General features: G+C 45.2%; 3 protein-coding genes across 7 annotated transcripts; all 3 read left to right on the top strand.

Moving 5' to 3' along the window:
• The first annotated feature begins 63,711 nt into the window (after nt 1–63,711).
• On the top strand, nt 63,712–76,375 carry PHB1 (prohibitin 1). Its single transcript, XM_081838229.1, has 7 exons — nt 63,712–63,835; nt 64,822–64,953; nt 67,390–67,551; nt 69,510–69,652; nt 70,879–70,995; nt 73,463–73,558; nt 75,342–76,375. The coding sequence occupies exons 2-7, from the start codon at nt 64,866–64,868 to the stop codon at nt 75,552–75,554; spliced, it is 819 nt and encodes a 272-aa protein (XP_081694355.1). The 5' UTR covers nt 63,712–63,835; nt 64,822–64,865; the 3' UTR covers nt 75,555–76,375.
• Nucleotides 76,376–82,156: 5,781 nt separating this feature from the next.
• ZNF652 (zinc finger protein 652) lies at nt 82,157–113,513 on the top strand. The gene is made up of 6 exons (XM_081837879.1): nt 82,157–82,317; nt 98,289–99,411; nt 105,775–105,922; nt 108,013–108,128; nt 109,103–109,247; nt 110,673–113,513. The coding sequence occupies exons 2-6, from the start codon at nt 98,509–98,511 to the stop codon at nt 111,191–111,193; spliced, it is 1,833 nt and encodes a 610-aa protein (XP_081694005.1). The 5' UTR covers nt 82,157–82,317; nt 98,289–98,508; the 3' UTR covers nt 111,194–113,513.
• Nucleotides 113,514–122,251: 8,738 nt separating this feature from the next.
• On the top strand, nt 122,252–141,529 carry PHOSPHO1 (phosphoethanolamine/phosphocholine phosphatase 1). Of its 5 annotated transcripts, none has more exons than XM_081838216.1 (3): nt 122,252–122,397; nt 138,752–138,883; nt 140,686–141,529. In XM_081838216.1, exons 2-3 carry the CDS (start codon nt 138,839–138,841, stop codon nt 141,445–141,447), a joined length of 807 nt encoding a protein of 268 aa, XP_081694342.1. In that variant the 5' UTR covers nt 122,252–122,397; nt 138,752–138,838; the 3' UTR covers nt 141,448–141,529. The 5 variants fall into 5 exon arrangements, with proteins under 5 accessions (XP_081694342.1, XP_081694340.1, XP_081694341.1 ...); XM_081838215.1 differs by lacking the exon at nt 122,252–122,397 and adding an exon at nt 123,383–123,694; XM_081838217.1 differs by lacking the exon at nt 122,252–122,397 and adding an exon at nt 131,872–131,893.
• The last annotated feature ends 2,005 nt before the right edge of the window (nt 141,530–143,534 follow it).

Raw genomic sequence — 143,534 nt, 5'->3', positions numbered from 1 at the left:
ACATGGTCTGCATGCCAAAGGCTCCAGGTTCAATCCTGGGCATCTGCAGGTAGGGCTGGGAAAAGCTTCCTGCCTAAAGCCCTGTACAGCTGCTGCCAATAGGTTTAGGCAGCACTGAACTAGGTGAGCCAAGGGTCTGTAAAAGTCAGCTTCCTATGTTCCTGTGCTCATAGTGGCTAAAAACATGAGGTCCTCAGTTCAGATCTCAGCTCAACCTGGAAATCATTGGACATCCTTCAGGGCAAACAACTGTCTCAACTCCCTCTCTTTGGTGTGAAGATAAGAATACTGCCATACATTGCAGTTGTGATTATTATGGTGATGCTGTATGGAAAAGACCAAAAGCACTATTGTGTATTATCACAGATGCATCCAACTTTATCTTCAAACTGGTCAAGATTTTTGTCTGGGTCAGGGTGGGCCCTGACATGGCCACAGTCTTACTCCACTCTCATAATCTTCCTTGGCTTGCTTTGCTCAGAAAGCCATTGATGCAGTGGAGTGGTACCCAGCAGAACTGGTTTTCCATCATTTAACAGAATCCCTCTTCCTTGCCTCTTCGTCAGATCAATAGGGAGATTTGGCTGCTGGATCTGTGATTGCTGCTTCCTTCTGTTCCTTTTGCAATGTGGAGTTTGCTGCCGTTGCTCTTTTAGCAAAATCTCCAGGAATCATATGGGTAAAGGCTTTAGGAGCTGGGCTTTGCTCTGATATGACCTTGCTATGGCAATTATCGGTCGCCATGTTGTTGGGGCCAGGTAGGAATTTTTTCCACTTGACAAATTGCCACTGGTCAATTGGTTTTTGCCTACCTAGTGAGACTAGGCATTGGGTAAGTCTTTGTTGGGTTGGAGGGGAGGCTGTTGCCTCGCCTACCCCTTCTTCATAAGGGTATCCTGTTAAAGGGTTCCGGGGTGTGAATACTGTCCGAAGCCTGGGCATGGGCTAGCTAGGGCCATGTCACAGCCGCTACGGGGACCCATCGGGGTGGTGCCACTATCTGACGTAAGTTACAGAGCACCCCCTACCGGTGGTTTACCCTTCCATGGACTCCCTGCAGATGGGCAGGAGTCAAGATATAGCCTGGCTTCACCCCAATGCCTGAGCCAAACCACTCACATCTGTAACCAATAAAGTTGTGGCCTATTTGAACCCATAAAACAAAATATTCCATGTCAGTGTGATTTATTGTTGCCCTGGGAACTTTGTGGCTCGGGTGCCTTGGGATGCAATCCTCCTTAGCTTGCTTTGCTCAGAAAGCCATTGATGCAGTGGAGTGATACCCAGCAGAACTGGCTCTCCATCATTTAACATAATCCAGGCCTAATCAGACTCCAGAAAAATAAATGTCCCTGTAGCACAGGAGTGGGGAGGTTCAGACCCTTAGGACTCTCTTCCGAAACCACCCCTGTTCTTGAACCATGTCCTCTCCCTTCCGGCTACACTCTTTGCCACCTTGTTTCATATTCCCTCTGAGTGTTTTCACTTGGCTGGAAGGTATCCAAACTAGATGCCTGTACAAAGTTAAAATTTATATGCATTGCTCCATCCCCTTTCACCTCAAGCTCCGCACACCATGTGGGTCTCAGGTTGAAGAAGGTTCCCCAAACCTGTTGTAGCAGGAATAGCCCTACTTCTCACCCTTCCTGTATCTTCATGTCTTCCAGATGTTGTTAGACTACAATGGTCGTCCCTGACCATTGGCCATGCCGGCTGGGGCTGATGGGAATTGTAGTCCAAAACATCTGGGAGACTGCTGCACAGAGAGCCTGCTTCTTGCTAAGTGTTGCTCATGCACCCTAACAAGTCACCCTTATTCCCCATATCTTTGATTTAAGTGTTAAGGATGGCTCCAAGGGGATTTGATATGCAGCATTGGGGAGCCAATTAAAGCTTGCTGGTGAGAGATGCATGCAGAAAGGTTTAATCTGCTGAGATCTATTGCTCTTTGGTAGCGTCAAGAGTTGGGAAAGATATAGATGAATGAGAAGCAAGGAAGAAGAAATGGGGAAAGGAAGTGTCTGGGGAATGATGACGATCTGTTTGGCAGACAGTCCCTGTTTGCTGTTAGAAGCTTTCAGGGTGAACAATGAGGGCTATAAAATCTACTCAAGCCCCAATGCATTTTCACTTAACTGTTTTGCCTCTGAGGTCCAATCCTGTTCTCCTTTGGGTCAGCTGCAAGACTGGCATCAGTAAAAGTAGGAGCAATTCACAAACACCTACCAGAATTGCAGCTAAGAAGATCAGGAGAAAAGAACTAGATAAAATAGTGGTCAATTGCAAAGGTGATTCAGACATTTAAGCTGGCACATTCTACCTGAGAACCCCTTGCTATTCTATCGTATGCAACAAATAATTTTTAGGAGACGTGATCGTGGTTTATTGTATCTGTAGTGCCTGATGTTTTTATGGTTTTTATGGTTATTGTTGCTTTTCTTTTTGTTCCCTTTGTGAACGATGCCATGGCCTTTGGCTAGTGCAATAAAGTTTATGATGACCCACCAGAATTACAAAATAAGAGCTAGTGGTGGAGGACAGTTCAGCGAGAGGGAGAAGGCTGTGCCTGTTGGAAGCCTGGTCAGACGAAAGGAGAACAGCCTAAGTTCACCTCCTATGCAACAAATTTTGCAACCCATAAGGCAGAATCAAGTGGTTTCCTCAGTTACCTGCTCATGGTAGTACCCATCACTATACTCCTCACAATACTACAGGAATGGGGAACCTCCATCCTGGACCTCTCTGTTTGGCCCATGAGGCCATTCTGGAGAAGCCACACCCATCCACCCTACACCTGAGGTCATACATGACACCAGGTGTGTGGCAGGTAAAGGTGGTGCTTCAAACAAACAATTGGGAACTTAAAGTGGGTTTCTGGTTTGTTCCTTGGCTGGCGAAAAGAGGGCAAGAACACACTTTGCTCAAGGAGGGAGAAGCAGTTCCTTTCCTCTTCCCTTAAACCTCCAGTTTGGCCAAGTTGTCTTCTTTTTCTAGGGGGCTGAGACCAAGGACAATTTCTGAGGAATGCCTTCTGAGAAATTTGGGCTCCGTTCTGGTTAAAACCTGTTCCCTTTTCTCCTGAGCTCAGCAACTCAAGTTCCTCTCTCTTTTTTGGGAGATTCTTTTATTAGAATATTCTCAGCGGACTTCTCCATAAATGCTTTTTCTAGGCAAAACCCCCACAACACACTTTTTAAACTGGTCGTTGGGATTTGCCTTCTAGAGTCTTCACCATCTCTGTAGCTCTTTCTGCTCTCATGTGAAGTTTTTCCAACTTAGCAGCAACATCTTTCTTGAACCACAGCACCAGAACATGATGCAAAAGATGCTCTCTCGCACATGCAGAATATGCCTTCTGCTCGCAAAGGACTATTTTACAGCACACACTGCAGCAGCCTTCGCCAATTTGGTGCCCTCCATATGTTTTGGGACTGGCTGAGGATAATAGGAGTTGTAGTCCCAAATTATTTAGAAGGTACCAGGATGGCAAAGGCTAAGTTAAAGCACACTATGTCACCAACTCTGTACACACAAATCCTGGGGACCTACTTTGCACACTATGTAATCCGGCTGTTCATGTGGGCATTGGGTAGCATTTGGAACTTCATGGTCTGAAAACCAGATGTTTAAAGGCCTCTTTTCTTCCACTTGCAGAATTCTCAGTGCTCAACTTATCCTAGTCACTTTTCAGATATTTACTTCCGTTTATTTACATAATTTCTCTGCATGGCTGAGCACCCATCCATCTTTCTGGTTCCTTTCCACTTGACAAGTCTTGTTGTTGTATTTTTATGTTGCTGGGCTTTCTTTTCCCCTTTCTTCAACACCAAAGCTTTGAAAGCAGAAAGCAAGGAGAAAATATCAGGAGCCCTGTCATATATTTGTCTAGCATTAGATTTTCACCATCTCACTTAAAGCAAACAACATACAAGCTGTTAGCATGGCCCAAAGTGGACCCTGGAGACCTGTGAAGGAGCTGAGAAGAGAATCTCTCCAGTCACTGAAAACAAAGGGCTTGGGATTGTTTTAGCAGCCTGAAAAAATGGACAGCAAATAAAAATCCAGAATGCAAAGCCTCTGGACTGGGTTGATCAATACCAGGAGCCCTCCAACTCTTTTTTTTTGGGGGGGGGGAATTATAGAGCCCTTCCCCCTGAGTCTCCTTTGTTGCTGAGACAGGTAACAGACGGCAAGCCCCGAGAAACACCTTCTCTCCTAACAAACTACAGTGGTACCTCAGGTTAAGTACTTAATTCGTTCTGGAGGTCTGTTCTTAACCTGAAACTGTTCTCAACCTGAAGCACCACTTTAGCTAATGGGGCCTCCCGCTGCTGCCGTGCCGCTGGAGCACAATTTCTGTTCTCATCCTGAAACAAAGTTCAAAGTAATATTTCTGGGTTAGCGGAGTCTGTAACCTGAAGCGTATGTAACCTGAAGCATATGTAACCTGAGGTACCACTGTACAGCAAAAGGGGGGCAGGAATGAGCACACAGGGGTATCAGGAAAAAAAAAACATTTAGGAGCTGCAAGAAAATGCTTCACCCGGTTTCTGAGTTGATCCCGCTTTTCCTTAGGACAGGCATCCCCAAACTCGGCCCTCCAGATGTTTTGGGACTACAATTCCCACCATCCCTGACCACTGGTCCGGTTAACTAGGGATGATGTGAGTTGTAGACCCAAAACATCTGGAGGGCCAAGTTTGGGGGTTTCATTGGGGAAATGTTGGAGGGTATGGAGTTATGCGACCCTTCCCCCCACCCCCAGCCAAGAAGATAAGTAACTATACAACCTTTGGAAGACATCTGAAGGCAGCCCTGTATAGGAAGTTTTTAATGTTTTATTATGTTTTTAATGTTTTATTATTTTATTATGTTTTATTAGCTGCCCAGAGTGGCCGGGGCAACACAGTCAAATGGACAGGGTATAAATACAGTGGTACCTCGGGTTAAGAACTTAATTCGTTCCGGAGGTCTGTTCTTAACCTGAAACTGTTCTTAACCTGAGGTACCACTTTAGCTAATTTGGCCTCCCGCTGCCTGTGCACGATTTCTGTTCTCATCCTGAGGTAAAGTTCTTAACCCGAGGTACTATTTCAGGGTTAGCGGAGTCTGTAACCTGAAGCGTCTGTAACCTGAAGCATCTGTAACTCGAGGTACCACTGTAATAACATCATCATCATTTCCTCAGAGAAACCAGATGCCTATAAGAAACCCTCGAGATTGATCTGAGTGCCCTAGCCCTCTCCCATTCATAATCCACAAGAATTGGGATACAGAAGGCATCAGGCTCCATTTGGCTGGAGCCGAGGGAAGTCACTCAAAAGCCAAGTGTGTCTCACAGCGCTCGTTAACTGTGCCTAAAGTCTCGCCTCCTTCGACTCATTTCCACGTCCGGCCAAACACCATTCTGAGGCAACCAGCTTGTCACTAAGTCACTCCCACAGCACTCAGTTCCTTTGCCCTTTATCTTATGGTTTCTTGCGCCATAAAAAATAATAATAATCGGCTGCCGAAATGAGCATCATCATATCGGAGGCTTTTTCTCTCCCTCCTCCTTTCACTGAAGGGCCATTGTGCGGATGATAAGAGCCTTTTGCCAAAAAAAGAGGCGATGGGAGGGGAAAGGAATAAGGATCCCACCGTGCCCTCCAGACCAAATAAATAAATAAAAGGCAAGAGCCAACTGAGTTGCATTACTGGCCTAGTGAAAGAGTCTTTCTTATTTATCTTTGCATGTTTTCCTCATCTCCACAAAGGGCATCTCTGTCCTTTTCTCTTTTTTTGCGGCCTGCCTGCCAATTTGCCCATCAGAGGGGAATAAACCATAACAAATATGATGTTTTGCTCCCATTTACTTGAGCAGGGCGAAGTTCAGGGCAGCCTGCAGAAGACCCATTTCCTTTGGAGAACAGAGTGCTAGAGTCTTCTGGTGCCCTTATGGAAATCTCTGTCTCGCCAGAGTGGTGCATGCTCTGGTTATCTCCCGCTTGGACTACCGCAATGCGCTCTACATGGGGCTACCTTTGAAGGTGACCAGGAAACTACAATGAATCCAGAATGCGGCAGCTAGACTGCTGACTGGGAGTGGCCGCCAAGACCATATAACACCGGTCCTGAAAGACCTACATTGGCTCCCAGTACGTTTCTGAGCACAATTCAAAGTGTTGGTGCTGAGCTTTAAAGCCCTAAACAGCCTCAGCCCAGTATACCTGAAGGAGTGTCTCCACCCCCATCATTCAGCCCAGACACTGAGGTCCAGCACCAAGGGCCTTCTGGTGGTTCCCTCACTGCGAGAAGTGAAGTTACTGGGAACCAGGCAGAGGGCCTTCTCAGTAGTGGCACCTGCCCTGTGGAACGCCCTCCCATCAGATGTCAAGGAAATAAACAACTATCTGACTTTTAGAAGACATCTGTTTAGGGAAGTTTTTAATGTTTGATGTTTTATCGTGTTTTTAATATTCTGTTGGGAGCCGCCCAGAGTGGCTGGGGAAACCCAGCCAGATGGGCGGGGTATAAACAAATTGTTGTTGTTGTTGTTATTCATTTACAGATTGGGAACGTGAGCTGTGATTCCACACAACTGGTGTGCAGGGCCAAGAGCCCAACTGGCCTTTTAGCTTGAGGGCCACATTCCCTTATGGGAAATCTTCCAAGGGCCAGTATTGTGGAAGGCCAGAGACAAGGGCTAGGTGATATATCGATATATCATCCAAAACCAGTTTTAAAGGGAGATGGGAAGGATTTCTTTCAATACTCTCTGTGCTTTGTACTTTGTACCTAAGAAAGGTTGCTCTCAAATACTATCTGCAGTAAAATCCTGTGCTAATCTTACTTCTGCAAATTTGGCCAGACAGTTAGCACATCGCCAGCTAAATTTGTCTGGCAGGTCAAAAGTCCATTTCTTAGCTTGCAAAAACATTTTAGCTGCTGTTTGCAGATTTAACCAGACTTCATAAGGAGGCCAGGAGGCCCCTTCTTCCTGCCTTATGCTTACTAATGCAAAGATAAGAAAAGACACAACAAGCAAGAGGGGAGGGGGGAGTGCTTAGCTAGCAGAAAGGCACGTATGAGGAATGTTTAGCAAGCATTAAAAATGTGTTTAGCAAGCAATATAGATGTGCCATATAAGGGAATAAGTTGAACATTTGCCAGCTGATTGGGCAAATCTGGAAAGGGTATGGGAGGGGGGAAGAGTGTTCAGAAAAGTATAAGAACGTCTGCTGAAGTGTTTTGCTTTACAGCCAGTCTTTCAGGAGGGATCCTGCTGGTTGTCTCTGTGCACAGATTGCAATAAACTCTTTTCTCCAAAGAAGAAGTTGCTTTCCTGGTACTTTTGTTCCCTCCATGGTCCAGGGGATGGCGAGGCTAATGGATCCCTAGGTAAATAAGGCTTCAGTTTGAAGTCCATATCATGATATTGGTTTCATGATTTCTGATGTGGCAATATATCGCGAATCATGATGTGTGTGTGTGTGTGCCCTCTCTCTCTCTCTCTCTCTCTCTCTCTCTCTCTCTCTCTGCAAAAATCACAATGTGGGGGAAACTGTGAAGCCGGCCAATGCTTCTCTCGATTTCTGCAGTCCCTGTTAACTCTGCGGGCTCAGCTCTCCCCTGCCTCATACAGGGGGGCAGCGAGTCACAAGAACAGGCGCCGGTGAAAATCATGACGCTGGTGTACTATCACAGTGTTGAAAATCATGACGCTGGTGTACTATCACAGTGTTGAAAAAGAGATATCACACAACCCTACCAGAGACATCAGTGGGTGAAATCAGAAGCTATTGGGCTGGAGCCCTTTGGTTGAACTGATCAACATCCCATACCCTTTTAAAATGTGGCTTTGGGAGGGTATTACTGGGTTATTGCTTTGATTTTGATTTTATATATTGTGATCTTTTTATGTGAACCGCCCTGAAACCTCTGGGTATAGAGCGGTATATAAATTCAATAAACAACAAACTTTTAGACCAGGCATAGGCAAACTCACCCTCCAGATGTTTTGGGACTACAACTCCCATCATCCCTAGCTAACAGGACCAGTGGGATGATGGGAGTTGTAGTCCCAAAACATCTGGAGGGCCGAGTTTGCCTGTGCCTGTTTTAGACCCACTGGAAGTAATAAACCTGAGTAAGTTAGGTCTGTTAGTTTCAGTGAATAATTTTTTTACAAAAGACCTTAAAACAATAGCCATGCAGATGACTAAATAATGAAACTGGGGAGCAGAGGCATAGCATGGGGGGAAACTGTGGTCCCAGGCACATATTTTTGAGGGGGCAAAATCAGGCAACCCCCCGGCAGGCATGGAGCCCTGACAGCTGAGGCCTGGAGGCAGGAGTGTTGGTCTAATGGGCATAGATTCTGAACCTGATGGGTGCAGGGAAGCGTTAGATGATTATGTGTATTGCGTCACTTAATTCAAAATGTGATTACCTAGCCCTGCTCATTCCGCTGAGTGGGGTGCTGGATTGTCACCCTAAAGTCCCACCTTAGCAGTGCCACTTTATTACCTCAGAAAGGGCCCTTTTCACCTGTCACTTCTGATATATCTGGTACCATAGCTGTCAACTTTTCCCTTTTCTTGTGAGGAATCCTATTCGGAATAAGGGAATTTCCCTTAAAAAGGGGGAAAGTTGACAGCTATGTCTGGTTCTGGTCCTCCAGGGGAAGATCTTAACATAAAATATTTTTGAATCTTCATTCTATACTTAGCAGAAGAACACGCACCCAGCTGGTAAAACTGCGAGGCCTGTATTGCTCACTCAGCAGACGTCTTCAGGTGGGGGTTGGGGATGGGGAGAAATCGATGGAACGTCTCGGAATAGCATGGCAAGGTTGCAAACGGTGCCTTGCCCGGGGTCATAGGAACGAGAGCAAGCACCTGGGACTAATTGCACTAAATAAATGAGCAATTAAGGATATTACAGGAAGACTGAAACCTCCCAGACCTCTGCCTGACCCTCTTTGCTTATTTCCATGGCAACCAGCTGCCCATCCCGGATGTCTTCCCTCCTGCCAATCAAAGCCATCATGACGAAGAGGGGGCTCTGATTTATGAAGAGACAAGAAGGGTTCAGCTTCCCTTTGAGCCAACGGCAGCGAAGGATAACCCTCATATTTGTGGAGCGTGCATTGTGTATTCCCAGAGATAACTTCTGCATCCCATCTGAAAGCGGAGTAAAATATTATAAGGAGACATATGAAAGGCAGCTAACATGGTGTGGTAGATGGGAGGGGGAGTGAGGACTTGGCTTGCCAAGTAACCCTGCGCCAGTCAAAATCACATAGCCTAACTTATCTCACGGAATTGTTGCAAAGATAAGTTGTTGTCTGTATGCTTTTTATTATGTTTTTAGCGTTGGTGTTCAATAATGTGTTTTTAATGTTGTACACAGCCCTGGGATCTTTTGATAAAGGGTGGTATATAAATTTAAATGAAGAAGAAGAAGGGGGGGGGGAGGCGGCGGCAGGGAACAGGATATATGCTATCCAGAGATTTTCAGACTCATTCAGAGGAAGATAAGTATGTTAACAATCCTAATCATAATCATAAAAAGTACATTTGATTCACATTGTAAGCTCCCACAAAGGAACAATGTGCAGTTATAGAGCGTATTTCTCCTCTTCCACCCTGTCACTGTAATGAAGGTAGGTTTGTTGTTGTTGTTGTTTAGTCGTTTAGTCGTGTCCAACTCTTCGTGACCCCATGGACCAGAGCATGCCAGGCACTCCTGTCTTCCACTGCCTCCCGCAGTTTGGTCAAACTCATGCTGGTAGCTTCGAGAACACTGTCCAACCATCTTGTCCTCTGTTGTCCCCTTCTCCTTGTGCCCTCCATCAGCCTTCTTTATGGTCCAGCTTTCACTTCCACACATCACTACTGGAAAAGACCCTGATGTTGGGAAAGATGGAGGGCACAAGGAGAAGGGGAGGACAGAGGACAAGATGGCTGGACAGTGTTCTTGAAGCTACCATCATGAGTTTGACCAAACTGCGGGAGGCAGTGGAAGACAGTGGAAGACCTGGCGTGCTCTGGTCCATGGGGTCACGAAGAGTCGGGCACAACTAAACAACTAAACAACAACAAGCCTGTCCCTCTTTTATGGAACCTGAACATACCGCTTCTCAAGATAATTGCCTACTGACACAGACACAATGAGAATCCAGGAGTCAATTGATTGACCATAACAACAAATACCACCACCGTTATCGTTGTTTGAAATGTTCACAATTCATCCTGGTTTCAAACCTGATTACTCATGGTTGTTTGTCTTGACTTGGTTCATTAGTACATGGGCTGGCGTCCACCTAAGTTATCCACAGAGTAGACTTTTTGAAATAAATTGAAAGTTCAATGGGTCTACTCCATTTATGACTAACATTGTACATCATTCGTAGGTTTTAAAAAACCCCTTTTCTGTCTTCTGGTTGTAAAAAAAAAGTCGGAGAATGTTCATGAATATTCTAACTTCTGTAAAGGAAAAGGCAGCAGGGGGAAAAGCTGAAAATAAGCGGGAATGTTTGTTCGTTAAGGTTGCTGGGAATTTGTAGCACTGTGGAGGGAAAACTACAGCTCCCAGGAAGTATTTGGAGAAGTGGTATGCTTTAAATGTATAGTAGCTCTGCTAAGCAAAAAAGAAAAAGAAAGAAATCTCCAAGGGAAATCACATAAACCGAAGAGTCGCTTCATAAGCCTTGACTCAGTATAAACAGTGCTGAATGGCATTTAGACCCTGAGTTAGTGGTTTTTTAAAGAGTCTTCCTGGCAGACACTCTTTCAAAAGCCACTAGCTCTCCCGGTCTAAATGCCACTCAGCTCTGTCCCTCAGTGCACCAATTTCTAGTCATATTCAGAGTCTCTCTTTCTCTCTCTCAGTCCCAAGTGGCAGCCTGAGTACAGAAGCTATCCGGCCATCTCATTCATTTGCCAAATGAACAACGGCTTTTGTTGTTCCACCTGCAAGCTCTCCCCCCACTAACCCACCCCAAATAGTGGCTCTCCCCCCACTAACCCACCCCAAATAGTGGCACATTCTGAAAACCAATTATTAAAAGCCCCCCTCCCCTCACACACACAGCCCTCAGACAGCTGTACGGAGGGGGGGGGAGTGATCCATTAAAAATCACAAATGAACTTGGTGGGCAGGGATGATTTCAGATCAATGGTGTTTCTGCACTGCCGTTCATGTTATATTTATTACTTGCTTCACTCAGAGCGCTGGCTGGGTCCTCTGCCTGGAGAGACTCTCTCCTCTAATGGCAATTCCATTTGTGCCACAAGCATTACAGTAAGTTAAGAGTTGGCCAAGAGCAGCGCCTCTCATTTGGAGGCCCACCAGTGCGGAGACAGGAAGCAAAGAAAATAACAACCACCCCCTTGCCAAGAAATAAAAATATATCACCCTCTTTTATGTGTGTGTTTGGGCCTCTTTTTTAAAAAAATAATAATATATGTTGTGGTTTGCCAGCTGGTAAACAGTGCCTAAGGAAGCAAGGAGTTTTCTGGAAGCTTTTATCATTAGGAGTAAGGCAAGGGGGGGGAACGTTGCTGTGTCCAGGATTCTAGCCAGCCATGACCTTTTGCAGAAAATTTCATTCCCAACTCTATTGTTCTCTCTCTCTCTCTCTCTCTCTCTCTCTCTCTCTCACACACACACACACACACACACACAGAGTCACCTGGCATCAGTGCTGGATTTTAGGTATAAGCTAAACAAGCTATCCAGTAGTGATGGATGGAAGTGAGAGCTGGACCATAAAGAAGGCTGATCGCCGAAGAATTGATGCTTTTGAATTATGGTGCTGGAGGAGACTCTTGAGAGTCCCATGGACTGCAAGAAGATCAAACCTATCCATTCTGAAGGAAATCAGCCCTGAGTGCTCACTGGAAGGACAGATCGTGAAGCTGAGGCTCCAATACTTTGGCCACCTCATGAGAAGAGAAGACTCCCTGGAAAAGACCCTGATGTTGGGAAAGATGGAGGGCACAAGGAGAAGGGGACGACAGAGGACGAGATGGTTGGATAGTGTTCTCGAAGCTACCAGCATGAGTTTGACTAAACTGTGGGAGGCAGTGGAAGACAGGAGTGCCTGGCGTGCTCTGGTCCATGGGGTCATGAAGAGTCGGACATGACTAAACAACAACAACCACAAACAATCTATAGCTTAGGGCCCCACTCTCTTGGGGGCCTCCTAAAAATATACTTCTTCTTAATTGTATTTCACTATTAATAGACCTCTTCTCAATTGTATTTCAGTTCAACATAAAATACATATTTTGTTATGTGAAAATGGTTTTAGATACCTATTAGGTCCATAAATTACCATATAGCATATATTCAACACACAAAAAAAGCGACAATTTGTTTTTGACAAAGGACAGCTGGGCATATAAAGGGCCCCATTACCTTCAGTAGCTTACGGTCTCATCAAACCTAAATCCAGCCCTGCTAGCTTCCCATGGCTACTGAGCATGATCAATCCTCATTGCACTGTTTCTTGGGGGGCACCCCCACTTAGAAAAAAAAAACCCTAACTTCTTTTGTACCTCTGCCAACCTTAATGTGCCTTCAAGCTTGCTAATAGTACCAGCCATCTGTTCTGTTTGGCAGAGGGTGAACAGGGTGCCCTGTACCCCCACACTCCATGAATGGTTTCTTCCTCAGCTTATGTTCTTTTAAGATGCAGAGCACATGAAGAAGGATGTCTCCATCCCAGATGCACAGCAATATGTGTATCAACCAAGGGATGATGTCAGCGGATTTCTAAGCAGCTGATGTTTGAAGGACCGCACAGTTATTGGGCAATAATCACTTGGTGCCTTTGCAGCCCTCAAGTCTCCGCGATTTGGGTTCCATGGTTTTACTTGAGTAGCTGCCACGTCGTATCAGATTATGCCTGAGAGTACAAAGCAATGCTTCACTTAGACCCAGAAAAATAATGAAAGCCCAATTTATTCTGTTTTAAGGGCCCAAAAATAACAGCACTAAACCAAAAAAAGCATGACGCCATTAGGAGGGGGGGGGGGACAAGAAAACACCAGCTTCTTCTAAAGTTATTTTATTCATTTGTTGTTGTTTTTTCCCCCTTTCTCGTTTAATTACATTTGCTTGCGGGTTATTCTTTTTTCCCTACCACATTTCAGAGAGAATATTAAATCTAGGGCAAAGGAAGCAGCAATATAAACAAGCCATTAAACTTCCCTGCAGACTTGAGCCACTCAGGGCTGACGCTGAGGCCTTTTGGAACGTGGCCTGCACAATGGGCGTGCACAAACACCACTCTACACAAACATGCCCTGAGAGAAAGCGTAGCCAACATGCTGCCCTCCAGGTCTTAGACCACACCAGCCATCATCCTTGACCATTGGCTACCCTGGCTAGGGCTTATGGGAGTTGTAGTCCAACCATTGTGAAGGTACCATGTCAACTACCTCAGAGACTCTAGCCCTCTTCTTTCTTTCTAAGGTAAAGGTAAAGGGACCCCTGACCATTAGGTCCAGTCGTGACCGACTCTGGGGTTGCGGCGCTCATCTCGCTTTATTGGCCAAGGGAGCTGGCGTACAGCTTCCGGGTCATGTGGCCAGCATGACTAAGCCACTTCTGGTGAACCAGAGCAGCGCACAGAAACGCCATTTACCTTCCCGCCGGAGCGGTACCTATTTATCTACTTGCACTTTGACGTGCTTTCGAACTGCTAGGTTGGCACGAGCAGGGACTGAGCAAGGGGAGCTCACCCCGTCGCGGGGATTCGAACTGCCGGCCTTCTGATTGGCAAGTCCTAGGCTCTGTGGTTTAACCCACAGCGCCACCCTTCTAATTGACTGAAAGGTTGGACAAGCAAGAGAATTAAAATACAGTGGTACCTCTGGTTACGTACTTAAATCATTCCGGAGGTCCGTTCTTAACCTGAAACTGTTCGTAACCTGAAGCACCACTTTAGCTAATGGGGCCTCCTGCTGCTGCTGCTGCACCACCGCTGCACAATTTCTGTTCTCATCCTGAAGCAAAGTTCTTAACCCAAGGTACTATTTCTGGGTTAGCGGAGTCTGTAACCTGAAGCGTATGTAACCTGAAGTGTATATAACCCGAGGTACCACTGTACTGCATATAAGTTGGGGTGGGGAGCCTCTGGCCTGTGGGCCACACCTGCCTGCTACCCCATCCCATTTGGTTCAGGACACCATTCTTGGAAAAACGTCCACCTACACCTGACACCATACAATCTGAGCTTCAATGACGCCTGGCATCACCGTGGCATTGGGTGATTGACAGGTGAAGGGCCAGTGGTCAGGGAAATTAAGAGCAAACCTGGAGGCCAGAAAAGTTCCACATCTGTAAGAGAAGCTAGCAAGCAGTGTTAAAAGAGTTGTTGGTGAACTGAAGAGGGTTGCTGGAGAAAGATGAAAGTGCAAGGAATCGGAAGGTGACAGGACGGAGAGTGCAGCGGGGGACCCAGTCTCCAGGGACTAAATAAGCTGAGATGAAAGGAGGAAGGCTAGAAACAGCACTGCTGGTGGACTAGGATGAGCTGAAATCACTTCATTCGCTTAAGTCGGGAAACAGTCTAGACAAGGTTCGGATTAATGTGTTTTTCCATGTTATTTTCATATCCTAATTGCTCTCAGAGTTAACTGTTTTGAATTCTGTTCCTCCTTCCCCCCTGCCCCCTGAGATACCATCATAAATTGCAGCCTTTCAAAACCTTTAGTTAGAATCTGATTATGTCGTTGGTCGAAACCTTGGTTTCATGCGCTAAATTTCAGCCCGTGCCGAATCACCTTTCTGTCTTACCCAGTATGATGAACGAGTTGGCTGGGATAGCGACGACATCACATAAGAGAAAGGGCTGTTTTAGCGGAGGCAACTAGGATAAACAAAAACTTTCATTAGATGGCAGAGGTTGGCAGGGGCAGCCCGTCCCGTTTTGCTGTAGGTGAAACGGGATGGTGTCGCCCTGTGTGGTGCGCCCCTACCAAAGCCTAGCTTGCCAGTTGTCAAGGAGCTGTCAAGCTTGTCCAGATCAACCACAGGGCAGGGAAAGATGGGAGGCATGGAGTGCCATTGGCTTTTGATTAACAGAAAATAACAAGACGGTAGAGTCCTCTGATTTGTCTTAATTCAGCTGAGACATTGCTGAAACTAAGCAATGCCCCCCCCCAAGCCACTCATTCTGGATCTGTCCCAAGCTGACAAAGGCTGCATTGAGGAGGTGGGCTCCTCCTCTGGGCCTGTCTGAACCGTTGCTCAGCAGGACTCTCCTGGCGCTGTGGTTTAAACCACTGAGGCTCTTGGGCTTGCTGATCAGGAGGTCGGCGGTTCGAATCCCCATGATGGGTGAGCTCCCGTTGCTCTGTCCTAGCTCCTGCCAACCTAGCAGTTCGAAAGCACACCAGTGCAAGTAGATAAATAGGTACCACTGCAACGGGAAGGTAAACAGCGTTTCCGTGCGCTCTGGCTTCCGTCAAGGTGTTCCATTGTGCCAGAAGTGGTTTAGTCATGCTGGCCACATGACCTGGAAAGCTGTCTGTGGACAAACACCGGCTCCCTCGGCCTGAAAGCGAGACGAGCGCCAAAACCCCATAGTTGCCTTTGACTGGACTTAACCGTCCAGGGGTCCTTTACCTTTACCTACTTCAAGCAGGACTCTCCTCAAGCAGGGTGTCAGAAGGGGAGGAGAACGGATGGGACTGAGACTGTCCTGCTGCTGGATAGCAAGGGCAACCTCTGACTCCTCTCATGTCTGAGTCTGTGCTCACACTGTGACTCTCAGCCTCTAACCCTCTCCAGGAAGGCCCTACTACTTCTGACCTGCCTTGATCGCTCAAATCCCCTGCTTCGAGCAGCTCCCAGCTCGTCCCTTTCCTAGACTGCTCCATAGTGTCCCACCACCAGGATCTGGGATCAAAGTTGTCTTCTTCTGTGTCCTCCCTGTGGGGCTCCTGCCGCTCTTCCTCATCCTGGCAGTCCCTGATACCAATATCGCACACCTGTGGCTTCCATATTCTGGTGAAATCTCACAGCTCTTTCATGAGGTTCTCCAGAACCTGAAAAACACTGCAGTCACTTCTCCAGCAGTGGCAGAGGGGAGTGTGCCCATGGAGGTGCCCACAGAAGCACCTGTTGGATTCTACTGCATGAGGTGGCCACCTCAGTGTGTGCCTCATGCACAGGGCAGCCCTGAGGGGGCTGGTGAGGACCACAGAAGGGGCTAAGTGAGCTGGGTTGCTCCCTCCCCCTCCATCTCACAGTGCAGGCTACAGCTGGCTGGACATTGGAGATGCCAGCACATTTCAGGAATTCCAAACAGCACCATTCAGCTGAGGGTTACATGAAAAAAGAATTATACAGATAGCATCTCTTTCTCTAATTTTCCCTCCAGCATCTGGTAATCAGAGATATCCAGCCGCCAAACTGGGCAGGGATAAGAAAATCTGTCCTTATCTATCATACCAGATGATCTGTGGTGGATCAAATACTTCCACATTATAATTTATATTTTAAAAAGCTTCTTACTGTGTAACACTAGAACTCCTGGACATTCAAAGAAGCTGAATGTTGGAAGATCTGGGACAGATAAAATATATATTTCTTCAGCGCATAGTTAAACTTGGACTGCCAAAGCTAGGGCACTTTGTCCTGGATCTTAGGCAAGTTTCTATAAAACTTTGAGGTTTGTTTTTAAAAATCTCAACAATTTTAGGGTCTTCCTGAAAAAGCTCATCAACTTTCAGGGTGTCCTGGCAACCCTAGCTATGGATCTTGCTTCCACAGGAGGCATTGACAGCCATAAACTTAGATGGCTTTAAAAGAGGAAGAGACGAATTCTTGGAGGAGAGGGCTACCAGCCTCAGTGGCGTGGCTTGGCTTGGCTCAGCTACCACAGTTGGAGGCAACACTGCTTCAGAACACCAGTTGCTGGAAACCACAGAAGGGGAGAGTGCTCCTGGGTTCGAATCCTGCTTGCTGGTTTCCCACAGGCATCTGGTCGACTGCTGTGGGAACAGGATGTTGGACTAGATAGGCCATTGGACTAATCCAACAGGCTCTTCTTATGTTCTTACACTGTGGGACACAGGTGGCGCTGTGGTCTAAACCACTGAGCCTCTTGGGTTTGCTGATCGGAAGGTTGGTGGTTCAAATCAACAGGGTGAGCTCCTGATGCTCTGTCCCAGCTCCTGCCAACCTAAAAGTTCGAAAGGACACCAGTGCAAGTAGATAAACAGGTACTGCTGCAGCGGGAAGGTAAACGGCATTTCTGTGCACTCTGGTTTCCATCACGGTGTTTCATTGCACCAGAAGCAGTTCAGTCCTGCTAGCCACATGACCCAGAAAGCTGTCAGTGGACAAAGGCCAGCTCCCTCGGCCTGAAAGCGAGATGAGTGCTGCAACCCCATAGTCGCCTTTGACTGGACTTAACTGTCCAGGGGTCCTTTACCTTTTACATTGTGGCTTGTGACTTAATTTTCTTCACTGGACTTAACAGTGGACTTAATTTTCTTAACTGGACTTAATTTTCTTCACTGGACTTATCCTTTGATGCTAGAGACATCTTAAGAAAAAGGATCCAGGATTGGACCAAGCCTTCCATGTAGCTGCAATGGGACAATTTAAACCAGGCTCAGCTTTCAAGCTTGTTTTTGAATACCAGGACTCACCCCTGTTAGAGTAGGTAAAGATCATCCCAAAAAAGTTCTCCAGAGCACGTGCAGAGTGTATTTCCATGGAGTATGTGCAGCCACGGATTCACTTGCACATATGTGCATCTAGGGGATGTCGGGCGAAACTTTCCTTTGGTGGTTGTAAGAGCAGAGGTATTTCAGATTTGGGGGCAGGGTAAAGAGATATATTAATAAAAGGGCAAGATTTTAATCAAAGTTTAAAAGTCAATTTTGGGATTTGTGAAAGAGAGGCTGCTTTTTGTAGCAGTTTTTTTGGAACAATGTGTATGTAGTCCAGCACAACTGCAGTTTATAATAGCTGTAGTTCATAATAACTGCGGCGATGTTATCAGTTTGGGTCAAACAGTCATCTTTTGAAAAAGCAAACGAGGGTTACCGTATTAGCCCGAATATAAGCCGCACTTTCCCCCCCAAATTCCGACCGTGAAAAGTTAAAGTGCAGCTTAAATTCGTGACCTTACAAAAATTGGCCTTTTTTACGATATTGCTGAAACAGACATACGGTAAAATGGAACGGGTGTGAGTACCTGCGGAATTTTAAGGGAGTGGCTTATATTTGGGTATTGTCTCTCCCCCCAAAAAATTTTTTTAAGGTGTGGCTTATATTCGGGTGCGGCTTATATTTGGGCCAATACAGTACTTATACCTTTTTTCATGCATACAGTGGTACCTTGGGTTAAGAACTTAATTCATTCTGGAGGTCCGTTCTTAACCTGAAACTGTTCTTAACCTGAGGTACCACTTTAGCTAATGGGGCCTCCCGCTGCCACCACACAATTTCTGTTCTCATCCTGAGGTAAAGTTCTTAACCCGAGGTACTATTTCTGGGTTAGCAGAGTCTGTAACCTGAAGCGTCTGTAACCCGAGGTACCACCGTACTTCATACGCAAGCTTCTTTCATATATTTTTTTTAAAAAAAAAACCACAAACAGTCACTCGGTATGTAAAACAACCAGTGACTTGGTCGGAAATTTATAGATGCTCTTGATGAATGAATCGTATACCATCTGGGGGGGGGGGTTGTTGATGGATTGAACTCCCTTCCTTAAATGGTGTCCTTGAGTAGTTGTGATCCCGATTTGGCAATGCTCATCCTGGCCTTGAAGGTCAAAGGTCACCTTGTGATTGGGTCGAGTTCCTAAACGGAGAGCTATCCTGTGTTAAAACCGTAGCCCACGCCATCCCGGCCGTGCCTCTGCTGTCTGCTGTTTCCTGGAGAGACAGTCAAGGTACTTCCTGCGGGATCTTTGAAGAAGTCCCAGATTGCAGCTGCTTCCAGGAGCGGCTTATTTTAATTGCCAAGGCAGCTAATGACTGAAGGGCTGTGCACGAGGCTTGCCCGCGGGCAATGGTGAGGTTAACGCTAATAAATCCCAGAAAAGCCCTCGATGTGATAACCAGCTCTCTTCCAAACATGTGCGACAAAGAGGGAAAGCAAGCAGATTATTTTTGCAGCGGGGTGCTGCTTCTTGCTTTTTTAAAAAACACCAAAATACCTTCCCTCATTCATTCATTTCAGGATTTGTCTCCTTATGGTTTTCATTCTTGTGGTCTCCATTCTTTTCTCTTTCTCCTTCACACAAATGCTCCAGCTAGATGAGATGCAGGAGGGAGGTCTGCGATAAAGATCTCCTGCTATTTATTTTATTTTTATGCAAAAAGCAGTCCTCACCCAACAATTTCAGGCTACAGTGCTGGGGAGCCAAGGCGGCGAGAGAGCTTTTCAGTTTCTCCTTCTGCATAGTCTGCCCCTATAGTGATAAGTGTACAAGTCCGATTTATATATTTAGTTATTTCATAAAATTTATGGGCCGCTTGATGGCCAAAGAAGCTCCAAGCGGTTGGCAAAAGAAGATAAAACAATAAAATAGCCACTAAGAACAGTGATCATGCAAGACATACGAAAAGTTGAAATAACAACGCGGGTGGCGCTGTGGGTTAAACCACAGAGACTAGGACTTGCCATTCAGAAGATCAGCGGTTCGACACCCCGTGACGGGGTGAGCTCCCATTGCTCGGTCCCTGCTCCTGCCAACCTAGCAGTTCGAAAGCATGTCAAAGAGCAAGTAGATAAATAGGTACCGCTCCGGCGGGAAGGTAAACGGCGTTTCCGTGCACTGCTCTGGTTCACCAGAAGTGGCTTAGTCATGCTGGCCACATGACCCGGAAGCTGTACTCGGCCAGTAAAGCGAGATGAGCGCCACAACCCCAGAGTCAGCCACGACTGCACCTAATAGTCAGGGGTCCCTTTACCCTTTACCTTAAAAAGAAATTAAAACTTGTGTTAACTTTCTAGACATTTGCATCACTTGTAGCCGAGTAAGATTGTCTTCCATGAACACATTCTTAACAGTGAGTCCGTAAGTGACTGTGGAGGCCAATTCTGGATCCATACGTCCTTCCACAGTGGGGACATAGGTTTTCGGGTGGGAGTTGATCATGGTGAGGGTTTGCCAAGCGTGCCTCTTTGCACGTTTCTCCCTTTCATCCAGAGTTTGAGTTCAAAACAAAACAGCTGGAGGGGGCAGGCTGTCATTTGGAGTTCCCTTCAGGCATCAAAATGGTTTTGGCCAGCACTAGTTGCTCAGTTCCCATACTGGAGTAGGGTCATAATATTTGACAATCTGTCCTATTTTACCACTGGCACAATTTCAGTTTCAGCTCATTTCGACAAAACCACACAACAGACCTGTTACTGATTTGCAGCTGACCTCTTGCAAAGCCTGCCTTGTTTCTGAAAGTTAATAGGCAGTGAGAAAACCACCACCAAGATCATGGGTAGGCAAACTAAGGCCCGGGGGCTGGATCCGGCCCAATCACCTTCTAAATCCGGCCCGCGGGCAGTCCAGGAATCAGCATGTTTTTACATGAGTAGAATGTGTCCTTTTATTTAAAATGCATCTCTGGGTTATTTGTGGGGCCTGCCTGGTGTTTTTACATGAGTAGAATGTGTGCTTTTATTTAAAATGCATCTCTGGGTTATTTGTGGGGCATAGGAATTCGTTCATTATTTTTTTCTTCAAAATATAATCCGGCCCCCCACAAGGTCTGAGGGACAGTGGACCGGCCCCCTGCTGAAAAAGTTTACTGACCCCTGACCAGGATATTTGGACATTCTTCGTCTCAGCCCTTCCACTGTGTTAGAGGCATCTATCTTGCTCACAAACGGTGCTCTGTCGCAGAAGCAAATGTAGCATGCTCCGTTCCTAACTTAGCTTACGGAGGCCCAGGGAGGGACATACGGGGAGGGGGGCCCAGATGCGCACAATAATTGCTCCTAAATGAGAAACAGCTCTTTGAATGGGAGAGCGATTAGCGGCTGAATGGAGAGAGGAGATAATGGAGTGGGAGAACCCTGAAAATGGAGAAGAGCCGGGAGGCGGTGGGGTTGGGAGGGGATAAGCCTAGAAAGGGTGTGATGTGACGGGGAGGGAAGACACCTGCAGTTTGGCTTTCCAATTCTTGGCCTCCGCTACGACTGTCGGCAGGCAATTACCGGCCATTACGGCCTTCCTTGGAGCAGAACCGGGCTCAGGCACAGCAAATTTCAGGGCGCAAGCCAGGTCTGCAGAGGAGGCAACTTTGTTAAGAGACGATAAGAGATCTGGAAGTGGTTTTAAAAGAAGGGAGAGAGAAGCAGGACACTGTCCAGATGCGGAGGCTCTTCTCTTGGCGCTCTCTTCCTTTTCCACCACATGGCTCAGGCCTCCCTCCTTCGGAAGCTAAAGTGCATCTACCTGCGGGGACCACCGGCCATGCTGGACCTGCCTGTAAAAGGGGAGCGTTAATGGGAGCTGGAACGGTTTCTGCAGAGCGGCACACAGACAAGGCAGAAGCGGAGCTACCATGCAAGGTGAGTTAGGCAGGGTGGCCTGTTTTATTGATGACAATTGAAAGAGAGCAGTTGTCTGCTTGAAGGGGTTCTCTCTTCCAAGGCCTGGTTTAATGCTGAAGATGTGGGATGTAACATCACTGAAGAAGCAGTCAAATACAACATTTCCTGTTTGCCCAGAGTGGACACTCAGGGGAATGTTGCTCCAGCCAGGAGGACTTCCTGTCACACCTGGTCTGGAGCATCATCCTCCTGCGTGTGACCAGGGAAACGGGCGTGACCCTGGCAGACCCTACAAAAGGGCCAGTCACACAGCCATCTCTCTCTCTTCATCCCTTCTCTCCATTTTGCCTTTTGCTGTCTGCTGGCTCTCAGCCTTCACAGAGGATGAACCCACACTTTTCACTGTAACTATAAGCTAACGCAGGCATAGGCAAACTCGGCCCTCTAGATGTTTTGGGACTACAATCCCCATCAGCCCTGACCACTGGTCCTGTTAGCTAGGGATGATGGGAATTGTAGTCCCAAAACATCTGCAGGGCTGAGTTTGCCTGTGCCTGAGCCAAAGCCTGCCTTCAGGACCATACTGTGAACTCAATGTAAGTAACATTCATTACTATTAAGACTGTTGTGTCATTATTGTTTTTAAGAGGGAACTAAAGGGGATTTGGGACGCGGGTGGCGCTGTGGGTAAAACCTCAGCGCCTAGGACTTGCCGATCGAATGGTCGGCGGTTCGAATCCCCGCAGTGGGGTGAGCTCCCACCGTTCGGTCCCAGCTCCTGCCGTTCGAAAGCACCCTTAAGTGCAAGTAGATAAATAGGTACCGCTTTATAGCAGGAAGGTAAACGGCGTTTCCGTGTGCTGCGCTGGTGCCGGCTCGCCAGAGCAGCTTTGTCACGCTGGCCACGTGACCCGGAAGTGTCTGCGGACAGCGCTGGCTCCCGGCCTCTAGAGTGAGATGAGTGCACAACCCTAGAGTCTGTCAAGACTGGCCCGTACGGGCAGGGGTACCTTTACCTTTTAAAGGGGATTTACCACGACTGGGTTGCTTAACTCAAATAATTCTCACGAATCCATCAACTAGCTTCATGCAATGTATAAGAGAATGTGCACTGCTACAAGCTCACTAGCGCGAGGTAGGATAATATTTAATCAATATATCCTCTCCTATTATCCTAAGCATTCCCACAGAAGAACCCTACGAAGGGAGCGCAGGACAGGGCTCGCCCATCAACTCTTAAACCTGGACAGCAGGCTCAGCAAGCACATGGGTCATCTGAGCCTGCTCTTCCCCCTGATGGCCAGATGGATTGTTTATATTTCTTTTTAAATCACAGTCCTTGGACTCAGCTATACAGCTGCAAATATAAGTGCATTTTAAGTGCGTTTTAAGTGCATTATACAAATGTGAAACAAGATGGCGCTGGTGAGCTAATGGCAAATTCCATATATGTTTTAAAACATGTTTTTTAAAGCATTTTCACAGTGTTTTTTTATGCGGCATAACATGCTCAGCAGGGAACACAGATTGCACATGCATCTTCCTGTTAGGATTCTTGCTCCGTGTTTGCAGTCATGGGATTGTTTTCTATCACATGACGGTGTATGCTTTCATTCCACAGTGTGGGAAGTGACGGAGACAGGATGTTTTGTGTTACTGTGTTCCGGAATGTAGGACTATTGTCCTTTGTCCTTCCTCTCTAAGTCAGAGCTAAGTCAGAGTGCTCCGAGTGTATTATATGTAAATAAAGTAGATTAGCCAAAATGCTGTGCTACTGAGTTCTCTTACGCAACCTGCCAATACTTTGCAGGATCGTAAGTGTGCAGATACTTCTTGGTATCAGTCGCTGTGCTGTTCGGGCAGAAGAAAGCTTTTGAAGCTCCCGAACAACAGACCAGGAGGGAGAGAACTTGCCAGTCGGGCATGTGTCTCTGTCAGGGTCCTACATGCCAGCAGGACGATTCTAACACTTCCATCCATGGCCCATTCCTATCCCACCCCATAACTTTGGTGGGTTGGGTTGAGGGGAATAACTCTCACATCTCAAAACACTTTCAGGCTTCTGGAAGGGCAGCCCAACAAATATTTTGCCTTTTAGCCTCTCTCCTCCGCTTCAAATTCCCACATTAAAAAAAAAATCCCTAACCACTAACATCTTGCACTTAGTGAACATGCAGACCAAGAACAAAGTTTCTCTATTAACCACACGCAAGCAGCTTTTACTTGAGGAACTATTTTAAAATATTAACCCACACGCATAGCTGCAGTACAAAGAGCAACTGCTCCAGATTCCTAGTACTGTACCTCTGGCTGTGTATACACTATACCTTTAAAGCACATCTGAAATGTATTATTTCCCTCAAAGAATTCTGGGCACTGTAGTCTCCCCCTCACAGAGTTGCAATTCCCAGAAACCCTCAACAGTTAGCCTTGTTGAAACTTAATTCTCTTATAAATCCATAATGCACTTTTGAGAAAAAGTTTTGCAAAGTTGTAATTAAACACAAGAAGAAAAAGGAACAGCCCACTCCCTCTGATCCTCTTCTGTACAGAGACAGTGGCAGGCAATTATGATTCAGTTTTATAATTCAGGGATGCAGTGGTCCTTGAAGTAAAGGATTACCCTAGAGCAGAAACTAATATCTATACAGTAGATATTGATGAATTTCCATTCTTGCTTCCCATTCAAATCTTTTCAGTGAGAAATGGTAGAGAAAATTTCATTTTTTATATACACAATGTGAAATCGGCATATAAATACAATTACCTAATGTACATAGACATCTCCTGATGGTTTGATTTTGATAGACTTCTAATATCTAACCTCATCAACAGCCAACCGTCAATACCTTGTATTGCTTCAAAAAACCCCAAACAAGTTAGGTCCAAGGGTACTTTAGAGACCACCTGAACCCTTATATTTCAGTCTCTGAGATCATCTGCAGGAGCAGCACAAGTAATTCCTTGAGTTGAAGAGGTTCATTTGACAAGAATCTGAACTGTTAGTGTCATCATCCCAGTTTTGTGCAATATTCTGCCGATGAGGGGAAAACATGCTTCAGGTGTGCTTTAAAGGTACAATGGTACCTCGGGTTAAGAAGTTAATTCGTTCTGGAGGTCCGTTCTTAACCTGAAACTGTTCTTAACCCGAGGTCCACTTTAGCTTAATGGGGCCTTCTGCTGCCACCGCACCGCCACTGTTCTCATCCTGAAGCAAAGTTCTTAACCTGAGGTACTATTTCTGGGTTAGCAGAGTCTGTAACCTGAAGCGTCTGTAACCTGAAGAGTCTGTAACCCGAGGTACGACTGTATACTAGTGTGTACATAACGTTAGTTTGATCACCTCGTTCTGCATAAAGTGTAGAACTATTCAGAACTTCATCAAGGTTGGCATAGATCATGATTCAATCAACATCTGGGCCCAGGAAAAGTCCATGGTGAGAGTTTCAAAGATCTGGTTTCCTGGTCCATGTTTTAGTGCAAGACTATAGCTCAGACTATAGCTGAATTCTGGTGCTGGAGGAGACTCTTGAGAGTCCCATGGACTGCAAGAAGATCAAACCTATCCATTCTTAAGGAAATTAGCCCTGAGTGCTCACTGGAAGGACAGATCCTGAAGCTGAGGCTCCAATACTTTGGCCACCTCATGAGAAGAGAAGACTAACTGGAAAAGACCCTGATGTTGGGCCCAAGGAAAAGGGGACGACAGAGGACGAGATGGTTGGACAGTGTTCTCAAAGCTACAAACATGAGTCTGACCAAACTGCGGGAGGCAGTGGAAGACAGGAGTGCCTGGCGTGCTCTGGTCCATGGGGTCATGAAGAGTCGGACACGACGAAACGACTAAACAACAACATAGCTCCCATCATTCCTGACCATTGTCCATGCTTGATGGGGCTGATGGGAGTTGGAGTCCCACAACCTCTGCAGAGCCACAGGTTCCCCGTCTCTATTTTAGTGCCTAGAGTTCTTTGTTCCGAAGAAGCCAGCCATAGGCGCTCTTCCCATTAATATTTATCTGTTCCTTGTTGAATGGAAGTAGAGCTGAGCAGACAATGAAAGTTTTAATTGCTGGCACTTGCTGCCAAAAAGCAATTTCTCTCTTGCTCAAGGGATAGGAAGACAGGAGGTAGGTTTTATTATTATTATTTAAAGAGCACCTCAATGGAGCTTGGAGATTGTGGATCACAGGGAAAAGCACTGTCCAAAATTGGCAAAAAAAGCTTCTGCTGCTGCAACCTTTAGTTATGAGTTGTAATATGTATTTAACATGCTCCATCCAAAGGGAATACGTTGAGTAATAGCACAAGATTTTTTAAATAAGAAGAAGGAAACTAACCGCAGTTCCACTGAATATTCAGCGCAGTACAATTAAAGCTATCCTGCCATGCAGTTTTACTCCAGGCCACCAAATGTCCCTCCCAGGCAGGAAGTCCTGACATCACGTCTCCCCTCAGAGTCCCAAAGTTAACTTGTGTGAGGCAGTTACCAAGAACACCCTCTGCAAATCATCATCCTCATAACTAGATGGTTCCCAGATGGAACAATTAAAGACATTTTATTCTCTCAGGCAATTTCAGCGAAATGAATTTTTCTTTTAGATCTGATGGGAAAGGAAGCTATATTTTAAATGCTAAAATGGAGTCATCCATTCTGCTGTCTGAATTGGTTATGATGAATCTGGAAAGTGCTCTTGTTTTAATTGTCTCTCTCTCTGTGTAATTTTTTTAAATAAAAAAAATACTGTTTCATACTTGCCTGGCCCATCATTTCAAAGTAATCCTATTCAATGTTCATTCAGAAGTGTCAGTGGGTTCACTGGGACTTCCTCTAGCCCAGTAGTTCCCAAATGGGGGTCCGCGTAACCCGCCCGGGGGGGGGGGTTCTGTGACACCATTGACATGAAACAACTACCATAGTGATACCAAGTTTTTCAAAAGTATGGCTCGGCTTGGCTTTTGAAAGAAGGCCACACATTTAAAGCACTGTGGTTCAATTTTAAACAACTCCCCTGAAAGAATTCTGGAAAGTTTAGTTTGTTAAGAGTGCTAATTATTGTTAGGAGACCCCCGTTTCTCTCCTGGAGCTACAATTCCGAAAATAGTTTTAACAATCAATCCCTCTTTTCTGGGAACTCTGGGAGGGGAATAGAGTTTTCCCTTAAGGAACTACAGCTCCCAGAAGGGGCGCCACAGTGCTTTTAAACGGTGTGAATGCATCCCAAGTCTATTCAGCCTGGAAGTGTTTCTGCTCAGCATCAGAAAAGCTATCTCCAACCAAAGCGATGGCGGCTATCAGTTTTCTAAAAACACACAGTCTGTTATTGCAGTTGTAAACTGGGGCTTTCCCCATGTCTGCAGGGTCTGGAAATTAGTCATTACTGCGGTTAACAACCAGTGGGGCTTTGCTCATTAATTGCTCTGCCCCCAGCTGTTAAATAGCAAAAACGGTTGTTAACTCCAGGTTAAAAACAACCGCTAAAAACACACACACATGCACTCGTGCACAATCCAAACAGAAAGCAAGGTGATCAGGAGGGGGATTAGGACAGGAATTACAGACTATAAACTCCCTGCAGGTTAATGTCAATGCCAAAGGTTGGGTGAGGCCGCTAGCTATCTCAAATGAGTGCAAATGTATACACTGGCAAGACACTTCACTTTATCTACTGCTGCTGCTGCTGCTGTTGATACAGTTCAGAAGCTATTTTACATCAAGGCAAAGCAGTCGCCTCAAGTGGTGGATTTGAAGTTCAAGGCAATAGTTTTTGTATGGCGTTTAAAAGCAATTTGGTGGGAGAAGTCAGGGAGACTCAAAAGGGCGACATTTATTTTATTTTCTAATGTAAAATAGTTATAACTCTCACCTCATTGGGTACCAGGATTAGATAGAGTACATATAGAACCAAATAACGAAAACAACAACAACAGCAGTACCAGAAGTCTCAAAACGATTTACAGGGACATTGTAGTCACATCCACACCATACATTTAAAGCACTCTTATGCCACTGTTAATAATAATAATAATAATAATAATAATAATAATAATAATAATAATATAATTTATTATATATACCCCGCCCATCTGGCTGGGTTTCACCAGCCACTCTGGGCAGCTTCCCAAAGAATATTACAAATGCGATAAAATACCAAACATTAAAAACTTTCCTAAACAGGGCTGCCTTCATATGTCTTCTAAAAGTCAGAGAGTTGTTTATTTTCTTGACATCTAATGGGAGGGCATTCCACAGGGCGGGTGCCACTACCGAGAAGGCCCTCTGCCTGGTTCCCTGCAACCTCACTTCTCACAGGGAGGGAACTGCCAGAAGGTCCTCGGAGCTGGACCTCCGTGTCTGGGCTGAACGATGGGGTGGAGACACTCCTTCAGGTATACTGGGCCAAGGCTTCCCCCAAACAACCCTGGGAACTGCAATTTGTTAAAGGTGCTAATATTTATCAGAGTCAGACCCGCCTTACCATTAGGCAACTGCCTCAGGTGGCCCATTCAGGGGTGAACCACTCCCTCCCATTGGAGGACAGAGCTAGGTATGCCACCCAGATCATTCTGCACCCCCTGAATTATCCTGCTTCCCTTGGGGGGAATGGAGGACGCCATCTTAGCACCAGTGAACTGCTGCTCTGGTTGACTTCCATATATGAAACAGGGGGCACCATCTTGCCTGTTGCCTCAGGCAGCAAAATGTCTTGGGCTGGCCTTGGTCAGGAGACACACACCCCTACTCACAGAGCAAAAATTGCCAGCAACAAACTACAGTTCCCGGGGGGGAGCAGGGGGGGGGGGTTGCCATGATTGCTGTCAGAGTGCTTTCAATATATGGTGCAAACGTGATCACAACATACTATAATAACCAGCTGAAGTGAAACAGGCGTACGAAGAGGCCCTAAATTGTGTCTGGATTCTCATCCCTTGCCGCTCCATCTCCACACACCCCCTCCCCACCCACGCCAGATGGCACAGGGTGGCTGACAAATACTTTAAACAACAAACATCAGTTCAGATGCCAGCTCCTCTCCCGCCAGGCTGGCATGACTGGCCGCTATCAGCTTCCCTGCCACAACTGTGTCGCTCCCATTCTTAAGTTAACAGCTTGGTGTAATTGCTTTGCGAGCGACAGCTTGAATCACAGCAGGCCCTGTGAATGCGGGTGATTCAGACTCCCTCCTATCTCCTCGCTGCCACCACCGCCAGGGAGCTATTTTAAGCAATGTCGAACAAAAGATGCTGCTGAAGCCATTCTGGAGAGCTGGGAGGTAGCCGGGCAAGTCGGGAAGCCGGGCCTGAATGCTGCCTCTGTGTGCTCTTGGGAAGACTTTCGCCCTTCAGGGCCTCATCGAAGATGCATCTCTCTCTCAGATTGGAATGGCTCCCATGCCAGCTCAGGGCCCTTCCAAGCTGCTGCTATTTTCAGGTGGAATTCAGTCACACTCTGGAAAATCCAAGTCATGCAGTTATAGGCAGGGCCGGATTTACGTATAAGCTAAACAAGCTATAGCTTAGGGACCCACTCTCTTGGGGGCCCCCCCAAAAAATAAAGGGAAAAAACTGGATGTACAGTGGTACCTCTGGTTATGTACTTAATTCGTTCTGGAGGTCTGTTCTTAACCTGAAACTGTTCTTATCCTGAAGCACCACTTTAGCTAATGGGGCCTGCTGCTGCCGCTGCGCCGCCGCTGCACGATTTCTGTTCTCATCCTGAAGCAAAGTTCTTAACCCGAGGTAATATTTCTAGGTTAGCAGAGTCTGTAACCTGAAGCGTGTGTAACCTGAAGCGTATGTAACCCAAGGTTCCAGTGTACATTTCCAAAATATAAGATAAAAACCAAATAAAACCTACACACAGCAACAGTGTTTTGTGTTGCGTAGGCTCCTGTGATGTAAGTAATGGGCCCCGCCTGCTAGCCTGCTCCCTAAAATATCACTGGTTCTTAATTGTATTTCAGTTCAACCGGGGTTGTTATGTGCAAATGGCTTTAGATATCTTTTAGGTCCATAAATTACCATATATTCAACACAAAAAACAGCGACAATTTGTTGTTGACAAAGGACAGCTGGACATATAAAGGGTCCCATTACCTTCAGTAGCTTAGGGCCTCATCAAACCTAAATCTGGCCCTGGTTATAAGTGATGGGCAGGTTTGGTGCAAAAAAACCCAACCCCTTATTCCCCTGAATATCAGATTTTATGTGATGATGAAAGTGACAGGAACATGCTCTCCCCAAAAACAAATCAGAATGACAGGCCCTTCGAAGTGTCCCTATTTTCCATGGACAGTCTCGGATTTACAGCTGCCCCGGCTTCTGATTTGATCCTAAAATGTCCACTGTTCCTTAGGGCATGAATGAATGCTCAATAAATAGCCGACCTTCCTGCAAACAAAGCTGAATGAAGGCTGAATAATTTATTTGTATACTACCCTTTATCAAAAGATCCTGGGGTGGCTTACAACATTAATAGCACATTTTATGGAGCATCAATTATAAAAGCATAATAGCAGACAGCATAATAATAAAATAATCATAATAACAGCCCCGCCCCTCCACAGCTTTAACAGGTCATAGATTATTATTTAATGGCCAAAGGCCCAGGTAAAGAGGAATGTTTTTGCCTGGGGCCTAAAGACATGCCATGATGGTGCCAGGTGTGCCTCTCTGGGGAGAGCATTCCACAGATGGGGAGCCACCACAAAAAAGGCCCATTCTCATGTCACCTTCCAAACCTCTCAGGGAGCAGGGGCATAGAGAAGGGCCTCAGATTACAAGGTCACTGTAGTTTGGTATCATGGGTGCGCTGGATGCAGAGTAGTGGTGTAAGGCATCAGCTGGGGAACCCCCAAGGAAAACCCCAAGAAATGAAGGCTCAGAGTGGTGGTGGTGGGACGGCGATGAGTGGCCAGAGGGAGAAGAGGGACAGGACTGGGAGGAGGAGGTGTCAGAAGCTGAAGAGCTAACAGGGCTTAATGACCCGGGAGAGTCTGTGGCACAGATAAGTTCAGAATCAGGGGCAGAAGCTGAAGCAGGAAAGTGAGATGAGGGAGGCCAAGAGGCAGAGATGAGTCAGGCTGGTGCAGAGTCACGGGTGTCTCCCCTTCCTACTGTGACCAGATCTCCTCCCCTCTGATCTCCCAGGACCAGGAGAGGTGTGAAAAGGGCAGAGGAGAGGTTGGCATCACACAGACACAGTCTCTGATTGCTTGGGAAACAACCTGGTGAGGAGGTGGGGACTTTCAATCTCTAGAGCTGATTTTCATGGAGGAAGACCGCTGGGAATGCTGCTCTGCTCATTAGGCCTGACACTCAACCAGGTCTGTGGAGGTCATGAGTTTACTAATAGCTAGCTCCATCTTCAAAGTGTGTGATTACTGACCGGCACACTCCTATAACATCACCAAAGGGGCAGGACTAGAGATGGGAAGGCCTGGGGGGGACTGGAAAAATTGGGGGGGACAGGGTCCCCACCTCCATTTTTCCAGGTTTTCCCCAGGCCTTCCCATCTCTAGGCAGGACAAAGCCAAGCAGCTCTCATGCAACACCTGTGACTCCCCCTTTCTTGAAAACGCAGCCAGTTTGAGACATCCTGATCACTACGACTGCCCCCGCCAAAACGAAATGCCGAGCTTCTAGCAATAACAAGGATTCCCAAAGCGAGATGGGGAGAGATCAATGGCTGCCTTTATAGCTGACAAGATCTCTGGGGTCACTCGGTGACAAGCACTTCAAATTCTCCAGAGTTTGCAAATTTCATGCCGCAACTTTCCCCCCTCTGGGGTAGACTTTGGACACCCTTGTCTTTGGGCTGGCAGGCTGGAGAGGGATGAGGAAGAAGGGTCTCTCTTGTTCCCCCGGCCCGCCTGCTCCCTTCCAAGCATGGAGTTGGTCCTGGCCTAGACTCCCAGCGGAGAAATACAATGGAGCGCTTCTTGGCTCAGAGGCCGTGGCTTCTCCCGGTGGAGGCTCTGCCCCCAATCTCGGAATGGATCTTCTCAAATACACCCAATTCCCACACAGAGCCCCGATTCAGACTCCCGTCTTTGTTTCTGCAAGTCGTCATCTATCGGAAATCCCATTGTTAGCCGTCGGGGAAGGACCAAGAGATGCCCCTCTGGATTCCTGAAAAGCCCGACACCCTGGCCTTATGAGCTGCGGTGCTAGAAGTTTAAGAGGGGGCAAGAGGAGGACAACGGCACCAGCCCACGAGAAACGGCGCCGATGCTGGCAAGGCAAGCAGGCGTGGGATGTTGTGCAGACACAACATCTGCCCTAGGCAAGAACAAGCGGGCAATGATAACAAGAGAAGTGGCATCTTGTAGCAGGATTGCATTAATTTTTTTCTTTACTGGCTCTGTTCTACTCAGCTTAGCAGTCGCATGATAAAGGTAAAGGGACCCCTGACGATTAGGTCCAGTCGTGACCAACTCTGGGGTTGCGGCACTCATCTCGTTTTATTGGCTGAGGGAGCCGGCGTACAGCTTCCGGGTCATGTGGCCAGCATGACTAAGCTGTTTCTGGCAAACGAGAGCAGCGCTCGGAAACGCCGTTTACCTTCCTGCCGGAGCGGTACCTATTTATCTACTTGCACTTTGACGTGCTTTCGATCTGCTAGGTTGGCAGGAGCAGGGACCGAGCAACGGGAGCTCACCCCGTCGCGGGGATTCGAACTGCCGACCTTCTGATCAGCAAGTCCTAGGCTCTGTGGTTTAACCCACAGCGCCACCCGCATCCCATGATACACAAGCATTAAACCAACTGCACCCCTGTGCCCACAGGAAGAAGTCCCCTTCTAAGCGTACATGCAGGAGTTTGTGTTGGAACCTGCTTTTCCTACCTCTGATTGCCTCACCATAAAAAATTGCACATACAATTTTTGCATGGTGTTGACCAGGAGAAAAAATGGCTCCTTGGGCTAGCATCCAATATAGTGGTACCCTGGTTCTCAGACACCTTGGTACTCAAACAACTTGGAACCCAAACACTACAAACCCAGAAGTAAGGGTTCCGGTTTGAGAACTTTTTTCAGAAGCCGAATGTGCTCCGTTTTGAGTGCCACACTTCCATTTTGAGTGTAACGCTTCTGATTTGAGTACCACACCTCCTCTTTGAGTGTTACACTGAGATCTGTCTGTTTTTGCTATTGATTTTGATTTGCTATTGATTTTGCATTTTTGTTTTTGCGACTCTTTTTGTTTTGTTTTTGTGACTGTGTGGAACCCAGTCAGCTACGGATTGATACATTGTGTGACTGCAGTACATTGTTTATTGCTTTCATTTTATGGATGAATGGTCTCGTTAGATAGTAAAATTCATGTTAAATTGCTGTTTTAGGGGTTGTTTTTAAAAGTCTGGAATGGATTAATCCATTTTGCATGACTTTCTATGGGAAAGTGTGCCTTGGTTTTGAAACGCTTTAGTTTTGGAACGGACCCCTGATATACTGCAGGGGTCAGCAAACTTTTTCAGCAGGGGCCAGTCCACTGTCCCTCAGACCATGTGGTGGGCTGGACTAGATTTTGAAAAAAAAATATGAATGAATTCCTATGCTGCACGAATAACCCAGAGATGCATTTTAAATAAAATCACACATTCTACTCATGTAAAAACACGCTGATTCCCAGACCGTCCATGGGTCAGATTCAGAAGGCGATTGGGCTGGATCCAGCCCCCGGGCCGTATCTTGCCTACCCATGATATACTGGTATGAAACTGTGGGTTACAAAACTTCAACGAATAAGCAGATAAACAAACTATATTAGACAAAGGTCCCTGCCAAAATGTGTCTCTTTGAAGAATTCACAGTAAAATGATTACAAATATTCATGACGGCTTTTTTTATATATAGAAAAGAAAGAAAAAGAAAAATGCAAACTCACCTGCATTTTGTTTCTTTAAACATAAGATTTAAAGAAAATGAGAAAACTGAAACGAACAGGTTCACCCATCCCTAGTCCCAATAAGTATAGCCAGTTCCTTCATAAACTCCCTTGTGCAGGCAGCTAGAATGGATAAACCTCCAGCGTCCCATTTCAACTCAAAAATTCTAGGTCTATTATTCACACACTCACACACACACACACCCGCAATACACGTTTGAGATCATCTACAATTTACCAGAGTTTCAGAGAAGACCAATAAATGTCAAAAGGGCCCTCTGCATAATCACTGATCCAGAGGAACCCTTTTCCTTTGAAAGTCTGCAGTTTTTGTACTGTGTGGCTTCCCTCTCTCTCTCACACACACACACGCAAATCCTCCCTGTCTTCTTAATGTGCTCCCTCAAGAAACAAACTTCTCATTTTGCATCCATTTATAGCCAGTTTAGGTAAGTGGATATGTTGTGTGGGAACTGATGATCTTTTACAAAGGAAAGCAGTTAAATATATAAATAACCCAAGAGGGGGGTGGGACTTGTCGGTTTGATGGTTTGCTAAATAATTGTGACTCTGAAACAAAAACCCTGCCCTAACACTACACAACAGAATAAAAGAACACACACACCCCCCATCTGGAAACACACGCACCGTCTTTCTCCCTCCCTCCCTCTCTCTCCCTTTCCTCCAATCGCAATATGTCTATGTCAAAAGTGTCTCTCGCGACATGTAAACAAGCTGTGAAAAAGAATCTATGAATTGAAAGTGGAGTCAAAAGATGCACTTTTCCCTATTCGTTTGTTTTGAAGCGCAAGAATATCTTTAAGAGAAACTATTTTTTTAAAAAAAAAAGTGGAAATGGTTGTTTGTTTGTTTGGTGTGCGTGCGTGCGTGTGTGTTATGCGTCTGGTTTTGCTAACGAAGCCAAAGGTCCAGCCACTTGATTTGTAAATGAAATCCAACTGACGTGTTTCTTTCCTCAGCAATCCTTCAGCCTCATTAAACAGAATCAAAACTCCCCGAGGATGCTTTGGCCAGGCGTGTGTCTGTGGAAGCTGATAGCGAGTCAAGTTGGCGTCACTGCCGCTCCAAAGTCCTAATTCAGCAAAAGATTCAGCACTTTCTTCCCTAGGCAGCCACTGTGCCATCTACTGAACAGCTTGGTGCAACGGAAAGCATTTCCAGAAGAGTCCTGGACCTGCGGCCACGCAGCTTTGGGTTCAAACCTTGGCCAGCCCCACAGACTTTCCCTTGCCCAGCCGCTTCTCTTCAGCTCCCCCCCTCTGTAAAACTAGCATCCTTACACTTTGGCACGCAGAGTTTTGTCTTGCGGACAGATGCGTCAAAGGCTGCGAAGTGTTTCAAACAACACAGCTGCAATGGAACTGACAAGCAGGCAAAATTCAGGGGAGGAACTACCGAGGGCAAAATGAGAATTTGCAAAGCACAGAGTAGCTACGCTTGTTGAGACTCGCCTCTACGTGCCCATCCTCGTTTCTTGAACCTTGGCTTGCATGCCTGTGAAACATGGCAGCTTGCCTCCCTTTGCCCCTTAGTTTGACATGTGTTGGTTGCTTGGCAGGCAAATAGGTGTGAGGTGAGAGTGGAGGGAACTGCAGCCAGTTACTTACCTCGCACATCAATGTGGTGGTCTCTCATACTGCGGGATGTGAAAGCAGGGCTCCAGTGTATATTACTCCATGTTGTTGGGATGTGAATAGATGCTAGGGGACGCGGGTGGCGCTGTGGTCTAAACCACTGAGCCTCTTGGGCTTGTCGATTGGAAGGTCGGCGGTTCGAATCCCCACGACGGGGTGAGCTCCCGTTGCTCTGTCCCAGCTCCTGCCAACCTAGCAGTTCGAAAGCACACCAGTGCAAGTAGATAAATAGGTACCGCTGTGGTGGGAAGGTAAATGGCATTTCCGTGCGCTCTAGTTTCCATCAGTGCTCCATTGCGCCAGAAGCAGTTTAGTCATGCTGGCCACATGACCCAGAAAGCTGTCTGTGGACAAACGCCAGCTCCCTCAGCCTGAAAGTGAGATGAGTGCCACAACCCCATAGTCGACTTTGACTGGACGTAACCACTCAGGGGTCCTTTACCTTTTAGATGCTAGGAAAGGATACGTTTGTATCCTAACAGATATTATCCTTCCTTATGTTTGTGAGTTTAACAGAGTGCCATCCCTTCGCAGTTTAAAAGGGAAGTTTAGATAGGCTAGTTTTAGCTTTTTAGTTTAAGGAATCCAGGAAGCTTTAAGGCAGACGGGATTTTCCTGGCATTTCCCCCCATTTCTCCCCCGTAAAGCAACAAACACACAAACAGTCTTGTAAAAGGTAAAAATAGCATTTACTCACACAGAATACTTGTTGGAAGAGTAACGGATACAGCAGCTTTGTCCAGACAGGCTTCAGGTGGTAATTCAGTCACAAAGACATAATGTATTTTACACTCTATAGGACGCACCCAACCATAGGACGCACCTTGTTTCAGAGGGGGAGAACAAGGGAAAAAATTCTCCCCCTCTCTGCTCAGCACCCCTTCAGCGAAGCGGCAGGAGAAACGGAGCCCCTTCCATTTCTCCTCCCACTTGGCTGAAGGGGTGCTGCGCAGCTCTCCCTCTCTGCTGAAGCCAGGAGAGTCTTGCCCTCCTGGCTTCAGCAAAAAGAACCCGAAGCCTCCGGAGCGCAGCGGGACCTCCCGCTGCGCTCCGGAGGCTTCAGGCGGCTATCCCTGAAGCCTTCGGAGCGCAGTGCAAGTTCCTGCAGTGCTCTGGAGGCTTCAGTTCAGCGAAAGCAACGTGAAGCCTCCAGAGCACGGAGGGAGCGCTCCCTCTGCACTTCGGAGGCTTCATGTTGCTATCGCTGAAGCCAAGGAGCCTGCATTCGCTCCATAGGATGCACACACATTTCCCCTTAATTTTTGGAGGGGGAAAAGTGCGTCCTATAGAGTGAAAAATACAGTACTTAAGTCTAGCTTAAAATGGTGTCTGAGCATGGAGCTCAGACATGCAGATGTTCTCACATTGCTTGCAGAGTGGAGGGAGATGGACAGACATGGAAAGGGAATAAAAGAGTGTGCCCAGGCGGGAAGGTGAATATCTAGCTATGCCCTCCCTCCCTGTCAGGGCACAGTGGGAGTATCTATCACAGAGTTCTCTCTAGCAGACTTAACAGGAAAATTCTGTGAGCTTCAGCTCCTATCATGTGCCTATCAAGCAAGACATGAATTGTTGGTTTGACTGCCTTTTGAATATCCCACACCATGGCAGCTTGCAAGGGGAGAGAACTGGCTACCTGTCCTCAGCTCAAGGGCAGTACCACCACTGCCAGATGTGTATTTGAAACCTTGCAGAAGGTGAAAGGGGTGGAAGGAAGAAGAAGCCCTGATGATAACGGACTGGCATAATAAACTACAAGAATTTACTGAAATGGCACAGTTGACAAATAGGCTGAGAGGCAATTCAAAACAAAAATTTATGGGGAAATGGGATAGATATAAGATATATGTTCAAAAATATAGTAAAGGTTCGCTATCTATGCTAGAATTTGATTGACGTTGGAGAGAAATTGAGTTGAGAAACAAGATTAAGGGTATATATTGATATACGAATGTATTTGATAAAATGTAAAGAAATATACAATTCATTTGTAAAAAAAGAATATACAACGAGATTGACAGGAAATCTGTAGTCTTGGTACAAATATTATTTTGAAATGGCTTTATATCATTGTTTTTTCATTGTTTTTTTTCCCTCTTTCTTTGGGTACATAAGTTTGCTATATAAACTTTGTATACATGTTGGAAATTATATTATAATATGCCCTGTAATGTAATATGATAATGTATATACATGTGACATAAGAACGCTAGAAAAGAAAGAAAGAGACAAAGAAAGAAAGAAACCCTGCAGAAAAGGAAGTTGATTGAGACAGTGATTTGGAAGAGGGCAGCAGTGAGAGTCTTAAGAGACAGTTTGTCACATATGCAGTGGTACCTTGGGTTAGATATGCTTCAGGTTACATACGCTTCAGGTTACAGACTCCGCTAACCCAGAAATAGTAACTTGGGTTAAGAACTTTGCTTCAGGATGAGAACAGAAATCGCGCGGCAGCTGGAGGCCCCATTAGCTAAAGTGGTGCTTCAGGTTAAGAACAGTTTCAGGTTAAGAACAGACCTCCGGAATGAATTAAGTACGTAACCAGAGGTACCACTGTATGTGTCATTTCAGAGTCCATATGGTTGCCTGGCAGCAGCTGTCAGGCCCTGGACCCTCCTGTCTTGATGGATGCCCTGCCCACTCCATGCCAGATCATAGAATCATAGAATCATAGAGTTGGAAGAGACCACAAGGGCCATCGAGTCCAACCCCCTGCGAAGCAGGAAACACCATCAGAGCACTCCTGACATATGGTTGTCAAGCCTCTGCTTAAAGACCTCCAAAGAAGGAGACTCCACCACACTCCTTGGCAGCAAATTCCACTGTCGAACAGCTCTTACTGTCAGGAAGTTCTTCCTAATGTTTAGGTGGAATCTTTTTTCTTGTAGTTTGGAACCATTGCTCCGTGTCCGCTTCTCTGGAGCAGCAGAAAACAACCTTTCTCCCTCCTCTATGTGACATCCTTTTATATATTTGAACATGGCTATCATATCACCCCTTAACCTCCTCTTCTCCAGGCTAAACATGCCCAGCTCCCTTAGCCGTTCTTCATAAGGCATCGTTTCCAGGCCTTTGACCATTTTGGTTGCCCTCCTCTGGACACGTTCCAGTTTGTCAGTGTCCTTCTTGAACTGTGGTGCCCAGAACTGGACACAGTACTCCAGGTGAGGTCTGACCAGAGCAGAATACAGTGGCACTATTACTTCCCTTGATCTAGATGCAATACTCCTATTGATGCAGCCCAGAATTGCATTGGCTTTTTTAGCTGCCGCGTCACACTGTTGGCTCATGTCAAGTTTGTGGTCAACCAAGACTCCTAGATCCTTTTCACATGTACTGCTCACCCATCTTGTATTTGTGCCTCTCATTTTTTTTGCCCAAGTGCAATACTTTACATTTCTCCCTATTAAAATTCATCTTGTTTGTTTTGGCCCAGTTCTCTAATCTGTCAAGGTCATTTTGAAGTGTGATCCTGTCCTCTGGGGTGTTAGCCACCCCTCCCAGTTTGGTGTCATCTGCAAATTTGATCAGGATGCCCTTGAGTCCATCATCCAAGTCGTTGATAAAGATGTTGAATAAGACCGGGCCCAAGACAGAACCCTGTGGCACCCCACTAGTCACTCTTCTCCAGGATGAAGAGGAACCATTGATGAGCACCCTTTGGGTTCGGTCAGTCAGCCAGTTACAAATCCACTGAGTGGTAGCATAGTCAAGACCACATTTTACCAGCTTCTTTACAAGAATATCATGGGGCACCTTGTCAAATGCCTTGCTGAAATCAAGGTAGGCTACATCCACTGCGTTCCCTTCATCTACCAGGCTTGTAATTCTGTCAAAAAATGAGATCAGGTTAGTCTGACATGACTTATTTTTCAGAAATCCATGCTGACTATTGGTGATCACAGCATTCCTTTCTAGGTGCTCACAGACTGTTTGCTTAATGATCTGCTCCAGAATCTTCCCTGGTATTGATGTCAGACTGACTGGGCGGTAATTATTTGGGTCCTCTCTTTTCCCCTTTTTGAAAATAGGGACAACATTTGCCCTCCTCCAGTCTGCCAGGACTTCGCCTGTTCTCCAGGAATTCTCGAAGATGACTGCCAGTGGTTCTGAGATCACATCTGCCAGTTCTTTTAATACTCTTGGATACTCTATTTTGGCTATTGAAATACAGGCCCAAGGAGAAAAATTTTTGTTATTAGGAATTTATGCACCGAATGAGGGGAAATCAGAATTTTATAGGAAACTGCATGAGACAATCCTGGACTATTTAGACTACACTAACATCATCATGATGGGAGATATGAATGGAGTGGTCTCTACGAATATGGATAAGTCACAAGACCAAAGTCTAACAAAAGATGGCAGACTACCCAAAACCTTTTTTGAACTAACTGACAATATGGACTTAATTGATATTTGGAGGACAAAGAACCCCTTAGGTAGAGAAGGAACCTTCTTTTCTGAGGCCCATCTGTCATGGACAAGAATAGACCAAATATGGACAACTAGAAGGCTGGCACCTATGACTAGAAAAGTGGAAATCTGCCCAAAAACTTGCTCCGACCATAACGCTATGAAAATGGAATTAAGACTTACTCCAACCGGTTCCTTTAGATGGAAAATGAATGACACCCTACTAAGAGATCAGGAGATTGTGAAGAAGGGCCAAAAAACTTTGAAAGACTATTTTGAAATAAATTTGAACACCACGGTGGAAAAGAGAACAATCTGGGACGCAAGCAAAGCAGTTATGAGAGGGTTTCTGATACAACAGAACACGATAAAGAAAAGGCTCTGGAATGGGAAAAAAGATAAGATCTTAGAGAAGATAAGAGATGGAGAGAAAAAGTTGAGATCTAAGCCAAAATCGAAGGAGATCTTGAGAGAAATTAAATTTTACCAAGCACAGTACGCGAAACTGATAAATCAAGAAGTTGAGTGGAAAATTAAACAAATGAAACAAAGATCATTTGAATCAGCTAACAAGTGTGGAAAACTATTAGCATGGCAATTGAAAAAGAGACAAAAATTGAATACAGTCACCAATCTAGAGATTGAAGGGAAAAATATCCAGAAACCCGAAGAAATTAGGAAGTGTTTCCAGAGATACTTCAAAAAGCTTTATACCCAAGGGCCACAAGAGGAGAAGGAGATAGACCAATTTTTGAAAATAAATGGTTTACCAAAACTGGCTCAGGAAAAGAGAACAATCCTGAATCATAAAATAACACAACAAGAAATAGAGAGTGCCATTCAGAATATGCAACTAGGCAAATCTCCAGGTCCGGATGGGCTTACCTCCAAGTATTATAAGACATTGAAGGATTATTTGATACAACCATTAATGGAGGTATGCAACCAGATTTTGGAGGGGAAGAAGGCACCGGAATCGTGGAAAGAAGCTTTCATCACATTGATCCCTAAAGTGGAAACTGAAAAGACCCAACTAAAGAACTACCGTCCCATCTCACTCCTAAATGTGGATTACAAAATCTTTGCAGACATTTTGGCGAGTAGACTTAAAAAAGTATTAAATGAAGTAATTCATAAAGACCAGGCAGGCTTTCTCCCAGGAAGACATTTGTCTGATAATACTAGGAATATTATTGACATTCTGGAACTTTTGCAAACCAACATCAATACAAAATCAGTGTTAATTTTTGTTGACGCGGAGAAGGCCTTTGACAACATCTCTTGGAGATTTATGAAGAAAAATTTGGAAGGGATGGGAGTGGGACGGGGGTTTGAAAATGGAATAGAAGCAATTTATTCAGAGCAGAAAGCTAAATTGATAGTAAACAATGTGGTGACAGAAGAATTTAAAATTGAAAAAGGAACACGACAAGGATGCCCCCTATCCCCTCTGTTATTTATCTCTGTTCTGGAGGTGCTTTTGAACATGATTAGGGAAGACCGGTTGGTACAAGGAATACAGGTCGGAGTGAAACAATTTAAATTGAAAGCTTTTGCAGATGATTTGGTTTTAACATTACAGGAGCCAGAATCTAGTACAAAGAGAGTGTTAGAACTAATTTATGAATTTGGTCGGGTAGCGGGGTTTAAATTGAACAAGCAAAAAACCAAGGTCCTGGAGAAAAACTTGACACCTTTGGAAATAGATGGGTTTCAGAAAGAGACAGAATTAAATGTTGTTAAAAAGGTAAAATACCTAGGGGTAAACTTGTCTGCCAAAAATTTGAATCTATTTAAAGACAATTATGAAAAATGCTGGTCAGAAATTAAGAAAGATTTAGAGATTTGGTCAAGATTGAAACTTTCCTTGATAGGCCGAATTGCAGCTATAAAGATGAATGTATTGCCGAAGATGTTATTTTTGTTTCAGACCCTACAGATCGTAGACAGAGTGGAGTGTTTTGGGAAGTGGCAGAAAGATATCTCTAGGTTTGTCTGGCAGGGCAAAAAGCCCCGAATAAAATTTAAAATATTAACAGATGCCAAAGAGAGAGGGGGGTTTGCCCTGCCAGATTTAAGGTTATATTATGAAGCTGCGGCTTTCTGCTGGATGAAAGATTGGTTACTTCTTGAGAACACTGATGTCCTAGATCTGGAAGGGTACGATAATGCTTTTGGGTGGCATGCATATTTGTGGTATGACAAGGTAAAGGTTCATAAAATGTTCAAAAACCATATTGTCAGGAAAGCTATATTTATGGTCTGGACAAAATACAAAGACTTGTTAGAAGGTAAGACTCCGAGGTGGTTATCACCAGCGGAGGCCAAGGCCAGAAAAAGACTCAATATGGAGGTCGGATGGCCAAAATATTGGGAAATAATAGAAAAAACAGGAGATAATTGGAGGCTGCAGAGCTTTGAAAAAATAAAGAATAGGGTGCAAGATTGGCTTCATTATGCTCAAATTCAAGAGGTTTTTAAGTTGGACAAAAAAATAGGATTCCAGGTGGAAAAATCGAAATTAGAGACAGAATTGTTAGAACCTAAGACCAAGGTACTCTCGAGAATGTATAACTTGCTGCTTAAATGGAATACCCAGGATGAGATAGTTAAATCAGCCATGATAAAATGGGCTCAGGACATTGGGTACAACATTATGTTCGAAGTCTGGGAAAGGTTATGGACCACCGGAATGAAATTTACGGCATGTAATGCCCTGAAAGAGAATATTATGAAAATGATATATAGGTGGTACATGACCCCAGTCAAACTTGCAAAAATTTACCATCGGTCTGATAACAAATGTTGGAAATGTAAGGAGGCTGAAGGGACATTCTTTCACCTTTGGTGGACTTGTCCAAAAGTGAAGGCTTTCTGGGAAATGATCTACAGTGAGTTAAAAAAGGTGTTTAGGTACACCTTTGCCAAGAAACCAGAGGCCTTCCTCCTGGGCATTGTGGACCAAAGGGTGTCAAAGAAGGATAGAACACTTTTTATGTATGCAACTACAGCAGCAAGAATACTTATTGCAAAATATTGGAAGACACAAGATCTTCCCACGCTGGAAGAGTGGCAAACGCAGTTGATGGACTATATGGAACTGGCTGAAATGACTGGCAGAATCCGAGATTTGGGAGAAGAGACAATGGAAGAAGACTGGAAAAAATTTAAGGACTATTTACAAAAACATTATAAGTTGTATGAATGTTAAGAATCTGCATGACTTGGAAAATTTAGCTCCTGCAACTAGATTGAGAAAACAGAAAATTAAGTTATAAGTAAGAAAAAGTTGAAATTTAAAGCTATTATATGTATTATTTTAAGGTATAAATATTTGACAAAGGTACTTTAAATTTAGAAGTAAAATATTTTGAAAGATATAAATAAGACACGAAACAAGGTAATAATTTGCTGATATGTTTTATTGTAAAGAACGCAGGGTGAGGGAGATGTGGGGAAGTTCAGTTAACAACTTAAAAATGTATTCTGAAAGTTGGATTGTTTTTCTTTTTTCTTTTCTATCCTTTTCTTTCTTTTTTGTAAACTGAAAATATAATAAAAATTTTATTAAAAAAAATAATAATAATACTCTTGGATGCAGCTCATCTGGCCCTGGAGACTTGAATACATCTAAACTAGCCAAGTATTCTTGTACTATCTCCTTAGTTATTCTGGGCTGTGTTTCCTCTGTTGAATCATTTGCTCCAAATTCTTCAGGTCGGGCATTGTTTTCTTTATCAGAGAAGACTGAGGCAAAGAAGGCATTGAGGAGTTCAGCCCTTTCTGTGTCCCCTGTTTGCATTACACCATCTTCTCCTCTGAGTGATCCCACTGTTTCTTTGTTCTTCCTTTTGCTACGAACATACCCATAAAAGCCTTTTTTGTTGCTTTTAACCTCTCTAGCAAGCCTGAGTTCATTCTGTGCTTTAGCTTTTCTGACTTTGTGTCTACACGTGCTGGCTATTTGTTTGAATTCCTCTTTGGTGGTTTCCCCCCTTTTCCATTTTTTGTACACATCCTTTTTTAATCTTAACTCAGTTAAAAGTTCTTTAGATAGCCACCCTGGCTTCTTTAGGCACCTTCCATGTTTCCGTCTCATTGGTATTGCCTGAAGTTGTGCTTTTACTATCTCCCTCTTAACAAACTCCCAGCCATCATGAACTCCCTTTCCTTTTAATATTACTGTTCATGGGATCTCACCCAGCACTTCCCTAAGTTTTATAAAGTCGGCTTTCCTAATGTCAAGAAATTGAATCCTAGTATGCTTGGCTGCTCCTTTCCGCTCCCAGATGTCGGGGTCTGGGAGGTTTCCACCGAACATTTCCCATAGTGCTCTGGAGCAACTGTCCACTGAGCACACAGGGGCATTGTGGGAAATTCTAATTGGCAGCTTCCCAACCATCTGCTCCCAGCAGCAAGCAAAGCCATGATTGTCCTACGTTGGGGGGCCCACCAGATAGCACTTTGCTGACGGGACCCTCCTCCCTGGACCCTGGTTATGGCAAAAGAGGGTGCCATGTTGTTTATAGCTGACAGGATGATTCCAATAGTTATTCATCAGGCAATGGTATTTATTTTGGTTTAATGCAAAAGATAGGGATGTGGGTGGCACTGTGGGTTAAACCACAGAGCCTAGGACTTGCTGATCAGAAGGTCGGCAGTTCAAATCCCCATGACGGGGTGAGCTCCTGTTGCTGGGTCCCTGCTCCTGCCAACATAGCAATTCGAAAGCACATCAATGTGCAAGTAGATAAATAGGTACCGCTCTGGCAGGAAGGTAAACAGCGTTTCCATGCACTGCTCTGGTTCTCCAGAAGCGGCTTAGTCATGCTGGCCACATGACCCGGAAGCTGTACGCCGGCTCCCTCGGCCAGTAAAGCGAGATGAGCGCCGCAACCCCAGAGTCGTCCGCGACTGAGTCTAATGGTCAGGGGTCTCTTTACCTTTACCTAATGCAAAAGATGGAGTTGAATTTTAACTGGCATGGTTTGAAACAAGAGTGTCTTTTAGGATAAAGGATGACTTTCCGAATGATGTTAATGTTTCACTCTTTCTTCCTTCCTTCCTTGTTTTCTATTGTATCATATGTTTAAGATTTTAAGCCTGTGCGCAGGGATGTTCTTGTTTTAATTAATTGTTTGTAAGCTACTCTGGGTGTTAAGTTGTGGGCGAACATAGCAGACGACACAGCGATTTCTCCAGAGCAGCTCTTTACTTGCAAGCTGGACAGAACTGAACAGCAAACAGCTCAGCCGGCCTGCTTTTATAGGCAGCCGGCTGTCAACATTGTAGCAAGAACAACCCAGAGTTTCCCGCCTAAAATAAATGACGTGGACCTGAGTGAAAACTATCTACAGACCTGAGTGAAAACTATCTACAGTATCCCCCTGCTGGCCCAGGGTGAAACTTCACTACATAACACCGGGAGTCTTTTTGGCTGAAGAACAGGGGATGCATGCTCCCAGTCCCTGTTGAACTTACAGCCCTTGGTGAAGGCCTACTAATTTCTATGGCATTTGAAGTTAGTTTTCCAGTTAATTTTAACTGATCTGATCTTTAATGGATCTTTTGCAACCTTCCTGTGCACCGCTACATAGATCAAATGTATATCTAATGTTTAAATAAAGAATCCTTGAGGTGTTGCTGCAGTAGCAGCAATTTGCATGGATAGTAGTTAATGTCTTAAAGGAAACGTATCCCATAGACTCTACGTAGAGGTTCAAATCCACCTGGAAGTTGCATTCTGCCCTCCTTTCTGATTGAGGACACCCTGTGTTCCACCTGGGAAGAGTGGTCTGTGATGATGATGCAACAATAGGCCACTTTGCATAAGCTCAGAAGCAGTCTTTTCAACTGCTGCAGGAGTGGCACAGAAATGTGATCTTAGCACCATGCTATGATGAGTTCTTGCTTCCTTTAAACTCTGAGAACAAACCTTCATAAAGTTGTCCTGTGAGGTTTTTTCTCTCTGATTGTTTTGGGACAAAAAAAAAGTATATTTTTTGACACATCAGCCCAAGGGCCGGATTTAGGTTTGATGAGGCCCTAAGCTACTGAAGGTAATGGGGCCCTTTATATGTCCAGCTGTCCCTTGTCAACAACAAATAGTTTTTTGTTTTTTGTGTTGAATATATGCTATATGGTAATTTATGGACCTATAGGTATCTAAAACCATTTGCACATGTTGCCATGCAACTAGTCTATGCAGAATGTAGGCACCCTATATATAGAAATGAGCAAACCAGTGATATTTTAGGGAGCAGGCTAGCAGACTTACATCATAGGAGCCTACACAACACAAAACACTGTTGCTGTATGTAGCCTTTATTTTATTTGTTTTTTATCTTATATTTTGGAAATGTACATCCAAATTTTTCTTCCCTTTAATTTTTTTGGGGCCCCGCAAAAGAGGGGGGCCCTAAGCTATAGCTTGTTTAGCTTATACGTAAATCAGCACTGACAGCCCCCACAATTCTGTTGGAAGCTTTGGGAGTTTTTGCTTTCACTTTGTTTGCAATGGGTCCTGGGAAACGTGAAATCTGCAACAAGCACAGCAAGCAGCGACAATCACCGGGTGGTACAGCACGCTTGCGGGTCTTTGCAGAAAGCGCTGAAAACAAATCTCCAGGTTTCACCCCAGATGAACAGAAATTAGCAGCTCATCAATTCTTCAAGAGCAGCTAATTAGCAAGTACCCAGGAGATCTGCGCGCTCTCTCTCAACATCAAGCCACTCAGCCAGCCCAGATTTGAGCATGCCGGGGTGGGGGGTGCTGCTGTCTGTAATTGAGACTCTTAGCCAGGATCCAAGTGGCCTGGGGTCTCCCCTGGAGAAAACGCCAGCCAAGCAGGGAAGTGCCGCAAATTGCAGTTGTCATGAGCACAGCTTCTTGTGGAGCCCGCCGAAGATCATAAAACACTTTCAGCCAGGAAAAGTGTCCCAACACTCAGTCAATGGTGTGTCATTTTTTTATTTTATTTTTTTTGAAATCCAAATACTTTCTATTGGTTTCCATGTAAATACAAGAACAACATGCAACTACAGTAACGTGCTTTTTGAAAGACATCACCATCGTTGCGTGGTTGGTACTTAGCCCCAGAAATTATGCGGCTTTAAAATTTGGCTATCATTAGCCGCAGGTTTCTTTGGCCCCTCAGATGTGGCTGAACTACAGCTCCCATCATCCCTGGCCATTGGTCATGCTGGCTGGGGCTGATGGGAGTTGTGGTTCAGCAACATTTGGAGGGTCAAAGGTTCCATGCACGCAGTCTGCACAGAACTGAGATCTGGAGACAGCTGTGTCATGGAATTCTACTCAATATTGATCCAGAGTAGATTCCAATGTATAGTTAGCAGAGTAAAACCTTAAACACGTTGCAGGATTCACAAAAAATAGACCCGAGGCAATTGTATTTCATCCAGCAGAGCTTTACTGCTACTGAAGGCAAATGAGCATAATGGTCACAAGTCCAGTACATTCAGGATTGGCACTGTCCATAAGAAATCCAGACTTAACTTAAACTTAACTTAAACTTACAATGTTGTTGTTGTTGTTTAGTCGTTTAGTCGTGTCCAACCCTTTGTGACCCCATGGACCAGAGCACGCCAGGTCTTCCACTGTCTTCCACTGCCTCCCGCAGTTTGGTCAAACTCATGCTGGTAGCTTCAAAAACACTGTCCAACCATCTCGTCCTCTGTCATCCCCTTCTCCTTCCCAACATCAGGGTCTTTTCCAGGGAGTCTTCTCTTCTCACCTTCACGATAACTTATAATAAATCTAAAAAACTTACAATAACTTATAATAAATCTAAACCTTAACACTGAGCATACTATGTACAGAACACCACACCAGAAAAAAACAGATAGAAAGAGAAAAGTGAAACCCAGGCTCCTTCTGGCCTTACTTTTAAAGTCAGCATGACCTTGACAGAAAAGATAACAGAACCAGTTTAAGCCTGCTGTGCTCAGCTTCTCTGAAGGAATAACCCAGACATCATGAGCCTTCTGCCTGTTTCTTTCACACAGAGAAGCTTCCAGAAGCTTCCAGTATACTCTATTAATTAGAATAGGAAAGATCTCTACACATCAGAGTAATACTTTCTGCACTAAGAAATGCAAACTGACAAGCTGGTCATTCTATACAGGAGCCACAGGATGATGCAGAAGAGGGTGGTTTAGCAGCACTCAGTCATTCCTGTTCAGCTTTAATCTGGTATAGAAACTCTGCTTCCAGGCTTCTAATACTCTGTAGCCAGGATTTAGGGTGGTGCGTCCAGTTCCCCCCCCACACACACACACACAGGGCGCTGAGCTGTTGTTGTTATTGTTGTTGTTGTTGTTGTTATTTATACAGGCACGCAGGTGGCGCTGTGGGTTAAACCACAGAGCCTAGGAGTTGCCGGTCAGAAGGTTGGCGGTTCGAATCCCCGTGACGGGGTGAGCTCCCGTTGCTCGGACCCTGCTCCTGCCAACCCAGCAGTTTGAAAGCACGTCAAAGTGCAAGTAGATAAATAGGTGCCGCTCTGGCGGGAAGGTAAATGGCATTTCTGTGTGCTGCTCTGGTTCACCAGAAGCGGCTTAGTCCTGCTGGCCACATGACCCAGAAGCTGTACGCCGGCTCCCTCAGCCAATAAAGCGAGATGAGCACCACAAACCCAGAGTCGGCCACGACTGGACCTAATGGTCAGGGGTCCCTTTACCTTTACTTTATTATTTATACAGGTGCCTTCAGGGAAGATCAACTTAAAAAGCAACTGTACCAAAAGGAATTATTGTAAATAATAAAAAACACTTAGCGGGGAAGTGTCAAATGTTCTCCTTGTTCAGGGTGCCATATTACCCACCCTGCCCTCCTCAGCTCCAGGGTTCCCACCAACTCAAAAACACCGTGTTTCCATGGAAGCATGTTGGATTCTTTGCAGGGCACAGAAGGAGAAAGGCTGACCCAGAATTCAACCAAAACATTCTGCCTTCAACAATGCCCTCAGTGCTACCTAATTTTGTAGAAATGCGTGCCTCATGGGTCTCCCGTCCAGCACACACAAACACAGTGTCCCCCAGCCTCACAATCGTGAAGGAGAAGGAGTCAGGCGTCAGTCTTAGCTGAACTCACTCTTGAGATATTCCTCAGACAATGAGGCCATTTTTTGATTTCCCTGGGCCTCCTCCCCAGCCAGCCTAGAAATCATAACTCTCTCACTCTCTGGAACGTGTCAACAGATGGTGACCGGGCGGTGACTGGGAGAGCACATGACGACTCCCGCTGTGGTCAATGTGCCAATATGCAGAGGGATGTTTCAGCTGAGAGCTGGAGATGTCAATAACTTGCTGGGTTCTCAATGAGTTGGCTGCCCCACTGACAAGTCTTCGGGATGCGCCCATCGGTGTTCCATATTCTAAATCAGCAGCTTCATCCTCATCAATGGGTGCAGTAGCCTGATTCATGGCCATGTGTTTTCTTATCATTACTATATCCCAGCTTTCCTTCAAGGAGCGCAAGGTTCCCCCTCTCCTCATTTTATCCTCAGAACAACCCTGTGAGGTAGCTTTGGCTGAGAGGTCATGACTGGCCCAGAACCAGACAGCGAGTTTTGTGGCCAAGTGGGGACTAGAACCCCTGTCTCCCAGGTCTTAGTCCAACACTCTAACCACTACACCATCCTGGTTCTCAATAGAGAGGTGAACAAATGGATAATAAATGCACTGATTAGGTTTGTTTTCCTATGAACGAAGCCAAACAGTGAGAGCAAGTGCTGTAGGAGAAATTCAGGAGCAAGCAGAGATGGCACCCTTCTGCCCCTTACTCCCCCCTGTTGTTGCAAATTTCCTCACCCAAGGGTGCAGCTAGGCAATTTCAGACCATGTACTTAAAGGTCTTACAGAGCCAAGGGAGAAGGGCTCTTTAAATGGCAATGCAGGTTACTTTACCTACATATACTTGAAGACAGGATGCCCAGAGCCACTTGCAAAAAAATCAGTGAAACTGTCCCTGCCCTCAGGCATATAAAGCATTCCTAACACACAAGCCACGCTACCAGAAGTGGTTTAGGATATGGCAGAGATTTCCTCCCGCTCTGGCCACCGGTGGTCTGTTGCAGAGTGTTTGAGGACTGGGACATTCGCAGGGAAACCAACATGCTTGTTTACAAAGCTATTGTACTACCAAACTTACTGTATGCTTGTGAAACATGGACCACTTATAAACGCCATCTCCAACTCCTCAAAAGATTCCATCAACGGTGTCTCCAAAAAATTTTACACATCACTTGAGAAGACAGGTGAACTAATGCCAGTGTACTAGAAGAAGCAAAGATCACCAGTGTCGAAGCGATGCTTCTTCAACATCAACTTTGTTCGACTGATCATGTTGTGTGGATGCCTGATTACCATCTTCCAAAGCAACTACTCTATTCTGAACTTAAAAATGGAAAGCGTAATGCTAGTGGTCAACAAAAGAGGTTTAAAGACTCTCTCAAGGCAAATCTAAAAAATGTAGTATAATCACCAACAACTAGGAAACACTGGCCTGCGAGAGCTCCAGTTGGAGAACAGCCTTTACCAAAGGTGTCATGCGTTTTGAAGACACTCAAACTCCGGATGAAAGGGAGAAACGTACTAAGAGGAAGGCATGCTTGGCAAACCCTCACCATGATCAACTCCCACCTGGAAACCTCTGTCCCCACTGTGGAAGGACGTGTGGATCCAGAATCGGCCTCCACAGCCACTTACACTCCCCCCGTTAAGAGTGTGTTTATGGAAAACAATCTTACTCGGCTACGAATGATCTGCAAAGAAAAAGAAGCATACCCTCCAAGTGTCCTGATTTTGCTGGAGAACGGGCAAAGACAAGGAGAGGCTGAAGCTGCTGAGGCCCAGCTCTGATTTTTCCTGTCCCCCTCTGAATATGTGTGTGCGTGTGAATTTATTTATTAAGCTCTACTTACGGATCATTTCCCTTAAAAGATCTCAAAGTGATTTCACAGCAAAATAAACATCAGCAATAAAAAGAATCACACCATTTCATATGTGAAAATACAATTAAAGCAATTTTGAAAACAAACTTTTTTTTCATATTTAAAAAATCAAGTCCAGATCGAAGATGGACAGAGACTAGGATAAAGGTCTCCACTTAAATGGCTTGCTGGAAAAAGGAAGGTTTTTGATAGCTGTTTTGATAGTTGCCAAAAAGACAACGGAGACGAAGCCGGGTTAATATTCAAAGGGAGGCGGGGGTCCAAAGTACAGATGCCACACACAAAAGGTCCCATTCCTACATCATATGGAACAGACGCCCTGATGAGATGTTGGAGCACAGTGATCAGTCGGGTACATAAGGGGTTACGGTACGATCTTTTCCAGGATGCGGGTGGTGCTATGGGTTAAACCACAGAGCCTAGGACTTGCGGTTTGAATCCCCACAATGGGGTGAGCTCCCATTGCTCGGTCCCTGCTCCTGCCAACCTAGCAGTTTGAAAGCATGTCAAAGTGCAAGTAGATAAATAGGTGCCGCTCTGGTGGGAAGGTAAACGGCGTTTCCGTGCGCTGCTCTGGTTCGCCAGAAGCGGCTTAGTCCTGCTGGCCACATGACCCAGAAGCTGTACGCCGGCTCCCTTGGCCAATAAAGCGAGATGAGCGCCGCAACCCCAGAATTAGCCACAACTGGACCTAATGGTCAGGGGTTCCTTTACCTTTATCCTTATGAGTTGGTGTTTGGCCCCTTTGTGCTCAAATCTCTCATGATGCTCTGTTACCATCACCCACCCCATTTCCGTCCTGCAGGCTTCTCTTCCGCCGTCCTCCCCCTCCAAGTGTCCTTTATATGGATGAGCTCAGCTCCACATGGCTTTAGCCAGTCCCAAGGGCCAGTCCGTTCCAACCTTCAACCTCCAAAAGAAGCCAATCTGGGGTCCCCCGCGATTCATAGCTTCTCTTTTATGAGAACGAGCTCTGGCACATACACACACCTCTCGCCTCCCTTTCCTTTTCTTCCATCCAGGTTCGAGCTCCCAGAGGATCTTCGATCCCCTCACTGCTTCCCTTCCCCCCCTTCTTCCGGCGAATGGCTTATTAGAAACTTTTGTGGAACCTCCGTCTGTGACGTCAGGGTCTCCTTCCCTTCCTCTGTCCCGGGGGATGAGACACTAGAACAATCCCACACACCTGTAAACACCTTCCCCCTCTCTTCCTTTCTCCTCTAAAGTTTCTGCTTCCCAGAGCTGTCAAGACATAAAAGATCTTTTGTGAATGCGGGGAAAGGATTTGCCAGAAATGCAAAACTCAATTCCAACCACGCTGCCGTACATCTGGTCCATACAGCTGGTCTCCAGTGCAGTGAGGGACTTGGGTGTGCAGGCTGTTTCCCCCCTCTCCCCTTTTCATTTAATCCCCCCCCCCTTTTAACAAAACAGGAACATGCTTGGTGCCAGAAGTGAAGATCAGCTGTGAACTTGTCCTTGGTGCACAGGGAGTTTCACACCGAGTGGAACCAGGAGGTCAATTCTTGATTTTTCATTTCAGCAGTTGGAGATCCTCTACATCTGAGCAGCTTTGTCTAGATAAGGTACACACACACATTTGTTCCAGCTGCTTTCGAGGCCACCCACCACCTCTCTCGCTGTTTGTAAATAAGAGGCTGCTATTTATTCCTCCTCCCCACTGAAAACACTTCCCTGCAATGTCAAAAAACAACAACAGGTCATACATCTCATCGGTCATATGGCTGGTCAGGGAGGTGCTTATCAGAACCAGATTCAAGCAAAGGGGTCTTGGGACATTGATAACTTTGGCACATCTCTGAAGCCCCTGCAGGTTTTCGCAGGGTGTGTTCTGCAACATGTCATTGATGCCATAATAGTGAATTAGTGGTGGGTTTATAGTGGGCTGTCCGCTCCTCATTCTGCCTTATTAGCCCCCCCCCCCATGTTACTCTTCCACTCTAGCACAGCAAAAGTAGGACCAAACAAGCAAATCCTGGAACATTTGTGGTATAAACAGTTCCAGGATTAAAAACGAAGCATATTGTTGCCACAATCATGCGCCATCCGCCACTGTCTGCAAGATCCCAGAGAATTCCAGGCACTCGCCCAGGGTCTGTGCTCCTTTGGAAAATTGAGACACAGCACAGACTTCCGTAGCTTTAAGAAATATGGTTCATCCACCTATTTACACCTTCAGTCTGCGTGGAGGGAGTCCAGATCTTACAGCATGGTAATTTCAAGAGGGACTTGTCACCCACAGCAGTGCAGCCAGCCTTCAGCCAGCCTGCCCAAGATGGATCCCGGTCTCTCTTCTTTCTTCCTTCTTCTTCTTCCCTGAACACCTTGCTAAAAAAAAAACCTCTCTTGTCCTGTTACCTCACACCCAGTTGTCCTGGCAACCTTCCAAACCCCCCATCTCTGTACACACTTCAGGGCAAGGAGGGATGACAGTTCTCTTCCATTGCCAATGGCTAATAATAATAATAATAATAATAATAATAATAATAATAATAATAATAATAATTTTATTTATACTCCACCCATCTGGCTTGGCTAGGTCGTTTTGCATTTCCTACTTTTGGAATGGGGAAAAGGGTAGGCATTGCATGGGTTTCCTATATATATAATTGGCTGAATTATATATACAATTGAATTCCACAACATTTGAGGTTTGGTTTGTAGAACTCAGTAAGGTATCATGCAGGAAACTAATATAAACAGCCCAGTCCAATGTTTACTTGGAATTAAGTCCCATTTGTGTTCAGGGGATCTTATTCTCAGGTAAGTTTGCAAAGAATTGCAGCTGTGCAGCTGTGGGTGTGGGTGTTAAGAAGAATTTATTCTCAGAAGATGGGCTAGGGCTGATAAAATCTAACATTCATGCCAAACTTTGCAGCAAAATTAAAATTTTAAGGACTTTGGCAACCACTTGTTCCCTTTGTGCCATCAGTCAGTCAATCTACTAATCCTGTCAGGAGACCTCACAATAAAACTTATAGCTCAAGTTAACATGCAAAACTAGGGTGCAGAATGATCAGAGATCTCTATTAACAGATAAGATCACTTAATTGCATTTGTTTGGGTGCTGTTTTTACTTGTATCTTAATTGCTCAAAACAGGAGTTTAGCTATGGTATCTGTGACTCTGCTCTTATCTGTATCAGAGAAGGAGAGACATAATATTTGGGTGATCTTCCAGAATACAAAGTGATTGATGGATTAGTCAATTCTTTCCAGAGATCTTGATGGAAGTTACAAAACGGTAAGGCGTGGCTTATTCACAGCAACATTCACCTCAATATTATTGCTGTTGATATTTCACTTTCCTCTGAACCAAACAGCAGTAATAGTTATCATTACATTCTCATATTTACATGTATATCTCAGTCCTCCAAGGAGCACCAAGTGGCGTGTGTGATTCTCTCTCACAAACCCCATGTTCTCCTCACAACATGGGTCAGGCTCTGAGAAAGGGATTGGCCCGAGGCTTTATGACCAAGTGGGGATTTGATCACATGTCTTCTTCCCAGTCCATCACTCTAACCCAGGGGTTGCCAACCTGGCCCCTCCACCCACTAGTGGGCATTTCAAGATTCTAGGTGGGCGGTAGGGGGTTCTACGGCGAAAGCTGAATCCTCCTTTCATTGAGCACTTTTGGCTGGTAAGGAAATTTGACCATCAAGAAGTACGCACGAATGGGCGGTAGGTATGCTTTTGAATTATGGTGCTGGAGGAGACTCTTGAGAGTCCCATGGACTGCAAGAAGATCAAACCTCTCTATTCTGAAGGAAATCAGCCCTGAGTGCTCACTGGAAGGACAGATCCTGAAGCTGAGGCTCCAATACTTTGGCCACCTCATGAGAAGAGAAGACTCCCTGGAAAAGACCCTGAAGATGGGAATGATGGAGGGCACAAGGAGAAGGGGACAGCAGAGGACTAGATAGTTGGATAGTGTTCTCGAAGCTACCAGCATGAGTTTGACCAAACTGCGGGAGGCAGTGGAAGACAGGAGTGCCTTGCATGCTCTGGTCCATGGGGTCACGAAGAGTCGGGCACAAATAAATGACTAAACAACAACAACAAAGGTATAAAAAGGTTAACTAGTAAAGGTAAAGGAACCCCTGACCATTAGGTACAGTCGTGGCCAACTCTGGGGTTGCGGTGCTCATCTAGCTTTATTGGCCGAGGGAGCCGGCGTACAGCTTCCGGGTCATGTGGCCAGCATGACTAAGCCGCTTCTGGTGAACCAGAGCAGCGCACGGAAACGCTGTTTACCTTCCCGCCAAAGTGGTACCTATTTATCTACTTGCACTTTGATGTGCTTTCAAGCTGCTAGGTTGGCAGAAGCAGGGACCGAACAATGGGAGCTCACCCCGCCACGGGGATTCGAACCGCGACCTTCTGATCGGCAAGTCCTAGGCTCTGTGGTTTAACCCACAGCGCCACCCACAGCGTCACGTATGTGACAACAACAATTCAGATGCTTCTACCCCAGAGATGGAAAGAAGACAAAGTCCCTACCAGAGAGGAATGGCAAACCAAGCTGTTGGACTATGCCAAAATGACAAAACTGACTGGAAGGCTCAGGAACCAAGAAGACCAAAACTTCAACAAAGAATGGGAAAAATTTAAAATTTATCTAGGAGACCACTGTAAGCAGATGAAAACCTTATAGAATTATAACAATCCAAATTACATATCCCTATTTAGAGATTTCTCCAAATCTCTGGACTTCCCACCTTCCCCTCTATGGATCCTATTGTCCACCTTCTCAACTGCATATTATTTTATAGTCCATATTTTATCTTTCCATATTATCCATAATATTGGCTACATTACAAGTGTTATTAAAATCCTGCTATTTGTAAAATCAAATAAAAATTACTATATATGTAAAAAGGGAGGCTTGGGCGGTGGTGAGTTGGGGCGGCACCTTCCCATTTCATATCGGGTGACAAAACAGGATGTCACTGTCCTTGCCTGTCCCTAAAAAATGCCATCTAAGAAGAGGAAAGGAATTCCTGCAGCAGGGCACTTTCCCTCCCCTCCCCTTCTTGAATGTACACGCTGTAAAATGGAATACCCTGCAGTATGAGGAGACCAGTCTTATAGCACACAGTCAACCCAAGTGGACGTGACGATCTTCTTGTCATTGCCCCAGTCCCATCCTTGAAACTATAGTCTGTAAACAGGAAAGAAGGAGACACTCTAAGCAGAACAGGAGGAGAGAACTGCCTTGTATTGAGTTCATTCACAGGGCCTGTTAAGTTGTGGGTGAACATATCAGACGACACAGCGATTCTTCAAACAGCTCTGGTTTATTCACAGGCCAGAACAGAACTGAACTGAAGGGTTCAGTCAGCCTGCTTATATAGAGCTCCAGTACAACGTAACTGTAACAATTTTCTAAAACTATCCAATCACTGAACGTCACTTTAGATCTCTTATTTGCATAACTATCTACAGTATCCCCCTGCTGGCCCAGGGTGAGAACTTCATTACATAACAGAGCCGTCTTAAGCATATGCGGCGCCGGGGTGCAAAGATCCACCCAGCGCCCCTAGGTTGCCCAGAGTTGTTGACCTTTTTTAGGGGGGGACCCCAAAGTTGTTGGCTTTTTTTAGGAAATAGTTGTTTACCTTTAGAACCTTTAGAATGGTTGTGGGACACAGGGACTCCCAGCGCCAACCAAAAGGGTCTTTAACTGTTTGCAATTTATCTGTAAATATTCAATAAAGCATTTCCATTCTTTTATAAAAAGTTTGTTATCTTAATGTCTTTCTTTTCTTTCGGTAAGTTTCACCATATCTGCCTAGTCCATGAGTTTTTGTATCCATTCTTCTTTTGTTGGGACTTCTTCTTCTTTCTATTTTTGGGCAAGTAACATTCTTGCCGCTGTAGCCACACACATAAATAAATTTCTATAGAGTGTGGGTAGTTCCAGTGCTTTTTTCTGGGGGGGGGGGCGCAGGGGTACGCATACCCCTAAACATTTTGTGAATCTAAGTTTGGCCTCATTGAGGGGCAGTATTTCAATATGAGTAGGAAAATGAGAGTACCCCTGTTATGTGCCGGCATGGTTGCTCGAGAGCAAACAGGCAAGACTCCCACCGGTCTTTTCCAGGCTTTGTTATCTGTACAAAAACATTTACAGTGCAGAGCGTCTCAAGTCCATGTCTGCTCAGTCGCTAGCAGAATCTGGGAGTGGGCGGTCCTTAAACCTTCCCCAGCATAACAGTCTTTTGACCCCCATCCTTCTCCTCCCCGACTGTGCAGAGAGGGCGTTGGCAAGGGGGACTTGCCTCCCCCCCCTTTGTTCAGGCTCAGTGTTGCGGCTCTCTCTAGCATCTTCTGATCCCTGCATCCCTTTCCCACTGGAGGTGGGCTTCTCTCCTCGCAGGAGGAAGAGCTGCTTCGCCAGTGTGGTGTAGTGGTTAAGAGCGGTAGACTCGTAATCTGGGGAACCGGGTTCGCGTCTCCGCTCCTCCACATGCAGCTGCTGGGTGACCTTGGGCCAGTCACCCTTCTCTGAAGTCTCTCAGCCCCACTCACCTCACAGAGTGTTTGTTGTGGGGGAGGAAGGGAAAGGAGAATGTTGGCCAATTTGAGACTCCTTAGGGTAGTGATAAAGCGGGATATCAAATCCAAACTCTTCTTCTCCTTCGCAGGATCTTCGGAGGCTCCCTGTAACACAACTCCCCTTCCACCTCTCGCCTCTGAGCTGAGGGCAGTTCCCTGAGAACCCCTAAGCATTTTTGAAGAAAAAAAGCACTGGGTAGTTCTACCCTAATGCACTTCTTTCATGTCCTTGTTTCCTCACCTCCCCCACCCCCAATTAAACAGTCCAAGATGCTGTAACTTTTTCTCATAAGGGAGCCGCTCCTACCCCTTGATCCTGTCAATGTGGCTTTTGCAGGGGAACTTTCTGCCAGATTATGGGATTCACAAAGGTATGTATTTACAACGAGGGCAGGAAACATTTTTTGGCCCAGTGGATCAATTCTTTATCTCCCCCCCACCCTGCAGACTGAACCACTTGCCATTCATCTGTCAAACTTGCCTGAGTGGGGTCTGCTTTGCTCGCCAGCTGATGAGTGGAGGGTTCGATCCTGCGCAGGTGGCGCTGTGGTCTAAACCACTGAGCCTCTTGGGCTTGCCGATCAGAAGGTCGGCAGTTCGAATCCCCGCAACGGAGTGAGCTCCCATTGCTCTGTGCCAGCTCCTGCCAACCTAGCAGTTCGAAAGCACACCAGTGCAAGTAGATGAATAGGTACTGCTATGGCAGAAAGGTAAATGGCATTTCCATGCGCTCTGGTTTCCATCACGGTGTTTTGTTACGCCAGAAGTGGTATAGTCATGATGGCCACATGACCCGGAAACAGTGGCGTAGCGTGGGTTGTCAGCACCCGGGGCAAGGCAAGTAATTTGCGCCCCCTAACCCGTGGATTTGCGCCCCCTAACCCGTGGATTTGCCCTAACCCCAGATGTTGCGCCCGGTGCGGCCGCCCCCCCCTGCACCCCCCACGCTACGCCACTGCCCGGAAAGCTGTCTGCAGACAAACGCCGGCTCCCTCGGCCCAAAAGCGAGATGAGCGCTGCAACCCCACAATCATCTTTGACTGGACTTAACCATCCAGGGGTCCTTTACCTTTACCTGGCATGGGTCTGCTTCACCAGCATGTTTCTCACAGGGAAGATGCTGGCAAAGTAATAATAATAATAATAATAATAATAATAATACCCCACCCATCTAGCTGGCTTTCCCCAGCCTCTCTGGGCGGTTTTGAACACAATATTAAAAATACAATAAATCATCAGACATTAAAAACTTCCCTAAACAGGGCTGCCTTGAGATGTCTTCTAAAAGTCAGAGAGTTGTTTATTTCCTTGACATCTGATGGGAGGGTGTTCCACAGGGCGGGCGCCACCACCAAGAAGGCCTGGTTCCCTGTAACCACACTTCTCACAGTGAGGGAACTGCCAGAAGGCCCTCGGAGCTGGATAGTGGGGGTGGAGACGCTCCTTCAAGTATACTGGGCTGAGGCCGTTTAGGGCTTTAAAGTAGCACCCAGCAGAATTAAATCCTGCCCACTATATGTCATCATCCAGTGACATCAGCTGATGGACATGCATGGAAATTTTGATGGTGATAATAATAATATTAATAATAATAATAATAATATCATAAAGCTGGAAGAGACCTCAAGAGTCATCTAGTCCAACCCCTTGCAAAGCGAGGAATCTAAATGAATGCATCCATAACAGATGGCTATCCAATCTCTAATAATAATAATATGGTGTGTTTGTTGGTCTCTTCCAACTCTATGATTCTATGATAGCGTATATGATGGCAGGGAGAAATTAGATTTAGTTGCTGTGGACCTAAATGTGCCCCTTGTGATTCTATTGCCTGCAAAGACAGGGAAGGGGCTTATGGGAGGGTCGGACTTTATTGCAGGAATAGATAGCTTGTGCTGGAAGGGCACAGCCTTAGATGCCTGACGCAAGCTGAGACCCTCCGCAGCCCCTGACTGATGTTTTGGGTTAAACGCATGACAGCAAGACAAAGGGACAGCAATAAAAGTGATTCATTTCGGAGCTCGTAAATCAGCCAGTGTGCCATTGAGCAAGGAGAACCCACCATTAGCAGCTGGTTTTCCGGAACCACTCCCCACTCCCTTCGCCTCGTCCTGCCTCCCCTCTGGCCCTCTTAAGTTTATCTGATACCTGATAGATGTCAAGAGCTAAGCTGCTGCCTTGCAAATCACCAACCCTTTGTCTTAATGAAGACCCTATGCTTGGGGGTATGAAACCGAAGGCAAGACCAACAGAGCAGTGCTTGAGTTTGCTAGAGTGAAGGGGGGGGAGCTGTGGAAGGGCCTTGATATAAGCTGAACTAGATACTTAGGTCTTTATCCATGGAGTTTTCTTGGCAGGGATACTGGAGTGGCTTGCCGGTTCCTGCTCCCGGTGGATCACGTTTGGGCAAAACTCTCCACTATGACCTGTCCATCTTGGGTGGCCCTGCACGGCATAGCTCATAGCTTCTCTGAGTTATTCAAGCCCCTTCGCCACGGCAAGGCAGTGATCCGAAGAATTGATGCTTTTGAATTATGTTGCTGGAGGAGACTCTTAAGAGTCCCATGGACTGCAAGAAGATCAAACCAATCCATTCTGAAGGAAATCAGCCCTGAGTGCTCACTGGAAGGACAGATCCTGAAGCTGAGGCTCCAATACTTTGGTCACCTCATGAGAAGAGAAGACTTCCTGGAAAAGACCCTGATGTTGGGAAAGAAGGAGAAGGGGACGACAGAGGACGAGATGGTTGGACAGTGTTCTCGAAGCTATCAGCGTGAGTTTGACCAAACTGTGGGAGGCAGTGGAAGACAGGAGTGCCTGGCGTGCTCTGGTCCATGGGGTCACGAAGAGTCGGACACGACTAAACAACAAAGATACTTAGGTTATGTTTTCTTCCTTCTCGGACGACAGGCTATGTCCAGACCTTCAGCAAAACTTGGCTCATTTTTTCACCCACAAAGACTGATGGGTGAGGACAACAGCGCCTCCCGGTGGCCACTGGAGAGAAACGATTGCAAGAAGATGTAGCCAAGATGGTATGGAGGAGTTCTCTCGCTTATGTCTTGGGTGGGCAACACATGCCAAGCAGAAGGGCTCCAGCTAATCTGCATATTTCTTGCATGTAGTGATGAACATCCTTCCCCACAAACATGAGGCTTCCCCAAGCCACCAGGGATGGGAAGAACATGACTCTTTTATTCTGTGTTCCTCTGATTATCCCCACCCACTCCTGCTAATGTAAAGTCAGATCTGTAAGATGTTTAGCCGGGCTTAGAAAAGCAAGAGACTGCAGTGGGTGAGGGAAGAGGTTGTATTTTTTATTTATTTCGGAAGTAAATAAATGAATGAGGTTGGTCTCCAGCACCTGTCAATCCTGCCAGGATGGCCAATAGGAACTTTACAGTGGTAACCTTGGTTCTCAAACTTAATCCGTTCCAAAACCAAAGCGTTCCAAAACCAAGGTGTGCTTTCCCATAGAAAGTAGTGAAAAATGGATTCATCCATTCCAGACTTTTAAAAACGACCCCTAAAACAGCTATTTAACATGCATTTTACTATATAACGAGACCATTGATCCATAAAATGAAAGCAATACTATAAAATAAATAAGACAGTACTGTAGATGATAAAAATTAAAATTAATTTATTTTTCTTACGTGCACTGACGATAGTCATTGTTTGGATGGGGGGCTTTTATCCATTTCCGCAGTCACACAATCAATCAATCAGTAGCTGAACTGGGTTCCACACAGTCACAAAAACAAATGAACCGGAAAAGCAAAAACAAAACCAAAAACGCAGAATTAATAGCAAAAACAGAAGCGCCAAGAAGTCCGGTTGACTTCCGAAATGTTCGAAAACCAAGGCGCAGCTTCTGATTGGTGCAGGCGCCCCCGGAAACAATAGCCAACAACCACGACATTCGACTCCCGAAAAACGGTCGAAAACCGGAACACTTACTTCCTGGTTTTGGCATTTGGGAACCAAGGTGTTTGGGAGCCAAGGCACCACTGTAGTTCAACAATAATGTGGAGCCCAGACACCTCTCCTTTGAAAAACTAAGCACTCCAGTGAAAAGAAAGGTGGTCGCCATTGATAGCCCCCAATCAATCATTCTTATTCTGGATAGGTGAGTGTATTATGCCCTCCGAAGATGCATTGTCAGCAGATTTCCTCTGTCTCTCTCTCTCTGCTCAATAATATACCTCTGCTCCTAGAAATGTTGCTTGCTCAGCAGTGTCTTGGAGGAAAGAAAGGCAATTTTGTGCCTTTTCCCCACATTTTTAATGGAAGATTAAAAGGAAGAAGTAATGACCTATTGCTCTGATTCTGCTTAGTTAGTACTTTAATGGGGTTCGATGCCACAGTCAGCGGGGAAAACAGCCAAGGAGAACGCCAGGCTGAACAAAAGGGGAAGGAAATGTGGTCAGAGGCTCAACGTCTTCCTTTGTGGGCTGTTTGGACAGGCAGGTCCATGGCATTCTGTCCATGCTCAGAGTTCCTTTTCTGCTTGATCACTACAGGAATTTTTCCACTGCTGCTGAGCCCTGACTTTGAAAACCAAATCTGGGATTCAGGCCTGTCTTAAAGGAAGCCCCTTTCACCTGCAGCACATCACCTGCGTCAGAGCGTTTTCTTTTGCCATGACACCTCTGTGTTCGTGGACCGTACCCAAACTTGTGCCCTCCAGATGTTTCGGATGACAACTCCCATCATCCCTGACTATTGGCCGTGCTGGCTGGCAAGGGCTGGTGGGAGTTGGGCTCCCAAACATCTGTAGGGCACCAGGTTCTGGAAAGCTACCCTAAGCATATTGCTAAGAATTCAAGTTGTATTAATATAACCTGATGGATACAAGAGAAGCTGTTACTAAGTTATGGGAAACAGCGCCACCTACTGTTGGAACAACAGCATTACAGTTAAGATTCTGCATTGTATCACCTCCTTGGAAGTACAGTGGTACCTTGCGTTACATACACTTCAGGTTACATACACTTCAGGTTACATACACTTCAGGTTACATACACTTCAGGTTACATACACTTCAGGTTACAGACTCTGCTAACCCAGAAATAGTACCTCGGGTTAAGAATTTTGCTTCAGGATGAGAACAGAAATTGTGCTTCGCCGGCGTGGCAGCAGCAGGAGGCCCCATTAGCTAAAGTGGTGCTTCAGGTTAAGAACAGTTTCAGGTTAAGAACAGACCTCTGGAACGAATTAAGTTCTTAACCTGAGGTACCACTGTAATAGGGGGCCTCTGCGAAGCAAAGGGAAGGGAGGTCCCTTTCCCACATCAGTACGGGTGGCAACTTCAGAGATGGTAGGACGCTGCCAGTAACTTTAATGATTGACAAGGACATGGGTGTGTTTGGTTGCTCTCCTCTAATAGCAGAAAAGTACTACAATGGCTCCACGTCATTGACTGCATCGGCCTGGGTTTGTAGGTTGCCCATCTGTTATCCCTAGTTCAAGTCCACGCTGGCTGGCTGCAGACCCCTGGAGACCCCTACACATAGCTGTCAATGTTTCCCTTTTTTTAAGGGAAATTCCCTTATTCCGAATAGGATTCCTTGCAAGAAAAGGGAAAAGTTGACAGCTATGCCCCCACAGGGCAGCCCCCACCATTTCCTCGCTAGAGGAGGGGAGAGACCAGCAGTCTTCCTATTCACCAAAAGGCTGCTGTAGAGGCAGCATTGGGCAGAGGCAACAGATCTTTCGTAGTTATCGGATCTGTTCTGTTCTTGTTTTTAGTATGTATTTTGTGTTCTCCTTTTGTATTGTTATGCTGCGAACCGCCCTGTGATCTTCAAGTGAAGGGGGTCACGAAGAGTCAGACACAACTAAACGACTAAACAACATAATGATGATGGTTGGGTGTGGGTTTTTTCTGAAGAATGGAAGTCCTTTTTGGACTATTTAAGAAAATATTATATAGTTTGATGTACTTGCGAGCAGGATTTGAATTATGATCAAGAAGGAATTAGAGTATGGATGTGTTGGTATAAGAAATGGAATGCAATGAGCAGCAGAGGGGAGGAAACTTCAAAAACAGTGGAAAATGGGGCGGGAAGTTGAGCAAGTACATAATTGGGTGATAAATGAAAAGTGTGATAAGTGAAAAGAAAAAAAACGGTGACGATATCGTCGGTAACGATATAGATATAGATATATCGTCGTTAACGATATGGATATCGAAATCGTCGTTAACTATATCGATATCGACGGTACCGATATCGCAGGCAATGATATCTATACCGATATTGTCAGTAACGATAATGATAATAGTATCGTTGGAAACTATATCGATATCGAGATATCGCCGGTAACGATATCGATATTTACGATAACGATATCGATAACGTAATGATGATAATAATATATGAGAATAAGACGTGTCCAGCAATGGGTGGGGTGGGGAAGAAGCTCCATATTTGGGAGGGGGCGCTTGTTTCCCCTCCTACACTGGCACCGCTGCCTCCTGCCCTTGGTGCTTACAGGTGGGAACGAGAACCAAATACGGCGGACAACAACTCCCAGGATCCCCATGCGCTGCCCCAAAGGCGAAAGAAGGAGGCAGTGGTGCCGCGGTGCCCTTCGGGATCTGTAGTTCTCATGCCTTCTTAAGCGCCCTGCGAACGGCGCAGCGGGTGGGCTGGGGAACTACCGATCCCGTCAGGCTTCGCCGCCCTTTTAGGCGGGAGCCAATCGCGGGACGCTCCGCGGTCGCGCGGGTTTTACGTCATGCCTCGAGCGACAAGGACCAGGTGGCTCGGCTGGGCATTCACGCGGAGGTCAGCGCTGCGCTGCGAGGTGAGAGTCGAGCGAGGGAGGCGAAGGGCCTTGGCTGCTGCGCCCTTCGCGCCCCGGAGCCCCGGGAGGGTTGGCGAACGGTGCTTGGCACGCCAGCGGCTGCAGAAAAGGAAGAGAAAGGGGAGGGGAAGATAGGGAATCGGAGCTGGGAGAGCGCGGAGGGTAATTAGTGACATAAAGTAACGAGGTAAAGTAAGAAAGGGAGAAAGGTGCTGAGAATATTATTATTATTATTATTATTATTTTATATCTATACCGCCCTTCACCCGAAGATCACAGGGCGGTTTACAATAGAAAACACGAAAATATATAGCATAATTTTAATAATAATAATAATAATAATCCCCAAACAAACACAGTTAAAAAGGCCCTTGGTTGTTCCTAGGCTTGGGAGAGGAGGAATGCTTTTGCCTAAAGTTAAGTGGAAGGCGGCGATTCCCCTGCCCTCCCATCTTTTTGGGGTTTTGAGCAGGAAAAGGATGTGCAGTATCTGTCATAGAATTGTAGAGCTTCATTCAGTCCAACCCCTGCTGTGCAGGAACCTTTTGCCCAACGCTGGTCTCGAACCCACAACCCTGAAATTAAGGAGTCTCGTGCTGCAGCAGCAGAGCTCTCGTGATTGGTAAAATTAAAAAGTAAGCAGCGGTAGAATATAGTGATGGTTAGAGAGGGTGGGGGGTTGGGAGAAGGAGGCGGGTAATGCAAGGCTGGGAAAGGCAGTGGTCCCTGAGAAGGGGGAAATATGGGGTTGAGATGAGAGACAAGTGTAGAAAAGGCACAGGAAGCTTCTGTTCAAACTGTGTTCCAGATGCCTTGGAGTGCATTGCAAGCTGGGGGGGGGGCTGGGGGGCTTAGAATCCTAGGATTGGAGAGATGGAAGGTACCCTGGTGGTCAAGTCCAACCCCCTGCAATGGTATCTTTTAGGAAGCTGTTTCGCTGACTGAGTTGTCTAATGCTGCTGCATCTTTCCTTTATGTTTAAGTAGGTGTGACTTTTTCGGCAACACAGGAGGTGGATTTGAGCTGACTGATGGCTACCAAGATCTTTGAGACAATCGGCAAACTTGGCCTGGGGCTGGCAGTTGCCGGTGGAGTCGTCAACTCTGCTCTTTATAACGGTGAGGAGGCCTTTCCTTCCATAACACTGAGCTGTTGCATGACTATTTTTGTTTATCTGGAATTCTTCAGCCCAAAACAAACCACACCCTCTCATGATTTTCCTGTGGAATAAGATGGGAGTCTACAGGATCCTGTCCTTTCCCACAGGCTATGTAGCAGTGATTTTTATAGAAAATACAAGGGTCTGGATCCTCACCTCTATAGGTGCTGCAGGCGGAAAATAAAAACAAGGCACAGCAGTGAATATACAGATACGGTATTTCTCCTGAATACAGTGGTGCCTCGCAAGACGAAATTAATTCGTTCCGTGAGTTGCTTCGTCTTGCGATTTTTTCGTCTTGCGGAGCGCGGTTTTACGAAAAAGGAAGCAAACTCGCAAGACGTTTTCGTCTTGCAAAGCAAGCCCATAGGGAAATTTGTCTTGCGAAGCACCTCGAAAAACGGAAAACCCTTTCGTCTAGCGAGTTTTTCGTCTTGCGAGGCATTCGTCTTGCGGGGCACCACTGTATGGTGTACAGCCGTGGTAGCTAAAATGGCGCCCTCCAGTTATTGTTGGATTCTGGCTCCCGTCAGCCCCAACCAACAGAGGGAATGGCCAGGGCTGATGGAGTTGTAGTCCAGAAAGATCTAGAAAGGAACCACCACGTTGGCTACCCCTAGTCTACTGGTGCTATAGGAGACAGTCCGAAATGCTTTGGCTGCAACAAGCCTAATTCCCTATCTTTCTTATAGATCACTTTCACTTTGGTAGCCGTTGAGTTCATCCAACTTAGGGCAGTGCTGTTGGCTTCACCTGGTTCTGTAATTTTGTAGTGGGGAGAAGGAGGAATGTGCTTATTTAGTCCTATTTATGGGCAAACTCGTTCTCTGAACACTGGCCCTTATCTTGCCAAAGTGGCACGTTCCACACACAAGAAGGGTGGCTTGGACAAACGCCAAGGCCTGCAGAAGTACAAAAATATATTTGGGGACTGAGCGTGCTCAATGTGCATAGAACATTGATGGCTTGGTGAATGGAATGACAAACCTTGGAAGGGGGCATGGCTGGTGGAACTCTAAATCAGGGTGGATAAAAATCAATGATATTTTTTTTTGAAAATCTATTTTTTAAAAAAATTAGATCAGTTTTTTTTATTTATTTAAATCGGATTTTTAAAATATAATGCTTTTGGAGGAAAAATCTTTCTAAAGATAGTTTTCTATTTAAGTTACATTATAGTCCCAAGGGTATTCATCAGGAAATAAGGATCTGCTTTAAGTTTTTCATGTGTGCTAAAACTCAGTCTAAGGTTGTTGCATGGATACATATGCTACATTGTTATTGTTTTAGTTAAATAAATTGTTTAAATTGTTATTAATGATTATTTTTCTCTTTCCAATAAAGTACAGCAGAAAATTTGTTCATATATAAACAGTTAACTTATTAAACCTCACAATAATTTCATAATTATCTGTCTATGTATTTCTAATAGTATAACCAAGTCAGTAATTTTTTATATAACTGTAAAGACTACTCTGAAAATTTATTATTCCAAAAATGAAACCTTCATCTGGTTGTAAATATTAAGATTATACCAGCAAGAATGAGTCTCTTAAAAAAAAAATGATTTAAATCAAGTCTTACAGACTAGTGATTTAAATCGTGATTTACATCAATTTTATTTAAATCAAATCCCTGCTCTAAATCAAGCACTCCACAAAACAACTTGTTGCAGGACCTGTTTGCCCATTTGTAATGTTTGTGTGTGTGTTTTTATTAAATTTCTGAAATTGTACACATACATTTTTTAAAAATCTTTTAAAAAGAAATTTCTTTTCTATTTTTTACTTCAACCCGTTTTCCATTATGTTTTCCTTTTCACCCCCTTTGCTGCACCCTATCCGCACTCTCTTTATCATATTCCTCCTAGCACAATAGTTTCTAATCCTTTCTTTTGCTCATCACTCAAAACCTGTTCGCGGATTCTTCATGTTGTAAAATTTCTTCAAATAATCCGAAAAGGGCTTCCATTCTTCAGGCCCATTTCTATTCTTTAATACAGTGTCCCTTTAAGAAAGCAGCGGTGAGGTGGAAGAAAAAGAAAGGCCAGTCCACGAAGGGAGTAGGACAAATGGGGGGTAGGGGGAATGTATTGGTAAGTGTTCACGGATTTGAACATGTGCTGTTCAACTGATTTTTCTTAATGGTTTTTAAAAATGGTTTTTCAGGAGTGTGGATGGCGCAAATGTAAAATTTACATTTCTTGATCTTTTGCCTCTGGCCCCACTCACCTTTGTCATGTGCCCCCCCCCCCAAAAAAAAAAGTTGTCCGGAAGAACATGTAAATGATCCAGGTTTACCTAGAATCTGGGCGTAGGGATCGTCACATAATTATTCAATATTTCTTCTTTGTGTTTTGAGTGCAATGTTGCTGAGCTGTTTCTCTCTTCTCTAGTTGACGCAGGCCACAGGGCTGTCATCTTTGACCGATTCCGAGGCGTCCAGGACATAGTGGTGGGAGAAGGGACCCATTTTCTCATTCCCTGGGTGCAGAAGCCGATCATCTTCGACTGCCGCTCACGCCCACGTAACGTTCCTGTAATCACTGGCAGCAAAGGTGAGCAGTGGGTGGATGCAGTTTTTTATCCTCTGGACTCGGGAGTCGGAAGTTGGGTCTGGGTAACGGGAAACTAAACACAAAGGCGAGCCACCCTAACTACATACCAGCTTCTGACCCCAAATGCATCATTTTTTTAGCAGCAGCTATAAAGGCTGCTTTAAAATTGAGAAAGAAGCACATCCATTTGAATGTGTCCTTTTTCATAATGTTGCATGTAGTCATAGCAAGGGGTGTGTGGGGTGTTAGAGGAGGGGTATTACCTCTGGTGGGACGCAGGTGGTGCTGTGGTCTAAACGACTGAGCCTAGGGCTTGCTGATCGGAAGATTGGCAGTTTGAATCCCCGCAACAGGTTGAGTTCCCGTTGCTCGGTCCCAGCTTCTGCCAACCTAGCAGTTCAAAAGCACATCAAAGTGCAAGTAAATAAATAGGTACCGCTCTGGCGGGAAGGTAAACGGTGTTTCCGTGCGCTGCTCTGGTTCGCCAGAAGCAGCTTAGTCATGCTGGCCACATGACCCGGAAGCTGTATGCCAGCTCCCTCGGCCAGTAAAGCGAGATGAGCGCCGCAACCCCAGAGTTGGCCACGACTGGACCTAATGGTCAGGAGTCCCTTTACCTTTACCTTTACCTAATACCTCTGGTAGGGCACATGTCATATTCCTCCTGGGGTGGTTTGTCCACCTTTGGTCCCCACCTTGCACCCAGCTCTCACCCAGGACTCCTAGAAGATCCCAACATGCAATAGCAGCCACACCCTGAGAATGGCTTTGACTGGCTAGCTGAACCAGGTGAGGGTGGTCAGTGGGTCTCAAACCCTTGGGTAGCCAGGCACTTCCCCTGCATGCGAAGACAAGCTTCGGCAGATTGAGTGAACAAAACAAATACAGTGGTACCTCGGGTTAAGTACTTAATTCGTTCCGGAGGTCTGTTCTTAACCTGAAACTGTTCTTAACCTGAAGCACCACTTTAGCTAATGGGGCCTCCTGCTGCTGCCGCACTGCCAGAGCACAATTTCTGTTCTCATCCTGAAGCAAAGTACTTAACCTGAAGCACTATTTCTGGGTTAGCGGAGTCTGTAACCTGAAGCGTATGTAACCTGAGGTACCACTGTAGTGGATCTAACAATCAAGAAGGCAGTTTCTGCACATGCTGTAGAAGGAAGTGAGGGACAGATGGGGCATATCAACCTGGGTGGACAGCCCATCTAGGAAAAGGAAAACTTTGATCTTAAACCACCGCTGCCTTTGAGGGACATCTTCAGGAGAAGAAAAGCCTAAGGAGTAAACCCTATACAAATTTGGAGTCCCTAAGATGGTTGAATGGCACCTTGTACTGCTCCTTCCAGCAGCAACTGCAGCCAAGCTGGTGCCAAACATATTGTCCTGCTTTCCTTTGGACCACATCAGCGAGGCGTCTGGGCAGCCCAGGAACTCTGTACGCAATGCCCTGGCTTGTACACCATGGAGCTCACTTTGGTGCTGCTGACACAGCTGTTCAACTTTACCCACCAGAGGCGTGCTCCATTGTCTCTCAAGACGGACGGATGCCGACAACCACAGTCAAAGCCATCTCAGTGCTGCAGCTTATGTATCAAAAGTGGGGGTGGCATTAGCAAGTTTGTGGGGAGCCCCAAGGTTTGCAGAAGTACATAAAACCTTTAGAATCCTCTCTTCCCAAGAGCTCACTGAGCAGGATATTGGACTCTGACCAGCTGTTGCTTTTGGGAGGGGGCAGGAACTGAGAACTGGGAGTGGGGGGCGGAGTTTGGAATCCTCGATGCCAGCAACATTTTGTTGCGGGTCCCACCTGCAAACCCCTAAAGTAGTAGTGGTGGAATTTGTGTCGCCGCCACCAATCCAACTTAACATTTTGACTTAACCAACTTAACATTTTGACCTTTAGCACTTGCTGAGACTTGTTCCTGCTCTGACCCTCTCCCTGCTCCCTCCCCCGGTAGATCTACAGAATGTGAACATCACATTAAGGATCTTGTTCAGGCCAGTGACCATGCAGCTTCCCCGGATTTTCACCACGATCGGCGAGGATTACGATGAGCGGGTGCTGCCTTCCATCACAACTGAGATCCTCAAATCTGTGGTGGTAAGGGCCAAGGAACAGCTGGTGATATTCCTCTTTTCATTGGAAGCCATTAATGCTGGAGCCCTAAATGGCAGGGGTGGGGAACCTTGGACTGCAGCTTCCATCATCCTTGACTGTTGATTATGCTGGCAGGGGCTTATGGGAGTTGGAGTCCCACAACAGCTGGAGGGCTTCAGCTGCCCCTCCCCTATCTTTGGGCTTGCGTTCCTCTTTTCTCATCCTCTGAAGGAAGGAAAAGGGGAGCAGTTGTAGTACAAAGCCAAAGGAGAGATCTTAAGCGGTACATGGAGACCAGCAGCACACCTTGGGTCACAGAGTTTTCTATTAGGATTGATCCTTTTGAATACTAACCAAGGGCCAAGCTAGATGTGAGAGGGTTAAACTGCCCAGGTATAGGGCGGTATATAAATTCTAATAATAATAATTAAAATAATAATTGGTAGGTGTGGTTGGCCTGATCCAGACCCTGATGTGGGCAGAGGGGCTTTTACCCTGTGCCACTGCTACAGTTCTGATCTAGATCGCCTCTTCCCACTGCTTTTCTTTTTAATAATTTTCAATAGCATAAACAGTGTCATGTCTAGCTCAGTGCTAACTAAAGTGGTAAAGGGATGCGGGTGGCGCTGCGGTTTAAACCGCTGAGTCTCTTAGGCTTGCCTATCAGAAGGTCAGTGGTTCAAATCCCTGTGGCAGAGTGAGCTCCCATTGCGCTGTCCCAGCTCCTGCCAACCTAGCAGTTCGAAAGCATGCCAGTGCAAGTAGATCAATAGGTACCACTGTGGCGGGAAAGTAAACGGTGTTTCCGTGCGCTCTGGCTTCCCTCAGGGTGTCACGTTGAGCCAGAAGCTGTTTAGTCATGCTGGCTACATCACCCGGAAAGCTGTCTGTGGACAAACGCCGGCCCCCTCGGCCTGAAAGCGAGATGAGCACTGCAACACCAGAGTCTGGACTTAACCATCCAGGGGTCCTTTACTTTTTTTTTTACCTTTTTTTTTTTTTTTAACCTTAACTAAAGTGGTATTGGATAATGTCTCAGAGTAATGGAGGGAAAGAGCAGGGAAGGTGTGTTCATGCATTTGCCTGGATCAGAGGATGCTGACTTGGCAATCCACATCCAGCAGCGTCCCTTGCAGGCTCCTTAGGGTTATGTTTTAATAAGGGCTCGCAGCTTTAACAAAAGCTCTTTCGTTTACGTCCGCATTTATCATTGCTTGTCTCCTTTTTAGGCTCGCTTTGATGCTGGTGAGTTGATCACGCAGAGAGAACTCGTTTCCAGGCAAGTGAGCGAAGACCTCACGGAAAGAGCAGCAACTTTTGGCCTCATTCTAGATGACGTTTCCTTGGTAAGAGCTACCTTCTAGTTTGGTTTACAGCAGGGAAAGGAAGCTTGTGGCCCTCTAGACCTCGCTGAATTCCAGCTCCTATCATCCCCAGCCAGCATGGCCAGTAGTCCCTGGTTGTACTCCAGCAAATTCTGGAGTAGGCATAGGCAAACTCGGCCCTCTAGATATTTTGGGACTACAACTCCCATCATCCCTAGCTAACAGGACCAGTGGCCAGGGATGATGGGAGTTGTAGTCCCAAAACATCTGGAGGGCCGAGTTTGCCTATGCCTGTTCTGGAGGATCACAGATTTCCCACTCTTTAGGGACTGGACCCTTCAAATTCCATTCTCTGCAGTGATAAAACGTTCAGGGTAGAGCAAGCAGAAGATTTGGATCGGGGGAATATTTACTGCTGAAAAAAATATGTGTTTATTCAGAAGCTGTTAGGTTTGTGTCTTATTTTCTCCAGAGTTAAATAGGTTAGTGGTTTTGTTTTTCACCTGCCGGACATGCAAACCTTAAGGCCATGGTTAGCCCTTCCAATACCGCAAACCAATAGTAAGGTCTTGATTGCGAATTTGGTCAGCTACTGCAGCCGGTTTGCATAATTCAGGCTGAGGTTGTTTTGATCCTTAAAGTGGGCCTATCAGCCTTCAGATGTTGTTGGACTGCAATTCCCATCATACCCAACCATTTGTAGTGCTGCTAGGGGCTGATGGGAGTAGGAGTCTTAACTATCTGACAGGTCACGGGTTCCCCATCAAAGGGATGCTCAAAGTACAATTGGGAGAAGTGAGGAAGCTTGGGGGCTCCCTCTGCTGGATGCAGTGAGAGGTTTGGGAGGCTATCGAGGTTCCAACAAAAGCAACACAAAATTCTCAAACCCCTCGGTGGCGTCTCTGTCAGAACTCCAAAGCTGTTACCACCAAATGCTTAGGAACCTTGACAATTGAGAGCCAGGATATATATATATATATATATATATATATATATATATATATATATGTGTGTGTGTGTGTGTGTGTGTGTGTGTGTGTGTGTATTTTCCATCTCTGCTTCCAGCAATGTGGAGGAAGGCCAACATTTCACCAGTAGTTCTTAGAAGTCTAGATTCTAGAACAGAGCTTTCAAAACTGTGTCGCAACACGTTGGTGTGTCAGCTGCGGTGTGTAGGTGTGTCACGCGAACGCACCCCATGCTCCTCCTGGGACTGGAAAGGGGTTAGTTTAACCTCCTGTTTGCTAGTAAAACTAAATTACTGTGTCACGAAACGATGCATGTCTAAAAAGTGTGCCACCAACATGAAAAGTTTGGAAAGCTCTGTTCTAGAATATGGTATACTCTATTTCTCTGGCTTTGCAGTGCTGTTTGCCTGTAAGAATGCAAGAACTCAGCTAGCCACCAACAACAGAGATGCGGTAGTCCTATGATTCCAAGAAAAGGAGAAGAGGGAAAAGTTGTGAATAACGTACTGAAGAGCTTTTCAATAAATTTTTATTTTATTTGTATGCCACTTTCCCACTAAAATATAATGCTCAAAACCACTTACAACAAAGAAACAGGTGTGCATTCCTAACAAATGCAAAAAAAAAATCAGTTTTTTGCAAAGCAAAAAAAAAGAAGTAACAAATTTCATAATAGCACAGCAAAACAAAAATATAACAACATACAAACCCCCACCCCCATATTTCAATACTATAAATTTAACAAGATTGCTTAAACAACATGCAACATCCTATAGCAAGTAGAGCAGGGAGAAACACACACAGAATCCAACAGGAAAAAATGCTCGATTGAACTGAATTTTGAGTTTTGGCTTTGCATCGCAGTCATTGATAAGGCTGATGAAGTTGATGGGTCCAGCAACACCTAGATTGCCCATTCCTACTTTGGAACAGCCTTCTAATCCCAGTACCGTAATATAGCTAACTGAAAGTGCATAGAACTGAAATAATCACATATTCTTCCCCTAATTTACTTCCCTACCCCCTTCATCACCCCACCTTCCTCTGTTGTTTTCCTTATGTTGTTTGCCTCTGTGTTTTTTTTTCATTCTTTTCTAGACTGTAAGTCCTTTCGGGCAGCAGAGACCTGTCAAACCTGTTTGTAAAGTACCAAGTCTGTAGATGTTGCTAACCTAATCAATTAAAAAAACCAGCAGCCAATGCAGTACACATGTTAAGCCAGTGGTGCTTAAATGAAACCTGCATATAAGCTGTGGACCTTACCTCCTTTTGGGACTGATCATGTTTCTCCAGATTTGGTGCCTGCTTTACCATCTTTTCAGCACCGGGTTAAGGCATATTTTTATTTACCCAGTCATTTTTAATTTCTATAATCCCTTGGCCGTCTTTGTAATTACTTTGTGTTATATTATGTTTCAATTAAGCCTCTGTCCTCTTGTACATCTCCTGCCCTGGGAATCTGGAAGTAAGACAATAAAGAAATGTTTTTTTGAGCACGTGCGTTTATTCTTCCCTCTTAGACACATCTGACATTCGGAAAGGAGTTCACGGAGGCAGTAGAAATGAAGCAAGTCGCACAGCAAGAAGCAGAGCGAGCCAGATTCATCGTGGAAAAGGTGAGGACGTTGAGCTTGCCAGCTGGCCTCAACATCTGTCGTTGTTTCTTGCCAATGCAACAACCGAGGTGGGTTTTTTTCACCTCATTCAGTGTTCCACTTGCTTCATGTTCTGCAGAACCCATCCCTTCCAATGCACTGTTTCTTGTGCTGCAAATGCTTTAGAGCAGTGTTTCCCAACCTTGTGCCTCCAGCTGTTTTTGAACTACAACTCCCATCATCCCTGACTAGCAAGACCAGTGGCAAGGGATGATGGGAATTGTAGTCCAAAAACAGCTGGAGGCACAAGGTTGGGAAACACTGCTTTAGAGCAGCTTTGAGGAATCTGTGGCCCTCCAGATGTTGTTGGACTACAAATGCCATCAAGCCTGGCCATTGTCTGGAGCTGATGAGAGTTGGGAGTGAAAAAATGATTTGGAGGCCACAGGTTCCCCACCCTGCATAAGAGACATCAGAATCCTCTGGGATCAGACCAGAGGCATCCTATTTTCTGCAGTACCAGCCAGATGTTCTCTGGGAAACCTACAAGCAGGAGAAGAAAGCAACAGCCAGGTAGAAAGGTTGTTTTCTGCTGCTCCAGAGAAGCGGACACGGAGCAATGGATCCAAACTACAAGAAAGAAGATTCCACCTAAACATTAGGAAGAACTTCCTGACAGTAAGAGCTGTTCGACAGTGGAATTTGCTGCCAAGGAGTGTGGTGGAGTCTCCTTCTTTGGAGGTCTTTAAGCAGAGGCTTGACAACCATATGTCAGGAGTGCTCTGATGGTGTTTCCTGCTTGGCAGGGGGTTGGACTCGATGGCCCTTGTGGTCTCTTCCAACTCTATGATTCTATGATCCTGTTTTTGCTCCTCAGCGAGTGGAACTGCCTCTTGAAATCTGGAGGTTGCTTGTACCTGGAATGACCCATAGCCACTGTAACAGACTTACAGTGCGATCCTAAGCATGTTTACTCAAAACTAAGTCCTACTGAACTCGATTGGGCTCGGATTGAAGCCTTGGAAGACTCCATGAATTTGTCTTAACTCGTTTTTTGAAGCCACCTAAACTGGCCCTTTTCATTTATCTCATTGACAGGGACGCGGGTGGCGCTGTGGGTTAAACCACAGAGCCTAGGACTTGCTGATCAGAAGGTTGGCGGTTCGAATCCCCGCAACGGGGTGAGCTCCCGTTGCTCTGTGCCAGCTCCTGCCAACCTAGCAGTATGAAAGCACGTCAAAGTGCAAGTAGATAAATAGGTACCACTCCGGCGGGAAGGTAAACAGCGTTTCCGCTCGCTGCTCTGGTTTGCCAGAAGCAACTTACTCATGCTGGCCACATGACCCGGAAGCTGTACGCCGGCTCCCTCGGCCAATAAAGCGAGATGAGCGCCACAACCCCAGCCATGACTGGACCTAATAGTCAGGGGTCCCCTTTACCTTTAAACTGGCCCTTTTCATTTATCTCATTGACTGTCCTGTAAAATAGGCTGGGGTGTGAAAGATGGTGACTTGCTTGACGCTGCCTAGCCTAGGTCAGCAATTGGAGCCTGGTCTCTCTTTCTGACGCTCCTATGGCTACTGAGCATGCTGAGCCATCACTGTAACTGCACATGCAAGTCTGCAGATAACTGCTGCTGCTCTCGTTTTCTCGGGTGCCTGTTTTTGGTTGCAGTTCTGTCGGCATGCACCACCTGAGTTCATTATTATTGGGGGCACATGACCTGTTTATCAGCACTACCTTTGACCAAAGTTCACTGTCTGTATCTTCTCTCTCCCCCCCCCCACCCCCGTCCCCTTCACAGGCAGAGCAGCAGAAGAAAGCCGCTATAATCTCAGCTGAGGGGGATTCGAAGGCAGCTGAGCTCATCGCCACGTCACTGTCTTCAGTGGGCGACGGCCTCATTGAGCTGCGCAAACTTGAGGCAGCTGAAGACATCGCTTACCAGCTCTCGCGCTCCCGCAACATCACCTACCTGCCCTCAGGACAGTCAGTGTTGCTCCAGCTACCGCAATGAGTGTCCTGACTCTCCCCATCCCCATGTTTTTTTTTCTACTATTCCCTTGAAACTTAACAGATGAGTCAAAAGTATATAATCACTGAGATTTCCCCATTTGGGGGTTGACAGATAGCAGGAAATCAAATGGATTTAAAATCCCTCGATCTAATTAAGGCAATCTCCCTTTCCCACTCTAGAGTATAATTTTTAGCATATCAGTGCTTGGAATAAAAGCTGTAAAGGAGGGGGGGTGTTTGTTTTTGTCCGCTGGGAAAGCCTTTTGTTTTGGTAAGACCTTGCCATAGCAGCCTATGGTCTGTGTAATCAGAACTAGGCCAACTTTGGTTTGCTGCTGTTTATGGAAAAGAGGTGTGGTTTTTTTTCTTGCCCCACCTTTTTCCCTGCCAGATCTAGTGTCATACAGGTAGCATATCAGCTCCTCTTCTTGGTTATCTTCTAACGTATGTTCAATGTCTGGTTCTGCAGTAATGCTTCAGACTGCAACAGCACAGATCTAAAACACCTGATATAGTTTCAGTTCTGTATAGATCTGAGATTATAATGTTCCCATATGTGGAATTACAGTTCCTGGGGACAGCTCTCTCTCTTCTCTGTAGCTTGTATCTGACCTTGTGCAGAAAAAGGCTGACTTTTTAGGCAGCAAGCATCTATTCCACATGTCTCAAGGCCCAGCTTTAAGAGGGGTACTTATTCCACTGATAGGCTGCATTCATGAGTGTGTTATTGGGGCTCTTTTAATTGAAAGATGTTCGCTTTAACAGTGAAACTGCAAAATATGAAATTGTATTAACCAACCTTCAATAAATGAACAAATAAAATGCCCCTTCTTTAACTGTGTGGTTTGTATTTAGCATGTTGACAGTGTTACCAAAATTTATGGTTGTGTTTGCTTTTCACAATTTGCATTTTCCATCAGAGGTGGGGAGGAAAATCTAGCGAAAAAATGTTGTGTGTGGATGGCAGATTGGGACTACAACTCCCATTAACCCTCAGCCAGGATGGTCAGTGATTGGGGATGGTGGCAGTTGTAGTCCAACAACATTTGGAAGGTGCCGGGTTGACTGTCTTGCACTCAAATAGTCCCAGGAAAGCCTCTAAAATCTTACAGCTGGTTCTGCCAGTGAGCAAAAAAAACAGGATTGCTACCCCACCCACTGCCCACTGAATTTAGTGTTCATTTGAATGTTAAAGGGCAGGACCTGCATTTGAATTGTGTGATTGACACATGTCTGGGACATAGCGAATCAGATTCTGGGAAAGATGCCTATCAAATTAATGCTTAGTTTCTAAATGTGTTTCGTTCATGGGCCTCATATTTCCACAGAAGCAGGTTTCTTTAAATTACATCCAACTACGTTCTCAGAGTAAACCCCTTGAAATATTTGGACCTACGTTAGTCCTCTTCATTTCAGTGAGTCTACTCTGAGGAGAACTAACATTGGATGCATATGTTAAGACCACTGGAAGAAAAAGACGTCCTGCCCAATGTTTTTTGAGACATAGCTAGGCAATAAATTAAGAAGCTTGTATAGTATTAAGAACAAGGGCAGTAAGGTAATTGAAGCTAGGTGCTCTTCACTGGCAGAGTCAACAGATGATTCCTGCCACGGGCCAATGTTACATTCTGGGCTGGCACTCAGAGCAGCACATAGCAGCTGGATCTAACCACTCTTTAAATTCTGGGGCATTATGGGAAATTAATGTGATGGCTAGAGTTAGCTGTCCAGCCCTGCTTTGCCACCACAGCCAAGGCTCACTGACGGAAGAGATGACTCACCAAAACACACTTTGCCCGAGGGCCCTCTCAAATCTGCCTTGTAAGTGGAAACGTACGTTCCAAGTGTTGCATGGTCAATTTTGCAGTGCCTGTTTTCACAAGGCTGTTTTTGGCTGCCTACAGTGCCCCCACCTTTGATCTCCATTTTCACATGAAAGGACATGTCACCTGGGCAGAGAAAGAAAGGAAACTGCATAACAAACCCACACCTGTTCGCATACTGCAGCCATTTGCCAACACACAGAGCGACACGCCTGCCCCTCAGCTGCAGATCTTAATCGGGACCGTGATTTCCCTGTTGGCACTGGAGGCTGAAGATGCCTAATCTGCTTTCCACATAGATGCTCCCTAGCCTTCGGAATACTTCTCATGGCATTTTTCTCCCCAGGCATCCTGGCTGCAATCCCAACAGATAATCTCCCTTCCATATCCTCCCTGCGGTTTCACTTGGCAGCCGCTCCAAGCTTCAGTTCTTGCCGTACGTTGCTGCGTACGCTTGTCTTCCGAGAAGCAACGATCCCACTCTCATGCCAATGCGCAGGTGGTGTGAGAGTGTTTCTTCACCTGCAAATGTAGAAGCTGCGAGGCAGTTTGGAATGTGCTTTTGGATGCAGCGGGTGGAGAACATCTGCGTACCAACCTCGCCATGATCTGCTCTCTGGGGAACACAGAAAGCAGTCGTATACCAGGTCAGATATTCTTTTACCATCTAGTCTAGTGTTGTCCAGGCATAGCCAACTTGGTGCTCTCCAGGGGTATTGGTTTACAACTCCCACCAGTCCCATCCAGAATGGCCTATGGCAGGCATGTCCAGAGTCCGCTTCAGGGGCCTAATCCGGCCCGCTGGTCAGTTTAATCCAGCCCCTGTGGCAGTTTATTTCCTGGGGCAAAATCGTAAAAAAAACAACCAACAGCTTCAATCCTAAAAGAAGCTCAAAGAAGCTCAACAACTCTGCCCCTAGAAAACCTTTAAAAAGTTCAACAACTTCAATCTTTAAAAAAGCCCAATAACTTTGGGGTAAAATCATAGAAAAAGCTCAACAACTTTTCAATCCTAAATCCTAAAAAAATGTCAACAACTTTGGTTGGTCCTTTGGTCAGCCCCCATGGCCCCTCACTTCATCAAATCTGGCCCTCTTTGAAAAAAGTTTGGACACCACTAGCCTATGGTCAGGGTAGATGGGAGTCATATTTAAACAAAATCCCCAGGGCTACCCCTGATCTACTCTATATGGCACTGGCTCTCCAGGGTTTGTGGCAGGTATCCCAAGTAAGAATAAAAAAAGATAGTACTTAATTATTGTTGACTGTATTCAATACCAATATGGGGGCCAGGAGAGAGCAAAAGGGATTATATGAGAGGTAAACATTTCCAAAATATTTTTGCTATATTGTTTACATTCCACTTTTCCTCCAAGGAGCTCAAGGTGGTACATGTGGTTCTTCCCTCTCCTAACAACCAGTTCTATTTTTCTAGAAAAAAAGGTGCCAGAACTCTCTTATAATGGCAACAACATCCACCTGGAAGGTGCCGGAACTGAGTTCTGGCACGTTCTGGCTGAAAAAAAGCCCTGTGAGATAATTCAGTCGATGTTGATTGGCTCAAAGTTACCCAAAGAGCTTCATGAATGAAAGGGGATTTGTACACCAATCTCTTAAATCCTAATCTTACACACAAACCACGACACCATACTGACTATGAATACATCCATCAATGCTGGGGAACGGACAGCACAACCCCATTTCCCACGGCCTGCCCTGACCCATTTGTCTTTTTTATATTTGTGTTATTAGTCACTGAAGTTTGTTCACTAAAAAGATGAAGCTGGCGATGATAATGATTATATAAAATCCTGCTTAAATATCAAACAAGTATATACAAATATCTTTGTTATGCCATATGTAGGTCAACACTAAGTCTACTCAGTCAAAAGGTTTCCACATATGGAATTCAGCCAGCAAGGGTTGTGCACATGCATAATCTGCCACTGAAGATACCTTAAATCAAAGTTGTAATGATGGTTCCTGATGTCATGGAGCAGTTTTTGTTTATTGTTGGATGCCCCCGTACCTGTTGGTTCCTGAGGATGTTTTGGTCTACATTTGAGGACTCAGACTTTTTTAAAAAAATGCACTGATTTGGGTAACACTTTGGCATGATGGTTCTTGAGTCACACCCAGTCACTGTTAATGGAAAGAATAATAAAAAGGGGGAGAGTAAAAGACAGACTAGATAAACGTCAACCACTACCCAACTACCTTCAATAAAGCATCATTCATATGCTGCATACATTTCTACCTTCTATTTTTCAAAGCTGCTTTTCCCTTGGTTTCTAGGTCCACTAAGCCTAACAATCCTGGTATTTATGTTAGGATAGACTAAAACAGGCATAGGCACACTCGGCCCTCCAGATGTTTTGGGACTACAACTCCCACCATCCCTGACCACTGGTCTTGTTAGTAGGGATGATGGGAGTTGTAGTCCCAAAACATATGGAGGGCCGATGTTTTGAATGACAAGAATGCCCACTGGAAACAACAGCAGCTCGCTCTTATGGGAGCTTAGGATGCTGCCTTGCACTGAGTAGAAGATAGTGGTCTATCTAGCTAACAGTCATCTATGCTCACCCGCAGTGATTATTCAGAATTGCAGACAGGATTATTTCCCTAGTTACCCGGCAGTGCTGGAGACTGAACCTGGGGTTTTTTTCTGCACACAAACGAAGCGCTCTACTTCCGTGGAGTGGTCATATAAGAAAGGTCATTTGGAGAGCTCATTATTTCCTAAGGGCCTTCGGATAGCTCCCATTGTTTCCAGTGGCAATGGGCATTCTCGCCATTAATTTCCAAACTGTAAACTGGATTTGTTTTCCCCTCACGGGTAGCAACCACTGCTGGCTTCATTTTGATATAAGTAAAAAAAACTGCTCCTTTTCCCTTATGGGGTACCCAAGAGCTCATATAGAGTCCTTTTGTAGGTTCTCTCTTGGTAGGAGAAAATAACAGACACCAACCAGAGAATATTGAGAACCAAAGCAGCTAGTAAGCCTGATCTTTATTGACTGTTGCAACAGGGTGCTCTCCCACATGTAGGAGAGAGGAAAACCACCTTGAACAATGGCATGCAAGGCCTTATATAGCCATTTTGAAATTCCCTGCCCTGGAGCCCAAGACCACCCCCCACAAACATCATACCTACATCACAGAAAAGGCAGTCTACAACAGAAATTTGAATGTTGTTTTTCCTGTTTGCCAGGTTATCGGATAATGCCTTATTTGATTGCCTTTTCTGGTAGTCTGGCCATTTCTTTGGTAATTACTTAATTCCTGAGACAATGGGAAGGTTTTTTCACCTCCTACCTCCTGGCAGAGAAACACTTGTTCAGTTTGGGAGTCAAAATGGTTTCAGGACTGTCCCCCTGCGCTGCTCCAGACACGCAGTTCACACACTCATTTACGTGCCTGCCTGGCACATTTATGAATATTTATTATATATCTAAGACCTTAAAGTTCTTATAACAACTGTGTATATTCCAAATAGCTGGACTTTATCTCTAATTCTGAAATGTAAGGGACTTTAATGGACAAGAGAGAGAGAGCACTTTAACTCATATCAATGTTTAATTATTGTTGTTGCTTTAATTATCCCCCCCTCCTGCTTTTAGCTGTTTTTATGTTTATCTGTAAGCCGTCTGGAGTGCTGTCAGGGAAAACAGCGGGGTATGTATGTATGTATGTATAAATAAATAAATAAATAAATAAATTTTATTAACGAAATTCCTAAAACATTGACCCACCTTTGCAAAAATTAACTGAAGAGCGTGCATTCTCAGAGCGGACTCTGAAGTACCTCCGTGCCTTCCCACACTTTCCAACAACCATCAGCAGCTGTAGCATTTATTAAAACCTTCCACAGAAATACGGGGTTTTTTTGTTTTTTTAATAAAAAAATTAATAAAAATAAAAAACTCGGATCGGTCTTAATGCACACAAACAGACAGACAGACAGACAGAGAGAGAGAGAGACGAAGGATAAACATGGAAATGGCGGGATATTATGTTTGCTATTAACATATATATTTCAGTGAAACTAGGAGGATTTGGTAGCAGCCGCTGGTCACGCATGCGCGGATGGCTCCCTCCTTCCCTCCCGCACCGTTTTGTTTTGTTGGCCCTCGGCCCCGCCCCTTCCTCCCGTCTCACCTGAGGCGGTGAGAGCAGCAGAGCGCGCGAGCGCGGAGACGTTGATTCCTACCACGCACGCGCCGCCGTCCAAGCCAGCCAGCCAGCCAGCCGGCGTTCGAGGGTGGAGGGAAAGGAACGGAACTGCCGCGCTTCAGAAAGCGGCGCTCGCGCCTATTGCGCGCGCAGGTTACGAGCTGGGCGAGGGGCGGGGCGGCGAACGGAGTAAAGGGGGAGGGGGGGGGAGAAAGAGGGAAGCCGCCGCGCGTTCTCGCGCGAAGTCCTCCTCAGGCGACGACAACGACGACGCAAGCGCATTAGCTGTCTTCCTTTACGACGAGCCAGCCAGCCAGCCAGTCAAGCCAGCCAGCGACGCTGAAGGGAAAGCGAAGAGAGAGGGAGCGCGCGCGGGGCGGAGGAGGAGGAGGAGGGGGGGAGGGTGTTGCGAGTGGAGCGGGCGGTGCAGTCGCGAGGCTGAGTGTCTGACTGACTTTGGTTGGCTACGGCGGCGGCCACGTAGCGCTGCGGCGGCGGCGGCCGCCGAGGGGAGGGCGGGCGACAGGGAGAGCGTCCGTGGGAGCAGCCGCTGGAGCGGCGGGGCCTAGGCCTGGTCCTGAGGCGGCGGCGGACGAGGAGGGGGCTCGAGCCCAGGGGGAGGGCAGGAAGGAAAGAGGGCCCTGGCCGCCCCTACCTTCCCCCCTCCCCTGCCTAGGCATGGACCGCGGCGGCGGCGGCGGAGGAGGAGGCGGAGCGGCGGCGGAGGAGCAGCGCCGGTGGCAGCCCCGGAGAGTCCCGGCCTGGGTGAGTCCGTGCAGGAAAAGAGGCCCTCCGGCTGGGGAAAGGGCAGGCCGAGCTCCTCCTGCTCAGCTCCACAGCCTCCTTCTTTTTTGCTTAGTTGTTGGTAACGTGCCTCCCGCTTCGAAGTGCCAGCGAGGCCCGGCTGTGGAGCGTCAGGGAGGGGCGAGCGTGCACCTGAGCATGTGCAGAGTGCTCTTGCTTGCTTGGGATCTGGACAGTTGAGATAGTGTCTTGGGGTCGGAGGGTTTGGCTGCGGGAGCGTTTCTTCCTTGAAACTGGCAACCTTTTTGGACCACGGAGGAGAAAGGGGGAGAGATTTCGTGGGCCGAGTTTTTTTTGGGGTGGGGGTGGGGAGCTCAGTTGGTCGAAAGTTGAAGGGTGTGTGGGGGTTTTGGAAAGTTGAGGTGGAAGGTGCTTCTTCAGCAGAGAAGTTGGCATAGAGGTGGAACATTTAGTTTGGCATCACTTTAAAGGTTTGGCGTGGTTGGAGGAGGAAGTTGTGCCGCCGCCTGAGACAACTCTGATGCTGGGAATATCTCCGTTTAATGCGGATCTTGGGAATTGGGGGAAGGGAAGCAGTGTTAAGAGACTCCTTGCACCCTCGGGTGTTCTGTTACATTAGGTCCGCGAAATAGTAGAAAAGTTAAAAAAGGAAAAAGTTCCAGTACTGAAGTAGAAATGTTATCATTTCCCAACACACAGTGTTCCTTCTCTTCCAAACCACTGCTATTTGAAGTTTGATATTTGATATGATTAAAATCAGGGCTGTAAAAATCCCAGATTTCTGATGACCAAACTCCTGCAAATAAGCTACAGGTGTCTAATGTTTGTAAATTGACTTAACTTCAACCTGTGCATGGTTGGAGCAGGCAGATCAATGTGTTATGTCACACTATTTTCATAAAAACTTACCTGGGAGTATATCTTTGGATGATGTATCTCCATGCAACCTGAATCTAACTCCTAGAAAGTCTGAAAATTAATTGGTTCAGTCCTATTTAAAATCTCATTTTGTAGAAAAAGAAAGTTACACATTTGTTTCAAACATCATTGTTTAAATACTCCCTACTCTTAAAATGCTCCTCTGGTGATAGGTTGGAGAATTGTTAGGCTGCTATACAGCAGACTTTTGGAGAGTGTTACTATTGCTCTTTCTCACAAGGATACCAATGGGAGAACTCAGGTGATTTGTGGTGGAGAGCACCATGATGGTTCCTGGAGTAAAGCAGGAGAGACAAATGGGATAGTTTTGTTCAGGTGAAATAGGATTCATAAGAAAATAGATGCAAATCTACTGTCCTTCAAATTGTGCGTGATGGGAGAATTAGGTATGTTCATGTAAGCTAGTCTCTGGGTGTCAGTAGTGGTTGCTGAACTTGGGTGGTGGAGTTATTCTGTACTCCAGATAGAAGTTTGTGCAACTAGAAAAACAATTGGAGCTATTTGCATGATGGATGGGGTTTACAGCTTTTGGGATGATGAAGATGGAGAAAGGATCTACTCAAAACCTTCTCGAGTGATGCAGTTAAATGTATGCCCTGCAGAGATTGTTGCACCAACTGAAACTAGGAAGAGATGTGATCAAAATCTGAACCCCTTCTTCTTGTGCCCCCTCCACATGGCTTCCTGTTCGTGGAATGCTGTCACCGGGGAGGCTTGCCTGGCGTTTTTATTACATATCTTTAGGCGCCAGGCAAAAGTATTTCTTTATAATCAGGTTTTTGGCTGATTGAACATTCTATGTAGCCTTTTAAATTGGTTTGTGTTAGTTTTTGTTCTGTATTTTATGTTATCATTTTGTATTTGTATGTTGTGAACCACCCTGTGATCTTCAGATGAAGTGAAGTATACAAATAATAATAATAATAATAATTAATAATTAATAATGGTGATGGTGATGGTGATGTTGCTCCTAAACAAGTTGTGGGCCATATCATAGAACTGAATCATAGAATTGTAGTGTTGGAAGGAACCTAGTACAACTCCCTGCAATGCAGGAATATGCAGCTGCCTCATGTGGGGATCGAACCTGCAACCTTGTCATTTTCAGCACCACACTATTCAGGCTAGATATATATTGGGAAGCCTTAGCATCAAGTTTGTTTTGCTAGGTGTAACTGGCTAATGGTAGCAGCTGGCAACAAAGGTTAATGAGGGAAAGAGGAGGGTGGAGAGTTGTGTATGTGCATATAGGGTTGCATGACAACCCGACTCATGTGGGCATGCTCTTACTGCCCTTTACCCCCTACTCTTAATGCAGTATATGGATCACCTAGCAGATAGAATCTATTATGCTATCCCAGTTCAGATCCTTCAACTAAATATCCATTTTACAACACTTTAAATGTATGGAAAAAATCAGTACAACTTAACAGGAAGGTACAGGGATCACTGGATCTTGACTGTTTTCACACACAAATACTGCATCCTGTAGAATTCTATCAGTTATATTTTATCTGCACAATCAGAATGAATTTCAGGAACAAAATGCTTTTTCTGTGCAGCTTGAGCAGAAGCAGTGCTATAGTTAATAGTTGCCGCTTGTATTCACTTACCCCTGCCCACTCCCGTGCTCACAGTTGTGATTAATATTCTTCTGTTATGAATGGTCTGTGTCACCATTAAGGAAGAAAGGTAGGAAGAGTCCAGCATATATGTAGACTGTCCCTGGATCAAGGGACTTTTCTTAAGTTCTCAAAGCTTTTAACCTTGCTCAAGGTTGTCATCTGAACTAGCTAGATGCTTAACTGAGAATCAATCACAGTCAGTCCATCCTTTGAAAATTAAGACTTTAGAGCTATCTTGCCCCGAAACGGCAAGTAGATATTCAGTTTAAGGAATGTCTCCTTAAACTCTCATATATAAGCTAGGTTCCAAATGACTCCTTAAACTTATATAAACCAAGCTTATATATGAGAGTTTCTAACACTGGTAGGTAGTGTGCTGCCTTGGGAGAAATGGAAGTACAGTGGTACCTCTGGTTACAAACACTTCAGGTTACAGACTCCGCTAACCCGAAAGTAGTACCTTGGGTTAAGAACTTTACCTCAGGATGAGAACAGAAATCGCGCTGAGGCGGCAGCGAGAAGCCCCATTAGCTAAAGTGGTACCTCAGGTTAAGAACAGTTTCAGGTTAAGAACGGACCTCCAGAACGAATTAAGTTCTTAACCAGAGGTACCACTGTAAAATAAAAGTCTTTGGGGTAGCAGCTGTTTTCTGTGTCATGGATGTATGGGGGGGGGGAGCAATGATAGGGGGATAATCCAGAATTAGCAGAAAATTATGCCAGCATCTGGATGTTGGCACTAGATATTTCAGCTGCTGCACCTGTGGTAAGTGCTTATTTCCTAGCATACTGGCCCAGGGAATAATTGTACTGACTGCATTGTAGCTGCTTCAGTTTGAGCAATGAGAGGGGAAGAAAGGCTGCACTTGCTGTAATACCTTGTGATCTAAAATAATCCTTCCGAAAGTTTGAGTGTACATTGGTTCTTTGAGGGTGACTTGTATTTACTGAAATGCCTTCTGTAAAGGCGTGTGGGGTTTAAAAATAATAATAGCCTAATTTGCCTAGGAATTTTTTGCAAATTTGTGTCGCAAATAGAATTTTCTATTTTAGCCTTTTTTTATTAAAAAAAACAACAACACTTTGAGGAAACAAAGCTAAATCTTTGAAACAGCCACGCTTGCCTAATATTGTATTTGCAGTTGGTATCCATTCACTGATACTAATCAACTTATGAAATGGAAACTTTTCCACCAAAAAATAAAGTGCTAGAAAGATTTCCTCTCCATATAACTGCTGCCTTAGCAGAAGCATTCATGAGCTGGGGTGAAATAGGATTGTACTTGGTAGATGTGGCTACTTCAATCAGGACAGGTAGGGATGGGATTAAAAACTGTTTTTTCTAGTGTTTCTTCTAGATCTAGAATACGGTGGGATTTCTTGATGGTGCAAGTGCTGGGAGGCTGTGTATGTGCTTGTGTTATTAGGCATGCTGATAACACTCAGACACTCCTAGGGTAACAGATAGTACAGTGTGTATGCCCGGGGATGTTTTCAACAGGACTGTTCAACTTTTGGTCCTGGGGAAGTTTTGGCAGTGTCCATATTCAGACTGTAGTGATTTGAGATAATGTTTTCCATTAATTCTGTTGTAGTGTTGTATTTGCGCTTCATTTTAGTTTCTGTTGAGGTACATGGATTGCATAAAACAGTGGTTTAAAATGAGATACAGGGGATGGTTCCGTGTATTAAATTTCCACGATATGCTGAGTGTCATTCCTCTTCTCTTCTCTTCTCTTCTCTTCTCTTCTCTTCTCTTCTCTTCTCTCCTCCCTCCCTAGGGTGTCCTTAATTGTTCCAGGACTGGCTGTGGTGTATATGTGATTATTTCAAGAATTGAATAGCAGCTTGTGTTGATTTGTGACTGGCCTGTCAGTTGACGTGTCCTCTGCATTCACTCTGGCAATACAGTGGTGCCTCGCAAGACGAAATTAATCCGTTCCGCGATTCTCTTCGTCTAGTGGTTTTTTCGTCTTGCGAAGCAAGCCCATTGACGGATTAGCGCTATTCGCGGTCTAGCGGCTTTTAGCGATCAGCTGAGAAGCGGCTTATCAGCGGATCAGCTGTTTAGCGGCTTAGCGGCTTAGGAAAAGGGCGAAAAAAGCGGGAAAAACCGCGGGAACTCGCAAGACATTTTCGTCGTGCGAAGCAACCCCATAGGGAAATTCGTTTTGCGAAGCGCCTCCAAAATGGTAAAACCCTTTCGTCTAGCGGGTTTTCCGTCTTGCGAGGCGTTCGTCTTGTGGGGCACCACTGTACTATTTACAGCCAACATTATGCTAGCGTTTGTTGACTCCTGTGCAAAATTAATGTGCACTACATTATGATGAGTTCATCTTGATAGCATGTGACGGAATTGTAGAAGTCAAAGTAGCTTATAAAAGCAATGGATACGCTGCAGCATGCAGTTATACGCATGCAGATTTTATTGACTTTAACTGTGCATTGCTTTGCATCTCATGTCTCTAACCTAGAGAAACATTGGATCAGCAGAAGGCACAGAATAGTTACTATTCTTATTTATTTATTAAGAATATCTATATCCCACCTTTCCCACTGAATATTGCTCAAGGTGCCTAACATTCAAAATAAAAATGATGATAGCTACAATTCTGTGATTCTGTGTTGCTGTTGAGTTAATGCGTCCCTTGTCGTCTTTTCTGCAGCAGACCCGAGGTTTACATGATTAGTAAAAGAGACAAGGATCTTGTGAACTGGCTCAAAATCATGCTAGCACCTTGAGGAATCTCATTCTCTATTCCATTAGTCCTTCCTTTCATTATTTACTGGTGCCAGTTAAGACGGTCCTTTTTAACTTACAGGTAGGGTGATAATGATACTTCACAAACTTTTTAAAACTCCAGTTGTCATAGGGCTGAAGCTTATCAATTATTTTACTGTGCAATCACTTCTAGATGTTTTATGGAAAGTGATTCATAAACAGAACCAAAATGTAGTTTATTTGCAGCTGACATAAATACTATAAATTATTGATAGTGTGTATATTTTTTAGTTTGGAGATTAAACAACTAGGGATTGGCAAGAACTTTTCTTGCCTTTGCATCATGTCCCACTTCCCCTCTTTCTAGTGTGCAGATTTCTAGTGTGCTCAACAACTGCAATCCTTAAAAAAGCTCAACAACTTTGATCGGCCCTCACGCACATTCTCTTCATCAAATCTGGCCCTCATTGAAAAAAATCTGGGCACTCCTGTCCTATGCGATCCACACATTCATAAGCTTATATCAGGATGGATTAAAAATAGATTTTTGTTAATAATAATAATAATAATATCAATGGTAGTTTTGTAACAATCAAATAGTGGCAAATTAAAGTGAAATCTGAACTGTTTACAAGCAAATGCTTAAGTCTATACAGTAGTTTATATTTTATTTATTTAATCATGACTGCTAACAGATTAAATGAAACCAGTTTTCTGTGCATAAAAAGAACTCTGAGGAAAGAGATCTCATTTCTGAGGTTGATCATTATATATAGCACCCTAAATAATACGTTACCTGTTGTTGTTGTTGTATTTGTGTTGGGTCCAAGTTATTGCTAAGCATTAGGCTCCATGAGGTGCCCATGGTATAAGCTACCTGGTTTGCCTTCAAAGCCCATATGGGCAGCCTGGTACTCCTGTTAGTATTTCAATGTTTGCAATCCTTGTATTACCACACTTAAAATACTGTGAATAGTTTGGGTGCCCAGTGTTCATGAGGATATTGTAGAGCTGGAAAGGTTTCAAGAAAGGGAAATCGAAATTATCAATGGGCTGAAACATCTTCTCGATGAAGGAAGGATACATCTGCAGGGCATGAAAAGAGGTTTATAACATTTTGTGTGATCTGAAGAAAAGTTTGTAACTGTCTCATTACCAGAACTTGAATGGTCATGATATTCAAGGAAATTAATTGATAAAGTTTGCTGCTACTAGATGTGTTAATAGCCACTAGCTTAAGTAACTTTTAGAGGAGATAATGGAGGATACGACTAATAGTCATGACGGCTTTAAGTTTAAGATACTTTGCTACAGATCTTTACAAATTTTTCATGTTGGTGACACACTTTTTAGACATGCATCATTTCGCGACACAGTAATTCAGTTTTACTAGCAAACCAGAGGTTAAACTAACCACTTTCCAGTCCTGGGAGGAGCGCAGGGAGCATTCACACAACACACCTAAACACTGCAGCTGACACACTAACGTGTCATGACACACAGTTTGGAAAGCTCTGCTTTACTAGATGGTTAGTTCCTATGATCATGTAAAGGCTCTTACATATGATCAGAGCTCCTCATTGTGTAAGGTTCTGTTGAATTTTAGGCTGTCTTTTAGCTGGTATAGTATCAGTTGTTGGTATCCATGCTTGTTTGGAAAATCTGTGTATTTGAAAATGAGAAACATGCTCTTGATGATTTAAACAACCCATCATTTGCTGTGCACTCAAGCACATTCACCTTTCATTTCAACTCCTATCAGACTTCCAGTTTTGCCTGGCATCTCCACCCTGTTCTGCTACTGCCCACTTTAGGTAAAGGTAAAGGGACCCCTGACCATTAGGTCCAATCGTGGCCGACTCTGGGGTTGCGGCGCTCATCTCGCTTTATTGGCCGAGGGAGCTGGCGTACAGCTTCTGGGTCATGTGGCCAGCATGACTAAGCCGCTTCTGGCGAACCAGAGCAGCACATGGAAACGCTGTTTACCTTCCCGTCAGAGCGGTACCTATTTATCTACTTGCACTTTGATGTGCTTTCGAACTGCTAGGTTGGCAGGAGCAGAGACTGAGCAACGGGAGCTCACCCTGTCGCGGGGATTCGAACAGCCAACCTTCTGATTGGCAAGTCCTAGGGTTAAACCACAGAGCCACCCGCGTCCCTTTACATGTATGGTTATGACCCTATTATTTTCCAGGTATGCATTCTCTCACTGCATTTGTGTGCATGCAGCCATTCATGTTATACTTAGATGGGGCAGAAGAATCAATTTATTTCTCAGTTGGGGTGAAAACAAATAGTCATCCTAGCAGCTGTCAGTTAAGTGTTGAATTAATTGTTGAAGTGCTGACACTTATTTTTGAAACGCACACAACTTATTTTCAACACAAAAAATAACTTCCCCTCTTCCCAGTTTACAAATAGACTGTAAGTAGAAATTTATGGTTCCTTGGGAAAATCACCTGAAAAAAAAACTTTGAAATTGCTTGATTTGTCTGGTATTGTGTTATAAATTTTTATCAAGCAATGCATTTTTAGAAATGGGAGAAAAATCAATAGAATATTATATGACATTAGGAAAAAGCTGGACCCTGCAGCCTGTTCAAATTATACATACACAGCAATTATTATTTTCCATAAGTTTCTTTCTGTTAGCCATGGAGAGGTAAAAAGGTGAAACCCCACATCCAGCCACTAGAAACCTCATTCAGCCATCCTTCTGGCTTCTACAATGTCAGCCATATTTCAAGCATATTTATGCAACCCCAAGGGCTCAGAACTTGTTTTTTCCATGAAAGATGAGAGTCTCAAGAAACTGAACTCTTATGCTTGGAGAGATGGTTCATGGAAACATGATAGCAGCTTAGTAAAATGTTCTTTGTGCTAACAATTCTTTTAAGGTTCAGATTGAAGCCTCTCTCAGGCTTTCCTGCTCAGTATGGGAAGGTTAGGCGTGGAGCAGGCAAGAATGGATTGGAGGGGAACTTGCCACTCCCCCTTACACATGTCATTCCTGTACATGTTCATTTCAAGGTTTCTGTGTTACTTTGGTCTATTTATTCATTACTGTAGATGGATTTTCATCTATTTGAACTTTAGTTCAAAACTGACTTACTGAAATTCGTCAAGTCTTCAATACATTCAGATTCATATACTACCTTTTTCATGTATTATTCCAGTGTGTCATTCCATGCTTTTACACAGAGGAACACAGTGCTATTAGGGTAGAAGATTGAAAGCTTTCACTTTTGGTTTTGAATAAATCAGTTTCCTGATACACAAGCTTTCATTTTTCTTCTTCATGTGTGGAAAAGAGAGAGAGAGAGAGCACATGTGGCAGATCAACACAGCTCATTCTTATAACACTGAACGATTAATTAATGAACAGTGACTGAGATTTGTTTCCTTTAATTTCCTTTAATGTATACTTGGGCTGTGTACACACCATACATTTGAAGCACACTCAGAGCACATTCCCACCCCCACCCTCCATGCTAAAAAAATATCCTGGAAGTTTGGTCTTCATGGAGCTACAGTTCCTCAGCACCTGCAAAACTACAGTTCCCATGGTTCTTTGAGTGAGTGTGCTCTAAAGGCATGGTGTATATGCAGCCTTGGTCAAGAATGTCAGTCTTTGTCTTAAGGTGTTTTGTTAATTTTTTTAAAAAAGTTTATAATAAAAAGCGTAACTATAGTCAGTAAGCATTGTTTCTTCGCAACCTGTTTTCTGTCCCTATTCTACTCTAATCTTTTGTCTGAAGCATTTGCTGAGGTCTGGTTTAAATGTTTTATCACCCGCCTGATAGATTTTTATTAGGATATTATGGGTCCTTCATGGAACAGTATATTAGACTTGTTTTAAATATTCCTTTTCTATACAGTTGCTTTAATATGACTGTCATTGCACCCTCCATTTTAGCAGGAAAATCACAGGCCTGCTCTGCTTGGCACAGCTATAGAACATTCAAATGCATTAGGGGGAATATATTAAAACCGGGTTTTTTTTAATGATTGTATCACTTTGAGCTATTTCATGTGTTAGATCTGTAATTCATTCTTTAAAAATATTTTGATGCGTGACTGGAAATGAATTTGTAAAATGGTGGAACTGGGTTTGGTTTGGTGTGACATGAGCTTAGCTTACATAGATTCTTCATCTTATATTTTTCATGAGGTATACACAACTTGACTGCCAAAAGAATGGAAAGGAGACCATACTGATGAGCAGTACCTGGGGGATGACTTGGTCCCATCTGCCCATCTCATCCAGTTTTGCCTCATCTTCTGTTTTCTTTGTTGCCTTCATCCTGCCTTTCACTGTTCCTTGTTCTCTATTCTCTTATCTTAGGAGTCTGACTCTTTCTGTTTTTCTCTTCAGTCGACTTCTGCTATTACTTTCTTCAAGGAACAGGGGGAGTGGTATTCTTGTGACAGTGGCTGCTATTGTACCAATTCTTACCATTGTCTGAGACCTCAGTGCCCCTTTATTTGCATACATTGTTTTTCTAGGCATGCAAGGAGTTGATAGTTGGGAACTGGTGCAATGGCTGACAATTGTTACAATCATTTTCCCTTTTCTTCGAAAGCAGAGTACTGTACTGTTTTATTCCTTTCTGCAGTTCTCAGAGTGAAGGGTACTTGGGGAGCTTCCAAATGAAAGGATGGTGGTTCCCCAAACACCTTTTATTACCTTCCCTTCCACTTAACTTCAACTTGGATTTGCTCCTGCCCATTAGATGGCAGGGAATGTGTATGGAAATGTGGCCAAATATGTGGAAGAAGCAGCTATTTTGGGGTAAGTGAGAGCCCCAATAACTTTCACAGCTGACTTTCCTAGAGACTTATTTCTGGCTTCTAGCCCCTGCTTTTTCCCCTCTTCATCTGTCAGGCACCTCCTCTATACCTTTACATCAGGCCCTTGCCTCCTTTCTGTTTTACCCTATTCAGGTGTAACTGTTCCTTGTAGCTACATTAGCAATGCATCCTTGAAATGTGCATTGAAATACAGTGGTACCTTGGTTCTCAAATTTAATCTGTTCCGGGAGTCCATTCCAAAACCAAGGCGTGCTTTCCCATAGAAAGTAATGCAAAACGGATTAATCTGTTCCAGGCTGTTGAAAAACGGGACACTTCTCCTCACCTCCGCAATCAGTGCAATCTCTCTAGAAACAGAAGCGCAACACTAAAAACAGAAGCTCAGGACACATTTGACTTCCAAAAAAATTTCGAGAACCAGAACGCTCACTTCTGGGTTTGCGACGTTCGGGTTCTAACTTGTTCGTGAACTAGGTTGTTCGAGAACCAAAGTACCACTGTATAGCTGAGAGAGACTGCATCTGCGTGAGGAGAGACTGCATCTGCATGAGTGAATGTTGGTCTCAGCTTCCTTTCCCTTTGCTTCAACTTCTTTTAAGTCTCTGCTTCCTACAGGTTCATCACTTTTCCCCCCTAAAATATATCCTAGGTCAGGAGTGGGGAACCTCCAGTCTGCAGATCAAAAGTTGCCTTTCAGGTCTCTCTGTCTAGCCCTTGGGACTCCACTTAGGCCTAGCCATACTCTTCACCATCCATGAGTGCTTCTGGTCCTTTCCACCACTAGCATGTAGTCCCATAAGATTGCTCACAATGTGATATTGGCACTGAAAATAATCTGCACCCAGTCCTAGGCATTTCAAACACACACACACACACACACACACACACACACACACACACACCATGGTTCTAATTGCAACTTTTAGTTGTTGAACCTTCAGGGTTTTGGATAAGCAAACGAAGCATGTTCTGTTGACTAGTGGCAGTACAACCTCCCTTCTTTTTGCCTTAAAAGATTGTTTCTTACTCGTATTCTGCAGGAAGTATTTGGAGTTCAGCAGACATTCACCCAAGCACAAACAGGTTCTCCAAATGCTGTAGTGCAGACAACAGAAAAATAATTACAGAAGATGCGGCACTATTTAATGTGTCATCTGTTTTATGCTTATCTTCACAACAGTCATGTGAAATAAACCGTTGTTCAAGTTTTTCTTGTGAGAGACCGTGGACCAAAGTATGCACAGTGTTAAATTCATGTTCACAGTTAATGTATCTGTATTTTTTGTTAAATAGTAGTGATGTGTGTATATTCAGGGTCAACTGCTATTGCACATCAGAAATCTGGGAGAGGCCATTTTCATTGGGAACTTAATATGAAGGGAAAGTTGTATCCTGCAGTCCTGATCTCTCCCTCCTTAGTCCTCTCCCTACAGCTCCTTGTGTGGCTCTTATTGAACCCTAAAGCAACCCAGATATGTTAAATGTGATCACAGGATGTTCTTGGTGGTCATATGCTAGTTGTGGAGTACTTTCCCCAGAGAGATTTGTCTGGCACCTATATTATTGTCCACTGGGCACCAGGCTAAGACTTTTGTTTATTTTCCCAAGCTTTTTAAATTCATTTTGAATCCTTTTAATCCTCCTTTACTGTTTTGCGCTACTTTTATGATTTTGTGACTTTTTGCTGATTGTACTGTGTTAGAAACTGAGATATGAAAGTTAGGAACTAAATGGCATCTTAAACCTAGGTTATGGGTGCCACAACGGAATGTTGAGGCACACTTTTTTAATAATAAGAATACAAAGTTGGAAATGAATGAACTGCCCCTAAAATGTTATGTTCATTTTTCACATGGTCTAGTCCTCATCTGAAGACTGCAAAAAATAAAGCCATGCTTTCCCTGCCCTCCCATCAAAACACTGCCTTTCTGTGAGGCCAGCTTCGAGGCAGAACTATCAGCTTGCCTGACGCTGCAGTGATTTCTTGAAAGTCAAGCAAGCAGGAATTTCTCCTCCCATGCCGTCAGCAGCGGCAGTTTTAATCTGAAATCTTAGTCACAGTACTGTGCCCAGAGCTCAGAAATTGCTCGAGCTAATGAAATTCCCAGTGGCAAAATGCTCCTAGAACAATGGGAGTTTCGAACGCTGTTATTGTATGTTTGTATTTCTCTTTTCAGTTGTTTTGTTCTTTTCTGTAAGCCATCCTCCTGGAATATAATTGAAAGGTGGTATAAAAATGTTTTATTTTTATATAGTTGGAACAGGGTAAAGAGAATGTTGAAAATGTAACAGTTGACTTTAGGAATTTGTTTGCTGTTAGATCCATTCAGCAGTCCTCCTCTTTCCCCCTACCCCTACCCCAGTCTAACGCTGCAGTTTTAGGGCAACAGGCAGTTGCTTGGTTGTCTTGCTAAACCAGTTTCTTTAGGGGGGAAACTCACAAATGGAAACTGCTGGTAGAACATAGTTTCTAGACCATGGGTAGGCAAACTAAGCCCTGCAGGCCAGATCCGACCCAATCGCCTTCTAAATCCGGCCCGTGGACAGTACTGGAATCAGCGTGTTTTTACATGAGTAGAATGTGTTCTTTTATTTAAAATGCATTTCTGGGTTATTTGTGGGGCATAGGAATTTGTTCAGTTTCCCCCCACAAAGTTTGAGGGACAGTGGACTGGCCCCCTGCTGAAAAAGTTTGCTGACCCCTGACATAATGTATGCCTATGCTATTAGCATAATTAATCTATGGGTTTTTATTTGGACACACAAAGTACATGCAACTATGAAGCTGTATGGAAACTGACCTGGAAGGGAGCAATTGATCACAGTATCTTGTAGTACAGTTTGCTGTCAAAAGGCAAAAACCTAAACTGTTTGTACATTTACATGCTGTCAAGAAAGTTACTTGGTATGTAAGAGTCTTTTTAATGTTTCAGCTTTTGAAGGGAAGGAGCTGTTTCTTTTGGTGCGCACTGGCCAGAACAACCCCCCCCCCCCGGCAGGTGGACAGTTCTTTTTTATTGGTTCTGCCATTTGAGTTCTTGCTTTGCTGTGCTTCCCTGCAGCATGGAAAAAGTGACTGCACCTAAAAGACACTGTAGGAGGCATGTCCTTAGGGACTATATGTATTCTGAAAACTATGTAGCAAATGTGCATCTTCGACTTTGGAATAGTTATGTAACTGCTGAAAGCAGATCAGTCCAACATGTGCCTGGTATATATGCCTTATTCCACAGTTATAAATCCACTGTGATAGACACCTTGCTACACAAAAAAACCTACTACTTTTCATCAAACCCAGGCAAGACACCCTAGTTCTAGAATACATGTGTGTGATCAGTGGTGGATTAAATAGAGATGTAAGAATTTAAACTAAATTCAGATAAGATAGCTGATGATAACTCAGTAGACTGGTTGAAGAAATACCTTTTTTGAATAGGGTCAACTTTGCTATAAAAACCAAGTTTGTGACTTAGGTTTGTTGCTGGACTCAGTGTTGCTCCTTAATTCCTAGCTGATGGCTAGGAATTATCGGCTTTGGCTGATATACTGACTAAGCCTGTTGCTGGAAAATAGAAACCTGACCATGGTTATCCATACATTGGTTGCCTCCAATATAGAGTATTGTGTTCTACATGTGGCTGCCTTTGACAATGACTTGAAAACAACTTCTAGTGCAGAATGCAGAAGCCTCTATGTGTGGTCTGATATTGACCCGTTTTGAAGTATCCTTTCATTCCAGGTTCAGTTCAGAAGAGCTTATTCTTGCTGTTAAAGCCCTAAACAGATTGGTCCTAACTATCTTAGGAAATGTGTTGCGCTACAGGGTTTCTTCCATAGCAGCCTTGATGCTGTGCAGCTCACTCCCAAGAGATGTTTGTACAATTACCTCCCTGTTGGCTTTTCAAAGGCAGGCAAAACTGTTAGCCTTTGAAAACTGACTGCTCCTCTCCCCCCCCCCCCCGTGTTTTCCTGCCCTTGGTTGTTTTTGGGTTTTTGATTTTTGATTTTATAGTGTTTGGTTGATTTTTTAAGAAAAACAAAACAGGAAAAAACCCTATAAGCAACATTGTTGATTTTTATAAGTGGCAGTCTTAGTTGTTTTGGGGGAACTTTGGAAAGGTAGCATAAAATCTTTTAAATAAGAAAATCCAAATATTGAAGCCTGAATAAATTGTGTAAATCAAGGAAGTGTGTGTACATTTATCTGACCTCCTAGCAGAATAGGAAAGGAGCTATATAGAGCATATGACAGCCCGGACACTGAGGTCCAGCTCCGAGAGTCTTCTGGCGCTTCCCTCACTGTGAGAAGTGAAGCTACAGGCAAACATGCAGAGGGCCTTCTTGGTAGTGGCGCCCACCCTGTGAAATGCCCTCCCATCAGATGTCAAGGAAATAAGCAACTATCTGACTTTTAGAAGACATCTGAAGGCAGCCCTGTTTAGGGAAGTTTTTAATGTTTGATGTTTTATCACTTTTTTATTATTATTAATATTCTGTTGGGAGCCGCACAGAGTGGCTGGGGAAACCCAGCTAGATGGGCGGGGTATAAATGATGATGATGAAATACCCCACCCCTGAAATTCCTATCCTCTCTGGCTTCTGAGTTAGACTCTACCTCAGTGGTTGAGCACATGTTCCGCGTGCAAAAGGCCCCAGGTTCATTTCCTGGCATCTCTAGTAAAGAGGATTGAGTGGAGAAGACCTGTGTCCAAGACTGCTTGGAGCTGCTGCTAGTCAGAGTAGACAGTATTGTGCTATAGACAGGTAACCAGTCCTGATGTGAACTAGGAACACAAGAAGCTTTTTCACTAGGCACTTCCCATGAGTTTTTAAGCTGCATGTCACAGCTGTAGGGTCTAGAACAGGGGTTGGCAAAGTTTTTGTGCCTTGGGCCCGTTCACAGTCCCGCAGACGCCACAGTGGGCTGGAGTGTGCATGCATGCATGAGCAAACGCTATTTCCGGCACAGAGGAGGCGTGCGCAGCTTCCCATTGGCTGCAGGAGCTTCCAGCAGCCAGTGGGAAGCTGTCCAGCTTTGCAGAAGGCGGTCCCCACTCCCCTCCATGCCGGGTTAGCATGGTGCACGGGAGCTGGCCGAGTGGGCGATGGAGGGCCATGGGCCGGTTAAGTGACCCCCATGGGCCGCTTGTGGCCCATGGACCTTAGGTTGCTGACCCTTGGTCTAGAATCATCTAAAAAAATAAAAGCCAAGGACAGGGAATACCAAGTTCCATGCTACATTACAATCTATGTCTTTTGAATGTGTACCTGTAGACACATAGGACCCATACAACTTAGTTGGATACCTGGGGGGCTCATAATTTGTTTCTGGCAAAACTGATGGGTGGGCGGACTAGTGTGTGCAAGAGTTTTCAATTGTGTGTGAATAAATGTGTGATTATTATTATTATTATTATTATTAATTAAATCTGAGAAGTATTTTACTGTACCAATTCAATGAAGTTTAATTGTGCAGCACATGAATTCTGTTGTAGTGTTGAACATAAGAATAGGGAAGTATGTTAATAATGATGTTAAATGGATGAATGCCAGTGCTGGTGACTGACCTTGGATAAACTATTTTTTGTTATGTGCCATCTTTCAATTAGATGAGGCCATTTATTTGGAACTGTGTTTCAGGACCTTCCTCTGCTCTGAGGATCAGATGAAAGCCGCATATTTTCCAGCAGTAGAATTAATTCCCTGCCCCAACCCCCAGCAATAAGATGAATAAGCCATTATTAATAAGAATGTTTAACAACTTGTGTGGCAAATCCTGTACTCTGTTTAGGTTAGGCAGCCAATGATTTCACAGGGATAAGTTCTTTTAGTTATGTTTAAGCCACTGACTTAATTTTCTCCTTCTTTTCTAGACAAGATGTTCAGCTGTTGAGCGGCAGCTTTCTTCCTGTGAACTGCTGCCGATTTCCTCGTGCTGTAAAGCCAGAGTTCCATGACCTGCACGGGGTTCTTTGGTGCTCTGCTTCCCCAAGGCAGTCATGTGTTAGTTCTCTCCGACAATTCATCTTGCTCCAGAGGAGTTACTTCCTTGGTATTCTGGAATACAAGGTGCTCAATGAATCGGGAGCCCCCATGAATGAAACAGCCAGCTCTTGCCAGCAGATGGCTAAAAACTGCAGCACACATGTAGCAGGGATGGCGCAAGAGGACAGAGCTCAAGTGCCACCCACTTTCTACCATGGTGCCAGCCAGGAACTTGATTTGTCCACCAAAGTCTACAAAAGGGAGTCTGGGAGTCCTTACTCCGTATTGGTGGACCCAAAAGCAAGTAAACCACATCTCCATGAAAGAGAGGAACAGCCATATTTCAAGGAGGACAGAACAGTAGGAGAGGTCCGAGCCGTGAAAGAAGACAGGGAGAACTCTGACGACTTGCAGGAGGACGAGGAGGAAGATGAAGTGACTTACAAAAGGGAGCAGATAATAGTAGAGGTAAACCTTAACAACCAAACATTAAATGTTTCAAAAGGGGAGAAGGGGGTCCCCTCCCAATCCAAAGAAACTGCTGTTCTTAAGACCAGCAGTGAGGAAGAGGAGGGTGACAGTGGGGAGGAAGAGGCCACTGAAGACAGTAATGATGAGGAGGAGAATGAGAGGCAGAAGAAAAAAGAGCAAAGAGAGGAGAAAGATAGTGTTGCACAAAGGAGGACAAGGAGAGCTGCATCTGCTGCAGCCGCCACAACTTCCCCTACTTCCAGAACTACAAGGGGCCGTAGAAAGAGCGTTGAGCCCCCCAAGCGTAAGAAGAAAGCTGCAAAGGAGCCCAAGGCACCTGTGCAGAAATCAAAGTGTGAAGAAAAGGAGACTTTGACCTGTGAGAAGTGCCCCAGGGTGTTTAACACACGCTGGTATCTGGAGAAGCACATGAACGTCACTCACAGGCGCATGCAGATCTGCGACAAGTGTGGGAAGAAATTTGTTCTAGAAAGTGAGCTCTCCCTCCACCAGCAAACAGACTGTGAAAAAAACATTCAGGTAGGTTCTCTTGCCTGCTTGCAAGATTTCCCTGCCTTCTGCTGTCCCCTGGACACTTCGAAAGGGGGGAAATCCTTTGAGGAGAACAAGGTCCCAAGCCTTTCTGCTTCTGTCGGCATTTCCTGTTGCGCACCTAAGGAAACTAACCTGTATGAATGAGGGGTGGGAAAGGGAGGGAGTAAGAAGTGGCTTTTAGGGTTTTTCTACACAACATTACAGGTGAGGTGAAATATAAGGTGCTTGAAAATAGAGCTTAATGCACTCTGTGCTGGTTAGTATGAGCAGAAGTTTATCTCCAACAATCATGAACATGAAGCTGAGTTTGCTGTGCTCTAGGCAATTCAGGTTCTAAGGACAGGCTGAATTTAAAACCTTATTTATTTTAGTAATTCTTCTTTTAGAATGTGTGGTGTCACATGCTTTGATAAGGAAGGAGGGAAAACTTGAATGGATGGGCATGCAAATACAAGGATGGATCCAGATGCTGTTTCATGCAAGACTATTTTCCTACCTCGATAGTATTTCCATGTAGGAAAGCTGTAAACACTAATGTGCAACAAATGGACAGGAGTCTGAGTATACTAGATGGCTTATTGCAACTTATTGCTCATGTCTGCTTGTGAAATAGACATTTGTACACACATTAAAGAACTATGTATGGAATGATCTTGTGTGAAACTGTTCTAGGTGCCACAAGGGGGAGAGAGACTGCTGCTACCACAAAGAGATGAAGTAGGGATTGTGAAGCTGTAGGTTTTATGAAGAGTCCTATAGGAACTGCATACAATCACCACAAATCCTGATCAGGGTTCTCTCCTCATCACAAACTTGATTTATTCAGAGTCCTTGCATTTTATTTTATTTAGAAAATCCTATAGACTGCTTAATAATAATTTTAAAAATCCTACACGGTGTACATAATAAAACAATTATCAACAAAACACAAATAAAAGCAACAAAACTTTTATAAAACATTACCTAATTAAATTATATGTCTGCGTAGACCTACTAAATTAAAAATAGTTCCCAGGCATCTAAAGTAATACAGCATTGGTGTCTGCTATATTTACTTCAATGGAAGTAAAACTGCATTGACATCCAGATTCTGTGTAGCGCAAGTACTTATGAAGAAACCCTCAAAGCACACCGTCTTAGGATGCTTGCTGACATTCTCAGCCTTGAATTTTCTCCATCTCTGAAAACCAGGGCCATCAAATTCTTAAAGGGCGGATACAGATAAATTGGTTGCTTTGCTAGGATGAGAACAAAAGCAGGGACAAACATGTGAATTGTTGGATCATGCTAGTGGGATGACTTGGTTACATGATTAGATAATGTTAAAGAGCATGTTAAAGGGGGTATTAAAAATACAAAAGCAACCCTGCTACTTCAGACCAAATGATCCTGTTTGTATTGAATCTCCTTCTAGTAAGTTTCATTGGATGCCCTTGAATTTTAGTACTATATGAGAGAGAGAGAGAGAGAGACTGACTGACTGACTTTTCTGTCTGTTTTTCTCTACACTCTGCATAATTTTATAAACTTTTCTGAAACTGCCCCTTATTCACCTTTTTTACTTAACAAATAAGTCTCACGTGTAGCTACGGCGGGACAAAGCCTCCTTTCTCACCTTACATAATTTGTGTCCGTTGGTGAAGGTGGGGAAGAGAATATCAGGGACTTCCAAGTGAAGAGGGAAAGTGCTTTGCTTTCCGATAAAGACTTTCCTGCTTACATAAAATGGGGACAATTTTAGTGTTTCCTTGAGTACTTTTAAAAAACCAAGTTGCAGCTCAAAGCTTTGTTGATAAATAATCAGCATTACAGCTTTGAAAAATGAACTGTATGGCAAAGAAGTGAGAAGGGAACCATAAAGCTGATCTCTCAGCCCAGACACAACAGCAGCATAACTTTTTTTAAGTATATAAAAGGAAAAACTACTCCAGGCATCTCATAGCCAGAAGCAGTGAATTCCTTCTCTCTCCCCCTCCCAACAAAAAAAATGTGTCACCCAAAATGTTTGCCCTCCAAACTCGCTCATTCTCCTAAGGTGCCCCACAACCCTCCATAAACATGCCAAAAACATGGTTGTGAATTTGTTCCCATGGCCTGGTTTGCATTGTTAAACTATTATTTAAATTTGACAGTACATGTTGCTGAAATTGTGGTTGCAGTGTTCATCTCCTGCTTTTGGCTTAGCATTATGTCTTGTGTATGGTTGTCTGGAACTGCACCAGCCGTTTGACTTCACCCCCAAAGGCACACGCCTTCATTGTCTCCCAAGGCAGACAACGCCAACCATCAGGCCTGTTGATCAGTGATGCTCTTTGCAAGCCCTTCGTGGTGCATTATTATTTATTTATTTATTTATTTATTTATACCCTGCACATCTGGCTGGGTTTTCCCAGCCACTCTGGGTGGCTTCCAACAAAATATTAAAATACAATACAGCGGTACCTCGGGTTAAATACTTAATCTGTTCCGGAGGTCTGTTCTTAACCTGAAACTGTTCTTAACCTAAAGCACCACTTTAGCTAATGGGGCCTCCTGCTGCCACCATGTCACCGGAGCACGATTTCTGTTCTCATCCTGAAGCAAAGTTCTTAACTCAAGGTACTATTTCTGGGTTAGCGGAGTCTGTACCCTGAAGCGTATGTAACCTGAAGCGTATGTAACCGAGGTACCACTGTAGTCTGTCAAATATTAAAAGCTTCCCTAAACAGGGCTGCCTTCAGATGTCTTCTAAAAGTTTGGTAGTTGTTTTTCTCTTTGACATCTGGTGGGAGGGTGTTCCACAGGGCGGGTGCCACTACCGAGAAGGCCCACTGCCTGGTTCCCTGTAACTTGGCTTCTCACAGCAAGGGAACCACCAGAAGGCCCTCGGCACTGGACCTCAGTGTCCGGGCAGAACGATGGGGATGGAGACGCTCCTTCAGGTATACTAGGTCGAGGCTGTTAGGGCTTTAAATGTCAGCACCAACACTTTGAATTGTGCCCAGAAACGTACTGGGAGCCAATGTAGGTCTTTCAAGTCCGATGTTATGTGGTCTCGGCAGCCACTCCCAGTCACCAGTCTAGCTGCCGCTTTCTGGATTAGTTGTAGTTTCTGGGTCACCTTCAAAGGTAGCCCCACGTAGAGTGCATTTCAGTAGTCCAAGCAACAGATAACTAGAGCATGCACCACTCTGGCAAGACAGTCCTCAGGCAGATAGGGTCTCAGCCTACATTCCAGATGGAGCTGGTAAACAGCTGCCCTGGACACAGAATTGACCTGCACCTCCATGGACAGCTGCGAGTCCAAAATGACTCCCAGGCTGCATTGAACTCCTGGTGACCATCACCTGATGGCACTGTGATGTTGTGCAAACAGCCCTGCCCACCCATCAACTTTGGCCCACAAGGATTTGACCCATGTTCCCCACCCCTGGTTTTGAAGTGACATGTGGATCAGGCCACTGACAGACAGACAGAAGCTGCCTCATTCTGAGCCAGATCATTGATTTGTCTAACCCAGTATTGTGTTGGGAGTGGCTCTCCAATATTTCAGACAAGAATCTCCCATGCCTATTGGAGATACCAGATATTAAACGTGGGACCTTTTCAATGCAAAGCATGTGCCCTCATATTGCTGTTTAAATCTGAAGGTAAATTGTCACAAAGAAGACAGTCGAACAACTGTCATTGCCCATTTGACAAAAGTTTTCATTACCATTTATCCTTATTACATTGGCTTGCTAATGTGGAGCAATTAAACCAGCAATCCTGATGGTTAAGTCCTGTTGAATTTGGGCTTATGAGTAAATCTGAATCAAATAGGTCTGTAAATGTAGTCGTTAACTATTTGAAGTTACTCGTAAACTCATCAACATATTTTAGGCTTAGGCTTCTAGAATGGGGTTGCCAACCTTTTTGAACCAGTGGAAGTGTTTCAATTTTTGAGAGTGCTAAGGGCACCAATCGCAAAATGGCTGTCATGGGGACATGTTGCATAACACAAAATGGATGTCACTAGACTTGGCATAATACAAAATAGCTGTCATGGGGAATGGCGTAACATAAAATTAGCCAGACAACCATACACATACATTCAAATGTTGTTGCTGTTTTAAGAACAGTACCAGGAAAAATATACAAGATGGCCACATCATGCTCACTCGTTTCACAGAAATCACTTAGAAGATTCCTGCACATTTTGCCCCATAACCTCCTTTCTAGGGGGGCTAGTGACTTGCTTTAAAAAGGGGGGAGCTGAGAATCTGGGGTACTAGCCCAGGGTGAACCCTGTGCTGGATCTTGAAGTGATTGTATAAATCTAAAACCTGGATAAAAGCATTCAGTATATTGATGCGTATTTTCTGGGGTTGCAGGGCCTGTAAATGGTGGGGTTGATGTCAGAGACTATTACCCTAAGTAGTCCAGGAATGAATATGAAAATGGGATCCTTGTGGGAGCAAATGTTTGATGAATGAGTTGGCAGAACTTTGTGCTAGCAACTGCTAGCTCTCTTCCTTAGGGTTCCTGTACTCAGAAGCCAGCTATTCTGATTGTGTTAACATTTATCATCTGTAGCAAAGGACTAAGGGAACTAATAGGCAAACCTTCCGAAGCTCCTACTATGGGCCGCCTTTTAAGCTATTGCCTGTTTGGGTGGTGACATACCTGCATCTGGTGGCTAAGAAGTGGAAAACTTGCAGAGCTGTCATTCCTCAGACACTGGAGCTAAGTACCATGGCTAAAGAACTGGATCTTGCTTTGCATCAGGGAAACCTCATGTGTTCAATAGATTTGTAATTGCTGTATTCCAAGTGCTTGATATTATTGCTGGGATCCGGTTGTTTTCATTCATCCCTCCAAGAAGTCCTCTGCTATTCCAGGTTCCAGTTTTTGTACCTGGGTGTGATTTTGGTACACGGAAGCACAGAAGCTGCTGCTGCTTCACTTCACTAGTTCCAACTCCTCATTCTGCTACCACTGTCTCAGCTAGGACAATCCTCCTGCCATGTTCAATTGGAACTGGAATCCAGTTAACTTCTGTCTCCATATCTATCTCCCTGAATCCTACAAGTAAATTAGAGAAGAGTCACAACCTGAAGCCCCTAAGGTGGACTGTGGAGTGGGCTAAGTAGTTCGAAGGATGCCAGGGGTTGAGTTCGAAACCTTCAAAGTTCTTTAAAGTGTTAGGAGAAAGTATTAAGTATTTCTCTTTAAAATGCTGTTTAACTTTTATCAACTGCCTTTGTTGATACACTTAGCATAATTTATATGGGGGGGGGGCAAAATCCAGCTTTTCTTGGTATAGAATTTCAGTTTTTAAGCTCACAGTACACACAGCCATGTGCATAACTGGGTCATTGGGGGTTGTGTTAAGGTTTGTGCCGATATACATTCCTAGCTCATAATCATGTTGTCTAGTACTTGATGTAAATTGTGTTACAGGGTGTTTTATATGCTGTGTTGATCCAATTTTTACTTTTCTAAGCCATTTTGGAGTTGTGTTTGGAGAAAATGGAGACATTAGTTATTAAAACAACAAAAATTATTTTGACTACTAATTGATAAATTCAAATTTGTCTCCCTTTGCAACCAAGGGTCATTACTTCCAACTTACATTAACTTGTTTAGATGTGATGAATTTGTCATAAATCCCTGGTAGAAGGAAAACATTTGGATGTTATGTTCTACTCCTTCCTTCCAGTCTAAGTTACTGTCCAAACTCTCGCGATTCCTAGAATCTGGATAAGAAAGGCAAATATGCTTCACTTTAGATTTACTCTGTTTGCGTAATATAGGGCTTTCTAGACTTCACAAGTTCCAGTCACTGTGTACAAATGAAAACCTGCTATTTATCTGAGTTAGAATATCACTGTCTTTAAACCAGCTAAAATAAATGAAAAAATTGTCCAGTAGCACCTTAGAGACCAACTAAGTTTGTTCTGGGTATAAGCTTTCATGTGCATGCATACTTCTAAACCAGCTAGTACAGGTTATATATTAGCCTCTGAATAGGGTTTGTAATAGTGTAATCCTAATCTTTCTTTCCCATCCACACCAATCTTGGATTGGTTTTACTCCCATCACAGCCACCAGGTTTTTAATCTAGATGTAGCTGCTGTTCTGAAGCAGCAGGTGGCGATGTAAGTCCAAGAACAACCCACTCATTCTTTAATCGGACATTTAGCTTTTGAGCTCTGTCGGCGCAGCAGAATTACAGTGAAGTGGGTGGCATTTCAGCAGTTGCCACAAAATAATGTGTCTAGGGTTGTGGTTTCCTTCCCTATTTCACTGCATTTCGGTTACAGCTGGCTTGTCCCATCTGAAATGAGCTCTGTGTGAATTGCACTTCTTTGTCCCGTCCATCCTCAGTGTGTTTCCTGTAATAAATCGTTCAAGAAGCTATGGTCCCTCCATGAGCATATCAAGATTGTCCATGGGTATGCAGAGAAAAAGTTCTCCTGTGAGATATGCGAGAAGAAGTTCTACACAATGGCTCACGTGCGAAAGCACATGGTTGGTGAGTTTTTGCTGCCCATATTGTGGTTCCTTATCTCTTTGCTGCTTGTTTCCGAGAACGTTCAAAGTACTTTCCTTATACTGTTGCCAGTGCCTCCTGGGTTATAAATAGACAAATGATCTGTCTATGTCTCCTCTCCAGTACTATAACCTTATTCATTCTCATCAGCCGTTGCCAACTCTATTTGCAGCTGAGGCCAAAATGTGGAGGGAAATGCCCTTATCAACAGAATGTTCACATGGGGAAAAACATTGTAGAGTTCGAAGGAACCCTGAGGGTCATCTAGTCCAACCCCCTGCAATGCAGGAATATGCAGCTGTCCCTTATGGGGATTGAACCAGCAAGCTTGGCATTGCTAGCACCATGCTGTAACCAGCTGAGCTACTGGTAAGATCAGTGCTGTTACCTGCACCAGCAAAGCTACCTTTTCTCTGAAATTCAAATTCTGTTCTTCTATTTTGCAAAATTTATATACCATTCGATGGTGAAAACAACAGAGCTGTCAACAGAACAAAAACCAAACATTCAGATTCTCGATTAAAAGAAACAAAAACAATTTCAAACATAATTACTAAAATCATAACAAAGAGATACAACTCAACTTCTACATGGTCTGCATCGGTTTTGCCTAAACAAAAATGTTTTAAGAAGGGAGTTCTGAAATGTGGGTCCTGTGGTTAAAGTTAACGCCTTGAACTTGGCCCGGTAGATCTCTGAGCTGAGGTGTTCCATGCAGACAGGGCCTGTCAGCAACCAGGCTGCAGCATTCTGCACTAACTGCAGCTTCTGCATGAAACACAAGGAAAGTCCCAACGAGAGTGCATTGCAGTAATCCAGCCTTGAAGTCATCAGTGCCTGAACTACTGTGGCCAAGCTCTCGCGGTCCAGGCACGGCTGTCCCAGTTGCAAATCCAATCCATGCACAAGAATGCAAACACATCTACACGTGGGCCTCACAACAACCCTATAAGGTAGGAGAGAGGGAGAGAGACTGGCTCTCTCGGTGAGCTTCATACCCTCAAGGGGGAATCTGAACTCAAGTCTTATCAGGTCTGAAGTCTGACACTATTTCCTTCCAACCAGGTTCTTACTTAGTAAACATTTTCTTTGACAAAGCTGAGTTATAGCAGAATTTGCCCAAGACACAAAGGTTACAACAGCATCCTTCTAAAAACTCTGGCTCAGTAATAAATAACTTGTTTAACCAACAAACCGAGAAGATCATACCAGATCTTATATTCCAACTTGACATTTCTAAAGCCAGACTACCTTATTGTTCAGTTGTTTTGTTAAATCTGCCCAGTGTAGGAGCACCAAGTGCTGATTTTGATGTGTGTTATTTTACCCAATAATACACCTGGGCAGTTTAAGCATACTGGTGTGATGTTGAGCAGGGTAGGCATGATAGTAAAAGGCTGCTTCCTTCCTTGATATTAAGTCTTATGTAGGTAGTTTTTTTTAACTATTATCCTCAGGGTCTTATAAAGATTTTCACCAGAAGGAAGTTTTTCTCATAGTCTGATTATTAGCCTTCTTTTTCTCAATTAATAATGGCTCTATGGACATAACTGATGTGCTCTTTGGGTCCCACTCCTCTGGGGGTGTTGTGCGCAGCAATGGGCTTTTTATGGTTTAAGTTTCACCTGCCATTTTTAATTGCTGGTTTTTATTGTGATTACAGATGGGAAGGCCTGGAAAAAACCCAGAAAAAATGGGGGGGGGGCTGTTTTTTTTTTCCCCAGGGGAAAAACGGATTTGGAAAATCTAATTGTGATATTGTTTTATTTCGTTTATATTGTAATTATTTTCTTATAAACCATCCTGGGAAGCATTCTGGCTGAAGGGCACTATAGAAATAAAATAAACATGTGTTATGGATATTAGTACGTTGGTTTGAAGAGTCCTTTCTCAGTATATGAGATTGGACTCAGCGGCTTTTTGACCCTTTCCAACCTCTTTTTTTTGTTTGTTTGTTTGTTTGTTTGTTTTTGCCCATCACAGCAGAGTGGAATTTTGGATAGAACTTAGCATTGTTTTCACCACTTACTGTTCTCCTCTCTAAATACTTGTTCCCTAATTTGTTTTTTCAGCACACACTAAGGACATGCCATTTACATGTGAAACCTGTGGAAAATCCTTCAAACGCAGTATGTCACTCAAAGTTCATTCCCTGCAGCATTCGGGAGAGAAGCCTTTCCGGTGTGAGGTATGCACTCTTGCTAATTCAGGGTGCAGTTAGAGTTGGGAATTACTTTGAATTTGAATAACGTGCACAATGGAGAACAAACATCTAGACCGGATATTGGCGACTGTTTGTTGCTTGTTTGCTGCCTGACTGTGAGATTAATTGTGCCATATCATCACAGTGTGAAGTAGCAGGGACACTGTAAAATACACTTCACTATATGGTAAGGCACTACAGCTGACTGGCTGACCATGTTCTTGCCATCATACAGCAAATTCTGACTATTTTATCTTAGTGTAGGCAGCAGAAGAATAAAACTGAGTATGAGTGTAGATTTAGAGATGCGGAAAATGGGATTGTCAAAGGTGAAAGCGAGAAAGAAATAGTCTTATAGAAAAGCAAATTGAAGCTTTTGCCTTCCCCCCAAAATGTTATCTGCAAAAATTGGGTAGGGGAAGAAGAAGTTCCATTGTGCAGGCAGATGTTGTTGCGGGAATGGAATGACTTTGTTGGACCCAATCCAGTATGTGCATCAGTATTGCGACTTACTTTGATTCTTACATTTCAAAAGCTTGATTCTTGGGTGTTTCGACTTGGAAATGAAATAGAACAAAGTTCTCCCATTTCATTTCCTGCTCAATACATATACCACTACAAATTTTCCACCTTGCCCTTAAGAAACAGTCCATAAATCTGAAAGAATATTTTTGTTTCGTTTCTCCCAACGCAATAAACTGATCAAGTCTTTACGGTGTAATTTTTGAAATAGTATAGAAACTATCCTGGGAACTTATTAGCACAACAGGATTTTATTGCAGTTATTTTTATGATAGCCTTAGCAGCCTTGAAACTGTGTGTGGTAAGGCAAAATGAAAGCTAAATCAGAATGAGAGCCTTTTGGGTCTCTTCACAATGGGATACATTGCTGCTGCATTATAGTTTATTTTACCCTGATTCTTGCAAATGAAAGACTTGTACCCTCTTGTTTATTGTAGAACTGTGATGAAAGGTTTCAGTACAAGTACCAGCTCCGTTCCCACATGAGCATCCACATTGGACACAAGCAGTTTATGTGTCAGTGGTGTGGTAAAGACTTCAACATGAAGCAGTACTTCGATGAGCACATGAAAACCCACACTGGTAAAGATGTACTTTTTTTATTCTATAATGTGAAAGTACACTGGACAGGGTTTCCCAAACTTGGGTTTCCAGCTGTTTTAGGACTACAGTTCCCACCATCCTGTGACGACTGGTCCTTCTAGCTAGGGATGATGGGAGTTGTAGTCCAAAAACAGCTGGAGACCCAAGTTTGGGAACCACTGCACTAGACCAAAAAAGGTCATATGCCGTCCACAAAAGAGATTCACTAGCATGTACCCCTCAGTTTTATTCATAACAATAATGCAGAACATGAAAAGAAAAAGACATGTTCTTGCCCAGTCTAAAAAATTTGAAGTACAGTGGAGGAAAGTCAAGGGTAAACAACAACCAAACATAAGGAAACAGAATTGCACGTGGGGAAAATGCAAAGGGTTAATATCCAGGTTTTCCAGAAAATACGGGTTTAGAGGAGACTTTGTGTGCTCTGGGAGAAGTTATGGTCTTAAAGAGCAGCATCTAGTAAAGAAGGTTATGGGAGCTGGAGAGCTTTAAGCATGTGTTTGTGCTGGAAACAGAAGGGGATGGGGAAAGAACGTAGGGATTTGGGACGAGGTGTCGCATCGTCTGATTGATAGAGGTGAATGAGTTGTTAGCTAAACAGGAAAGAACTGAGATTAGTAAATGGGAGGCCGAAGTGAAAGTTGCAGTGACACATGGACGCTTTCAGGGGGAAAGACGGGCTCTGGAACCTTGGAGGGCTGCTGCCAGCCAGAGTGTGCTGGACCAGATGGTCTACCTACTTATAAAGCAGGTTACATTGAGTGCAGAAAGCAGGAGCCAGTTATGGTAGGTTGAGAGAAGAGATGGATAAGACAGCAAGAATAGAGTCCGTATTCCGGGAATTTGGAGGAAAGATCTAAAAGAAAAAATGTGACCATAGATAAAAGGGTGGAATAGGTCAAAAGAGGACTTTTTGTCTTGCTGATTCATTGGAACAAAATACAGAAGGAGCTGGAGAATAGGCTGATTATATTCTGCTGAAAAGGAAGAATAATTGGGGAGATGGCAAACTGAAATTGGAAGGGATAGGATCCCGGGGCACATGATCGTCTCTGCAAGCAAGACTGCGGAAGAGAAGGTTTAGGGCTGTGTTGAAGGATGAGGGGTGGAAAGAGTGTTTGGATAGCTCCCATTTTATATTGAGAGTCAAGGAACTGGAGAAGTGCAGCCTCTGGGCATGAAAAGTAGAGAAGCATCAAGGATGTAAACCAAGTTGGCATCATAAGCATTGCTTAGCTAAGATCATTTTTGTGTGATTTTAAGTCTTGAGTCCTTTAACATAGCACCTAATATATTCCTCAGCCTTTGGAAAGTTTTTGATTGTAGATCCGTTTTTTCCTACGGTTAATGAATATCTGATTGAGGTAGGTGGAGAATGAATTTCCACCTTCAATTTTCCAACAGGAGAGAAGCCTTTTATCTGTGAAATCTGTGGCAAAAGCTTCACCAGCCGCCCCAACATGAAGAGACACCGCAGAACTCACACAGGGGAGAAGCCATATCCATGCGACGTGTGCGGCCAGCGGTTCCGCTTTTCCAACATGCTCAAGGCACACAAGGAGAAGTGCTTCCGTGTTACCAGTCCTGTTAACGTGCCACCAGCTGCCCAGATCACACTAGCCACAAGCTCTCCTGCCACCACTGTACCTTCCATTGCGAACACACAGAACGTCCCTGCTCCTACTCCACCAATCAATATGAACCCAGTGAGCACGCTTCCACCCCGCCCCATTGCCCACCCATATTCTCACCTGCACCTCCACCCCCACCATCCACATCACCTCCCTGTCCCTGTGCCCCCCGTCCCTCATTTACCCCCACCTCCTGCTCTGTTTAAGAGTGAGCCTTTAAATCACAGGGGCCAAGGCGAAGACAGTTTTCTACGACACCTAGCGGAGAAAAACAGTTCAGTACAGCACCACTAACTGCTTTTGTCTTCTGCCTGCCGTTCAGTTGGTCTTGAGAACCTGGAAGTGTGCTCCCTTCTCAAGAAATCTCACGGTGGCTTCTGCAGCCCCCAAGGGAAAGAACTTCACATGCATCTTGACTGTTCTGCAAAGTGGTCATCAAGCCCAGGGGAACCGATAGGACAGAAGCCCAACTCGGCTTGCACGTTTTACTGTTGACTTTTTTAGATTTCAAAATGACTGAGACTTGTGAAATTTTTTATAATTTCATATCAGCTGATGAGGTATGCTTGCTTTTATATCCCGGACTTTCTCCTCAAAGAGGGGATGAGCCTGGTTTCCTTTGTACTAATCAGAGACTGTGAGACTAAATCCCAGAGCATTAATTATCACTGTGTATTTGTTAATTTCTTTTCAGCTTTTTTTTTTTGTGTGTGTGTGTGTGTGTGTGTGGTTGTGTGTGGTTGTGTGTGTGTGTGTGTGTGTGGTTGTGTGTATGTGTGTGCTGGTTATGGAGTGAGCCAGCCACATGATCGCAGAATATCAAGCATTATAGGAAAAAGACGGTAAACAAAACTTAATCCCATTTGAGTAGTTCTCCTAACACACTCTTTATTTTAATACGGAAAAATTATTTTAGAGTTTTTGTATAGACCTATTTAGTAGCCTGTTTCTAAAATGAAATGTATTTCAAATAAGCGGTGTAATTTTTTTCAGTGTAGCTGGACCTATGTTGTTACAATAGATAATTTTTTATAATCATTCAAATGTGATTCTTTAAGAAAAAAAAGATGCAAATAGCTTATAATAGGGAAAAAATATTCTTACATCTGTACTACTCTTAAAAAGGTGCTTTGAAAGGGAGAGGAAGGAACCCAATAAGTCTCTGGTAAGGCTGCCTCAGAAGTGGAGATGATTTCAGAACTTTATATAACTTATTTGTAGGGTGTTTTTTTTTTTCTAAACGTGACAGTTACCTTCTTTCAATGTCACTCAAGGGTTGCTAGACAAGAACATTAAACTACTGTATTCCCACAAACATTTTTCACTTGCCTCTGCTGGACTGAAGTGTGGAACGTTTCAGAAAGGATAGACTCTCTCATTGGGGGGGGGGGAATTGGGGGTATGAAGATGCAAGGAAGAACTCAACCAGAAGTGACACATTTGGAATTTGTATGCTGTTGTTTCTTTAGCATACATTAGGACGTAGTTCATTTTATAGATATGTGTTTAAGCTATGACTTAATCTGGGAATCATAGTTGATGCTGCTTTTGCTTCCCCCCTCCTCGAAAGATTAAAGAGTTCATTAGGATACAAGTGGGAAACCACAAATAAGGTGCTGTTTGGTTTGGTTTGTAAAAACAACAACCTTGAATTAGCAGGAAAGCAGTTGTTATGTTGCCTGAAATGTTTACCCACAGAGTATGTGCACGCAGTGAAGCAGTGTCTGGTATAGAAAAGAGGTGCATATTATATAGGATAGCTTCTTTCAGATTTGACCAGGTTTCACAGGTATGTGGCAAAGAAATGTTTGAATGTTAAGCAAGTTGCTAGTTGTGTTTTCTCAAAGTCTCCAGTGGCACTAAATTGTGGCAAACTAGTTTGAATGCAGAGAGTCATGGTTCTTATTCAGATGTAGTTTACGGAATTTGAAATACAGCACTGTTTTAAGCAGCTGAAATAGCTGTTGGCTCCTTGAGGAGAAGGCACAGTGATACACTCATGATTAAAAGAGGTGAAATTTCCTTAAGCTTCATTTCACGCCCCCCCCCCCCAGACCATCATGCTGATCCCTAGCATGCCATTCTCTTTTTAAAAATGGCTTTTAAATCTTAGGTGAGGGATTACATCTGATCAAAAAGAAAGCCCTCTCTATTGCACCTCAAGGTTGCTAATTGTGTTTTTACCATCTCTATTAACTTTGATTTTTTGCATTAAAAAATAGTGTTAGGCCTTTTGCATACCTATTCATATTTGAATAAAACCCTCTAAATCTCATTTTTTCTGGAAAAATAAGTATTTTTTAAAAAAATGTGATAACATCTGTTCCTTCTCTTTTGTAGGTAGTAAAGCTAGCTATAAAAGTGAATAATTGATACATAACAGTTTGTCATCTTCAACTACCCTGAATGGTTTTATACATTCCATGTCATGTTTGCAAACCTACAGTTCTGTGTAGATATGCCACAGGTCAACAAACTGGCTTGTTAAATCTACTTTTATAGGAAGAAAGAAAGAAAAAAACCATTGTGGTTAAATCAGTTGTAATCCACTTTTGCAAAAAAAAATGGTTTTCTCAATAAATTTACAGTATTTGGCTGCTATTTATGAATCCTACTACTTGAGACGGGTGTGTTATTTTCCCCCAAACAGCAGCTGAGCTGGCTCTTTGAATGTGCGGCTGATTCTACACACTTCAGAGTTGTATTTATACACACACACACACACACACACACACACTTCAGAGTTGTGTGTGTGTGTGTGTGTGTGTGTGTGTGTGTGTGTATATATATATATATATATATATATATATATATATATGTGTGTGTGTAAACCTGGCAAGTGGCAAGATGGGGGCAGCTGCAGTTCTACTCACATTATCTATCTGAAATCCTACCTATGGATGGATTTGCAGCCGCTGTGTTGCGGTAGCCAAGCCAAGTTCCTGATTGTGGAGAGGTTCTAAGTGTGTTCGGAAGAACACATGAAGAGCCTCCATCAACACAAAAACGTCAGGGGGTGGAATTGAAAGGCATGAGGATATTGCGAACAACTGACAAATGCAGCCCCTTGCCCATTTATTTCTCCATGTGTCCTTTGGAAGCCGGAATTAGAACTAAACCTGTTCATGGATATACTAAGGTAAAGGTAAAAGGACCCCTGACCATTAGGTCCAGTCGTGGCTGACTCTGGGGTTGCGGCGTTCATCTCACTTTATTGTCAGGGAAGCCGGCGTACAGCTTCCGGGTCATGTGGCCAGCATGACTAAGCCGCTTCTGGCGAACCAGAGCAGCACACGGAAACGCCATTTACCTTCCTGCCAGAGTGGTACCCATTTATCTACTTGCACTTTGACATGCTTTCGAACTGCTAGGTTGGCAGGAGCAGGTACCGAGCTACGGGAGCTCGCCCCGTCGCGGGGATTCGAACCACCAACTTTCTGATCGGCAAGCCCTAGGCTCTGTGGTTTAACCCACAGCGCCACCCACGTACTCATGGATATACTACTAATTTCAACATTTTTGTCCTAAAAGCGAATGGTTTCAGAACATGCAGCTCTGTGGGAGGGGGTCTAACTTGTTCTCAGTATTGGGGATATTGATGTGTCCGTGCTGATCTCTTCCTGAACCTGGGAAAAGTGGGACAGGCATTGGTTACATGGATTTTGTGTGCGTTCCTCAGGCCATAAGACTTTGCATATTGCACCTTCTCGTTTCCTAGTAGTGGCATTTACACTTGGATTTTAGTACTTTAGCTTAGGAAACCTTGGAGTCCATTACCTTCAAAGATACCCGAGATGCTGCAGAAAGCATGATTGCCCTGACCCTTGCAAATCAGAATGTTGTAAGAATCCAGTTTGTTGCATCTCATTCCAAATATTTTCAGGTGGCAATGCAACCCAGCTTTGCTTAAACGGAATATTTAATTTCTTCTTCGTGCTCCTAACTAGTGCAGTACTGGCTCTGATGTCAAAAAGGACAGTCTATCCCTTTGAGTTACGAGTAGCTTCAAACTTTAAAAGAGGCACTAACAATTTGCCACCACAGTATGTCTGCATAATTAAGACTGATCTTTGCATCAATGTATTCTTCCAAGCTGAACTTCTTACAGAATCAGTGACTCTGACATATTGAAAGTTAGGAAGCATCCATGGCTAAGGTGAGGGGACTGAAATGGCAGATTGCCATTTTCAAAGGTCTGCCAGTTTTGCTGGCTGGTTTGAGAGCAGGGAGGGATTTTACCTTTGTCCTCTTTATTTATTTTTGCCCAGGCAATTCTCTGTTCTATTTTTTTTAAATCCACCCATTGAAACCAAGAGGGAAGGGAGGAATTAGCTCTGCCAGCTTCAAATTCATCCTAGTGCTTCTCGGAGGAATCAAAGACTTTGGATCCAGCAGATCCAGAATCACTTCCAACTCGCCCCTCGAATGCCCCATTTCAGAGCCTCTCACTGATGAAACCACCAGCAGCCTAGATCTATGACCATAGAGATTTTTGCAGATGTGGGAGGGGCCTCTGTAGCAGACTCCTGGCAGCAAATCACCTGTGCCCCATCATTATGTCCTCTCATCTGGGTTTTAGGATCACTGTTCCTTCTGAAATTCCCATAACTGATTAAAACTCAATACAGTGGTACCTCGGGTTACATACGCTTCAGGTTACAGACTCCGCTAACCCAGAAATATTACCTCGGGTTAAGAACTTTGCTTCAGGATGAGAACAGAAATCTTGCTCTGGTGGGGCAGCAGCAGGAGGCCCCATTAGCTAAAGTGGTGCTTCAGGTTAAGAACAGTTTCAGGTTAAGAACGGACCTCCGGAACGAATTAAGTACTTAACCCGAGGTACCACTGTACATTTTCCCCCCAGCACAAGTGCTTGAGCAGTGGGTATGGCAAACTACTTGGGATTTGTTTTGCCAAGGTTGCTGAACAGCAGGGTGCAGTTCCTTGCCACCAAAATTACTCCATGTAGACTTAAGAACTAGCTTATCTTGGTTTTACTGAATTGAAAGTTGAGTTACTTTCCTCATTTAAAAATCACTGGGCTCCAATTCTCGAGAGTACTGGAGTGGAGCAAAGAAGTTTTAAAAAGCCTACAGAAAGTGGGTGTTTTGAAAGACTAGTTGGATATTACTAATGCCATCACACACAGAAAAAGAGAGTCTATAATATTGATTTGGCATCTGTATCTCTTGTTTCAATTGCAAAGGCTTTTTGAATAAGCTTCTGAGTTTTAAGTCTATTCCTGCAGTTTGCTTTCAGGATTACAGCAGGTGGCACCGTAGTAAGATTGGATAATAGATGGAACGCGCAAGTTGACAATAGCATATTATACTACTGTCAGCATGTTGCAGTAAAAATAAGATGCGTGTTGCAAACCAGAAATACGCCACCCTCAATTTATTTATTGCATTATGTGCAGACATGGATGCAGTTTGGAATAAATGCTGGAGCTATCGTGCATTAGCTGGCACATTAGCTGGCACTCAAAGCAAACTTGCAAAATTAGTAGCTTGTGGAAGTTGCTGCTTATAGAAGAGACTCCATGTTCCCTTTTCTAACAAGCAACCTCTTTGGCAGGTCCGCTGTGGACTGTTTGTCCATTCCTGTCGCCCATATTTATATACTTACATGTTTTTTTAAAAAATTAATCTTAGACACTGAGAACAGAAAACCTTCCTTGTAGCATTGTTGCAAAATGACTTTTCTGTTGTGCTCTGTAGCATGTCTTATTAACAACCTTATCTCCCATCTGTACTCACCTTTCAACAGGGAAAGAAATTTTATATACAGAAACTGTTCTTGAGGAAAAAGGGACACCCTCGAGGTAATGAGTAGTTGGGTATTGGCAGCTAGGGCAACATCTTAAAATCTCCATGATTAAATACTTCTACAGTCATCTCCCTAAAACATACTTTTAAATATAATTCAATGTTAATGGCATTTGTATTAAACTGTCAGAGCAGCAGGCTGTTGGCATTTCTTTGCTTAAGGTTTTGCTTTTCATTTTAATTGGTTTTCTGATGATTGGGGCATAATTTTGCTTTGCTATACTGGTGCTCAGTGCTGCTAAGTACCAGGCTACCAGTCTGGCAACCAACTGCATTAAAAAGAGAACTGCCTTCAGGTTGCTCTGAAGGGAACTGATGGTGTGGAGCGACCTGCTTTTGGGCTCAGGGCTGCAGTGCTTGAACACGGTTGCCCATTTTTGTTCTTGTGCTTGAGTTTATTCTCCTTAACCTAACATCACGGTTAATTTGTGTTAAGCTTTGCTCTGGTCCTACCATTGGGCGTGTGGGACATGTGTGTTAGGTGCCCACCAATTCCCAGAGCGCTTGTGGAGGCAGTGCATGCACTTCAGGCAACCCAATGTACTGTGTCCATGTGGAGTGGTCCTCTGCAACATGGCAGGTGCTGCTAAATCCTTAAGCAAAATGAGCAACATTCTGTCCCCCCTTAAGACTGCATCGCTTCTGCACAGCATCTGTTTCCACTAATTTCTTTGCAAATCAAAATGCTAAATTGCATTGTTTATCAGTAGTAACTGAGGGTGCATAATTATAACGCAACAGTAGAAGGAAAATGAGGAAACTCTGTGTATCCCCTGTGCGTATGTGAGCTTGAAACGAACATGGAATTTTGGATAATGCTGTCCTAGGACAAAGGGTGTGTCGCTTCTGTGTTGCATAATTCCTACTGACCGCCCACTTATTCCAAGGTTCCTCTTAACGTTTTCTCCCAGTCTGCCTCCTTCCCTGCCCTTCTAACGCCAGTGTTCTTGCAAAAATACAGTATTGCAAATGCTACAGAAGCCCATGCGTGGGGCTGGAAGTATTTATGCTAAATTACATGAATCATACCCATTTGTTATCATGTGAGGAACCGCTAGCACAATTCACAATTGGGATGTGGGTGTTCTTTAAGCAACAGCTAGGACACTTCTTACAGAACCTGTCCAGATAATTGCTGAGAATCTTGCTGCATAAAGAGGTTGCAGATATGTGCAGTTTTTAATCTGTCGGTCAGTTTGAAAAGAGCTGCAAGCCTGTTTTCTCCAGCAGACTTGAAGGGATGGCAGTGGCGATGTCAGGACCTATCATTGTTGTGTCTGTGTCATAACTGAAGCAAAGTTCCTTTCCATTTAAAACAGTCCAACATTTCTTGATGGTTATTGAATTGCTGCTGACACAACTGTTGCAAGTTGATGTAACGTTTCCTGTGCTATGCTTGGAGCAGCTGACTTTCTGTACAAAGGCTCTTTTTTGTTTTCTTGTGAAACTTTACAGGAGCAAGCTGGGCTGAAGCAAGCCAGTCTGCTATCTGCATATCCGACTGCAAGGAAATGCAAGGTTAGAGCTGTAGCAAGCACTTGAGAAAGAGATAAGCTGGCTATTTATTGTATTGTTCCTTTCAACCACTGTCCTTTCGCTAGTTTTATGCAAATTAAAACGCTAAATTGCATTACAGTCTGCCCTCTTCCCTTGTTGTCCAAAGTGCAGTCAGTTTTGATAGATAAAAATATGTAATTGCAGCTCTTAAATTCCTGTATTTATTTATTTTTAAGAGAGCATTGCATGGCACTTACTTCTTTTATTTAAAATGTTCCTTGGTACCGTAAATGTTTATCGGGGAGGAGTGCATCAGTAGGAATTGTTTTATGATTGGCTTTGTGTAATTGTGGACACAAATAACCTTGTTAGTTTATCTCTGTGGAATGAAATAGGATGAGTAGCTGAGGGATGGGGCAATCTAGCTTCTTTCTGCCTTTGCTCTCTCTGTAGCACGCTGGAGTATGCATTGTTGTTTGCGGGGGGTTGTCTCGGAAATATATCCCAAGCCACAGCTGGAGACTCTTATCCAAGCAACCTAAGGCCCAGGGGCCGGATACGGCTCAATCGCCTTCTAAATCCAGCCCACTGACAGTCCGGGAATCAGCGTGTTTGTACATGAGTAGAATGTGTCCTTTTATTTAAAATGCATCTCTGGGTTATTTGTGGGGCATAGGAATTTGTTCATATATTTTTTCAAAATATAGTCCAGCCCACCACACGGTCTGAGGGACGGTAGACTGGCCCACTGCTGAAAAAGGTTCCTGCCCCCTGCTCTTATCTTTAGGCATTTAACCTGCATTGTCTTGTGCTGATCAAATGCAGGTTGCAGGGCAGCTTGAGAAAAGGGATAAATCAATTGTGTCTGAAACTTCAGTGTATAGTATTCACCAGAGTGACTGGTGAGGGAAGCTGCACTTATCAATGCACCCATACCGTCATGAATGGATACAAACCCATCACTGTACATAAGCCCTCAAAACGTTATGAAGTGTTATAAGTGGCTAACACTATGCATTTCTGTGCTACCTGCAGAAGAAGCTAAGGCCCACCCCCTACTTACTGAGCAAGACTGAAATGCTGGTTGCTAGATGATGGACAGACTAGTAAAAAATAGGGAGCGAAATTCTGGCAGAGAAGGGACAGAATGTCCCGTCTCTCCACCAGAGCTTGGCTTTCGTGCTGGTTGCAGAAGGAGGGACAGAGGACCAATCCCTCTCACACCAGCCTGCTTGCCTGAATGGAATGCTTGGTCCCAAGTTGTGAAACAAAAATTTATGTTTTAATAATGATGATGATGATATACTGTATTATAATCCACCTTGTGAGGAAATCCTTCACAAAGCGCTTACAGTATTTTAAATTACAGGTTCATTTAATAAAACCTTTTTAAAGCACATAGTGGTCAATAATAACACTAAAACTACCAACATAAAACAGTAACCTAGCCCACACCCCAGTTAACTGCCTTCATCCATGCACCCCATCAAAAACTTACGGAAGCATTTTAAAGCCACCTTTAAATGCAGGAGGTGGGACCTGCTTTAATGTCTAACTTTTAATATGGAACAAAATAAAAATATTCCTTCCAGTAGCACCTTAAAGACCAACTAACTTAGTTGGTCTTTAAGGTGCTACTGGAAGGAATTTTTTAATTTTGTTTTGACTATGGCAGACCAACACGGCTACCTATCTGTAACTTTTAATATGGAGTTGTGGAGCCACAACCAAGAAGGCCCAGTTATGCATTCTCATCTGTGTCTCCAAAAATTTTTACACATCTTTTACACAATTTTTACACATTTTTACACAACAGTTTGCAAACATGGCCAAAAGGTGTTGTTTCCTATTTTCCCCTCCCCCCAAAAAAATCACCCTAGGTAATTCAAGTGAAAAAGAAAAACAATTAAACAGAACTTGTGAGAACACGGGGATGAAAACTCATTGAGTTTGAAAAATGGTAGGGGGTCAGGTTTGTCACAGTTGCATGAATGATCAGTTGCATTTCCTACTGGCCTGCCCTGGTATGGGTAATTGGTGCCATTATGCCAGTGTGGAGACTTCTTAAATATAGGGAGACCTCAGGAATTCTTTGGTAGTTGGTAGAGACAACATCTGCAGCTTTCTGGTAGGCTAAAAGAGTCCTTGCAAGGACCGCACCCTGTGCTTTAATGACTCGTTTCCCTTATCTCTCTCAAACATGTGGTATTGAATTAGAAGGTTCTGCAAAACCAAAGATGCTTTAGGTGAGCTGTCCACAGTATTTTAGGGTGGTGGTAGGGTTGTTTAACATGCCACCCATTGCTTAGAACCCTGTAATCTAATGTTCTCTGTGGCACAGTTTGAAATCTATAGTTAGCCAGGAGCAGGGTGCGGTTTTCCAGCCGTGGCAACTTTATTTTTAAACATGTCTATTTTTGTTTCTTTCATTTCCAAGTCTTTTGCTGAGTAGTGAACTGGGAGCTGGCAATATGGTACAGGTGCTGAATCTGGCTTTTTAAAATCACATTTGTTTGAAGGGTGTGTGTGAGGACATTGGGGAACTCTCTAGTTCCTCTTTTGCCAGCCTCTTAATGGGAAATTGAATAATAGGACACATATGTTATGAACTAAACTCTTCCAGAGTGAAAGGGTGAAAAACCTTAACACTTGTTAGTGATACATGTGCCCTTGGCTGCTTGGTTAATAATGATTTTATTTTTTATAATTTCAATAATTTTAGTTTTAATGTTTAAACATTCATAAGGGTAGGAGTTACTAGGGTCATGGAATATAGTTGTCTTCTCTTTAATATAAGGGAAATCATAGGGGGCCCCCATCTAGAGTGGTAGAAGTGGGCAGAGATATGTTGGAAAAATCAGAGAACTTGCTTAGAAAAGGGTGACTTTTAAACATGACCCAGTTAATTAATGCTCGTAATGATAAGTCCCCATGAGATCCCTTGTCAATTTAAGTGGTATGTTTCATTTGCTTGACCAAATCGTTTTTCATAAACTGAAATCTGCAGGCTGGCCTGACTTCTGCCAAAACACTGATCTGCATCCAACTTCTGATCTGACTCAGATCAGGCCCATTGAGGTTGATGTAGTGAAGTCAGCTGTGCCCATTCATTTCAGTGGGTCTTCTCTTGAGTATGACGAGCATCGGACACAACCCTCTGTCTCTAGCAAACGCTGCCTTTGCCACTTTTGCAGGTCGCCTCTGGCTTTTATGAAACAGGTGACGCTGCAAATTTTATGGACTGAGAATGGGGGCGGGGATGATTTGGGGAGGGGAAGGATGCTAACTCAGGAGTGAACTTAGGAATGCAGTTCTCAGGGTTCTCTGGAAGGAGAAGGTGGTTTCTTAAACCAATGTCTGTCTTGTAGTTTTGATATGCCCTCTGATCACCAAAGGTGCATAGCAAATCCATATCCGATTTAGGCCAGTGACCTGAAGAAACCTAGAGAAGTTTTTTACCGTGTGGTTTTTGTACTGTGGTCTGAATAGCAGGAGTTGGGCTGCGGTGGGTGAGTTGGTCACATTGCAGCATAAGGCTTGACTTGATGTTCTTTCTCTGCCTTTTCAGCGTCATCTAGGGGTGCACAATTACGTAATTCTACTGCATGTACTGCAGTGGTAGAGAGTTTTCATTTTTTAATGCTTTTAATACTTTCTAGCTTTGCCTACTGGGCAATATTTTTTTCCATTTTTGAATACTTTCTAGCTTTGTCTAATGGGACAGGGGCTGTGCACGACACCAGAGCCTTGTTCTGCACCAGTGTGGCGCTTGAGCTTCCGATTCCGTAGGGCTTATCTCTTCACACGCTTTCAAGTGTGCTGTTGTAAGCCTGAGTTCTAGAAACTTGTTTGGAAAGCCGGATGCTGTGGCTTTTTCCTTGTTCCGAGGCAGAATTCCAGCAGTTGTTCTGCAGGGAAGGGTTGTTTTGCATTTCACCTGACCAGATAGCGAGGCGGCGCCCTAATAATGCGGAAGGAGATAATTATCAGAAACATCTTCCTTCACCCTGGGGGTGATTTCTGCTGGGAATGCATGGCGTCGCCTTGTGCAGCTACCGCTGAGAATATAGGGCTGGCTCAGGGCAGGTGACGATGACTCGATTAGGAGCACCTTTTGCACTCTGGTCCTACCCATTGCATGTGGCTTTTACCCTCAGGATGGCACAGGTACAGGTAGGTGGTCTTCTGCTTCCCTCTTCCCCCTTTAAAACACGTTTGCCGGCACTTTCCTTTGGGAGGCATTAGGCTCCAAGCGCCATCTCGGCCTCTTGAACCGGTTGTGGCGATTAAGTTAAAAAGCGTGAATGCAAAAAAAAAAAGGGGGGGTGGGAGGGGCAGCTGCCCCACACTTAAATCAAGCAAATACATTAAAATACTTAGCTAAAAGTAGAGATTGTAGAACGGTTTTGACAGATTTTTCTGAGCACTTGGGGTCAAAAGAAATGAATTTTAAGCAACTGTTGTTGAGACATTTCATTCTGAATCTGCTAGACCAGTAGTTCCCAAAGTAGTTACTGCCTCCGGGGTGTGTGGGTGTGTGGATTACCTAGGAGGCACTAGGCACCGGGGGGGGGGGGTGCCGCTGGGGGTCGTGTAAATGACTATCAGGCTTTGAAAAGCTGGCATCAGTGGATCAAGTTTTGCTGACTCAAAACAGTTTTTACTGGATTTTGAATGTATGCGCTAATGAATCGTTGCCTTTTCGAGTTTTCTTGGGCTATCAATAGCTTCCTCGGTGGATCATGCAAACTGCCGTTCAGAATGCTTTCTATGGGCCACAGGGGATGAGTTTATGGAACCAAGGGGGCAGTGGGCTGAGAAAAGTTTGGGGACCACTGGATAGAGGATGGTGACAGGTGGGTGTCCTGCCAGCCCCCCATCTCCTCCCCTTGCCAACATAAATCCTGGCTGCACCCATGCAACGGGGACCAGGGCGCAAACTTTACGGGGATTATCCCCCCCCCCCTTGCTTGGCCGAAGTGTCTCCCCTCGGCGTGGAGGAGGGCGCGCGCGCGCTCCGGGATGCACTTTCTCCGTTGCGGCGTCTCCTCTTTTGATCTCTGCCCAGGAGCCGCTGCCATTGGCTGCCTCTCTTGTGACGTGCGGGGACTGCGGTTGTCCTATGTAGCAAGCGCCGGGCTTAGTTTCCGTCTCTTTCCAGAGACCCGGGATTCTCTGCTGGGTTGGTGCGGGTGGGGAGGGGGAAGCAAAAGGAGGAACCCGGGGGCCGCTTTCTCCCCCCAACTCCTCCACCCCAACCCTCCTTTAAAAAAAAAAAAAAAGGAGGGGAGGGGTGGAATGATCAGCTCTCCGCCGGCCCTCGGCGTTCAAAAGGAAGCTGGCCAGGGAGAGAGAAGGGGAAAGCTGTTTTTTTTTCCCCATGGAGAGCGATGCAGGGAGCAAAGTTGGAAGTGTGAAGCGAAACTAGGGATCTGCCGCTTGACGGCTGGGGTCCGGTCCAAGAGCGCACGTGAGTCTGCCGCACTTGGGGTGACGGGGAGAGGAAGAGAGTTGAGAGAGACGAGGAGAGTTGAGCTGAGATCTGGCCAAGGGCAAAAGGGACACAAGAGAAAGTGGATGGGGCCCGGGACCCTGGGGGTGGCGGGCAGGAGGGTGCTGATGGGGAGGCGGAATCCGAGTAGCGTTGAGTGGCAGAGGAGATCTTGGGAAGCAGTAGACTTGGGGCGAGGGGGGCAGCAGTTTTGCAGAAGTTTGGGGATGGGTAGGCTTATAGATGATAAGTGTAGCTGTGAGATGTCATGTGGATAAGTAAGTGATGAAGAGTTAATTGGGGGGGGGCGTTGTTCCCAGCTCTTTGATGGGATCAGAGGAAGGAGAGGTTATATATAACCTTAGCCATTAAAGATCTGTGGTCCATTTATGTTGTTCTGCCTTATAAAACAGCAGCCCTTTGCACTTAGGAAGAATTTCCCCCTCCAGATGCTGATTACTGGAGTGTTAGACGAAAGGAGGGTTGTGGGAAGAGAGGTGGCGATGATCCAGGGAGGTCATTTAAGGATGCAAAGGTGTGCATTGTGCCCAAGGCAAGGACACAGGTATGCCTAGAAAAGCTGCCTTCCCTTCACACCGTCCTATTCCAAAAACCACCTGGCATCCAAGCACCCACCACTTGTTTTGGTGGGGAGGAAGTGACTTTTCCTTGTAGTAGGTTTTTGATTTACAGGGGTACCTCAGGTTAAGTACTTAATTTGTTCCGGAGGTCCGTTCTTAACCTGAAACTGTTCTTAACCTGAAGCACCACTTTAGCTAATGGGGCCTCCTGCTGCTGCCAGAGCACGATTTCTGTTCTCATCCTGAAGCGAAGTTCTTAACCCGAGCTACTATTTCTGGGTTAGCGGAGTCTGTAACCTGAAGCATACGTAACCCGAGGTACCACTGTATTTATTTTTTAATGCTGTTCTTGTTTTGCATTCTGTGAGTACATGAAAGCTGCCGCCTCTTTGATTCCACTGTCCCATTTGGGGTGGGGCGAGTGCATTATGCAGGATCTCAGAGATGGGGAAGGACTAGGCAAGCTGTCTTACCTAATAGGGGCAGCATAGGAGCGAACTCCTAAAATATTTGAGCGGGCTGCCACCGCCGCCACCACTGCCCCAAGTTGATGGGCATTGCCATTCAAATTGTGTCTGTGCACCACGTCATGTGATCGATGGCGGGGCTTACCTCCCCCCCCCCCCCCGATATTTTATTCCAGGGCAGGAAGGCTCCCTGCGACTGCCAGCATTAGAATGGGAGGCCAGAAGTTGCTTATCACCCCAGGACATCGTCTGGAGGCTCATGACACAGCAGCCTTGCCAAAGATCTGGCTTGTCTGTGTTTGTTTGGTTGGAAGGCTGCCTGGGGACCCAACCTGGGCATAGGCTGATTTCCCCCCCCATAGGAACAAAGACAGGATGTAACTGCAACAAATACACAGCAGTGGTCATAGCACCTTCTGAGCTAGGCACTGAGATCTTTGCGGGCTCCAAAGATGCAAAGAGGCTTTGGGGGTTTTACTCCAAGAGAGCCAGGGTAGAAAGTTGTTTGAGGGGGGCCAAGGAGACAACATTGCTGCCAGTGCCCGTTTGAAGTGCCAGTCCGCGGGCTGTACTAGGGCAAGCAGATCCAGGAAGCTTCATACTTAATCCAAGAGACTTGGATGGATCTGGGATTTGAAGGAGTCTTTGAGATACTGAGCTGGAGGTCTGTCTCTCGGAATGCTTTTAAGGAAGCAAGGCAATGCCTTTTGATGTGACAGGCAGCTGAGGGTGCTTTGCATGGATTGTACTGAGTTCAGTGGTTGAACATCTGTAGGCCAAAGTTTCAGCTTCAATCTCCAGGTAGGAGTGACTCGTGTCTGAAATACAGTGGTACTTAATTCATTCCGGAGGTCCATTCATAACCTGAAACTGTTCTTAACCTGAGGTACCACTTTAGCAAATGGGGCTTCCCGCTGCCACTGCGGCGCGATTTCTGTTCTCGTCCTGAAGCAAAGTTCTTACCCGAGGTACTATTTCTGGGTTAGCGGAGTCTGTAACCTGAAGCGTCTGTAACCCGAGGTACGACTGTACTGGAGAATCCCTCGCAGTCAGAGCAGGCAAGTCGTGCATTAGATGGACACAATGATCTAACTTGGTACAAGGCAGTGTAAAATGTTCCTGCAAGGCAGATGGCTTGCATGCAGTTTACAATATAACCGTACCTTGGTTCTCGAACGGAATCCGTTCTGGAAGTCCATTCGACTTCCGAAAACCAAGGCGTGGCTTCCTGCACTCAACTGGAAGCCGTGTTGGACGTTCAGCTTCCAAAAAAAGATTGCAAACCGGAATACTTGCTTCTGGGTTTGCGGCGTTCAGGAGCCAAAATGTTCGAGTCACATGGCGTTTGAGAACCAAGGTACGACTGTATGTTACAAGCCTTGCCTGTCTCAGAAATGTGCTACACGGGACTATTATTCCCATTCTACAGAGACAGAACTGAGGCAAAGAGAGGAGTGGCTTGAACCCAACACCCTCCCAGGGCCACGCCGATTCTTTTAGGGCCAGCAGCACTGGAGAGCAATTTTGTCGTGCCCCTGAAATTGTAAGTGCAAGGCCTAACCTTAGCAATTCCAGGGGGAAGGGGGACATCTTCAAGGTCATGTTTGTCTTGTGGTAACTGCAAGTAGAAGCAGATTTCCAGCTTGGTCCTTGTGCCATGAGCAGGATTGTGTGTGCTCTGCCTTCTTCCCTCAGTATATGGTGGGGGTCCCCTCATGCAAATTATGCAATTGTGTACTCTAGTTTCTTGGACGCAGTGGTGCTGTGGGTTAAACCACAGAGCCAAGGGCTTGCCGATCAGAAGGTCGGCGGATCGAATCCCCACGACGGGGTGAGCTCCCGTTGCTTGGTCCCTGCTCCTGCCAACCTAGCAGTTCGAAAGCACGTCAAAGTGCAAGTAGATAAACAGGTACCGCTCCGGCGGGAAGATAAACGGCGTTTCCGTGTGCCACTCTGGTTTGCCAGAAGCGGCTTAGTCATGCTGGCCACATGACCCGGAAGCTGTACGCCGGCTCCCTCAGCCAATAAAACGAAATGAGCGCCGCAACCCCAGAGTCGGCCATGACTGGACCTAATGGTCAGGGGTCCCTTTACTCTAGTTTACATTAGTCTTTCTTAAGGCAGGATCTAAAGCCGATATGGGGAACCTGTGGCCCTCCAGGTAATGGCCAGGGATGATTAAAGCTGCAGTGCGGCAACATCTGGAGGGCCAGATGTTCCCCAGCCCTAAAGTTATACAAGGCACTGAAACCTAGGCTATTGGAAACCCTGCTCAGCACCCCCTGCCCTCCTTAAAAAATTCACCAATCATTGCCTCTGCATCTTCAGATCGTTCCCATTTTGAAAGCTTAGAAACTCGGGTTCTCAGAAATCAAAGTAACTGCAAGCAGAGTTAAGGAGGCGAGATTATAGGCTGTTGCACCAAAAGAGTTGTACCTCTTGGCAAAAGTCCCTGTCTTATCTTGAGCGCTCTTCCTCATTCCCGAATGCACATGGACACAGCTGCTTTGCTCAAACCCTTCGCTGAAACGTTTATCCACATGTACGCACCCACACCACCCTAAAATGCTGTGTGTTCCTCATACCTCTTGCCCCTGCATACCGATAAAAGATTGCACTCATCTTTCTGGTATCCCGGCTTTGACTTCCCCATTCGTCAGTTGCTCTTAAGCTTCTCGCCCAATTACCTTACCCATTTTCCTGCCCTTCCCTTCTTCCTCCCCATGCAAAGTTCTCAACACCCACATTCTCTGAGCCTTCTGTTGCAAGGAGAGAGTAACTCCGAATGTAGGGCATGTTTGGAAATCGTGGTTTAGACGCCTTCAAATATAGCAATCCCGGAGATCCTCTCCAAACAAGCGTGCTGTTTTATTTGCTGGATGTAGAGCCTTCCAATACAAATAAGAGGTTTCTCCACACAGAGTTTTATTTCATTCCCTAATAATTTTCTTTTTTGTTTGTCCTTCTTGGCCTTCTCTCTTCCATCCCCCCCCCAACCTCCTGGTCAGGTGTTTTTCCTTTCTGGGGGGACTCCTACAGACCAGCTGCCATTAGGCAAGCGATATGTTTATCCTGTCAGTGTGGAAAAGAAGGGATTTTAGAACAGACCAGCTTCTTCAAAGAAAAACAGAGAAGGCTAAATTTAGAATCTACCTAAATGCCTCTCCTCTAAATTAAAGGCATTCCGTTTAAAATAAAGCCTCTCCAAAGCTCAGTGCAGTTCTCCTTAACATGGAGGAATGCCTGAATTTTTTTGCTGTAACTGGATGGACGTGGCAACCCCGGTTGAGGATTGCGGGTGACACGGTGCAGAAGTGATTGCCTTTTTTGTCCTACCTCACAGGGTTATTGAGAACGATAAATTGGGCAACGATTGTAAGTTGCTTTATACGCAGAGAGGGGCTGTGCAGAAAGAAAAGACATTTAGCTATCGGGCCAGTTTTCGGTGTGTCATTACTCTGGTACGACCAAGGGCAGTTTTCTGACCATTTCTGGCACGAATTGGATGGATACTCCACCGTACGCAAGTATTCCCTCCATATAGGAAGCTAGCACGGCAGAGAGGAAGTCTGGGAGTCCTGAAATGCTCGTTTTCTGCATGGAGGGAATGTTTTTATATTGGGGGACAGCCATTCATACAAACCCCCTTGTTCAGGGATGGTATGTCACCGAGTAACAGTTGCTGAGGATAAACATTGTGTCTCGTCTCCGTGCAGGTCATAGAGTTGGAAGGGACCCTGTGGATTATCTGGTCCTCTCTGACCTAACTTAGCCATCGTTGTTGTACATCATCATCATCATCATCATCATTATTATTATTATTATTATTATTATTATTATTATTATTTTATACCCCTCCCATCTGGCTGGGTTTCCCCAGCCACTCTGGGCAGCTTCCAACCAAATAATAAAAACAATAGAGCATCAGACATTAAAAACTTACTTAAACAGGGCTGCCTTCAGTTGTCTTGTAAAAGTAAAATAGTTGTTTATTGCCTTGACTTCTGCTGGGAGGGCGTTCCACAGGGCAGGCGCCACTACCAAGAAGGCCCTCTGCCTGGTTCCCAGTAACCTCACTTCTCGCAGCGAGGAAACCGCCAGAAGGCAGAACGATGGGGGTGGAGATGCTCCTTCAGGTATACTGGGCTGAGGCCATTTAGGGCTTTAAAGGTCAGCACCAACACTTTGAATTGTGCTCGGAAACGTACTGGGAGCCAGCGTAGGTCATTGAAGACCGATGTTATATGGTCTTAGCGGCCACTCCCAATCACCAGTCTAGCTGCCGCATTCTGGATTAATTGCAGTTTCCGAGTCACCTTCAAAGCTAGCCCCACGTAGAGCTAATCTGCTGCTCACATATTTTGGTAGCAGAGCTATCGTCATGCGGGGGGGGGGGGTGCGCACATCATGAATGGCTTGAAAGAAAACAAGGAAGACTTATTAAGCTCTGATCAGTTTTTGGAAGAGAGATGACAATCACTAAGATTGCCAGATTTGCTTTTCGTTTTATTCCGCAGCTGAGCACAGAGGTTCCTTATATAGCCATGACTGATTACTTTATTTCATATACAAAAATACGTACATTCCACGTTTCAGACAAATACTGTTTCCCAAATTCAGGTAGGTAGCCGTGTTGGTCTGACGCAGTCGAAATAAATAAAAAATTGTCTAGTAGCACCTTAGAGACCAACTAAGTTTGTTCCGGGTACAGTGGTACCTCGGGTTAAGTACTTAATTCGTTCCGGAGGTCCGTTCTTAACCTGAAACTGTTCTTAACCTGAAGCACCACTTTAGCTAATGGGGCCTCCTGCTGCCGCCGCACCACCGGAGCACGATTTCTGTTCTCATCCTGAAGCAATGTTCTTAACCTGAAGCACTATTTCTGGGTGAGCGGAGTCTGTAACCTGAAGCGTATGTAACCTGAAGCATATGTAACCTGAAGCGTATGTAACCCGAGGTACCACTGTATAAACTTTTGAAAGCTTATACCCAAAACACATTTAGTTGGTCTCTAAGGTGCTACTGGACATTTTTTATTTATTTTGACTGTTTCCCAAAGTTTACTTAATATATTGCATTTATATCTCACCTCTCCTCCAAGGAGCTTGAGGTGGCATGCACATTTCTCCTCCCCATTTTGTCCTCACAACAACAACCACCACCCTGCAAGGTAGATTTAGGCAGAAAGTGAGTGACTGGCCCCAATATCATCCTAGTTGAGCTTAATCACTGAGTGGGGATTTGAACCCTTCTCTTCCCCAGACCCTGATCCAACTCTCTATAACCACTAGACCACACTGCTCACATCAGTCACAATAATAATAATAAAGTGAGAAGCAGGCCTCTGCCCTGAGATCTACAAACTTAAATAGATGAGCGATAAAGGGAAGAGGAGAAGTGGAGGCCAAAGGTGGAGGGAGATCAGTCTGACAATGTCAAGAGCAAAGGTGCGAGCTGTAAAACAGACGGTTGGCACCTGGTTGGAGCCAGGCTGCTCTTAAACTCCCTGGACGCTTTGCTTGGGTGGAAGCGACCCAGCAGCCTTGGCTCTTTCTAACCCAGGGGTGGGGAAGCATTGTTTTCAGACCACAGGCTGCATTCCCTGCTGGGCCGCTGGAAAAAATGGGCAGACCAATAAAATTACATGTATCTCGTGGCTGGTTTCCACACCCTCGCCGTGCCCTCTTTATCCTCCACCCACGACAGAGGCATCATTATCCTCCTTCGAGGACACGCACAAGGCAAACAAAAAAGGGCTTGGCTTCAGGAGCAGGGCTGGTGAGGGGTGAGACCTTGGGAGAGTTCTGAGGGCCACACAGAGGCCTGGGGGGAGCCCCACTTTTGGCCTGGGGTTCCCCACCTCTGCTCTGATTGGCAAAGGCCAGCACCTGCTTCCCTCTACCGGCTCTGCGGTCCCCAAGGACAGGGATGGAGATGTTGTTGAGCTGCCAACCCTTGGTCATACTGGCTGGGGCTGATGGGAACTGGAGTCGGCAGACCCTCCAAGCGTCCCTGTTTTCCAGGGACAGTCCTGGATTTACAGGAGCCGTCCCGTTAATATTCTGAATATATATTCTGTAAGCCACCCAGAGTAGCTGGGGAAACCTAGCCAGATGGGCGGGGTATAAATAATAAAATTGTATTGTTGCTGTTGTTAACTTGACCCTGGAATGTCCCGCTTTTCCTTAGGACGTCCCTGTTTTCATTGGGGAATTGCTGGAGGGTATGGTAGAACGTTAAGTCCCTATTTTCATTGGAGGGTATGGAGTTAAGCGACACACACACACACACACACCCCCGAGCCAAGGTGATAAGTGACTATAGAACCTTTAGAAGACATCTGAAGGCAGCCCTGCATGGGGGAGTTTTTAAATGTTTTCTTGTGTTTGTATATATGTTGGAAGCCGACCAAAGTGGCTGGGGCAACCCAGTCAGATGGGTGGGCTAATAAATAAGGAATAAAAAGGTAAAGGACCCCTGACAGTTAAGTCCAGTCGCAATCATTTCTGGGGTTGCGGCGCTCATCTCGTTTTACAGGCCGAGGGAGCCGACGTTTGTCCGCAGACAGTTTTTCCGGGTCATGTGGCCAGCATGACTAAGCCGCTTCTGGCGAAACCAGAGCAGCACATGGAAACGCCGTTTACCTTCCCGCCAGAGTGGTACCTATTTATCTACTTGCACTTTAATGTGCTTTCGAACTGCTAGGTTGGCAGGAGCAGGGACCGAGCAACCCGCGTCCCTAAATAAGGAATAGGGCACCCCTATTTTCATCAGATTAATGTTGAAGGGTATGAGTTGGGGGCAGGGGCAGAGGGTCCCCATCGCTGCCCCAGGCTAGCTGAGAATTGGAACAGAATATTTGTCCTGGCTCGTGTTTAGATATCCCCCCTTTCCTTCCCTTGCCCAGGGAATCGTTGATTCATTCTCTGGAAAACTCTGTTGTGATGTCTTATCTCCCTTCCCCCAGCCCCAGTGCTGCTGCTGCTGGATGTGCCAAATATTAGCATGACTCAGCTGTGCTCCAGAGAACAGTTCTCCGATGTTTAGGCTGTGCTTGGAGTTTCTCAGCAGGGAGGTTAAGCAGGGACACAAACATTGTATTCCTCTCCAGCCTTTCGCCAGTGACAGAGGTAGGGAAGCCGCAAATGCCTCTTTGGGGAGGAAGGTATTTTGAAATGTTCTGAGTGCTTTTGGCGGCATTGCCCAAGGAGAGGCATGCTTGTGCTATTTGCACACCGAATGGCCCTTTCCTTCTGCAAATCAATAAGACCTCGTTGCAGAGGCATGTGGAGGAATCTCAAGGAAGGAAGGCTGCTTTAGGGAAGAGGCTGTCCCTGAGCTGCCTTTGCCCTGGCTGGAAAGTTCAGATTCCACCCTTGCAAGTCGAAAAGAAGACGGAGCTATTGCAGCTTTGGATCAGGGTCATGGGAGACCTGTGTTCAAGTGCCGCCTCCACCGTAGCCTTTGCTCTAAGACCATGGGAGCATCGCACACCCTCTACCCAAACTTCCTGCATCTGCAGAGTTGGGAGGGTGTTTGATTTTACTTCCCTTTTGGGTGTGTTGGCAGGGAACATAGTATGCCATACACTTGGCCTACTTTCGTTACAACCCTCACTACACCAGCTAGTGAACCTGTGGTCTTCTAGATCAGGGCTGTCCAACCTCTTAGACCAAGTGAGCCGCAAGAACAGTGGCGTAGCGTGGGGGGTGCAGGGGGGGCCGGCCGCACCAGGCTCAACATCTGGGGGTTAGGGTTAGGGGGCGCAAATCCACGGGTTAGGGGGCGCAAATCCATGGGTTAGGGGGCGCAAATTACTTGCCTTGCCCCAGGTGCTGACAACCCACGCTACGCCACTGCGCAAGAATGCTTTGACGCAGAACCCCGGGGCCACACAGAGTAATGACCCAGAATGCAACCTCTGTGCAAATGGGGAGTTGCCTGTATTTGGTTTTTAATGTGTTGTAAACCGCTGTGCAGTGTTTTTCTTCAAAATACAAAGCGGTACAGAAATGAAAATAAAGAAAATAAATAAATAAATAAATAAATAAATAAATAAATAAATAAATAAATAATCTGATCCCAAAAAGGCACCTAGACGTTCCGTTGCAGTGACCGTAACTTAGGCTTAAGATGCCACTTCACAATTAGCCAAATACAGTGGTACCTCAGGTTACGTACGCTTCAGGTTACATACGCTTCAGGTTACAGACTCCGCTAACCCAGCAATAGTACCTCGGGTTAAGAACTTTGCTTCAGAATGAGAACAGAAATTGCGCGGCGGCGGCGCAGCGGCAGCGGGAGGCCCCATTAGCTAAAGTGGTGCTTCAGGTTAAGAACAGTTTCAGGTTAAGAACAGACCTCCGGAATGAATTAAGTACTTAACCCAAGGTACCACTGTATGAGTTTCCAACACTGGTTGCATCGTGAAATGAGGCCTTTCACAAATGCCCGATGCACATCCATAAAACGAAATGTGTGCAAGTTAGAAATGAAATATTGGGCAGTGGCATGAAATTAGAAGCTGTCTCAAATCTGCATCCCCAGAAATCTGCAAACCAAACAGAGAGGCCCCTGCTCTCTAACCATTTGCAGGACAAGGATTCCTGTAGTTGCTAGGCTCCTTTATCTCTTTACTTTGACCAACCAGATTCAGACTTGCTGGAATAGGCAAAGGGAGCAAGCTGAGCTGCCTTAGCAAGGCTGCGGCGTGTTTGCCTGCTTTTTAACTGTGCTTTTGATGCTCCGAGAACGTGACTGGTCCTGTTTTGTCGTATGACAAGCCTTGCAGGTGCAGGAATGGGAAAAGGTCTCTGCAGGCAGAGCGTCAGAGTGGTGGGACAGCGTTGATGGTGTTGGGTTTGCCTGTGAGAAGCTGTGTCCAACCCTCACCTTCAGTGGAACTTAAATGTTCAGGTATTTGAGGGGAAGCCCCGTTTTTGTTTTACTTCTCAGTCACCTGCTTCTCTTCCCCCATGCCTCCCCTTTATTTTATTAGTCAGGGAGAGGATTGTGTTTCCTGCGCAGTGGTGGTTTCCGAGATTTCCCCTGCGCTTGTCTCATTCATCGGAGGCTTGTGGTTGTGTGCCCTTTCAGCCTTTTGGAGAGGGATAGGGTAGGTGTTTCTTTAAAACAAGGTGGATCGTACTGTGACTTAAATTTAGTGGCTTTCATTTCCCAGGCACACTAGCTTGCAGGATCTACAGTGGTACCTCGGGTTACAGATGCTTCAGGTTACATACGCTTCAGGTTACAGACTCCGCTAACCCAGAAATAGTACCTCAGGTTAAGAACTTTGCTTCAGGATGAGAACAGAAATCACGCCGCAGCAGCAGCGGGAGGCCCCATTAGCTAAAGTGGTACCTCAGGTTAAGAACAGTTTCAGGTTAAGAAAGGACCTCTGGAACAAATTAAGTTCTTAACCCAAGGTACCACTGTACTTTTGGTGTGACTAAAACCGAGAGATCCACCCACTTGCAAAAGGTGTACACTTTTAGAATGAAAGAATAGTGCTTCTGAGCATCTGCTGAGCACAGGGATTTGTTTTGAGTGTGGCAACTGTGACCTGAGTTTACCCAAATCTGTTCCTAGAAACCGTCAGCTGCCTCTGCTCCCACGCCCCCGTTACGATCGTTTGATGGAGAGGGGAAGAGTAATGTTGTCATAGCTATGGCTGAACAACAAGGAGTCAGAAATCCCCATCAATCAACTGCAAACTGCGCAGAAATCTGCTAGTAGATCCTGGTTGTTCTGCTCATTCCTCCACAGAAGTGCCCCAGTGCAGTGCATGAGGGATGTTATAGAACAGGCTTCCTCAACCTCGACCCTCTAGATGTTTTTGGCCTACAACTCCCATGATCCCTAGCTACCCAGACCAGTGGTCAGGGATGATGGGAATTGTAGTTTCAGAACATCTGGAGGGCCGAGGTTGAGGAAGCCTATTATAGAATCATAGAATTGTAGAGACCTGAGGATCTTCGAGTCCAACTCTGTGCAATGCAGGAATATGCAGCTGTCCCATATGGGAATCCGACCTGCAGCCTTGGTGTTACCAGCACCACGCTTTAACCGACGGGGCTTTGGGTCGGGTTGGATAATCGTGCAATGTTATCCTCAAATGCACCCCTTTAAAATTTTATTCCATATAAGCAAATGACTGCTATTCAGAAGCACTGCACTTGGGGGTGGGCGAGAGCAGTATTAACACTGGTCCACCTTCCCTTACTGCAGGGGTCTCCAAACTTTTTTCAAAGAGGGCCAGATTTGATGAAGTGAGGGCCGACCAAAGTTGTTGGGCTTTTTTTTTAGGATTGAAGTTGTTGGGCTTTTTTACAATTTTACCCCAGGACATATACTGCCATCTAGCTCAGTAAAGGTACTCCTGACCGTAAGGTCCAGTCGCGGACGACTCTGGGGTTGCGCGCTCATCTCGCTCTATAGGCCGAGGGAGCCAGCGTTTGTCCGCAGACAGCTTCCGGGTCATGTGGCCAGCATGACTAAGCCACTTCTGGCGAATCAGAGCAGCACACGGAAACGCTGTTTACCTTCCCTCTAGAGCGGTACCTATTTATCTACTTGCACTGGCGTGCTTTCAAACTGCTAGGTTGGCAGGAGCTGGGACCGAGCAACAGGAGCTCACCCCGTCACAGGGATTCAAACCGCTGACCTTCTGATCAGCAAGCCCAAGAGGCTCAGTGGTTTAGACCACAGCGCCACCCGCATCCCTTTTAGGATTGAAGTTTACCTCAAAGTTCTTGAGCTTTTGTAGGATTGAAGTGGTTGAGCTTTTTAACAATTTTACCCCAGGACATATACTGCCACGGATTGTGTCCCCGAAATGTACTTTTGGACATACCTGCCTTACTGGCATCCTATGGGGCTGTGCAATATGGGCACCCACACCCAAAGATGTCCCGCATCGGGCCATTTACTAGTTCTCTGAATTCTGCCTTCTGTTGCAGCAAGGTATAAATGGATCTGCACACAGACGGCTGCCTGCCTGTGGCATAGCCCAGTCCCAAGAATCTGACCAGCTTAGGTTGTCCCCAAAAATAATTTTTAAAAACAAAACACAAATCATGAACCATCGCTCAAGAGGTGCCACGTCTCGCTGTGCTTAATTGGTAGCATGTGGCACTGCTGACTCGGCACATCCCACATGTTCCGCACCGAGCTTGCCAAGCCGGGGGCAGCCTAGGACAGGGAACATCCTGTGAAAAGGAAAGTGCTCTCCGGCCCAGAGCAGCGCTAGGACTTTGCCATCTGCTGGAGCAGAGATTCGCCGTCTGTGTGTCCCAGCAGTGGGATTTAAGCTAGCAATTTTTCAGAGGCTTCTGTGTGTTTGGGGTTTTGAACCGTAGCTTTGAGGGATGTGGCAGAAAAGCAGGGGTCTGGGGACAAATGGATCCCATTCATTCATTCATTCATTCATAGAATTCAGCCCTCCTCACTCCAAACAGGCATTGCTTCTTAGACTGTGCCGGAGCATAAGTTTACATTGCAGTGACCAGCAAAGCCTTTAACCTCTCCGGACTACCTGTTGCAAGTCTTTACCTGAAGAAGCGTCTCCTCCCCCATCGTTCAGCCAGGATGCTGAGGTCCAGCTCCAGCTCCAAGGTCCTCAGTGTCCCTCAGACACCGAGAATTGAGGTTACAAGGAACCAGGCAGAGGGCCTTCTCGGTAGTGGTGCCCGCCCTGTGGAACCCCCTCCCATCAGATGTCAAGGAAATAAACAACTATCTGACTTTCAGAAGACATCTGAAGGCAGCCCTGTTTAGAGAAGTTTTTAATGTTTGATGTTTTATCATGTTTTTAATATTCTTTTGTGAGCCGCCCAAAATAGTATTACTATTTATTTATTTATTTATTTATTTATTTATTTAAGGTGAGAGCAGAGTCAGTTTCAGGTTTGCTCCAGACCACAAACTGGGCACAACATATCTGTTAATCTGCTTGATGAGTTAATAGCATATGAATTTGAGGATTAAAAAATTAATCATCCACTTCAGTTTTTCCTGCACAAATCTGGCGTCCTCAGTATGTTTATTTTGTTTATTAAATTAGCATTCTGCCCTTTCCAAGCATCTGTGATTAAAACAAATACAATGAAGAGAAAACACGGCCTAATGGCATTTCCGTGTGCTGCTCTGGTTTGCCAGAAGCAGCTTAGTCATGCTGGCCACATGACCCGGAAGCTGTACACCGGCTCCCTCAGCCAATAAAGCGAGATGAGCACCACAACCCCAGAGTCGGTCACGACTGGACCTAATGGTCAGGGGTCCCTTTACCTACCTAGGGCTTTTTTTAAAAAAGAACACAATGAAAACAGGCAGGCAGCTTTGCAGGGGACAGACTGACAACAACCAGCATTAAAACTGTTGTTCTGTACATCTGCCTCCCTGCTATTTTTATAAGTATGCTTGAGTGCTCTCAGTGGATCAAACCGCCGGTTACGTTCCACGAGTTATCAAGCATTTTCTTAGAATTTCGCTCTTTTACCTTTTCTGGCCACATGATGGCAGCGGAGCGAAAGAAGATGACGCTTTTCTCTTCTGCCAATTGCGCCCATCTCTTAAGAAAGAGTTCATGGCTGAAACAAACCAGCAGCCCATGCAGGTTTATATAGAATCTTAGCTGCCCAATGTGATTGTGAGGCAATATATTATGTGAGGCTACAATGGGATGGGAGGCTGCTTTGGAGGGTAGGACTCGAACCCAATGCCTTCAGTGTGCAAGAAAGGAGATTCCGATTTCCGACTGAACCTCGGGAAGAACTTCCTGACGGTAAGAGCTGCTCGGCAGCAGTGGTTTCTTAAGCAGAAGTTGGATGGCCATCTGTCATGGATGCTTTAGCTGGGATTCCTGAATTGCAGGGGGTTGGACTAGGTGACCCTCGAGGGTCCCTTCCGACTCTACAATTCTATGATTCCAGGCCTTATTCCATGTCCTCCCTGAGTGCCATTGCCTAGCCGGGATGTATCCTATGATGATACCGTGATTGACGGGTGTAGAGAGGTGTGAATGACTATTATTTTGAATATGAATATTATTGATTTGTGTAGCCAAAGCCAGTACAGTGGTACCTCGGGTTACAGACGCTTCAGGTTACAGACTCCACTAACCCAGAAATAGTACCTCGGGTTAAGAACTTTACCTCAGGATGAGAACAGAAATTGCGCAGCGGCAGCGGGAGGCCCCATTAGCTAAAGTGGTACCTCAGGTTAAGAACAGTTTCAGGTTAAGAACGGACGTCCAGAACGAATTAAGTTCTTAACCTGAGGTACCACTGTAATAGGGTTGGGTGGGTATAGAGACCCCTCTGGCTTCTGCATGTTTTTAATGTATCCTAATACAGAGAGCTGGCAACTTCATTGATTGCTTCACCCCGTATCCCAAAGGTAGCCCACCCCCGACGGAAATGCGGTTCTGGGACTGCAAAATAAAAATAAAAAATGCCCTTGCAGTAGTCTCTGATGGCTACCAGGAACCAGTAGGGAGTGGGAAGCGTTTTGCAATGTGGGAGAAAGAGTTGAGGGTGGACCAATACTTCCTTACCTTGAAAGAAGTCACTTCCTCTCTTCCAAAATGGCTTTGCCAGAAGGCAGACTCTCTCCAGGATCTCTCAGTGATGGAGAAGCCAGACCTTCTCTGCATCCTGAGCTCCCATGCGCTTCAATTTGCACCAGATTTATGGCACGTACATGCCGTAGATTGAAGTCACATGACTCCCCAACCAAGAATCCTGGGAACCGCAGTTTGTTAAAGGTGCTGTATCGGGGGGGGGGGGACTACAGTTCCCAGAATTATTCCGAGGAAGCCATGTGCTTTCCATGTGTGATGTGCATGGAGCCTTATTTATTGATTGGACTGAAACAGAGATGTCGAAAGCAAGGCTGTCTTTTAAAGAAATAACTGGAGCTTATTCACAAGAAATAACAGGACAGGCATGGGCCCTGGCAAAAATGGCAGTGTGTGGTTTCTCTGGCAGCAAAGAGACCTTTCTGTGGAAAGAGAGAGAGGCAGAGAGAGAGATAACCCCGGTTGATGCAGCGTGTTGGCTACTAAGGAACTGAAGATGAGAAGGTGCTTCGAAAGTGTCGGGCTGCAATGCTTTCTTAAGGTGAGCACGAATCTCCGGAAATGGGCTGTTCCTGCTGCAGGGAATCAGGATCTCAAAAGCCTGGATGTTGCCATTGCACGGAGGGCCGCAAGCCAACCTGTGCCTCCGTCGCTGGAAGGCAGGGCGAAGCGAGCTCCTTTCTCCAGGGTTGGCCCTGGTAGCAGCAGGGCCTCTGGAGGTGTGTGTATTTTTGTGTGTGTGGAGGGGGGTTAGCTTGGACTTCAGCGGTGAAAACGCCTTGGTCCGACTCTGGCTGAAGATGCCTCTGTCTGTTAGCTTAACCACTTTGCCTCTACCGCCCGCAACCTCTAGGCCACGCCTCCGTCTCTTCATTGGCTGGCATTCCTCATTTCTGATTGGCGGGCAGGATCTATATAAAGTAGTGCGATGGCAGAGCAAAGCATGCAGGTAAGTCGATGAGGTAGGAGAAGCGAGGCTGGAGTGATGGTGTGGGAGGGAGGCAGTCAGTCAGGTGGGGCTCAGAGGCTTCACCACCTTGACACCAGAAAAGATTTGCTCTGTGGGTTTTCAAAGCTCTGTGGGGACTAAAAACCTACCATCATCATTTATTTGATTTTCACTGAATTCTAAAAACTCAGTGAAAATCCAGATGGTGATAACTCCTGCTGAATTCTAGGAAATCCAGTATCGAGCTGCCGTACACAGATCCTCACCCAACACAAAGATCCCCACACAAATTAAAGCCATCTTTCCACCCACCTCAAGTGTATTCATTCTCCAGTTTCCCAGACTCACATCAGTTGTCCTTTTGGGGCACTGGCATGCAGGTTTCAAGGGCAAGTAATCGTCTTGCTCGCTAAGGAGCGCGGCCTGGATTAAGATGGACGCAAACCTCTGATCCCCTTTACTTGTAGGCTAAGCCTCTTAACGGTCAGAGTTGAAGATAACATGAGGGAAAAGATTATGGCTGGGAAGATATGCTCAAAGAGGCAACCGGGCTGTAGCGATTTTGTCTAAGTAGCTGACTCGGCAGGCCTGTGGGCCCCGTGTTCTTCCCCACTCAAATTTTTAGGCTTTTTCCATACCGGAGTTTCCATTGGGAAATGAAAGGCGAGCTGGTAGTCAGAGACATTGAATGTACAAGGCAGGGGGTCGATTTAAAAAACCCTGCCCATGGGTACTTAAAACTCAGTGGAACCAGTGTTCGAAATTAGCTAGGAGCCAGGCGCATTTTGCACCTGGCTTTTGAGCACTTGCGACCAAGTGAAGGTGCCCGGGCACCAGGATAGCATCTGACATCTCCACCCTCTGGGGGTCATTGGTTCCAGACTGTTTTCACACACTTAATACCCCATCCCATAGAATGCGATCAGTTATATCACACAATCAGAATGAATTTCAGGAACCAAAATGCTTTTTCTGTGCAGCCTGAGCAAGAGCAGTCGCCATTAAGGAAAATAGGTCAATCTATGTTTTAGACTGCTTGTAAGTTCTCCAAGTTCTTAACCTAGCTCAAGGTTGTCATCTGAATTAGCCAGAGGTTTAACTGATAATTAGTCACAGCCCATCCTTTGAAAAATAAAGACTTTAGAGCCATATTGCCCCAAAATGGCAATCGGACTTTCTGCTTTGGCGACTGCAACCTTGGTTTAAGGAGCCATTTGGCACCTAGATTACATATCTGAGTTTCTAACATTGAGTGGAACACCCCCCCTCAGGTAGTGGATTCTCCTTTCATGGAGGTGCTTTGAACGTACTTCTGTGTCCGTTTGCAGTAACGAATGAAAGCCACACCCAAACAGGACTCTGCTTAATGGATCTCGCCTCTGTTCTTGCTGCAGGATAGGGCTATGGCCGTAACGCAGGGCCAGAAATACCTCCTCATCTTTGACTTTGACGAGACCATCGTGAACGAAAACAGCGACGAGTCCATCCTCCAGGCCGCTCCGGGGAAGCAGCTCCCGGAGTCGATCCGCAGCACGTACCGCGAGGGTTTCTACAATGAGTACATGCAGCGGGTCCTGCAGTACATGTGCGACCAGGGGGTCAAGATGGCCGACTTCAAAGCGGCCTACGAAAGGATCCCGCTCTCCCCCGGCATGGCCGACCTCTTCCAGCTCCTCTCCAAGCAGCAGGAGCACTTTGAGATCATCCTCATCTCCGACGCCAACATGTTTGGCATCGAGTGCGCCTTGAAGGCGGCCGGGGCCTACCCCCTCTTCCGTAAGATCTTCAGCAACCCCTCAAGCTTTGACAAGAGAGGCTACTTCACCTTGGGCCCTTACCACTCGCACAACTGCAAGCGTTGCCCAGCCAACATGTGTAAGCACAAGATCCTGACAGAATATCTGGCAGAGAGGGCACAGGAAGGGGCCAGATTCGACCGTGTCTTCTACGTCGGGGACGGAGCCAATGACTTCTGCCCTTCCACTGCACTGAAGTCGAGCGACGTCGCCTTCCCTAGGAAAGGCTACCCCATGCACCAGCTCATCCAGGAGACTGTGAAAAGCCAGCCTGGGACTTACCAGGCCACGGTCGTCCCCTGGGACTCTGCCGTAGAGATTTCTTGTCACCTTCAAGAAGTTCTCAAGAAGAAATGTTGAGGGTGGGGGAGACCTTTGGCGGGAGGAAACAGCTGCTCTCGTTTGGAAAGATCTGAACGATTATAGCATCACAGCTCTCTCACGCTTGGCTTAAGGCTCTCTCTCTCTCTCTCTCTCTGGGCTTTCTCCACCTCAAAATCTCTTGTCTCTGGGTCTCCCCTTCCTTCAACCTAGAGATAAGGGCTCACTATGCAGTTAGGAAATCCGTTGAAGGAAGGGTGGGTGGATGACAGGACACTTTAAATATTTTTGATTGCCTTTTTGGAAAGCAAAAGCAAAATACTTTTGCATTTGCTAAACCCACGCATCTCATTTCGCTCGGGCTGGTTCTCAGTAGCGCTCTTAGCGCATGGGGAAATTCTGTCGCTACCAAAGCATTTTGACTGCTCACGGGTGTTGAATATAGCTCTTCTCCCCTTCCCTTAACAAACACCCTTTTTTAAAAAAATTACATTTCCAGATCCTACTCCATCTAACAGGATGTCAGAATTGTCTTTAATTGTTTATCTAAATTGGGGGGCTGGGGCTGTGGTCCAACAACAACCGAAGGACTATAGCTCCATCCCCACTCCCTGACTTTGGCTGAGCACATCGGGAACAAAAAGGGAAAGCACTTTTGCTGAAGCAGCCTATGAATGATGTTTTCTACTCTCCCCTTCCTTTCCTGGCAAGACAACCTCTTCAAGGAGTACAGTATTCCTGCTGCTCAGAAAAGGCTGGTGTCTAAAATGAAGGGGGAACGAACAGGATCGGAAGGCCTGTAGGTTGCAATGAATAGCAAAACAAGCAAAGAGTCCAGAACTGAATGGGTTGGAAGAAGAAGCCAGTCAGGGACGGTGTGCACTTGAGTTACAGTGTGGGCGAATGAGAACAAGCAAAGATATATTTGAGGCGCCATTTTCCTCTAAGGGTGCATCATCCTGGTAAAGCACCCAAGTTGTGCTCCCGTTGCACGTTTTGGCTCTTGCTGGCCTGGGTTTCACCTTTGGGCATTTTCCCATTCCTGCACAGCTCTTTTCCTTGCAGATTCAGGCTGGGTTTTTCTGTTCCCCATATGCTGAATTTGTCAGTTTGCAGCAGCCACGTCCTCCCAAATGAATGGCGGATTGGAGGCAGGGTTGCGGAGGAGAAACGGATTGTTTGGCAAGGTGGGAAATCCATGTGGAGTTGGGTCTTGTGCTACAAATGCATCATTTTAAAGAAAAAGGTGGCCCTTTCTGCTACATCTATATGATGTTTTTTGTACCCACTTACCCACTAATGCGCCGGCTCCCTCAGCCAATAAAGCGAGATGAGTGCCGCAACCCCAGAGTCGACCACGGCTGGACCTAATGGTCAGGGGTCCCTTTACTTTTTTACCCACTACAGTGGTGCCCCGCAAGACGAACGCCTCGCAAGACGGAAAACCCGCTAGACGAAAGGGTTTTCCGTTTTGGAGGCGCTTCGCTAAACGAATTTCTCTATGGGGTTGCTTCGCAAGACGAAAAAATCTTGCGAGTTCCCGCGGTCCCCCCCCCCTGCTTTTTTCCGCCCTTTCCCTAAGCGCTAAGCTGCTTATCAGCTGTTCCGCTGATAAGCCGCTTCTCAGCTGATCGCTAAAAGCCGCTAGACCGCTAATAGCGCTAATCCGCTAAGCTGTCAATGGGCTTGCTTCGCAAGACGAAAAAACCGCTAGACGAAGAGAATCGCGGAACGGATTAATTTCGTCTTGCGAGGCACCACTGTAATGACTTCCCACAAAGAACCCTGGGCATGGTAATTTGATAAGGGTGTTGAGCATTCTCTCTTCAATATCCATGGATGCCTTTGCAGAACTGCAGTCCCCTAGGAACATGAGCATTTATGGAGAGTGGGGGATGTTCCTCCCACAGATGAACCATAATCTCCCATTCTCTAGCCTTCATTTTTTTTTAAAAAAAAGAGCAAGTATTTAGCATTTGTAGAACCTGGGATATGGGACAAAAATGCACATCTACCATTCTTACTTTTTTGGTGAGAACTGAACCTGCTTCTTCCACCCCTGGAAAAATGGCTTGAGAACCCTATGCCTGGAAAGAAATCACATCTATTCAGTCAATAGCTACAAA

This window comes from Podarcis erhardii (assembly GCF_964252035.2).
Source record: "Podarcis erhardii genome assembly, chromosome: 13".
In the NCBI taxonomy this organism is placed as follows: domain Eukaryota; kingdom Metazoa; phylum Chordata; class Lepidosauria; order Squamata; family Lacertidae; genus Podarcis; species Podarcis erhardii.
The sequence above is the reverse complement of the archived record's forward strand: the minus strand, read 5'-3'. Positions and strand labels throughout refer to the sequence as shown.

What these genes read in the sequence shown, in the direction of transcription:
- ZNF652 (XM_081837879.1), top strand. Translation starts at nt 98,509, where the DNA reads ATGAATGAAACAGCCAGCTCTTGCCAGCAGATGGCTAAAAACTGCAGC. An exon ending in ACTGTGAAAAAAACATTCAG is followed by an intron (nt 99,412 to 105,774) that starts GTAGGTTCTCTT and finishes GTCCATCCTCAG; the next exon opens with TGTGTTTCCTGTAATAAATC. An exon ending in CGTGCGAAAGCACATGGTTG is followed by an intron (nt 105,923 to 108,012) that starts GTGAGTTTTTGC and finishes TTGTTTTTTCAG; the next exon opens with CACACACTAAGGACATGCCA.
- PHB1 (XM_081838229.1), top strand. Translation starts at nt 64,866, where the DNA reads ATGGCTACCAAGATCTTTGAGACAATCGGCAAACTTGGCCTGGGGCTG. An exon ending in TTCTAGATGACGTTTCCTTG is followed by an intron (nt 70,996 to 73,462) that starts GTAAGAGCTACC and finishes CTTCCCTCTTAG; the next exon opens with ACACATCTGACATTCGGAAA. An exon ending in CCAGATTCATCGTGGAAAAG is followed by an intron (nt 73,559 to 75,341) that starts GTGAGGACGTTG and finishes TCCCCTTCACAG; the next exon opens with GCAGAGCAGCAGAAGAAAGC.
- PHOSPHO1 (XM_081838214.1), top strand. Translation starts at nt 122,317, where the DNA reads ATGACTCGATTAGGAGCACCTTTTGCACTCTGGTCCTACCCATTGCAT. An exon ending in TCAGGATGGCACAGGTACAG is followed by an intron (nt 122,398 to 140,685) that starts GTAGGTGGTCTT and finishes TTCTTGCTGCAG; the next exon opens with GATAGGGCTATGGCCGTAAC.